The 137,121-nt window shown below is 48.5% G+C and overlaps 1 protein-coding gene across 4 annotated transcripts; it reads right to left on the minus strand.

Annotated features, from left to right (window-relative positions):
• Positions 1 to 27,684: 27,684 nt before the first annotated feature.
• On the minus strand, positions 27,685 to 105,932 carry GLRX2 (glutaredoxin 2). Of its 4 annotated transcripts, XM_073582895.1 has the most exons (7): positions 76,868 to 77,276; positions 76,725 to 76,788; positions 76,553 to 76,651; positions 62,269 to 62,346; positions 51,763 to 51,826; positions 48,743 to 48,919; positions 27,685 to 28,203 (listed from the first exon to the last, which is right to left on the minus strand). In XM_073582895.1, the coding sequence occupies exons 3-7, from the start codon at positions 76,627 to 76,629 to the stop codon at positions 28,081 to 28,083; spliced, it is 519 nt and encodes a 172-aa protein (XP_073438996.1). In that variant the 5' UTR covers positions 76,630 to 76,651; positions 76,725 to 76,788; positions 76,868 to 77,276; the 3' UTR covers positions 27,685 to 28,080. The 4 variants fall into 4 exon arrangements, with proteins under 4 accessions (XP_073438996.1, XP_073438994.1, XP_073438993.1 ...); XM_073582893.1 differs by lacking the exons at positions 76,553 to 76,651; positions 76,725 to 76,788; positions 76,868 to 77,276 and adding an exon at positions 105,720 to 105,932; XM_073582892.1 differs by lacking the exons at positions 76,553 to 76,651; positions 76,725 to 76,788; positions 76,868 to 77,276 and adding an exon at positions 105,568 to 105,931.
• Positions 105,933 to 137,121: the final 31,189 nt, after the last annotated feature.

The raw sequence follows: 137,121 nt of genomic DNA on the forward strand, positions 1-137,121 counted from the left end.
AAGTGAATAGCTCCCCCCAGTGTCGGATTTTCTCTGGGGTCTCGTCTGCCAGAGAACATGAATCGGTCGGTTTTTACCGACCCCCGCTTTTGCGATCGCCATTATTAACCCTATAACGGCGACCGCAAAAAAAAAAAAAAGCTGCGATTTTACATTTAATTTCTCTTTCCTCTGATGTGATCGCACATCAGAGGATAGAGAAATAGGGTCCCCGATCCCCCCGGTCCCCTTCCGGTACCTCTCCCTTGTCCTCCGTCCCCTCCCGGTGGTCCCGCGCCCGCCGGCGTCATCCGATGGGCGCCGCCATCTTGAAAATGGCGGGCGCATGCGCAGTGCGCCCGCCGGGAATCTGCTGGCTCCGGCTGGCAGATTCCATTCATTATTTTGATCACTATGATAAACGATCATAGTGATCAAAATAATAAAAATAGTACATAACCCCCCCGTTTATCACCCCCTTATATAGGCACACATAATAAAATAAAAAAAATATTTTTTTTTTTCAGTTTTCCATTAGGGTTAGGGTTAGGCTAGGGTTAGGCTAGGGTTAGGCTAGGGTTAGGCTAGGGTTAGGGTTAGGCTAGGGTTAGGCTAGGGTTAGGGTTATGCTAGGGTTAGGGTTAGGCTAGGGTTAGACTAGGGTTAGGCTAGGGTTAGGGCTAGGCTAGGGTTAGGGCTAGGGTTAGGGTTGGGCTAGGGTTAGGGTTGGGCTAGGGTTAAGGGTTAGGGTTGGGCTAGGGTTAAGGGTTAGGGTTGGGCTAGGGTTAGGGCTAGGGTTGGGCTAGGGTTAGGGTTAGGGCGAACTAGGATTAGGGTTAGAAATAGGATTAGGGATTAGGGTTGGGATTAGGGTTAGGGGTGTGTTGGGGTTAGGGTTGGAGCAAGAATTGAGGGGTTTCCACTATTTACCAACTTTGGGGGTCTAAAAATTGGGGTCTAAAAAATCACTTTTGTGGAAATAAAAAATACTTTTTATTTTCACGGCTCTGCGTTTATAAACTTCTGTGACGCGCTTGGGGGTTCAAAGTGCTCACCACACATCTAGATAAGTTCCTTAGGGGTCTAATTTCCAAAATGGGGTCACTTGTGGGGGGTTTCCACTGTTTAGGCCCATCAGGGGCTCTGCAAACGCAACATGATGCCCGCAGACCATTCCATCAAAGTCTGCATTCCAAAATGGCACTCCTTCCCTTCCAAGCTCTCCCATGCACCCAAACAGTGGTTCCTCCCCACATATGGGGTATCAGCGTACTCAGGACAAATCGCATAATAACTGTGGGGGTATGATTTCTCCTGTTACCCTTGTAAAAATAAAAATTTGGGGGCGAAAAGATCATTTTTGTGGAAAAAAAAATGGATTTCTTATTTTCACGGCTCTACGTTATAAACTTCTGTGAAGCACTTGAAGGTTCAAAGTGCTCACCACACATCTAGATAAGTTCCTTAATGGGTCTAGTTTCCAAAATGGGGTCACTTGTTGGAGTTTTCCACTGTTTAGGCACATTAAGGGCTCTCCGAACGCAACATGGCATCCGATCTTAATTCCAGCCAATTCTGCGTTGAAAAAGTCAAACGGTGCTCCATCCCTTGCGAGCTCTGCCGTGTGCTGAAAAAGGGGTTTACCCCCACATATGGGGTATCGGCGTATTCAGGAGAAATTGTACAACAAATTTTGTGGTTGATTTTCTCTTTTAACACTTGTGAAAATAAAAAAAATTGGTTCTGAAGTAATTTTTTTCCAAAAAAAAGTTAAATGTTAATTTTTTCCATCCACATTGCTTTCGTTCCTGTGAAGCACTTAAAGGGTTAATAAACTTCTTGAATGTGGTTTTGAGCACCTTGAGGGGTCTAGTTTTTAGAATGGTGCCACTTTTGGGTATTTTCTGTCATGTACACCCCTCAAAATGACTTTAAATATGATGTGGTCCCTAAAAAAAAAATGGCTTTGTAAATTTTGTTGTAAAAATGAGAAATTGCTGGTCAACTTTTAACCCTTATAACTTCCTAACAAAAAAAAATTTTGCTTCCAAAATTGTGCTGATGTAAAGTAGACATGTGGGAAATGTTATTTATTAAGAAATTTATGTGACACATCTCTCTGATTTATGGGCATAAAAATTTAAAGTTTTAAAATTGCAAAATTTAAAATTTTTTTGCCATATTTCTGTTTTTTTCATAAATAAACACAAGACTTATCGAAGAAATTTTACCACTAACATGAAGTACAATATGTCACGAAAAAACAATCTCAGAATCAGCAGGATCCATTAAAGCGTTCCAGAGTTATAACCTCATAAAGGGACAGTGGTCAGAATTGTAAAAATTGGCCTGGTCATTAAGCTGCAAACTGGCTCTGTCGCTAAGGGGTTAATGCTCTTGGAACGCCTTCCTTAATTAGATCGCCTGGGTGGCTATATAAACTTCAATATACCCATGCATATACCGTGATTAAGACACAAGTCGAAATGCGTTGGTTTTAATGCTGTATTTTTTGCATATTGTGCTGTTGATGTGCCAGCAGTACATTTAGTGGACCACATATTTGTGTATGCCTCCTTTTATATGACTCAAAAAAGCTATATTTCACTACAAAAGGGAACCTAGTCCTATCGCTAGATCCACCACGATTTTCTCCTGTTCGTTCTCCAGCTGCTCATTCAGGATCTGCGCGAGGCTTGGACCTTAGGAATCAGTGACCAGGTGAGCTGACTATTTCTACAGATGTTTAGCACTGCATCACAGGTATGTTGCATAGAGTCAACCAACTTCTGGCATCTGAATGTAGCGCCCACAGAAGGATGAGGTATGTATTCCTGAGTGCAGGGCACAGGCACGGGATTCCAGTGCCGAAACTGACGCTGATAGGAAGAGGTAAGCATTAGGCCAAGATCACACATAAGAGAAACACGGCCGAGTCTCGCATATTAATACCCGGCACTGCCGTCGGCACTCGGATCGGAGCGTGCGGCCGCATAGCAATACATGGAGCCACACACTCCGCGTCTGAGTGTCGGTGGCAGGGCCGGGTTTTAACATGCGAGACTCGGCCATGTTTCTCGCATGTATTATCCCGGTGTAACAGGCCAGATTAACCCCCCGCTCAGAATATACCCTTGGTTAAAGATTCCTAGGTCAGATTATACCCCGGGTATATTTTGGCCTAGGCCAAACTATACCCCGGGGTATAAATTGGCCTAGGCCAGTTTATACCCCTCTGGGCCAGACTATACCCCGGGTATACTATGGTCTAGGCCAAATTATACCCCTCCGGGTCAGAATATACCCCAGCAGCTGTAGATCGGATTTTTCACGCTTTTGAGAACCATCAAAAACGGGGCCCCAGGCAGCGCACAGGACCCCAGGCAGAACACAGTGGCCCCAGGCAGCGCACAGGACCCCAGGTACAACACAGGGGTCCAGGCAGAGACAGCGCACAGGGCCCCAGGCAGCACACAGGGAGGCAGACACAGCGTGCAAGGGGGGGAAAGAGACAGCACTGTCTCCGCCCCGCTGTTTGCTGTCTGGGGCCCCGTTCTTGAGTATATCACTTAATCCTGTGCAATGTCTAGAGCCACTATGCTATGTGTGATGTCTGAGGCCCCGGTGTGCTGCCAGGGTCCCCAAAGTGCTGCCTGGAGACCTGTGTGATGCCTCGGGCCCTGTATGCTGCCTGGGGCCCCTGTGTGCTGCTTGGAGCCCCGTGTGCTGCCTGGGGCCCCTGTGTGCTGCCTGGGGCCACTGTGCACTGCCTGTGGCCTCTGTGCTCTTCTTGGGGCCCTGTGCACTGCCTGGGGACCCTGTGCGCTACCTGGGGCCCCTGTGTACTGCCTGTGCTCTTCCTGGGGCCGTGTGCTGCCTGGGGACCCTGTGTGCTGCCTGGGGCCACTGTGTGATGCCTGGGGCCCCTGTGCACTGCCTGTGGCCCCTATGCATTGCCTGGGGCCCCTGTGTGCTGCCTGGGGCCCCTGTGCTCTTTCTGGGGCCCTGTGCGCTGCCTGGTGCCCCTGTACTCTTCCTGGGGCCCTGTGTGCTGCCTAGGGACCCTGTGTGCTGCCTGGGGCCACTGTGTGATGCCTGGGGCCACTGTACGCTGCCTGGGGCCCCAGTGCGCTGCCTGTGGCCCCTATACATTGCCTATGGCCCCTGTGTGCTGCCTTTGGCCCCTGTGCGCTGCCTGGGGCCCCTGTGAGCTGTCAGGAGCCCCTGTGCGCTGCCTGGAGCCCTTTGCACTGACTGGGACCCTGTGTGCTGTCTGGTGCCCTGTGCACTGCCAGGGGCCCCTCTGAGCTGCCTGGTGCCCTGTGTGCTGCCTGGGGCTCCCGTGTGCTGCCTGGGGCCTCTGTGAGCTGCCTGGTGCCCTGTGTGTTGCTTGGGGCTCCTGTGTGCTGCCTGGGACCCCATTCGCTGTCTCTGCTCCCCATGTTCTGCCTGTGCTCCCGCTTTTGATGGTTCTCTAAAGCATGAAATATCTCATCTACAGCGGCTGAGGTATATTCTGACCCGGAGGGTAATAATCTGGCCTAGGCCAATTTATACCCCGGGGTATAATTTGGCCTAAGCCATAGTATACCCGGGGTATATTCTGGCCCAGAGGGGTATAAACTGGCCTAGGCCAATTTATAAACCGGGGTGCGCTGCCAGGAGCCCCTGTAAGCTGCCTGTGGCCCCTATGTGCTGCCTGTGTGCTGCCTGGGGCCTCCGTGTGCTGCCTGGGGCCCTGTGCGCTGCCTGTGGCCCCCGTGCGCTGCCTGGGGCCTCAGTGTGCTGTCTGAGACCCTGTGTGCTGTCTGGGGCCCCTGTGAGCTGCTTGGAACCCCATTTGCTGTTTCTGCCCCCATGTGCTGCCTGGGGCCCCGTTTTTGATGGTTCTCAAAAGCATGAAATATCTCATCTACATCAGCTGGGGTATATTCTGACCCGGAAATGTATAATCTGGCCTAGGCCATGTTAGGCCTCTTTCACACTTCAGTTTTTTGCCATCAGTCAAAATCCGCCAAAATTTGAAAATGGCGGATCCACTTTTTCTTGTTGCGGATCCGCCATTTCCCCCCATTGGGATACATTAGTGGCGGATTTTGACGAATGGTCGTCCGTTGCGTCCGATATTCGGCGGATCCGCAAAATTCTTTGCGGATTCTGTCTGAGGGGGACGGAGCTTGTAACTTTTTTTTCGCCGTCAAAATGGCGGATGACAGCGGATCCGCCGTCATCCGCCATGCGGTAGAATGGGCGCCTATGGGCGGCGGATCCGCCATTTTGCGGAATCCGCCGGCAGGATCCGCAAAATCGCACTGGGCATGCCCAGAAGAAAGATACTTTTCCATACAGTCCCAAAACTATATAAGGTGGGCTAATTGGGCCCAGACATGCAGTGTCAGCCAGCAAGCCTGCCAGAGGACACCCACCAAGCCTGCCAGACGACACCCACCAAGCCTGCCAGAGGGACACCCACCAAGCCTCTGCCAGAGGGACACCCACCAAGCCTCTGCCAGAGGACACCCACCAAGCCTGCCAGGACACCCACCAAGCCTCTGCTAGAGGACACCCACCAAGCCTGCCAGGACACCCACCAAGCCTCTGCCAGAGGACACCCACCAAGCCTGCCAGTACCAGCTCACCTACAAGTGTGAGTATACCTATTTATGACATTTCTGTGTGTGTGTATGGCCTGCTAGTGTGTGGTCTGCGAGTGTTGCATGTCTGGTTTTTTTTTTTTTCATACTTTTTTTTTCTGTTGCTTGTGTACTGCATTTTATTTTCATACAACTGTAATTATATTGTATTTTTTATGCTGTGATTGAGTGGTGTATGGTATGTGGTGTAATTGGGCCCAGACAATCCGGCACCAGCAACACTGAAGACACCAAGCAAGATATCTGACTGCAGCCTGGTAGAAGATTGAACTAGAGCTATAAAACCTGCCTGCCCAGCTGCAAGTCTACCACCTGCAAGACCCCTGGAGCGTGTGTGTGTGTGTGTGTGTGTGTGTGTGTGTGTGTATGTATGGCCTGTGTGTGTGTGTAATGCATTTTTTATTTTTTTTTTTTTTTTCTGTTGCATGTGAACTGCATTTTATTTTCATACAACTGTAATTATATTGTATTTTTTATGCTATGATTGTGTGGTGTAAGGCCGGTTTCATATTTGCACTTTATAGAGCAGCGATGACCCGCACACAGCCGCCGCTAATCCCCGTCCCATCCGGTCATCGCCGCCTACTAGCGCACATGGACGCTTGGGATCTGCGCACCCTATGTTTAGTATGGGGTGTGCAGATGGTGCGCTGGCAGGATTTTACAGTGTGCTGTGCACTTTTGAAGGTGTGCCCTTGTGCGCCAAATGCAGCATGTTGCATTTTGTCGCGCATGGCACACCTTCAAAAGTGCGCAGCACACAGTAAAATCCTGCCAGCGCACCATCTGCGCACCCCATACTAAACATAGGGTGCGCAGATCCCAAGCGTCCATGTGTGCTAGTAGGCGGTGATGACCGGATGGGGCGGTGATTAGCGGTGGCCGTGTGCAGGTCATCGCTGCGCTATAAAGTGCAAATGTGAAACCGACCTAACTGGTATTGTATGTGGTGTAATTGGGCCCAGACATCTGGCAACAGCCACACTGAAGACACCGAACCAGACATCAAACACCGGCCTGACTATCAAACTCAGCTGCAAATCTTCCACCTGCAAGACTGTGTGTGTGTGTGTGTGTGTGTGTGTGTGTGTGTGTGTGTGTGTGTGTGTGTGTGTGTGTGTGGCCTGGCTGTGTGTTATGCGTGTTTGTGTGGGTTTTTTTTATTTTATTTTCAGATTTGCAATTGTGTTATTAATGTATCTGTTGTAAATTGGTGTTTTTTTCTTTTTCATTTATTGTGGTATTTAAAATAAAGAGCAGAGTAGCTCCTATTTGTTGGAAAAAAATAATAATAAAAAAAGAATAATAATAAACTGTTTTGAAAAAATCTCCTTTGTATCATTTAAAAAAAAGGTAAATTTAAGTTACCATAAAGGTACATTAAATTTTTGGTATACAAGTGTGGTTAAAAGTGAGAGATTGCAACATGAAAATAATCTGGGTATACACAGCTGAGTTTTTCAGGGAATTCAAAAACATGCAAACACAGTGTGGGTATACACAAATTAAACACCTTCAATCACTGGTTACTCTCGGTGAGAGTTTGAGGGAATGCAAACACTGGTATACACAGCAATTACACACCTTCAATCACTGGTTACACTTGGTGACACCCTCGGTGAGAGTTTGAGGGAATGCAAACACTGGTATACACAGCAATTACACACCTTCAATCACACACCTTCAATCACTGGTTACACTTGGTGACACCTTCAATCACTGGTTACACTCTCGGTGAGAGTTTGAGGGAATGCAAACACTGGTATACACAGCAATTACACACCTTCAATCACTGGTTATACTTGGTGACACTTTTTCAGGGAATTCACATGCAAAAAAAAGTGGGTTTACACAAAATATTACACACCTTCAATCACTGTGGTTACACTCGGTGAGAGATAAGGAAATGTAGACATGCAAACACTTAAAATCATTTTCTTAATACTTGCAGATCACTTAATAATGAAGAGGCACCAAAAAAGCAGCAGACACGGCCAGCCAGACCGCAGAAGGGATGTTCAAAGAGAGCGCAGCAGAGAGGAACGGCGAGAGCGCAGCAGAGAGGAACACCCAGGCCGCGGCAGAGTACAGGCAACGATTAGTTTCGCTGTAAGTATAAAGGCCTGAAAGCTTATTATGATCCTTTGTATAGTAGCTTAACAATTGTCTTTATACTTGCAGATCACTTCAGCAAGCACCACCAGCCAGGCCGCAGCGGAGATGGTCGGACAGGCCGCAGCGGAGATGGTCGGACAGGCCGCAGCAGAGTCGGCCAGCCAACCTTTATTTTCCTTGTAAGTATAAAGGCCTGAAAGCTTATTATGATCCTTTGTATAGTAGCTTAACAAGTGTCTTTATACTTGCAGATCACTTCAGGAAGCACCGCAGCTGCCAACGCAGCTGCCCCAAACCATAATGTCTTCTCCTGAAAGCTCCCCCTCACATCATCAGCGAGCTGAGGTAAAAAAAAAAATTTTTTTTTATTTAAAATAATTTTTTTTTTTTGGTTAAAAACACTATCCATGTATTATGTTTTAACAGGCAGATGATTCAGAGGAGCTTCCAGGAGGAGACGTGCAGGGTGGAGAGACTCAAGGAGGGGGTGCGCAGAGTGTAAGTTTAGCACATACACAGATACATAATGCTACACCCAACACAAACATTCATCACAGTGCACACACAATAACTACGCATCCATCCAAACAAATTTTTTTTGTTTGTTTACCACAGTCTTCAGAATCCGGTGCCCGCACTAGAGTGACTCCCAGGACATCCCAGGGTCGTCAAGGTGATGCATCTGTTGGTCGGCAAAAGGTAAGTAACCCTATTTGGATAATTGTTTAAATGAACATCATGTGTTTAATTAGAATGTAATTTTTTTTTTTTTTTGTTTGTTTTTTTATCTTCACAGGTTTCACAGCGTGCTCCGCGGAGATATATGGATGAGGGGATCATGATTGATACTGACGAACTCGTCCGTGAGGTGGAAAACCGGGAGCCGCTGTGGAACATGGCAAACCGTCTACACGCCGACCAACCAACCACCCGACGGCTCTGGGATGAGGTCTGTTCTTCAGTTATTGAGAACTGGGAGGAACTCAATGCGAGGGACAGGGAATTTGTGCGTAAGTATTACAACTTCAGTAACTTATATTCCAGCATGTGAAGTGTCGAATACTAAACCCCTTTTTTTTTTTTGCTTCACAGGTGACAGGATTATCATACGGTGGCGGTCGCTCCGGGATCGCTTCAAGAGGGACTACAACAAAGAGATGCAGACCCCGAGTGGATCGGGAGGACGCCGACAACCCCAGTACAAAAACTACAAAGCCCTGGCGTTCCTGCGATCAACAATGGTGTGCAGAAGGTAAATATTCCCCAAACCATTTCTGTAGTAGAAATGTTTAACCAAATTTTTTTTCAGCAGACAAATTAAATATCAATATTTTTAATATACATTTTTTCTCCTTTTTTTTTTTAGCACCATCTGCAGCACTTGGGAGTCTGCATCAGAGTTGCGTCCCTCTGGAGTGATACATAGTGAGACCGCCCCCGGTGACCACATCGAGGTATCTGACCCCTCTGTACCTACCCTCTTGTCTCATCCCTCTATCCCCTCCACCAGCTCTGGAGCAGCAGGGCAGACTTCATCACATGAAGCTGCTGGTGACGACTTGTTCCCTGTTCCCCACCCCTCAGACACTGCCGCAACATCTCGACCAACTTTTGGTTCTGGCCGGCAGCGTCTGAGGAGTCAGGAAAGGATGACCTTGTCTGACTGTTTGAGTCTAAACTCATCTGTCCAGCAGGGTTTCCACACTTATGGAGAACGGTTATCTTCTGGGTTGACCATGATCAATCAAAGTATCATGGAACTCAGAAGATACATGGAACAGATGAATTTAGAATCAAACCAGACACCGAGACATACCTTTTTTCAATCTGTTGTCCGGCAAATGGAAGGTTTAAGTACTCACCAGCAGATGCGTGTGATGCAAGCCTGTCAGAATGCTCTAGTGGAAGTACTTGCTGAGGCATCTCATCCTCCCCCTGTCCATCCTCCCCCTGTCCATCCTCCCCCTGTCCATCCTCCCCCTGTCTATCCTTCCACAGTCCATCCTTCCCCCGTCCATCCTTCCACCACCATCCATCATACAGCCGTCCCTCCTCCTACCACTCCCTCTCCTTTCTCTAGTTCCCCATTCCATTCTTCCCAGTACCTTCCTTCCCCATTGCATTATACCCCAATGCCCTCACCATACCCACCCCCACATACACCTTCAATGTACCCACAAACCCCCCCCCCATGTGGTCGACCCTGTTAACCCCTCCAATACTATCTCCACCCAACATTATCACACTCTGTGATGTTTTATCAAAAAAAAAAAAAAAAGGTAATATATACCAAAAAAAAGTTACAAAAAAGGTAATATATACCAAAAAAAAGTTACAAAAAAGGTAATATATACCAAAAAAAAGTTACAAAAAAGGTTATACCAAAAAAAAAAAACTTACAATATTACAAATTCAGAAATAAACTGTTTTTTTTTTCAAAAAACTTTATTGTGTTGTTTCTTTTTTGCTTCTTTTGAAATATTCAAATTACACCAGTGGTGTAAAAACACAACACTTGGTAACACAACACACAACAATATTTCACAGTACACCGGTGGTGTACAAGGTACAAAAAAACACTTGGTAGCACACCTTTTGGTACACAACACATGTGAACATTTCAAAGTGTGAAACGCTTGGTACACAACACTTGGTAAAATTTCAAAGTGTCACATTTTACGCTTGGTACCCAACACTTGGTAACATTTGTAATAAGTGCAAAACAACACTTGGTAAAACTTTATGCTTGGTACCCAACAATTGGTAACACTGGTAAAACTTTATGCTTGGTACCCAACAATTGGTAACACTGCAAAGTGTAAAACTTAAAAAAAAAAAAAAAAAAAAATTGGTAAACCAAATCAAATGGTAACAATGCTTGGGAAAACCAAACACTTGGTAAAATTTCAGTTAAAAAAAAAAAAAAAGTTACAATTGGTATAGAAAATTATATCATGTCATCTTGCCAGTCCACTTATCCCTCTGGTGTCACAAAATAGTCTGCAAAGGTGTCCCTGATTCTTGCCACTGAGCCAGTACTCCGAAAAGTTTGCTGCTCATAATCCCACAAGGTGGTTTCAGACAAGATTTTCATCGATGGAAACTGTTTCCTTTGAAAGGACAAAATTGTGCAGGATTACACAGGCCTTCACCACCTCATCCACAGTCTCTGTTTTCATTTTCATGGCCGTTAACAGGACTCTCCATTTGGCAGTTAAAATTCCAAACGCGCACTCCACCACTATGCGCGCTCTGGTTAACCGATAGTTATAGATTCTTTTCCGGTGTGTTAATCCACGACTACCATATGGTTTGAGTAGGTGTTTAGAAAGCTGAAAAGCATCGTCACCAACGCACACAAAAGGCATTGGTGGGCCTGTGGTTCCAGGGAGTGGTCTTGGAGGTGGGAAGTCAAAATTGTCTCCATACAAGCGACGGCCCATGGTGGAAAACTTGAATACCTGAGAGTCATTAGAACGACCGTATGCACCGATGTCCACGGCAATGAATTTGCAGTTTGCATCCGAAATGGCCATAAGCACAATAGAAAAGTATTTCTTATAGTTGTAAAACTGTGAACCAGATCCCATAGGTTTCACAATCCTGATATGCTTGCCATCCACGGCACCGATGCTGTTTGGAAACTGGCAGATTTGTTGAAACTTGTCGGCAGTCTCCAGCCACCTCTCCTGTGCTGGCTCTGGGATGTATTCCTACTGTAGAGAATCCCACAATGCCCGGCAAGTCTGTTGTACAATTCCAGCAATAGTGGAAATCCCAATCCGGAACTGGAAATGGAGGGAGGTGAAGGATTCTCCAGTTGCCAGGAATCTGTTAAAAAAATGGAAAAAAAGTAAAATTAATACAAACTACAAGCCATAACATAACAATAAAATCCTGCAGAATCTGAAACATTTTAAAAGGTAGATAACTTACCGAAGGGTCACCATCAAACGCTCCGCCGGTGATATAGAAAACCGCATGTAGGTGTCCCTTCTCCGGATTTGTTCTCCAACACGATCCACCAATATCTCAAAGAATTCCAGCCTCATGCGCACGTAGTTGAAGAACTTGTCCGGATTATCCCTCAATTCCAGGTACAATGTGGAAAAAATGCCACGGGTGAACCTCTGCGCATTAATGGGATGAATCCACTGGCGCCGTCTCCTCATACGCAGGATTCGCAATCTTCTTTTCTCCCTCTGGAGAGCAATAATTGCCAACTGATTCAAGTGAAGATCCAATTACACACAGAAGCTGTCAATACTCGCAATAACTCCTTCCAGACTCACACTAACACCTTCCATCGCTGCCACTAGCACTAAAACCTTTCAAAGAAATTGTATCACAACACCCTAGATATATTTATCCCTAGTTTCCAGTATCCAATCACATTTGAGAGCATTTTCCAAGAGCGAATCATATTTGGGAGCATCCCATTTTGGAGGAGTGGAAAAACGGATCTGCAAGAAAACGGATCCAACGGATGTGAAAAACGGATACAAGCTGATGGAAAGGATCCGTTTTGTTGAGGATCCGCACTAAAATCGGTATAGCGGATCCTTTAAAAAATGGATCCGTTCCATCAGCTTGCATCCGTTTTTACACATTTTTTGCGGATCCGCCATTTTCAAATTTTGGCGGATTTTGACTGATGGCAAAAAACTGAAGTATGAAAGAGGCCTTATACCCAGGGGTATAATTTGGCCTAAGCCATAGTATACCTGGGGTATATTCTAGCCCAGAGGGGTACAAACTGGCCTACGCCACTTTAACCCTGGGTATATTCTGGGCGGGGGGTTAATCTGGCCTGTTACACCGGTCTTACAATGAGGAGAGGAGGCAGGGATTTCTTCCAGCCTGGAAGAAATCATTAGCATAAAGACAAAATATAACATTTCTCAGCAACAAGACCATTAATGAGGCATACAGGTAGGACTAGTGTAACAATTCTATTACCTGTATGTCCATATTAATAGGTCATATATGTCCTGGGTGGTGACAGATTCCCTTTACATCAGATACAGTAGTTATGCTACACAAAACAGTTAATAAATAACATTTATCAAATGTCTTTACATCAGAACCATTTTTTTAAACAATTTTTTTTTGTTAGGATGTTAGAAGGGTTAAAATTTTAGCAGCAATTTCTAATTTTTCCAACAAAATCATTTTTTTTTAGGGACCACCTCACATTTGAAGCTCAGAAGGGTAGGAACGTCATATTGGAGTTCAGATTTTACTGGAATGGTTTGAGGGTGTCATGTCACTTTGGCAGAGCTCCTGAGGTGTCAGGACAGCAGGACCCCCATAAGTGGCCCCATTTTACAAACTACATCTCTCAATGAAATCATCTAGGGTGCAATGATCATATATACACCACATGTGTTTCAGAAAATGTTATACCATTGAGCAGTGAAGAAAAAAAAAAAAACATTTTTACCGCTATAATGTTTAGTCCCAGATTTTACATTCTCACAATGGGAAATAGGTAAAAAAATTACCACTCAATTTGTTCCACAATTTTAATGAACGTGGCAATGCAAGATATGTGGCTGTACAGTACCATCTGGCCACATGGCAAGACTTGGGAGGGCCATAGCGCTATTGGACTCTTGGAGAACACATTTCCATAGTATAGTTTGCGGACTCCATATACAGAGCCATTAGGTACCAGAAGAGCAGAATCACCCTCAATTCACCCCAATTTTGAAATTGCACCCCTCTGGGAATTCACCTACAGGTGTAGTGATGACTTTGCTAGCAATGGAAGTGGCTAAGTAAAAATGCAAATATGTCATTGTAGTTTCCTTACATTGTGCCCAGTTCATGCTTCTGGAGACACACACTCCGTAAATTAAGTGGGCTCTCCTCACTATGGTAATGCCAAACATGTGGTCGCTAACTGCGGATTATGCACGCCTAAAACGATGGACATCGCCGGATCACAGGTCAGACAATGTCCACAGGGCCACCGACTGCCTCATTTATAGGGAATTTTCTGCTGGGGGTTCCGTCTGAATCACGTATTTCAAAGATTTACATAGAAACCACAGTGTAAACTCTCAGCATAAAGTGCAGGATAAATGTGCGCCAAGCTTTTGGGAGGCAGAATGAACAAGTCAACAGCACATCAAGAATTTGTTTTCTTGTACGCTACAAGTGATTAAAAGACTTTATTCTTCTGGTCAGTGCAATTACAGCAATACCAGATTTATATTGTTTTTTTTTGTTTGGCTGTTATCACACACTAAAGGACGCTTTTTTTTTCTTTACATAAACAAGTTTTTGTATCGCGATATTTTGGGGCTATAAGTTTTCCATATTTCTGCCGACAGTCATGAGAGGGCTTGTTTTCTTGTGGGACAAGGTGACCTTTGCATTGTTGACATTTTTTGATACTATACTTTTTTCTATTCTGATTTTTGTGATGCAGAATAAACAAAAACCATCAACTCAGTTTTTTTTTTTGTGTGTGTTCGGTTCCCCATGTGGTAAAAGTGATAATGCAACTTTATTGATTGGGTCAGTACCATTACAGTAATATCACATTTTTACAATTTTTTAATGTTTTCGCACTCCTGCACAATAAAAACAATTTTATTGGAAAAATATTGTTTTTGCATCACTGTATTCTGAGAGCTATAACATTTATATTTTTCCACTGATAGAGCTGTATGGTGGCTTGTTCTTTGCGGGATAAGATGACGTTTTTGTGAAGTGTTAATACTAAAATCAGAGTTGAAGCTTCGTTTTATCCATTCTCTGAAGGTTTCGTTTCTCCGTTTTTGTTGCTGTAAGATAAATTTTGTAATTAGGTAAAAGTTCAAACTGTCATGAAACCAGACTGTTCCCATCAGGTGCAAGATAAGGGAGGCGGGGTGTAAAACTATGAAGAATATGCCATTATACTACTTTCTATTTGGATACGGACATATATGTAGTTTCTGGTTTTCTTGCAATATTATTGGCTTACAAAGTGAAATTGTTATTGGTAGTTGAGAACTTTGCATAATTAAGCAAAATGTTATAAAAGAAGTGACTAAAATAAAGGGGCTTAGTGATCTGCCTCGATCCTCCCGTACAGAGACCCCCGTCTCCGTGTGGTCATTTGAGTTGCTAGCAACACTCTGTGGAATAATTTGGACATCACTGGCTCAACCGTGAAGGGTTAATTTAGCTCTCCCTAAATAGCTACCCTGACAGCTTGGCGCGCAACGTGGGGCCCCCGAACAGGGACGCCTCTGCCCCCCCGGAGGAGAACAAGACAAAGACCCCTCGGAGCGGACACAGGTGCTGGAAAATTGGGACTGATCATCCCCCACGACAACCATGGTAAGTTGGCAGTTATACTGTTCAGACTGACCGTTTGGTGTGGTTTTCCTGTGCTTGTTGCTGCAAAGAGGATCTGAGGTTTGTCCCCGTGGTGGGGTGATTCATGGGTGGAATCATATAGAGGTGTAGTCCTGTTGGTGGCCCAGTGCTCAAACCGTACCTCATAAGGGACGGACACCCCGGATTGACCAGTGATTGTGACTCTCTTTATAGTCAAAATATCCTGAATTCCTGATCATTGTTAGTAATCAGGCGTGGTCAAGTGATCGAAGACTGGGTAGGATACGTAACTCAGGTATATATAGATAGATATATATATATAACCAGAGGTGTCCAGAGGGATAGTCTGAGACGCCCTCCTCCTTTCACTGAGTACCGCGTTGACTTTTGGGCTTCCCAGAGGGGGTTGACCCGGTGGAACAAACGGAGACGGCCGCTTCGGTATTGTGCACAATTTAAGTTAGGATATTTAGCTCTAAAGGAGAGAATTATGTTTCTATGGAAGAAAAAGAAAAGTTTGGAATTGTGTGAAGGATCAGATACTGTTAGTCTTATGATTCAAAGACGAGGAAAGAAATCTGTCCGGAATGCAGGAAAAATATTTTCGATTCTGGGATTTCCTAAGGGCGGGAGGTTGCAGCCTACGCTATGGGATGAAGGAGTTAAATAAAATAAAGGGAGGTTGACTGTTGATGGATTACTTAAAGGCGCTGAGGAATTCCGTGGCTTGGCACATGAATTGTATAATGAAGGTTATGTGGAAATTGAACAGCAAGTGAATTCTGATTGTTTTTATTGCTATGTGGAAAAAGGAAAATTGTCTAACACTGTGAAAAAGACAGAAAGTGTTGTGGTACAGGAAAGAATTGAGAATGTGATTAAAGAAGACACTGAGATCGATACTAATGTGTCAGGCAGACAGATGGTTAAGAATGATTTGAAACAAGAAGTTTCCCTGCTAGATGATAAGGTCCCTCCCCAGGAAATCAAGCCTCTCCTCCCAACTGTAAGCTCTGTGCCCCTTAACCCTAAGGCACCGATGTATCCTGGACTACCAAAACTCAGTATGCCCCCACCCTATGATCCTGCCGGGTGGCTCTGTGCTGTATGTGGAGCTACTAATCCTCAGTGGAGAGAGGTCTGTTATAATTGTGGCACAAGAAGACCGGGTGCTGCAGCCCCCACCTTTCCGTTGTTGAATGCTGACGGTACCTATTATCATCCGCAGCCAGCCTCTATCCCCGTTCACCCGATCCAGAGGAAAAAAAAAAAGTTTTCAGAAGACTTTAACCCGCTCTGTTCAGCAGAGAGAGGAAAAAAAAAAGAAAAAAAAGCAAACTAGCAGCTGCAGCTGCTTCAGTACGTACCCCCTCCAATCTTAGCCCACACCATATCCCCCTTCGCCCCCACTGCAGCTTATCAGTATCAGTGGAGCACACAGCAAACTCTGGCCCGCCCTCAGACTTCAGCTACTGGGAACCCTGCTCCTCAGCCCCTCCCTGCTAATGCTGGCGATGTGGCCGACTTGGTCACTTTCAGAGAGACTGTCACACTCCCGCTGATAGATGCTACCCTCAAGTTCCCTCTTCCAATCGTAATCTAAATACTGGGAACCCCAGAGGATACCCCGGTTACGGACAGCCCCAAAATCCTGATAATTGTCCATACTGAAGGGGTGGCCAACCAGGGTCTGCCATCACAATGTCCTCCACCATACCTGGGGCATGCTCATCCTTGTTAAGTTCATGGTAGACACTGGGGCGGCCAATTCTATAATCAAGTCATCAGATGTACCTACGGATATCCCTATTCAACTCTCAGATCAAGATTGTTTTAATTGGAGTAGATGGCAGACCCAATAAACATACTCTTACAAAACCCATCCCTGTGGGGCCTTTCCCCGAGGTTACTGCTCAATTCGTAATCTCTCCCACATGTCCAGTAAATTTACTGGGGGTTGATTTATTATCACAGTTCCGCTCCAGAATACAATTCCAAGATGATGGTCAGATGGTTCTTACGTTACATAACCCCTATGCAGATGAAGACAGTGAGGAAATCTGTATTTTGCATGCCTTTCCCACAGATGCCACAAGGGGCCCAAAACAGTCCCAAAAAGTTTGGAAAAAAAAAAAAAAAAGAATGAGCGAGTGTCTTTTGCCATTGTTACCATTGTTAGCCTTCTCAAGTACCTGGCAGCACTGAACTGTCGGGTTTCGGCCTCGAGACTTCAGTTCTGCCTTGGTCAAGTGATATTCTTGGGTCACTGTCTCCTTCAGGGTGTCAGACACCTCACAGAAGAAAAATAGCTGTCAGCTCCCTTGCTTTCCCAAAAGATGAAATTGAACTCCAGCGTTTTCTTGGACTATGCACTTATTGTCGTCAGTGGATACCGGGTGCATCCCGCATAATGCAACCCCTTTACAACGCCTTGAAAGACGGCATAATGAGCTACAAGGAAAGATCACCGGTTTGCATGGAAAGCCATCATCATGCCTTCTCTGAGTTGAAGCGGCTTATTGCTTCCGCCCCTGCCTTGGGCATCCTGGACTATACTCGACCGCTCCATTTGTATGTGTCTGAGAATGAAGGACACGCAGCAGGGGTACTTTTACAGTCACATGGCAACAGGCAACGACCAGTGGGCTATTATTCGGCCCGCCTTGACCCAGTGGTCCGAGCATCACCAAGTTGCATGACGGCAGTTCATGCCACTCGTTGCTTGACAAGACTGCAGAAATAATTCTTGGACATGAAACGCACATTTTTGCCCCGCATGATATTGCAGCAATACTGAGCCTTCAGCAACCAAGACATTTGACTGTGCAATGACACGGCTGCAGTGTTCACTCCTTTTGCCTGATTATGTCAAGTTGCATCGCTGTACTACAATCAACCCCGCTACTTTACTGCCGGTCCCCAAGAAAGATGGCAGTGATGAGGATTTTCTCCAACATGATTGTTCCCAACTTTTGACTGAAGAAACAGCTACTCCGCCAAATGTGAGAATCCACTCCCAAATCCTGATCTGGTGTTATACACGGATGGTTCAAGAAATGCTGACGAGTTTGGTAGATTCCACATGGGATATGCTGTTACCACAGAGGACACTGTAGTGCACGCAGCTGCGCTCCCGCCATCACAGTCAGCACAAGAAGCAGAACTCCACTGCATGTACTTTGGCCAAGAACAGACGGGCTAATATATACACGGACTCACGGTATGCATTTGTATTGCTCACGATTTTGGGGCTCTATGGGCCAATCGAGGGTTTATTACTACTGCCAGAACCCCAGTGAAAAATGCTGAAGCTGTTAAAGCCCTCATGGACTCAATCAAATTACCTACTCAGGTGGCTATTATCAAAGTAAAGGCGCACGGTCCTAGGACCAGACCACAGACTGTTGGCAACGCATTTGCGGATATGCAAGCAAAAGCCGCCGCTCTCTTACCCGTTGAACCAACCATACCAACTATGGTGACAACACGCTCTCAACGTAAACAGTTACAAGAAGCATTGACCCTACAAGAACCTGAGGATCTACCACAGACTGAAGTTTTCTGTCGGACCCCGCAAGACCGCTTAATGACAATGCAGAGAATGTCTCCAAAGGAAGAGGTGAAGCAATGGAAGACTGATGAGGCACGTATGGATAATGGTCTCTGGAAAAAGGACCAACTCGTGTGTCTACCTAAGCGGATGTACCCTGCTATTGCCACATGGGCCTCCACATTGAGGAAAGAATCAGGCTCTCGCACTGGTGCAAAAATTCTACTGGGCCCCGGGAATTTCCAGTTTTGTCAGCGCTCAACCGTGCTTGTAATATCTGTCAGACTTGTAATCCCGGTCAACTTTAACGTGTACCCCCGAAGCATCTTGCTAAGCCCGTCTATCCTTTCCAAAGGCTCCAGGTGGACCATATCACGTTGCCTAAGTCTGGAAGGTATGAATACTGTTTGGTTGTTGTTGACATGTTCTCCAGTTGGCCAGAAGCATTCCCTGTTACCAACATGACTGCAAAGACCACAGCGAAGAAACTGGTGATGGAAGTTATATGCAGATATGGGGTTCCAGAAGTTGTTGAAAGTGATCAAGGACCGGCCTTTTCTTCTCATGTGTACCAAGAAGTTCGGACAATGCTTGGATCCACTGTAGCCCTCCATATTCCGTAACACCCACAATCCAGTGGGAAAGTTGAGGCTGAACGGCACACTGAAGGGACAATTGACCAAAATGATGCAGGAGATTACGGCTCCATGGCCAGAGCTCCTACCCATTGTACTATACCACATTCGTACTACCCCTATTGGAAGACATGGCCTGTCCCCATATGAGATATTGTTTGGTACTAGGCCCCCAGTTGCAAATTTCCAGCCCCAGCAGTTATCAGAAGAGACTGACCGTGTTGTTCAATGTTATTCAGCTTAGTAAAAATATTGCTAACACCTATGCTCTAGTTTCCTCTTCTTTTCCAGATTCAGCAGAAACCGACACCTGTTATAACCTGAAGCCTGGTGATTTGGTAGTCGTGAAGAGGCATGTCAGGAAGCACGGACTAGAACCCTTGTATGACGGTCCCTATCAAGTTCTCCTCATCACCCAACAAGCCAATAGCAAATGAAGGGGCATAATGTTTTGGTTTTTCGCATTTTCCATATTATTATTGGTGAAGTTAAAAGTTAAAGTTAGAAGATATTCAATGACTCAGATCAATACGATAAAGACAATGATTGTAATAAGGAGAGTTGGTGGTCAGTCACCTTCTACTTTCTCAATCCAGCCAATTGGTTTAAGGGAATTGGGGGCTGGATAGCTGGGATCTTACAAAGCTTGTTATACATTGCTGCCTGTATCCTTGTTGTATATGTGATACTAAAACTTGTTCTTTGGTGTATTTCTGTATGTATTAGGAAATTGTACACTAAGCCAGCGTTGCCCCTGCTCTTCTCTGAACCGATCTTAAAAGGCTACTTGATGAAGATGTCGAAGCCAAGCATATGGCTACCTACAAAAGATCCCCACCGCCGTCATCAAAAAATTGTTATTCGTGAACTGCAGTATACAGGGGGGACGGGTGCGCCGCGACAGCCATGCTGGTAACACAGCATCAGTCATGTGAAGACAAGTACCCCTCAAGCTGTTAGCTTGGGATAGCACCTCTGATGCTGCATATGTGTTAACAAAATTTATCTAGGGGGGAATGTGAAGGGTTAATACTAAAATCAGAGTTGAAGTTTCGTTTTATCCATTCTCTGAAGGTTTCGTTTCTCCGTTTTTGTTGCTGTAAGATAAATTTTGTAATTAGGTAAAAGTTCAAACTATCATGAAACCAGACTGTTCCCATCAGGTGCAAGATAAGGGAGGCGGGGTGTAAAACTCTGAAGAATATGCCATTATACTACTTTCTATTTGGATAGGAAATATATGTAGTTTCCGGTTTTCTTGCAATATTATTGGCTTACAAAGTGAAATGATGTTATTGGTAGTTGAGAACTTTGCATAATTAAGCAAAATGTTATAAAAGAAGTGACTAAAATAAAGGGGCTTAGTGATCTGCCTCGATCCTCCCGTACAGAGACCCCCGTCTCCGTGTGGTCATTTGAGTTGCTAGCAACACTCTGGAATAATTTGGACATCATTGGCTCAACCGTGAAGGGTTAATTTAGCCCTCCCTAAATAGCTACCCCGACATTTTCAGAGATACCATTTTTGTTTACATTCGTCTTTTTGATCGCATTTTATTCCACTCTGTTCCAGCGCTATGTTGACAAAGCATAGTTTGCTACGTTTTTTATTTTTTACAGCATTCACTGTATTGGTTAACTAGTGTGACAGTTTTATAGATAGTGTTGGTCCAGAGACAGGACATGTGTACTTTTTTGTTGATTTATTTTTTAAATAAAAATACGCATTTATGGGTATACTTTTTTTTTTTATTGTTTTATTATACTTTTAAAATATTTTTTTTTACTTTCATTTTTTTTTGCAATGCTTTATACCTGTCAATGCTGCCCTTAACATGGTCTAAGAGGCTTTCCATAGCTTGGTGACCAGAGAGTCGTCATGATGACTTGGGGTTACCATGGTGCTGATCTAAAGGGAGCCAGCTCCCCTGCCTGCCTCCTACATGTTGTGATTGCTCTCAATCGCAGCATTTAGGGGGTTAAACAGTCAGGCCGTGCCATGCTGGCACCGTCACTGGCTCTCACTGCAGAAGCTCGGCCGTTAGCGGCGCCGAGCTCCGGCGATGATCGTGCGGGAGGTGTTGAGGTGATATTTCAGCACTTCCCGCAGATCCTGCTGTGATTGACTGACCAATCACAGCATCTGTACTGCATGGATGGCTGGCTGGCATGGGTACCTGCACCTCTTCCTGTCCTGCTGTCAGTGACACCTGTCGGCCCAGAGCTGTCTGTGTGTTTACACGCAGTGACCGTGATAGCAAGTCATGGTACAGGAACGAACACTCGATGACGTGCCAAGTCAGTCATTGGTCATAAAGGGGTTAGAACGCAGACGAAGAAAAAATAACAATATAATGGTATTATAATATAGAGAAAAGTCATCCTAGCCGTAATGGGAAGAAATACAAGTCTTAGGTATATTGGTCAAATTTGTCCTCACTTACTGAGCAGTGGGAGTGGCAGCTGTCAGCCTGACGGAGCAGCACTATCATCCTCGATCCCAGAGGCCTTATCGTTACCACTCATAGGGCTACGGCATATCCTCACATTGGCTGCCTGCTTTATCCTAACAAGTCTTCAGGACTCGGATTTCCCAACACTAATACACAAGTATTACAAGGTGAGCGCCATCTCCTTGGGCCACCAGATCAGCGAAGGCCTTAAATAGCAGTTTGGGGGAGCACGTGATTCTCCATGGGAAAGCTGCTGTCAAAGAGGCAGTTACTCGGGATCATGTGACCAGACCCGGCTTATTAGTAGAGCTGTGCAGTTGCCTAGAAGACTGCGCCTACAAGATGGAGAAGGAGAACCTGTAATACTTATGAATTACTGCCACTAAATCGTGTCCCCACCATATGTGTTAGAGGGAATCTGTCACCAGGTTTTTCCACCTAATCTGAGAGCAGCATATTTAGGGTTGATAACATGATTCCAGTGACGAGTCACTTACTGGGCTGCTTTTTTTGACGTTTTGATAAACATCACTATTTTAATCAGCTGGAGATTATCACTAGAGGACTAGTAGACCTGCTGCGGGGAAGTCCACCACATTCATGAGATCAGCTTACCCCCATCCACACTGATAACTGATAAATTTCAGTGTACACTGATAGGTAGAAAGCCGCCAATCAGTAATGTGGGCGGGATTATACAGGGCTCACCATTCAGAGAACTGCTACATCTGCAGCAAATAAATCACTGATGTTAGTAAAACTGCACCAAGCAACTTAACAAGTGATACATCATTGGAATCAGGATTTCTGCCTCTACATCATGTTGGCTCTTCGATGGGGCAGCAAAAACTGAGTGAAAAATTCACTTTAAAATACAGATACAGTTCCCCAGTACTACAATGTTCTGACACAGAATGGAGAATCCAATAAACCTAGGCCAGGCAGACTTCAGCAGATATTAGCACTTGGGTGACAGATTTAGAGCACTTATTACAAACATTTAGGGTACCGTTACACATAGCGATGCACCAGCGATCCCGACGATATGGATCGCTGGTGCATCGCTAAGGCTACTTTCACACATCCGTTTTCTGGAATCCGGCACGATGTGGCGAAAATGTAAAAAACCTGATCCGGCACTGGATGGCACCGGATCCGTTTTTTTCCTCATTGACTGTCATTATCGCCGCATCGTGCCGGATGGCCATGCGGCGTGTCAGGTTTCTGCCGGAAACGGGAAAAATGCGCCGTCCGGCGTGTGCAAAAAACGTTCCCTGTAACGTTTTTCCACAGCGCCGGAACGGTTTTCAGCACTGCGCATGCCCGGGCACGTTGTCTTTTAACCAGGGCTGTGGAGTCGGAGTCGTGGAGTCGGTGCTCATTTTGGTGGAGTCGGAGTTGGAGTCGGTATAAAATGGACCGAATCCGACTCCTAAAATATATAATAAATTGGGTACAGTAATTCAATGCAGAATGTGCTGAATATTTTTTCATAGGAGTTTGGGAAAGTTATGAAATGTCCTATAAATGACTGTTCTATTCCTGATCTAAGGCTACATTCACACACAGCGTTTTTCCTGTTTTTTGAGGATACGTTTTTCAGCTGCAAAAGCAGATCAGCTTTTTAAAAAACTGCATCACCTGAAAGGTTTTTGAGCTCATAGATAATGTTTTCAATAGCAAAAGCAGATTAGAAATCTGCTCTATCTATCCATTTATCCATATCTGTCTATCCATATGGTATCTGTACCAAAAAGAATGAAAACCGGGTAGTATACCAATATATATTCTGTTCTATCTAAATATCTTGATTATTGGATCATAAAAATGATTAAATGTCTGAGGTTCACATTGTACTACAATAAATTTTTCACTTAAATATAAGCAATATGTGTGGGAGTCGGAGTCGTGGAGTCGGTGTAAGGGAAATTGAGGAGTCGGAGTCGCAGGTTTGGCTTACCGACTCCACAGCCCTGCTTTTAACCCCATAGGTGATGTGTTTCTCTCTCTCTCGCCCTCTTTACGCTCTGGCTCCTTTAAATCTTCACGACACCGTATCCGGCCCTACACAGACATCCGGTGTCTGCGCTCCACGCCGCATCCGGCACTACGGCTTTTAACCGCAAGACACCGGATCAATAAAACCGGATGTCTGAAAGCTTCCTGCGGCAGCCTAAGTGGTCGCTAGTGAGCTGCCACACAGGCAGATCTCACCAGCGACATCGCTGGGGACGGGGGTCGCTACTTACCTGTCAGACGCGGCGATCCTGTGTCCTCCCGCCCGCGTCTACGCGCCGCTCGTCATCACAGCAGGAAGCGCCGCAGGAAGCTGACAACGAGAAATGATCCAGAACCTTCTTGCGCGACCAGTGGGGGAGTCGGTCGGAGGTAAGTATCACATGTAGCGATATCGCAGTGTGTAACGGGGGCTTTGGATTTAACTCAAGTACAATCACTTGTCCATCTCCTGGGTTTCTGCGCAAACATCACCTTGGAATTGTGCAAAACTAACAGTTTTAATCTCTTTACACCCTTGAATAATGTGCAGAGCAGCTACTTCTCTAATCTTTGGCCTCATTCATAAATCTAGTTTAAAAGAAGTAAAAGACAAAGTGAAGGGGAAAAAAAGAAACAAAAGCATAAAGTCCAAGCCTAAAGATTTATTTGAACTGCATATTACAGTTGTCAAGATAACCACGTGTATGCTTAGCATGTATACGTTCAATATGGTGAGTAAATCTAAAGCGTTCATTAAAGATTTACCCTGACCCACTTCTATTTATCACAGGACGCTGAAACTGCACATGTGTAACGATATAAGTCTCTATAGGTTACGTGCCAATATGCAACTCAGAACTGATAACGGTCTTGATTTTACAGGTGCTGAAGAGATGTGAGGTTTGATAATGGGCCCAGTGGAATACAGAGCAGTCATCAAGTTCATTTACTCGAAAGGCCGCACACCAAAGGAGATGTTCAATGAGATGAAAGAGGTTTATGATGATGATTCCCCATCATATGATGTAGTCAAGAACTGGCATCGTCACTTCAAATGTGTTCGGACTTAGGTGCAAACAGCTCCAATTCCAGGTCGATCCCACTCTGCTACAGGAAAGATATACTGTATATCTTTATATCACGTTAGCCAGTAGATAGAAAAATTGAGAGTCCTCAGTGGTTGATACCTTTTAATGGCTAACTGAAAAGATGGTAACACATTGCAAGCTTTCCAGACTATTCAGGTCTCTTCAGACATAGAATAATGTAAAATCTGAATATATGACTCTTCAGATGTTGTATTACTCTATGCCTGATGAAGAGACCTGAGTACTCTGGAAAGCTCGATATTTGTTACCATCTTTTCAGTTAGCCATTAAAAGGTATCAACCACTGAGGACTCTCAATTCCCACTCTGCTATTGATGAACACACCATCCAGCAAGTGGAGGTTGCCACTTTGGAAAATAACTGCATAACCATTTGCCACCTAGGCAAATTGTCACGATTAGTGTGGGGTCCGTGGAAAAAATTAATCCAAGACCATCTTCACATGCATAAGGTATCCACTCGCTGGGTTCCCCGGTTGCTCACACATTTCCAGAAGCAGGAATGAGTCGAATGCTCTCAGGCTCTATTAATGATGTGCCATGGAAGCCAGGAGAATTTTCAACAAACTGATCACAAGAATGAAAGCTGGGTCCATCACTATGATCCTGAGAATAAAAGTCCAGTCGAAGCAATGGAAGCATTATGACTTACCGCCTCCAAAGAAGGCACATGCCCAACCCTCGGCAGGCAAGGTCTTGATGACAGTATTTTCAGACCAGCAAGGAGTAGTATTGATGGATTTCATAGCAAAGGGCACCATGATCACTGGGGCATACTATGCTTCACTGCTGCGAAAATTGCCGGAGGCCATCAAAACCAAAAGACTTGCATGCTCACCAAAGGTGTCCACCTTCCACAAGACAATGCACCAGTTCACAACTCACACGTTGCCCGAATGGAAGCATGGTCCTGTGGGTTTGAAATCCTACCGTATCCCCCTTATTCACCCGACCTAACACCATCGGACTTCCTCCTCTTTACAACAATGGTTATTTTTGAAGAGCAAGCATTTTCTAGATGATGAGACTCTGATTTCCGAAGTCACAATGTGGCTTTTGGAGCAACCTGTTGACTTCTACAAGCGAGGTGTTTACAGTTGCTTAAAGAAATAGGATTAGTGTGTCCCCCTAGGTGGCACCTATGTAGAGAAGGAGTAACAACTGTGCCAAGTTTCATTGCTCTCAGTCCACAGGAAGTGGGTCAGGGAAATCTTTAATGAACGCCCCTTGTATATGGGTTACACAATTCAGAATGAAGTGCAATGTCACTGGTTGCAAAGCAATGGTTCTAGAGTCAAACTTACATCAGCAAACCTCGAAGCAACATACATGGAAGCAAGGAGTAAAGAAACACGTGAAACAGACCAGAATGTGTTACACCTTAGATTCCTCAATGTTCCCATTTACTCTGATGACCGTTTTATACCCTTTTGGTATTCTCTCAACAATCAGGTAGTCATGTGGAATGGCTTCCAGCTGCCTTGAAGGTGTCTCATGAGATGCTGGGAAATTGTTGGCTGCTTTGTCTTCACTCATCGGTCCAACTCAATCCAAGCCATCTCAACTGGCTTGAGAACAGACTGGCCCGATGAGTGAAGACCAAGCAGCCAACAATTACCCAGCACCACATGAAACACCTTCAAGGCATCTGGCAGCCATTACACATGACTACCATTCCCATGTCTGTGCATCATTTATGAAGGCTGTAATCTGAGGTGCTTTCAATTTGTGTATTCGGAAGCTAGTAACTGATTAATTTATCCTCTGCAACAGAGGTAACTCTTAAGTCTTCATTTCCTGGTGAGGTCCTTAACAGTGACAGTTTCATCATAGCGATTGTATTCATGACTGCACTTGAGGATACCTTAAAGATTTTAGCAATTTTCCAGATTGACTGACCTTCAAGCCTTAAAGTAATGATGAGCAGTCCTTTCTTTCTACTTAGTTGAGTGATTCTTGCCATAATCTGGCTTAGAGCTCGCTCACATGAGCGAGTGCTCTGAGGTTTTATCAGATGGATGGCAGTCGGCCCACTGTTATACAAAGGGGATGTGATGATTTAGTATTTTCTTCTCATGCCGATTTGGCATGAGGAAACAATCTTAGCATGCTGCGAGTGGTCCTGTAATAAGGATCATGCGGTCATGGACACAAGTCCACAGGTTTGTGTGAAATATTGGACTGCACTTGCATGTCATCCCAGTGGAATCCAACATCCGCAGCCTCAGACAATGTAGAAGATGGAGAAATTAAGTTCTCCATCTTCGATGCACCTAAGCTGCCATTCTCTCATGCGAGAGAATCAGATCACACGCAGATGACACTCGGATCAAGCTCTGACAGTTTGAGCTGAATGTCATTAGCACAATCAGGCAGTTTCTCCCATGAAAGAACATACGGCAGTGTAACCTCGACCTTAGAAGAACTGTGGAATAGGGATCGGCACTGTATGGAGCGGAGCACCAACACTGCGTTTGCTAAACATATCTGATGGAAACAAACACTTGAGGCCAGTGATCCCAGAAATAAGCTCCTGATGAGGTATATCTGTCCACATGACAACCTGATGAAGCTGTGGAGAAAACGTCAAGGAGGTATTAAGTGGTCATCAGGGTGAAAGGAGGGTAGAAAGGAGAAAATTATCCAGCTCCACACGAATTTCGATTTTAAGGATTTATTCCAATAAAGACAATGTAGATCAGCTCCAGGACTGCATCAGCTCACAAAGGAGCGACATTAGCGACGCGTTTCGATCGCTACATGCGATCTTTAAGATGTAGCGATCGAAATGCGTCGCTAATGTCGCTCCTGTGTGAGCTGATGCAGTCCTGGAGCTGATCTACATTGTCTTTATTGGAATAAATCCTTAAAATCGAAATTCGTGTGGAGCTGGATAATTTTCTCCTTTCTTCGTTGAATCAACCATTGCAGGATGGTGATCCGTGCTCCTATGGAAGTCGGTGAGCTGGCTTATACTGTTTGAATGAAAGGAGGGTACTTTAAGGGTTAATGCATTCTAGTTTGGACCTTTACTCCCTGTTTCCATATGTGATATTTTATGGTTTTGCTGACTTCACTCTACAATGTGCACATTCCAATAAGATCAGAGAACACCATTCCATAGACAGGGAGATACATACATATAACTATTTAAATAAGAAGCACCTAGGGTTGGGAGAGCAATTATCTGGACGTCACACCCAGACATGGCAGAAAATAGGGTTCAGTAATATGAGGTCCAGGATGGCTGCCGTTAAGTCCCTTTGGTTGTGCGGTTACACTGTTGGACTAGGTCGATTAATTTTCCCTCCTGGTTTAGTCTACGGGTTTCTGTGCCTCCTCCGATGCAGGCTCCATTTACAAACACTCTAGGCACCTACATACAAAACAGACAATATTCGTAAGTAACACATTGCTTTCTAATATGGAAACAGATTTGCATTTAACATTCCTTTTCATGAAAATCTCATTGATCCTGTTATTCAGACAAGTTAGCTCCATGTTACAGCTCATAAATTACATTAAGCTTCAGCTGACATTTTTGTAGTGAGTGGAATTAAAGCTTTAAAGCAAGGCAAAAGCTTAAGAGAAATGAGGCAGAGCTCTGGGTATTTGTCACCCGTTACCATCTGCTATATACATCATGTCCCTTATGGCTCCTACACAGTTTATAGTAATGGGGTTAACAACTGCAGCAAAAGTGCTCCCCAACACTTACCAAGAGCAGGTACTCGCCCTCCCATTCTCCAGCGCTGGCTTTCATGTCTGTCTACCAGCTGCAGGGGCATCTACAAAACAGTGCACATCACTGCTGCAGCTAATCACTGAGCTCTGTAGACCGTACAAACCGCTGAGATCAGTGATCGGGCACAGCAGTGATGTTTCCAAGGCATTATCGCTGCAGCCGACTGGAGCAGCGGCTCAGAGCCTGGACCCGGGGAGGGCGAGTACCTGCTCTGATGGTTATTTTACATCTCCAAAATGTTTGGGGACTATTTTGTTAAAGAGGAATTCCACTTTAAATTTTTTTTTTTTTTAAATATAGATTAAGAAATATTCAACAAAAGAAGAATTTAATAAAGAGATAAAGTGTTTTCCTTGATTTACCATGTACCAAAAAAATAATACTAAAATAAAATCCCTTTAGAAGAGTAATGAAACTATTGTGGTTTCTGTAAGTAAATAAGGACGTATAAATCTATTTTCTCCCTTGCAGATTGTGTGTAATATTTGCTGGTAAAATGTAAATTTCATACTGGCCACTAGGTGTCAGCAGCATCTGCATTTCACCAGCACACTAACTCCTGTAATTTACAGGTAAAATGGCCGAGCGCAGGGGGTCCCAGGCATGCAGCAATCATACTGTACAGCGGGCAACTACTATTCACAATGTAGCCAAGTCACAATGTCCCGGCACAGCATGACGTGCAGCTCAACATGTCTGCTGCCAGGATCATTTTCACACTTTTTTACAAACACAGAAACAAACCTAAAAGGGAATGTGTTTTGGAGGAACATGACTAACTAGATCCATGTGCTGGCTTAAAATGAAAGGATGAGCAATAGGGAGAAAATTAAGTTTTACCAGCCATGTGGTTAGTGCTGCAGCACGTAGCGGTCATGGCTGTGATCAGTACCCTGCGCAGCACAATCACATGCGGACAGCCTCGCAGAGCACATTCACACGCGGAGCGCCCCGCGGAGCACATTCACACGCAGAGCACACTCACACGCGGAGCGCCCCGCGGAGCACAATCACACGCGGACAGCCTCGCAGAGCGCATTCACACGCGGAGCGCCCCGCGGAGCACATTCACACGCGGAGCGCCCCGCGGAGCACATTCACACGCGGAGCGCCCCGCGGAGCACATTCACACGCAGAGCACACTCACACGCGGAGCGCCCCGCGGAGCACAATCACACGCGGACAGCCTCGCAGAGCGCATTCACACGCGGAGCACATTCACACGCGGAGCACATTCACACGCGGAGCGCCCCGCGGAGCACATTCACACGCGGAGCACCCCGCCGAGCACATTCACACGCGGAGCGCCCCGCGGAGCACATTCACACGCGGAGCGCCCCGCGGAGCACCCCGCCGAGCACATTCACACGCGGAGCGCCCCGCGGAGCACATTCACACGCGGAGCGCCCCGCGGAGCACATTCACACGCGGAGCACCCCGCCGAGCACATTCACACGCGGAGCGCCCCGCCGAGCACATTGACACGCGGAGCACCCCGCGGAGCACATTGACACGCGGAGCACCACGCGGAGCACATTCACACGCGGAGCGCCCCCCGGAGCACATTCACACGCGGAGCACATTCACACGCGGAGCGCCCCGCGGAGCACATTCACACGCGGAGCACCCCACGGAGCACATTCACACGCGGAGCGCCCCGCGGAGCACATTCACACGCGGAGCACATTCACACGCAGAGCACATTCACACGCAGAGCGCCCCATGGAGAACATTCACAAGCGGACAGCCCCGCGGAGCACATTCACACGCGGAGCGCCCCGCGGAGCACATTCACACGCGGAGCGCCCCACGGAGCACATTCACACGCAGAGCACATTCACACGCAGAGCACATTCACACGCAGGGGCGCTCCGCGAAGCACATTCACACGCGGAGCGCCCCGCGGAGCACATTCACACGCAGAGCACATTCACACGCGGAGCGCCCCGCGAAGCACATTCACACGCGGAGCGCCCCGCGGAGCACATTCACACGCGGAGCGCCTCGCGGAGCACATTCACACGCGGACAGCCTCGCAGAGCGCATTCACACGCGGAGCACATTCACACGCGGACAGCCTCGCAGAGCTCATTCACACGCGGAGCTCCCCGCGGAGCACATTCACACGCAGAGCACATTCACACGCGGAGCACATTCACACGCAGAGCACATTCACACGCAGAGTGCCCCGCGGAGCACATTCACACGCGGACAGCCCCGCGGAGCACATTCACACGCGGAGCGCCCCGCGGAGCACATTCACACGCGGACAGCCTCGCAGAGCGCATTCACACACGGAGCACATTCACACGCGGAGCACATTCACACGCGGACAGCCTCGCAGAGCGCATTCACACGCGGAGCGCCCCGCGGAGCGCATTCACACGCGGAGCGCCCCGCGGAGCGCATTCACACGCGGAGCGCCCCGCGGAGCACATTCACACGCGGAGCGCCCCGCGGAGCACATTCACACGCGGATCACATTCACACGCGGACAACCTCGCGGAGCGCATTCACACGCGGACAGCCCCGCGGAGCACATTCACACGCGGAGCGCCCCGCGGAGCACATTCACACGCGGAGCGCCCCGCGGAGCACATTCACACGCGGACAGCCTCGCAGAGCACATTCACACGCTGAGCACATTCACACGCAGAGCACATTCACACGCAGAGCACATTCACACGCAGAGCACATTCACACGCAGAGCACATTCACACGCAGAGCGCCCCGCGGAGCACATTCACACGCGGAGCGCCCCGCGGAGCACATTCACACGCGGAGCGCCCTGCGGAGCACATTCACACGCGGACAGCCTCGCAGAGCGCATTCACACGCGGAGCGCCCCGCGGAGCACATTCACACGCGGACAGCCTCACAGAGCGCATTCACACGCGGACAGCCTCGCAGAGCGCATTCACACGCGGACAGCCCCGCGGAGCACATTCACACGCGGAGCGCCCCGCGGAGCACATTCACACGCGGACAGCCTCGCAGAGCGCATTCACACGCGGAGCATATTCACACGCGGAGCGCCCCGCGGAGCACATTCACACGCGGACAGCCCCACGGAGAACATTCACACGCGGAGCGCCCCGCGGAGCACATTCACACGCGGACAGCCTCGCAGAGCGCATTCACACGCGGACAGCCCCGCGGAGCGCATTCACACGCGGAGCGCATTCACACGCGGACAGCCTCGCAGAGCACATTCACAGGCAGAGCGCATTCACACGCAGAGCACATTCACACGCAGAGCACATTCACACGCAGAGCGCCCCCCCGCGGAGCACATTCACACGCGGACAGCCCCGCGGAGCACATTCACACGCGGAGCGCCCCGCGGAGCACATTCACACGCGGACAGCCTCGCAGAGCGCATTCACACGCGGAGCGCCCCGCGGAGCACATTCACACGCGGACAGCCTCGCAGAGCGCATTCACACACGGCGCACATTCACACGCGGAGCGCCCCGCGGAGCACATTCACACGCGGACAGCCTCGCAGAGCGCATTCACACGCGGACAGCCTCGCAGAGCGCATTCACACGCGGAGCGCCCCGCGGAGCGCATTCACACGCGGAGCGCCCCGCGGAGCACATTCACACGCGGAGCACATTCACACGCGGAGCGCCCCGCGGAGCACATTCACACGCGGATCACATTCACACGCGGACAGCCTCGCAGAGCGCATTCACACGCGGACAGCCCCGCGGAGCACATTCACACGCGGAGCGCCCCGCGGAGCACATTCACACGCGGAGCACCCCGCGGAGCACATTCACACGCAGAGCACATTCACACGCAGAGCACATTCACACGCGGACAGCCTCGCAGAGCACATTCACACGCAGAGCACATTCACACGCAGAGCACATTCATACGCAGAGCACATTCACACGCAGAGTGCACCGCGGAGCACATTCACACGCGGACAGCCCCGCGGAGCACATTCACACGCGGACAGCCCCGCGGAGCACATTCACACGCGGACAGCCCCGCGGAGCACATTAACACGCGGACAGCCTCGCAGAGCGCATTCACACGCGGAGCACATTCACACGCGGACAGCCTCGCAGAGCGCATTCACACGCGGAGCGCCCCGCGGAGCGCATTCACACGCGGAGCGCCCCGCGGAGCACATTCACACGCGGAGCTCCCCGCGGAGCACATTCACACGCGGAGCGCCCCGCGGAGCACATTCACACGCGGAGCGCCCCGCGGAGCACATTCACACGCGGATCACATTCACGCGCGGACAGCCTCGCAGAGCGCATTCACACGCGGACAGCCCCGCGGAGCACATTCACACGCGGAGCGCCCCGCGTAGCACATTCACACGCGGAGCGCCCCGCGGAGCACATTCACACGCGGACAGCCTCGCAGAGCACATTCACACGCTGAGCACATTCACACTCAGAGCACATTCACACGCAGAGCACATTCACACGCAGAGCACATTCACACGCAGAGCACATTCACACGCAGAGCACATTCACACGCAGAGCGCCCCGCGGAGCACATTCACACGCGGAGCGCCCCGCGGAGCACATTCACACGCGGAGCGCCCCGCGGAGCACATTCACACGCGGAGCGCCCTGCGGAGCACATTCACACGCGGATCACATTCACACGCGGACAGCCTCGCAGAGCACATTCACACGCGGAGCGCCCCGCGGAGCACATTCACACGCGGACAGCCTCACAGAGCGCATTCACACGCGGACAGCCTCGCAGAGCGCATTCACACGTGGACAGCCCCGCGGAGCACATTCACACGCGAAGCGCCCCGCGGAGCACATTCACACGCGGACAGCCTCGCAGAGCGCATTCACACGCGGAGCACATTCACACGCCGAGCGCCCCGCGGAGCACATTCACACGCGGACAGCCCCACGGAGCACATTCACACGCGGACAGCCTCGCAGAGCGCATTCACACACGGACAGCCCCGCGGAGCGCATTCACACGCGGAGCGCATTCACACGCGGACAGCCTCGCAGAGCACATTCACACGCAGAGCGCATTCACACGCAGAGCACATTCACACGCAGAGCACATTCACACGCAGAGCACATTCACACGCAGAGCACATTCACACGCAGAGCACATTCACACGCGGACAGCCCCGCGGAGCACATTCACACGCGGAGCGCCCCGTGGAGCACATTCACACGCGGACAGCCTCGCAGAGCGCATTCACACGCGGAGCACGTTCACACGCGGAGCGCCCCGCGGAGCACATTCACACGCGGACAGCCTCGCAGAGCGCATTCACACGCGGAGCACATTCACACGCGGAGCGCCCCGCGGAGCACATTCACACGCGGACAGCCTCGCAGAGCGCATTCACACGCGGACCGCCCCGCGGAGCGCATTCACACGCGGAGCGCCCCGTGGAGCACATTCACACGCGGAGCGCCCCGCGGAGCACATTCACACGCGGAGCGCCCCGCTGAGCACATTCACACGCGGAGCGCCCCGCGGAGCACATTCACACGCGGATCACATTCACACGCGGACAGCCTCGCAGAGCGCATTCACACGCGGACAGCCCCGCGGAGCACATTCACACGCGGACAGCCTCGCAGAGCGCATTCACACGCGGACAGCCTCGCAGAGCGCATTCACACGCGGAGCGCCCCGCGGAGCGCATTCACACGCGGAGCGCCCCGCGGAGCACATTCACACGCGGAGCACATTCACACGCGGAGCGCCCCGCGGAGCACATTCACACGCGGATCACATTCACACGCGGACAGCCTCGCAGAGCGCATTCACACGCGGACAGCCCCGCGGAGCACATTCACACGCGGAGCGCCCCGCGGAGCACATTCACACGCGGAGCACCCCGCGGAGCACATTCACACGCAGAGCACATTCACACGCAGAGCACATTCACACGCGGACAGCCTCGCAGAGCACATTCACACGCAGAGCACATTCACACGCAGAGCACATTCATACGCAGAGCACATTCACACGCAGAGTGCACCGCGGAGCACATTCACACGCGGACAGCCCCGCGGAGCACATTCACACGCGGACAGCCCCGCGGAGCACATTCACACGCGGACAGCCCCGCGGAGCACATTCACACGCGGACAGCCCCGCGGAGCACATTAACACGCGGACAGCCTCGCAGAGCGCATTCACACGCGGAGCACATTCACACGCGGACAGCCTCGCAGAGCGCATTCACACGCGGAGCGCCCCGCGGAGCGCATTCACACGCGGAGCGCCCCGCGGAGCACATTCACACGCGGAGCTCCCCGCGGAGCACATTCACACGCGGAGCGCCCCGCGGAGCACATTCACACGCGGAGCGCCCCGCGGAGCACATTCACACGCGGATCACATTCACGCGCGGACAGCCTCGCAGAGCGCATTCACACGCGGACAGCCCCGCGGAGCACATTCACACGCGGAGCGCCCCGCGTAGCACATTCACACGCGGAGCGCCCCGCGGAGCACATTCACACGCGGACAGCCTCGCAGAGCACATTCACACGCTGAGCACATTCACACTCAGAGCACATTCACACGCAGAGCACATTCACACGCAGAGCACATTCACACGCAGAGCACATTCACACGCAGAGCACATTCACACGCAGAGCGCCCCGCGGAGCACATTCACACGCGGAGCGCCCCGCGGAGCACATTCACACGCGGAGCGCCCCGCGGAGCACATTCACACGCGGAGCGCCCTGCGGAGCACATTCACACGCGGATCACATTCACACGCGGACAGCCTCGCAGAGCACATTCACACGCGGAGCGCCCCGCGGAGCACATTCACACGCGGACAGCCTCACAGAGCGCATTCACACGCGGACAGCCTCGCAGAGCGCATTCACACGTGGACAGCCCCGCGGAGCACATTCACACGCGAAGCGCCCCGCGGAGCACATTCACACGCGGACAGCCTCGCAGAGCGCATTCACACGCGGAGCACATTCACACGCCGAGCGCCCCGCGGAGCACATTCACACGCGGACAGCCCCACGGAGCACATTCACACGCGGACAGCCTCGCAGAGCGCATTCACACACGGACAGCCCCGCGGAGCGCATTCACACGCGGAGCGCATTCACACGCGGACAGCCTCGCAGAGCACATTCACACGCAGAGCGCATTCACACGCAGAGCACATTCACACGCAGAGCACATTCACACGCAGAGCACATTCACACGCAGAGCACATTCACACGCAGAGCACATTCACACGCGGACAGCCCCGCGGAGCACATTCACACGCGGAGCGCCCCGTGGAGCACATTCACACGCGGACAGCCTCGCAGAGCGCATTCACACGCGGAGCACGTTCACACGCGGAGCGCCCCGCGGAGCACATTCACACGCGGACAGCCTCGCAGAGCGCATTCACACGCGGAGCACATTCACACGCGGAGCGCCCCGCGGAGCACATTCACACGCGGACAGCCTCGCAGAGCGCATTCACACGCGGACCGCCCCGCGGAGCGCATTCACACGCGGAGCGCCCCGTGGAGCACATTCACACGCGGAGCGCCCCGCGGAGCACATTCACACGCGGAGCGCCCCGCTGAGCACATTCACACGCGGAGCGCCCCGCGGAGCACATTCACACGCGGATCACATTCACACGCGGACAGCCTCGCAGAGCGCATTCACACGCGGACAGCCCCGCGGAGCACATTCACACGCGGAGCGCCCCGCGGAGCACATTCACACGCGGAGCGCCCCGCGGACCACATTCACACGCGGACAGCCTCGCAGAGCACATTCACACGCAGAGCACATTCACACGCAGAGCACATTCACACGCAGAGCACATTCACACACAGAGCACATTCACACACAGAGCACATTCACACACAGAGCACATTCACACGCAGAGCACATTCACACGCAGAGTGCCCCGCGGAGCACATTCACACGCGGACAGCCCCGCGGAGCACATTCACACGCGGAGCACATTCACACGCGGACAGCCTCGCAGAGCGCATTCACACGCGGAGCACATTCACACGCGGAGCGCCCCGCGGAGCACATTCACACGCGGACAGCCTCGCAGAGCGCATTCACACGCGGAGCACATTCACACGCGGAGCGCCCCGCGGAGCACATTCACACGCGGACAGCCTCGCAGAGCGCATTCACACGCGGAGCGCCCCGCGGAGCACAATCACACGCGGACAGCCTCGCGGAGCGCATTCACACGCGGAGCACATTCACACGCGGAGCGCCCCGCGGAGCACATTCACACGCGGACAGCCTCGCAGAGCGCTTTCACACGCGGACAGCCCCACGGAGCACATTCACACGCGGAGCGCCCCGCGGAGCACATTCACACGCGGACAGCCTCGCAGAGCGCATTCACACGCGGAGCGCCCCGCGGAGCGCATTCACACGCGGAGCGCCCCGCGGAGCGCATTCACACGCGGAGCGCCCCGCGGAGCGCATTCACACGCGGAGCGCCCCGCGGAGCGCATTCACACGCGGAGCGCCCCGCGGAGCGCATTCACACGCGGAGCGCCCCGCGGAGCACATACACACGCGGATCACATTCACACGCGGACAGCCTCGCAGAGCGCATTCACACGCGGACAGCCCCGCGGAGCACATTCACACGCGGACAGCCCCGCGGAGCACATTCACACGCGGAGCGCCCCGCGGAGCACATTCACACGCGGACAGCCTCGCAGAGCACATTCACACGCAGAGCACATTCACACGCAGAGCACATTCACACGCAGAGCACATTCACACGCAGAGCACATTCACACGCGGAGCGCCCCGCGGAGCACATTCACACGCGGAGCGCCCCGCGGAGCACATTCACACGCGGAGCGCCCTGCGGAGCACATTCATACGCGGATCACATTCACACGCGGACAGCCTCGCAGAGCGCATTCACACGCGGAGCACATTCACACGCGGAGCGCCCCGCGGAGCACATTCACACGCGGACAGCCTCGCAGAGCGCATTCACACGCGGAGCGCCCAGCGGAGCGCATTCACACGCGGAGCGCCCCGCGGAGCGCATTCACACGCGGAGCGCCCCGCGGAGCACATTCACACGCGGACAGCCTCGCGGAGCGCATTCACACGCGGAGCACATTCACACGCGGAGCGCCCCGCGGAGCACATTCACACGCGGACAGCCTCGCAGAGCGCATTCACACGCGGACAGCCCCACGGAGCACATTCACACGCGGAGCGCCCCGCGGAGCACATTCACACGCGGACAGCCTCGCAGAGCGCATTCACACGCGGAGCGCCCCGCGGAGCGCATTCACACGCGGAGCGCCCCGCGGAGCGCATTCACACGCGGAGCGCCCCGCGGAGCGCATTCACACGCGGAGCGCCCCGCGGAGCACATACACACGCGGATCACATTCACACGCGGACAGCCTCGCAGAGCGCATTCACACGCGGACAGCCCCGCGGAGCACATTCACACGCGGACAGCCCCGCGGAGCACATTCACACGCGGAGCGCCCCGCGGAGCACATTCACACGCGGACAGCCTCGCAGAGCACATTCACACGCAGAGCACATTCACACGCAGAGCACATTCACACCCAGAGCACATTCACACGCAGAGCGCCCCGCGGAGCACATTCACACGCGGAGCGCCCCGCGGAGCACATTCACACGCGGAGCGCCCCGCGGAGCACATTCACACGCGGAGCGCCCTGCGGAGCACATTCATACGCGGATCACATTCACACGCGGACAGCCTCGCAGAGCGCATTCACACGCGGAGCACATTCACACGCGGAGCGCCCCGCGGAGCACATTCACACGCGGACAGCCTTACAGAGCGCATTCACACGCGGACAGCCTCGCAGAGCGCATTCACACGCGGACAGCCCCGCCGAGCACATTCACATGCGGAGCGCCCCGCGGAGCACATTCACACGCGGACAGCCTCGCAGAGCGCATTCACACGCGGAGCACATTCACACGCGGAGCGCCCCGCGGAGCACATTCACACGCGGACAGCCTCGCAGAGCGCATTCACACGCGGACAGCCCCACGGAGCACATTCACACGCGGAGCGCCCCGCGGAGCACATTCACACGCGGACAGCCTCGCAGAGCGCATTCACACGCGGACAGCCCCGCGGAGCGCATTCACACGCGGACAGCCTCGCAGAGCACATTCACACGCAGAGCGCATTCACACGCAGAGCGCATTCACACGCAGAGCACATTCACACGCAGAGCACATTCACACGCAGAGCACATTCACACGCAGAGCACATTCACACGCAGAGCGCCCCGCGGAGCACATTCACACGCGGACAGCCCCGCGGAGCACATTCACACGCGGAGCGCCCCGCGGAGCACATTCACACGCGGACAGCCTCGCAGAGCGCATTCACACGCGGAGCGCCCCGCGGAGCACATTCACACGCGGAGCACATTCACACGCGGAGTGCCCCGCGGAGCACATTGACACGCGGAGCACCCCGCGGAGCACATTCACACGCGGAGCGCCCCGCGGAGCACATTCACACGCGGAGCACATTCACACGCGGAGCACATTCACACGCAGAGCACCCCGCGGAGAACATTCACACGCGGAGCGCCCCGCGGAGCACATTCACACGCGGAGCGCCCCGCGGAGCACATTCACACGCGGAGCGCCCCGCGGATCACATTCACACGTGGAGCGCCCCGCGGAGCACATTCACACGCGGAGCACATTCACACGCGGAGCGCCCCGCGGAGCACATTCACACGCGGAGCACATTCACACGCGGAGCACATTCACACGCGGAGCACATTCACACGCAGAGCGCCCCATGGAGCACATTCACACGCGGACAGCCCCGCGGAGCACATTCACACTCGGAGCGCCCCGCGGAGCACATTCACACGCGGAGCGCCCCGCGGAGCACATTCACACGCGGAGCGCCCCGCGGAGCACATTCACACGCAGAGCACATTCACACGCGGACAGCCCCGCGGAGCACATTCACACGCGGAGCGCCCCGCGGAGCACATTCACACGCGGAGCGCCCCGCGGAGAACATTCACACGCGGAGCGCCCCACGGAGCACATTCACACGCGGAGCGCCCCGCGGAGCACATTCACACACGGAGCACATTCACACGCGGAGCGCCCCGCGGAGCACATTCACACGCGGAGCACCCCACGGAGCACATTCACACGCGGAGCGCCCCGCAGAGCACATTCACACGCGGAGCACATTCACACGCAGAGCACATTCACACGCAGAGCGCCCCATGGAGAACATTCACACGCGGACAGCCCTGCGGAGCACATTCACACGCGGAGCGCCCCGCGGAGCACATTCACACGCGGAGCGCCCCACGGAGCACATTCACACGCAGAGCACATTCACACGCAGAGCACATTCACACGCGGAGCGCCCCGCGGTGCACATTCACACGCGGAGCGCCCCGCGGAGCACATTCACACGCAGAGCACATTCACACGCGGAGCGCCCCGCGAAGCACATTCACACGCGGAGCGCCCCGCGGAGCACATTCACACGCGGAGCGCCTCGCGGAGCACATTCACACGCGGACAGCCTCACAGAGCGCATTCACACGCGGAGCACATTCACACGCGGACAGCCTCGCAGAGCACATTCACACGCGGAGCACATTCACACGCGGACAGCCTCGCAGAGCACATTCACACGCAGAGCGCATTCACACTTAGAGCACATTCACACGCAGAGCACATTCACACGCAGAGCACATTCACACGCAGAGCGCCCCGCGGAGCATTCACACGCGGACAGCCCCGCGGAGCACATTCACACGCGGAGCACATTCACACGCGGACAGCCTCGCAGAGCGCATTCACACGCGGAGCGCCCCGCGGAGCACATTCGCACGCGGACAGCCTCGCAGAGCGCATTCACACGCGGACAGCCTCGCAGAGCGCATTCACACGCGGAGCACGTTCACACGCGGAGCGCCCCGCGGCGCACATTCACACGCGGACAGCCTCGCAGAGCGCATTCACACGCGGACAGCCTCGCAGAGCGCATTCACACGCGGACAGCCTCGCAGAGCGCATTCACACGCGGAGCGCCCCGCGGAGCGCATTCACACGCGGAGCGCCCCGCGGAGCACATTCACACGCGGAGCGCCCCGCGGAGCACATTCACACGCGGAGCACATTGACACGCGGATCACATTCACACGCGGACAGCCTCGCAGAGCGCATTCACACGCGGACAGCCCCGCGGAGCACATTCACACGCGGAGCACATTCACACGCGGAGCGCCCCGCGGAGCACATTCACACGCGGACAGCCTTGCAGAGCACATTCACACGCAGAGCACATTCACACGCAGAGCACATTCACACGCAGAGCACATTCACACGCAGAGCACATTCACACGCAGAGCGCCCCGCGGAGCACATTCACACGCGGAGCGCCCCGCGGAGCACATTCACACGCGGAGCGCCCCGCGGAGCACATTCACACGCGGAGCGCCCTGCGGAGCACATTCACACGCGGATCACATTCACACGCGGACAGCCTCGCAGAGCGCATTCACACGCGGAGCACATTCACACGCGGAGCGCCCCGCGGAGCACATTCACACGCGGAGCGCCCCGCGGAGCACATTCACACGCGGAGCGCCCCGCGGAGCACATTCACACGCGGATCACATTCACACGCGGACAGCCTCGCAGAGCGCATTCACACGCGGACAGCCCCGCGGAGCACATTCACACGCGGAGCGCCCTGCGGAGCACATTCACACGCGGAGCGCCCCGCGGAGCACATTCACACGCGGACAGCCTTGCAGAGCACATTCACACGCAGAGCACATTCACACGCAGAGCACATTCACACGCAGAGCACATTCACACGCAGAGCACATTCACACGCAGAGCGCCCCGCGGAGCACATTCACACGCGGAGCGCCCTGCGGAGCACATTCACACGCGGATCACATTCACACGCGGACAGCCTCGCAGAGCGCATTCACACGCGGAGCACATTCACACGCGGAGCGCCCCGCGGAGCACATTCACACGCGGACAGCCTCACAGAGCGCATTCACACGCGGACAGCCTCGCAGAGCGCATTCACACGCGGACAGCCCCGCGGAGCACATTCACACGCGGAGCACATTCACACGCGGACAGCCTCGCAGAGCGCATTCACACGCGGAGCACATTCACACGCGGAGCACATTCACACGCGGACAGCCCCACGGAGCACATTCACACGCGGAGCACATTCACACGCGGACAGCCTCGCAGAGCGCATTCACACGCGGACAGCCCCGCGGAGCGCATTCACACGCGGAGCGCATTCACACGCGGACAGCCTCGCAGAGCACATTCACACGCAGAGCGCATTCACACGCAGAGCACATTCACACGCAGAGCACATTCACACGCAGAGCACATTCACACGCAGAGCACATTCACACGCAGAGCACATTCACACGCAGAGCGCCCCGCGGAGCACATTCACACGCGGACAGCCCCGCGGAGCACATTCACACACGGAGCGCCCCGCGGAGCACATTCACACGCGGACAGCCTCGCAGAGCGCATTCACACGCGGAGCACATTCACACGCGGAGCGCCCCGCGGAGCACATTCACACGCGGACAGCCTCGCAGAGCGCATTCACACGCGGAGCACATTCACACGCGGAGCGCCCCGCGGAGCACATTCACACGCGGACAGCCTCGCAGAGCGCATTCACACGCGGACAGCCTCGCAGAGCGCATTCACACGCGGAGCGCCCCGCGGAGCGCATTCACACGCGGAGCGCCCCACGGAGCACATTCACACGCGGAGCGCCCCGCGGAGCACATTCACACGCGGAGCGTCCCGCGGAGCACATTCACACGCGGAGCGCCCCGCGGAGCACATTCACACGCGGAGCGCCCCGCGGAGCACATTCACACGCGGACAGCCTCGCAGAGCGCATTCACACGCGGAGCACATTCACACGCGGAGCGCCCCGCGGAGCACATTCACACGCGGACAGCCTCGCAGAGCGCATTCACACGCGGACAGCCCCACGGAGCACATTCACACGCGGAGCGCCCCGCGGAGCACATTCACACGCGGACAGCCTCGCAGAGCGCATTCACACGCGGACAGCCCCGCGGAGCGCATTCACACGCGGACAGCCTCGCAGAGCACATTCACACGCAGAGCGCATTCACACGCAGAGCACATTCACACGCAGAGCACATTCACACGCAGAGCGCCCCGCGGAGCACATTCACACGCGGACAGCCCCGCGGAGCACATTCACACGCGGAGCGCCCCGCGGAGCACATTCACACGCGGACAGCCTCGCAGAGCGCATTCACACGCGGAGCGCCCCGCGGAGCACATTCACACGCGGAGCACATTCACACGCGGAGCGCCCCGCGGAGCACATTGACACGCGGAGCACCCCGCGGAGCACATTCACACGCGGAGCGCCCCGCGGAGCACATTCACACGCGGAGCACATTCACACGCGGAGCACATTCACACGCGGAGCACATTCACACGTGGAGCACATTCACACGCGGAGCACCCCGCGGAGCACATTCACACGCGGAGCGCCCCGCGGAGCACATTCACACGCGGAGCGCCCCGCGGAGCACATTCACACGCGGAGCGTCCCGCGGAGCACATTCACACGTGGAGCGCCCCGCGGAGCACATTCACACGCGGAGCACATTCACACGCGGAGCGCCCCGCGGAGCACATTCACACGCGGAGCACATTCACACGCGGAGCACATTCACACGCAGAGCGCCCCATGGAGCACATTCACACGCGGAGCGCCCCGCGGAGCACATTCACACGCGGAGCACATTCACACGCGGAGCGCCCCGCGAAGCACATTCACACGCGGAGCGCCCCGCGGAGCACATTCACACGCGGACAGCCTCGCAGAGCGCATTCACACGCGGAGCACATTCACACGCGGACAGCCTCGCAGAGCACATTCACACGCGGAGCACATTCACACGCGGACAGCCTCGCAGAGCACATTCACACGCAGAGCGCATTCACACTTAGAGCACATTCACACGCAGAGCACATTCACACGCAGAGCGCCCCGCGGAGCACATTCACACGCGGACAGCCCCGCGGAGCACATTCACACGCGGAGCACATTCACACGCAGACAGCCTCGCAGAGCGCATTCACACGCGGAGCGCCCCGCGGAGCACATTCACACGCGGACAGCCTCGCAGAGCGCATTCACACGCGGACAGCCTCGCAGAGCGCATTCACACGCGGAGCACATTCACACGCGGAGCGCCCCGCGGCGCACATTCACACGCGGACAGCCTCGCAGAGCGCATTCACACGCGGACAGCCTCGCAGAGCGCATTCATACGCGGAGCGCCCCGCGGAGCGCATTCACACGCGGAGCGCCCCGCGGAGCACATTCACACGCGGAGCGCCCCGCGGAGCACATTCACACGCGGAGCGCCACGCGGAGCACATTCACACGCGGACAGCCTCGCAGAGCGCATTCACACGCGGACAGCCCCGCGGAGCACATTCACACGCGGAGCGCCCCGCGGAGCACATTCACACGCGGAGCGCCCCGCGGAGCACATTCACACGCGGACAGCCTCGCAGAGCACATTCACACGCAGAGCACATTCACACGCAGAGCACATTCACACGCAGAGCACATTCACACGCAGAGCACATTCACACGCAGAGCGCCCCGCGGAGCACATTCACACACGGAGCGCCCCGCGGAGCACATTCACACGCGGAGCGCCCTGCGGAGCACATTCACACGCGGATCACATTCACACGCGGACAGCCTCGCAGAGCGCATTCACACGCGGAGCACATTCACACGCGGAGCGCCCCGCGGAGCACATTCACACGCGGACAGCCTCACAGAGCGCATTCAGACGCGGACAGCCTCGCAGAGCGCATTCACACGCGGACAGCCCCGCGGAGCACATTCACACGCGGAGCACATTCACACGCGGACAGCCTCGCAGAGCGCATTCACACGCGGAGCACATTCACACGCGGAGCGCCCCGCGGAGCACATTCACACGCGGACAGCCCCACGGAGCACATTCACACGCGGAGCGCCCCGCGGAGCACATTCACACGCGGACAGCCTCGCAGAGCGCATTCACACGCGGACAGCCCCGCGGAGCGCATTCACACGCGGAGCGCATTCACACGCGGACAGCCTCGCAGAGCACATTCACACGCAGAGCGCATTCACACGCAGAGCACATTCACACGCAGAGCACATTCACACGCAGAGCACATTCACACGCAGAGCACATTCACACGCAGAGCACATTCACACGCAGAGCGCCCCGCGGAGCACATTCACACGCGGACAGCCCCGCGGAGCACATTCACACGCGGAGCGCCCCGGGGAGCACATTCACACGCGGACAGCCTCGCAGAGCGCATTCACACGCGGAGCACGTTCACACGCGGAGCGCCCCGCGGAGCACATTCACACGCGGACAGCCTCGCAGAGCGCATTCACACGCGGAGCGCCCCGCGGAGCGCATTCACACGCGGAGCGCCCCGCGGAGCGCATTCACACGCGGAGCGCCCCGCGGAGCGCATTCACACGCGGAGCGCCCCGCGGAGCACATTCACACGCGGAGCGCCCCGCGGAGCACATTCACACGCGGATCACATTCACACGCGGACAGCCTCGCAGAGCGCATTCACACGCGGACAGCCCCGCGGAGCACATTCACACGCGGAGCGCCCCGCGGAGCACATTCACACGCGGAGCGCCCCGCGGAGCACATTCACACGCGGACAGCCTCGCAGAGCACATTCACACGCTGAGCACATTCACACGCAGAGCACATTCACACGCAGAGTGCCCCGCGGAGCACATTCACACGCGGACAGCCCCGCGGAGCACATTCACACGCGGAGCGCCCCACGGAGCACATTCACACGCGGACAGCCTCGCAGAGCGCATTCACACGCGGAGCACATTCACACGCGGAGCGCCCCGCGGAGCACATTCACACGCGGACAGCCTCGCAGAGCGCATTCACACGCGGAGCACATTCACACGCGGAGCTCCCCGCGGAGCACATTCACACGCGGACAGCCTCGCAGAGCGCATTCACACGCGGAGCGCCCCGCGGAGCGCATTCACACGCGGAGCGCCCCGCGGAGCGCATTCACACGCGGAGCGCCCCGCGGAGCGCATTCACACGCGGAGCGCCCCGCGGAGCGCATTCACACGCGGAGCGCCCCGCGGAGCACATTCACACGCAGATCACATTCACACGCGGACAGCCTCGCAGAGCGCATTCACACGCGGACAGCCCCGCGGAGCACATTCACATGCGGAGCGCCCCGCGGAGCACATTCACATGCGGAGCTCCCCGCGGAGCACATTCACACGCGGAGCGCCCCGCGGAGCACATTCACACGCGGACAGCCTCGCAGAGCACATTCACACGCAGAGCACATTCACACGCAGAGCACATTCACACGCAGAGCACATTCACACGCAGAGCACATTCACACGCAGAGCACATTCACACGCAGAGCGCCCCGCGGAGGACATTCACACGCGGACAGCCCCGCGGAGCACATTCACACGCGAAGCGCCCCGCGGAGCACATTCACACGCGGAGCGCCTCGCGGAGCACATTCACACGCGGAGCGCCCCGCGGAGCACATTCACACGCGGAGCACATTCATACGCGGACAGCCTCGCAGAGCGCATTCACACGCGGAGCACATTCACACGCGGACAGCCTCACAGAGCGCATTCACACGCGGACAGCCTCGCAGAGCGCATTCACACGCGGACAGCCCCGCAGAGCACATTCACACGCGGAGCGCCCCGCGGAGCACATTCACACGCGGACAGCCTCGCAGAGCGCATTCACACGCGGAGCACATTCACACGCGGAGCGCCCCGCGGAGCACATTCACACGCGGACAGCCTCACAGAGCGCATTCACACGCGGACAGCCTCGCAGAGCGCATTCACACGCGGACAGCCTCGCAGAGCGCATTCACACGCGGACAGCCCCACGGAGCGCATTCACACGCGGAGCGCATTCACACGCGGACAGCCTCGCGGAGCGCATTCACACGCGTAGCGCCCCGCGGAGCACATTCACACGCGGACAGCCTCGCAGAGCGCATTCACATGCGGACAGCCTCGCGGAGCACATTCACACGCGGAGGCCCCGCGGAGCACATTCACACGCGGAGGCCCCGCGGAGCACATTCACACGCGGAGCGCCTCGCAGAGCGCATTCACATGCGGAGCGCATTCACACGCGGAGCATATTCACATGCGGACAGCCTCGCAGAGCGCATTCACACGCGGAGGGCCCCGCGGGGCGCATTCACACGCGGAGCACATTCACACGCGGACAGCCTCGTGGAGCACATTCACACGCGGAGCACTATCACACACAGGGATGTCGCTTACAGCCAGGGCCAGCATTAGAGGGAATCTGTCAGTAGGGTAAAGCCTCCTAAGTCGTCTATATGGGCACGAGTGTCATAGGAAGCGGAATAAAGTGATACCTGATATTTGTGATCTGATGTCTTATTCCAGAGACGTCCATGTTTGGTTATATGTAAATGAGCCGATAAGATCCATGGGGCGGACACTGATCTCCCAGAGAACCGGCATCCAGAGACTTTTGTAAATGATGGGGGGCATTACCAGTGAGACATAGAATGATGACAATCTGATCTACATATCTACACTGGTAACACCTTCCATTTACAAAGAAGGGGACGAAAAATAAACTGAAAAATATCCTCCCCTTCATTTAGGTGAATAAAGCCCCCATCACACACAGCGGGATCGCTAGCAAGATCACTGCTGAGTCACAAGTTTTGTGACGCCACAGAAATCTCACCTGCGAGATCGCTGTGTGTGACACCTATCAGTGACCGGCCCCCACTGCCGGGTATCGCTGATCGTGCTCGAGTGGCCTGGACATTTTTTTGATCGCTGGTCTCCCCTGGCCAGCACGCATCGCTGCGTGTGGCAGGCGGGAGACCAGCGATCAGCGAGCTGGAGCCTGGTTACCAATGTAAACATCGGGTTTCTAAGCGCCGCGCTGCGCTTAGAAACCCGATGTTTACCTTGGTTACCAGCTCCCTGCACCAGAGCGCTGGTTATCTAACGTACACTGCGGGTAAGCGACATGCGTCGCTTGTTACCCGCGTGTCGCTGTCCTGATCTCTGGTGAAGCTGCCTGTTTGGCAGCTCACCATCGATCATGTAGCAACACACCTGCGATCCTGACAAGTTCATATCGTTATCGGGATCGCTGGTGAGTCGCTATGTGTGACGGGGCCCTAAGAGCCGAGCTGCAAGAACAGCACCTTCAGACTATACAGAGCTGATATGTTCCAGATTCACACACTAAACACTGGACCTCCGCCAGCTGCATGACCGGGTGGCAGCAGATCACTGGAGATGTTGGGTGATGGACGACTGTCCTAAAGAACCTTTGAACCCGCCAGTCTACACTTTCACCATATAGTTGCTGCTGCATTATGAATCCAGTGGTCTAGAATCACACATAATCCAAATGAAAAGTGAACTTGGGCTCTGTCCACACTTCTGTAGGATGCTATAGCAAACCACATCAAAAGATCATTATTTTTAGGCCGACACTTGGCGACAGAGGTTTTCTTCCTTACCATAGTCTTTGCTCACCCTATATTAAGATACGAGTTTCAACACTACCAACATAAAGAAAAGTCTGATTTTGTGATACTGTCACAAGATGTATATACCACGTGTGTCATTGTGGGGCTGCTCGGTGGTTGTAATGTGACCGAGCCTGTGAAGGGGGTAATTAGCATGTTGTGATATTGTATTTCTATATCACCTGAGTGCTATGGCTCTGGCTCTTCAGAAGACCCTCAGCCATCATTACACCCATCAGCAGTCTGCAATAGCATCGTGGTGGGGAACAATGGGTGTGTGGAACGGCACACCTCCTGGTTCACACACAGTCAGAGATCGACAGCTGCAGTTACCTCTGCGCCATCCACTGCTGTCAGAGGCAGCTGCCGGCTGAAATACACAGCCTGGTAATAATGGAAGCTCATGGTCTGAGTTTGCCTCAAAGCAGGGGAGTCGACCTAGGCGATAACAGACCACCGTATGTCAGGGAAGGGTGAATAACTTGGATGTGGTCACACTTACTGATCGGACTCCGGTCATATGGTGAAGGGCTTCTTGAAGCTGTCTTCCATTATCTACTTCATCCAGCTCAATGGACTTGAAATTCACATTTATGCTGTTAAATGCGTCCTTGGCCATGGTGCAATACGGACATGTGGTCTTTGAATAAATTACTACACAATTTTCAGAGATGGTCTCCTGCAAGGTGACAAAGCACAGTGGCTTATTAATGACCATATATCCCTGCTACCTCACTATTACTGCCTAGAATATAATCCATTACCTTGCTACATCATCTCATTTCACTTTGGCCTCTCAGTGCCCCACTAAACAGCTGAATGAAAAGGCAACGGTGTCTGGTAACCTACAAGGAGGCTGATCAGCTGATCGGTGGGGGTGCTGGAGTCAAACCCTCACAAGCCGATACCATGACCTATACCCAGGTGGGGGGTATGATCTCATCCAATGTACATCCTTCTGTCCGGCGACTGGACGGACAGAAGGATGAATGATGTCACTGGAAACATTCGATGCTTGTCGCCTCCGCTCCTCGGTTTGTGAATACTGAGCACAACATTGCCACGGGGCCTTACACACATTTGTGAGACGAGCGGCATTTTACTCATATTTTACACACAACCGCAGTCTAACAATCAGCATGTACTCTGCAATACACTCTTCTAATGACACAGCTGAAAACCACCGCAACGTCTATGTAGCGGACACATCAGTGTTACCTACGTGCCACCCCAGAAGCTTGCTCACTATCCCCGAGAGTGTCAATTGTGTAGAAACTACCCCATAAACATGCATTGCTGGAGGACTGATGGCGGATCACCTAATAAACTGACACAAACAAACAAAAATCGATCAGAATGTAAATGTGTGGACGGTACGTGGCAGCCTTTGCTGACAGCCATCGGTGATCCTGGCTAATGCTTAGCAGCCTGTGAAATAAGCACTCGCTGGGCTAGATACTGATTACAGACAAATATCAGGTGAGAAAATCAGGCAACACTATAAGTCACCCACATTTCCCAGACCCTGAATCCACCACTTCCTACACTACTGATGTGACGGTACGGGATGTATGGACGCACACCCATAATCTGCAGTTCACGGCCGCCTGTGCTGTAACAGACATGTAATGCATCTCTGCTCCCAAACCACACATCTTTTACCGCATTAAAGTCTGAGATATTGATGCTTGGGAAGTGCGGTCATTTTTGTGCTCCTGTTCTCTGTTTTCTAACTGAAATCCACTTTTTCAGACGGTAATGTACAACTGCACACATTGCAAAAGTTATCATCTTAACATGGCCGAACTGTGGGTGCACACATACCCCGGAAAAGTTATCAATGGCTTATAGATCAGCTTTGCCAGGAGAGAGAAAACAAAACAGCAGCACTTTCAGAGCACAGTGTTACACAGTGGCCATGGTGAAGTATACATGATGAGGCTCACACCTTCTGATGTTGGGCACCACTGGGTATAACTTTGTGTAACGCTTACATTAAATTGTCTGCCAGTGTAGTAATCCCAGTGCTCCTCCAATATAGCAATAGGACAAGTGCATGGAGCAGCCAAAAAAACATCCACAGCAGATCCAACATGGGTAGGGATAAATCAGAATGCGTTTCACCTGCACAAGCCTTCATCAGGTGTGACGCGTGTTGGATCTGCCGTGTGGTAGCTAATTCTTTTTGGCTGTTCCCTGAACCATTATGGACGGTATGGTATCTAATAAATAAAGCTCAATGTGTGCATGTCCGGGATTGGCATCTGCACCGTCGCAGCTACAGCCACAAAATTTTGCACAGTCACACGTCTGGATCCCGACAGCGTCATAGGCTATGCTGTGAGGCGAAATTTTAACCTCGCTCGTTCCAATTCACCAAACAATTTGGCCTATTATTCTTATCATTTCTATGGTGTTATCATCCTTCTGTAAAGCTGGAAATAACACAATTTATTACCGTGCCAACACAGACCACCCTCTGACACAGACTGCAGGGGGAGCCCAGTATCACACAGGATAGGATTAGATACACGGCTCAGCAGTCAGTATCACACAGGATAGGATTAGATACACAGCTCAGCACACAGTATCACAAAGGATAGGATTAGACACATGGCTCAGCAGTCAGTCTCACACAGGATAGGATTAGATACACGGCTCAGCAGTCAGTATCACACAGGAGAGAATTAGACACATGGCTCAGCAGTCAGCATCACACAGGATAGGATTAGATACACAGCTCAACAGTGAGTATCACACAGGATAGGATTAGATACACAGAATAGTATTAGATACACGTCTCAGCAGACAGTATCACATAGAATAGGATTAGATACACGGCTCAGCAGTCAGTATCACATAGGATAGGATTAGATACACGGTTCAGCAGTCGGTATCACACAGGATAGGATTAGATACACGGCTGAACAGTCAGTATCACACGATAGGATTAGAAACACAGCTCAGCAGAAAGTATCACACAGGAGAGGATTAGGTACACAGCTCAGCAGACATCACACAGGATAGGGTTAGATACACAGCTCAGAAACAGGATGTGCCAAAGGAGAGGACATTTTCATTCCAAGAATTCCACTCATTCCATCTGATTTGTTTTTTGATTTTAAACGCCTCCAGTTTCACTGCTTTTTGCAATATACATTAACAATGCTCAGGGACAGTCCTTGAAAGTAGTAGAGATCGATTTGAAATCTCCATGCTTTTCTCATGGTCAACTTTACGTGGTCTGTTCAAGAGTTGGAACTGCCAAAAATCTGTTCATCATTGCACCGAAAGGAAAAACCAAAAATCTTGAATGAGTTGAAAATAAAATACTATCAATACTTGGGTAATCGTTTAATTTGTGTTGCAAATCTGTTGTGTTGAAAATATGATATGAAATGTTTTTATGTGCAATATAATCATTATAATTTGTTATAACTAACCACAGTTGGTTACTATGCCCAGGCAACGCCGGGCTCTTCAGCTAGTTCCTGATATAAATGCTCTTTACTGTCCACTTACCTCTACTAGTTTTAGAGCCTGAGAATTAGGCAAATCTGCTGAGTTTGATAACAAGTTTCCCATTCTGAAAATAAAATAGAAAACGTATACATTATAGATGATTATTAAGAAATATTAGTCAGAGCAGAAGAAGTGTCAAATCCCCTTGGTAAAAAAGGCCAAGAAACGACATAGGTGAAAAGCCGGATTACTTACCGGTAATGCTCTTTTAATAAGTACACGACAGCACCCACTGGAGAGAGAGGGATCCGCCCATAGGAACAGGAAACCTACAGAGATAAAAGAGGGCGGTCCGCCTCTCCTCCTCAGTTGGATTTCAGAGTACCTGGAGGACTGCCAATTATTAGGCAATCATATAATTCAATATTTTATCAATTCTATATCTAAGCAAGTGACACACGCTATGTTAACTTCTAGGGAGGGTAGTGAGTGGGTGCTGTCATGGACTCATTAAAAGAGCATTACCAGTAAGTAATCAGGCTTTTTACCCTTCACCACGACAGCACCCACTGGAGAGACTTTCAGAGACCTTCACTTGGGAGGGACCACCGTGCTGAGGAAAGCTCTACCAAAGGCTAGGTCAGAGGAGGATGATAAATCGAGCCTGTAGTGGTTATAAAAGGAAGAAGGAGCCGACCACGTTGCGGCCTTACATATAGACTCGATTGCGACGTCTCCCCTTTCCACCCAGGAGGATGCTATAGCTCTGCGGAATGTGCCATGATACCCTCCGGAGGATCTTCATTTCTCGCAGAGTATGCCAGACAGATCGCGTCCCTGATCAACCAAGATAGGGTACCCTTTGTGACTCCATACCCCTTCTTTTGGCCCTGGAAGGATATAAATAGAGCCCTACTCTTCCTCCAGCTACTACACCTCTCAATGTATTTTAATACTACTCTTCTTACGTCTAGTTTGTGGTATTTCTCTTCTTCTGGAGTGGAAGGGTCACTACAGAACGAGGGGAGGTGGATTTCTTGCGATCTGTGAAATCTCCCTGCTACCTTTGGTAGATATGAGGGGTCTAGTTTTAATATCAACCGATCCTGGAATGTTAATAGGAACGGAGGATCTATGGATAGTGCTTGTATATCGCTAACTCTCCTTGCCGAAGTTAGTGCCACTAAAAGCACAGTTTTTAGAGACAGGCACATAAGTGATACCGAATCTAATGGTTCAAAGGGCGTCCCTGTTAGGGCCTCCAGGACCAAGTTTAAGTCCCAGGGGGGAACGCTAGATATGTGAACGGGATTAATCCGTTCACAGGCGGAGATGAATCTGGATATCCATCTGTTACATGCCACATTATAGTTATAGAGGGCCCCTAGAGCAGATACCTGGACCTTCAAGGTATTGACAGATGGTTCTAGATCTTTTCCCTTTTGTAGGAATTCTAGGATGCGTACTATCGGAATTTCTCTTGAGACGGGATTTGTATGGAACTCTGGGAATTTCCTCCATATCCTGGTATAAATTTTTGTGTTAGTCAACTTTTGACTTTGTAGGAGTGTGTTGACTAACCCTTCCGTGAACCCCCTTGATGTTAACATCTGCCTTTCAAGTTCCAAGCCGTCAAGTGGAGGCTGTCCACTTGAGGATAGAAGAATGGCCCCTGCGAGAGTAGCCTGGGGGTTGAGGGGAGAACCCAAGGGTCTGACACCGACATGATCTGTAGCCATGAGAAACATGGCCTCTTGGACCAAAATAGTGCTATCAAAATTATTCTGGCCTTCTCCACCCAGATTTTGCTGATAACTTGTGGAAGCAGTATAGTCGGAGGGAAGGCATATGCCAGTTTGAATTGCCAAGGGGCTTGAAGGGTGTCTAGAATTTCCGGGTAGTCTGTTACATTCAGAGAGGCGAATCTTCGCACTTGTCTATTTTCTCTTGTGGTGAAGAGATCTATCTGTGGAAGGCCCCATAGTGACACGATGTTTTTGAATATTTGGTGACTCAGGCACCATTCTCCCTGTCTCAAGTTGTGTCGGCTTAGGAAATCTGCCTCTAGATTGTCTCTTCCTCTGATATGAAGAGCTGAAAGAGACAAGAAAAGTTCCTTGGCTAAGGTAAAAATCCTTTTCGTGGAAGACAGACTGTCCGATCAAGTTCTGCCTTGCTTGTTGAGATATGCTACCACTGTGGTGCTGTCTGAGAGGATTCTGACATGTTCTCCTCGAAGCTGCTGAAGAAAGTGATATAGCGCATAGCTAACCGCTTTTAGTTCTTTCAAGTTTGAGGAATCCTGCAACTCTTCAGTACCCAATTGACCTTGGGAGAAGATTTTACCCATATGAGCCCCCCATCCTGTAGGGCTGGCGTCGGTAGTAACAATACGGGAAGGCACCCATGGGACCCCTCCCGATAGGTTACCGTCATCTAACCACCATGCTAGGGAAGTTAGGACTATTGGAGATAAGGTAATTTTCTTTTCAAGGTAACCTCGTGTGCGAGTCTCCTCTAGTATAATTTGGTGTTGTACTTCCCGGGTATGGAACTGGGCCCACCGGACCGCCAGGATACAAGATGTAAGGGAGCCTAACAATGACATGCTTCCCTCAAGGACATAAATGGCTTGCCCGTTGCTTTTCTAACCTTCGTTTTTATCATTGAGACTTTTACCTGTGGCAGCAAACACCTTTGATTTATGGAGTCCAGCTGAAGGCCTAAGAAGGACTGGATGGTTTGTGGCACGGTCCTGGAGTTTTTGAAGTTTATGATGAAACCGTATCAGCTACTCGATTGTTGCATTGTATAGCTGAATTCCCATACTATTAAAAAGTCATCAAGATAAGGAACTATTAGTGTGTCCTTCTGACGTAGGAAGGCCAACACCTCCAGCATCACCTTTGTGAAGACTCTTGGCGTGATAGAGAGGCCGAATAGCATCGCTGTAAACTGTAAGTGATGTATGACTCCACCGAGGGAGACTGCTACTCTGAGGTATTTCTGGTACCTGAAATGGATGGGTAGATGGTAATAGGCATCCTTTAAATCTAAGCCGGCCATCATACATTTTGGAAAAAGGAGCTTAATAGTAGATCTGATTGACTCCATTTTGAATCTATGGTTATAAGTGTATGTATTTAATTTCTTTAAACTGATGATTGTCCTGAATGAGCCATCAGGTTTGGGAACCAAGAATAGAGGGAATAAAATCCTCTCCCTTCCTGTTCTTTTGGCACTCGGACTAATACATTCTTGTCCAATAAGATTTGAATCTCAGCTTCAAGGGTATGTTGATGTATTGGCGAATTGAGAGATGTCATTATGAATCATGGGGGACCTGATGAAATTCTATTTTTAACCCATGCTTAATTATGCTCAAGATCCAAGAACTGGCTGTGATTTTCTCCCACTCTTGGAAAAAGAACTTCAGTCTTCCTCCTACTGGGGAGACTGGTTCTTTAGTATTTATCTTGCGGAAGGAGGACCTTTAAAGATGGCACCTTTATTATTGTCCTCCTTCGTGGACCAACGATTTTCTGCTGGTCTTCCTCTACCAAACGGCCGCCTCCTGAATGCCCTCCTATAAGATGGAAGAGAGGGGTTAGGGAAGCCTTTTTCCCTTTCCTTCGCCTTGGTGAGGTTCTCATCTAGGGTCTTTCCGAAGAGAAACTCACTCTCACAAGGGATAGCGCAGAGCTTTGATTTGGACTGCGTGTCTCCTTTCCAGCTTTTGAGCCAGAGGGCCCGCCTTGCGTTGTTCAGTAAGCCCGCTGTCCTGGCTGCTAGGCGCAATGAGTCCACCGAAGCGTCAGCTATGTTTACTGCAGCACCTCGAATTAAGGGAATGGCGGCTCATAAATTGTCCCTGGAGATCTTCTGGTCTATCTGCTGCTCCAGTTGATCAACCCAGACCAGCAAAGAACGGGCCGTACAAGTGCTGGCCACTGCTGGTTTAAATGGGCTGGTAGCTTCTTCCCAAGCTCTTTTTAGTGAGGCATCTGCTTTGCGTCTTTTAATATCCCTGCATCCTCTACCGGTAAAGATGATTGCTTTGAGGTAGAGGCGACCGCTGCATCAACTTTTGAAACCTTCGTCCAAGTTAACAGCTCCTCATCGCTGAAAGGGTATCTCCTCTTTGAGGCTGAAGGGAGGTAACCTCTCTGGTCTTGTTTTTCCCCATTTTTTTTTTATTAAAGCTTTGATGGCCGGAATTACGGGAAAGGCTCTTCTTTCTCTCCGCTAGGCCGGCGAACATTACTTCCTGCGTTGTTTGCAGCCCCTTTGCCTCTGCGCACCCCATGGTGGTTCTGATGGATTTTACTAAATTATCCATGCTTTCTAGAGGAAAATATGAACGCCCTTCCGTATCCGAAAAAGATGGTGATGAGGACACCACCGAGGAATCGGAGGCTACTCCCTGGTCGTCCTCAGAGTCTGAGCTAGATATAATCCGTTTTTTACTTTTGGTGGGAGTAGGAATACTACTTGACTGTGTTAAGGCCTGCAACTCCTCTCTTATCATTGCTCTTATATCTGTGGCTGACACTAAGGCTTGCTGTACAGTCTCAGCAATACATTTTTTACACAGCCTTTTAGAGTAGGAGTCAGGGAGGGGGCGTCTACAAAGGGCACATTCCTTATTCTTAGTTTTTTGCATTTTCTTAGTCTAAGGAAGGAGAGACATAGCGAGAAAAAAAAAAAAAAAAGAGAGAGAGAGAAGGGTAGTCAGCTTGATAGGCAGAGAGAGGCACACTCACCCAGTGAAGCTGTAGGTACCGGATGAAGAGACTGAGGAGCAGGTTTGGTGGCGTGGCCTCTGTCCGTGGAACCCCTATTTGATTGGTCCTTGTACGAGCTGGCTACGGAATCACCTGCCGGGAGATGCGTGCTCTGTCCTGGGGAAGACATGTAGCACGCCGAGCTCCACACTGCAGGGGGTTTTTAAACTGTCCCCGGCATCTGTACTGCCTTCCAGTACCTCCCCCCCCGGGGCGCCCTCCCTCACAGGGTGGGTGCAGTCTAACGTGCGCATGCGCGGCCTGGTATCTAGCCCCCGGGACCGTGCCGCGTCACTCATTGGGGGACAGCTCCCGCTAACCCGGAAGTTCCCCCTATTCCTTTCGGGGGGCGGGAGCGCCTATGTGTGTTCCTGCAATGCTCCTGGGACCGCGCGTGCGTCATCTAGCTGGGGAACGCCGCCGGCCCGGAAGTTCGCTGCTCGGGCCACGCTGAAGCCAACTAGGGGAACGGAGGTGGCATTCTCTCCTCCGGCCCCATGCTCTCACATGGGCCAGGAAGGCTATATCCGGACTCCGACAGCGCGACTCCTTCAGGAACTCTGGGCGGCTATCCCAGGACCCAGCGTTTCTGCTGCTGTTGCTCAGACGAGGGGGGAGCCGGAGTACAGCACTCCCCCGACGCTGCTTCTGGACCAGAGCCCCTGCTGTTCGCACGGACACTGAACAGGCGGCTCGCTGGACCAGGTATGTTTTCTTCTGTAGGGAAAATCCTGCGGTTCCCATAGGAACAGGAAACCAACTGAGGAGGAGAGGCGGACCGCCCTCTTTTATATAAGTAGGTTTTCTGTTCCTATGGGCGGATTCCTTTCTCTCCAGTGGGTGCTGTCGTGGCGAAGGGTAAAAATATTATAAAGAACCTGTTATCCGCCTCTGATCATAGCGGCAGAATGGTGGAAATAGCTCATAGTCCTATGCTAGCGCTGACCAGGTCCTTCCGGCCTCCATAATTCTTTCCCAATTACATTCACACTTCAGTTTTCCTCATGCGTGTGCTGTCCGGTGTTAAAAAGCACCGAACCCTGATCGTTAAGGGTAAGAGCACACAATCCAGAATTGATGTCTTTTTGATGCTGTAAATTTATACAGCGCCAAACCCGCAGCGGACAGCTGTGACAGCATAGAGGATGGAGTTTCTAGAAATCCCATGTCCACTGTGCGTGGACACTGACATGCAGCACGTCTTTCAAGACTGCAGCATGTCAATGTCTCTTGCGCAGACACTCGTCTCTGGAACAGAGATGTTATTAATAGAAGAAATTAGATGCGGTGAATCTGCATGGTTCCGTGATCACATGCAGATTCACCTGCGTTCAATAGACGGCAGTGCTTTGCACACCGCGGACATGAGCTGCGTCCAAAGCGCTGCTAGTTCCGGATAGCGGGCACCCGGCCTTAAGAGTTTAATGGATACAATAACATCTCTTTTTTCTTAACAGATTCATGTGCCCATTTTATGAAACTCAGTGCTTGTCCTATTCTCAACCATTTTTGTGGATCTGTCTTGGTCAATCAAGTCTACTAGGATCCATCAAAAATGGAAGATATCAGTTCTACCCTTGTCAATGGATAAAAAAAAAAAGTTCACAGTTTACCTCCTTTAGTTTCTAAAAAGAAATGAAAAAAAAAACCTAAAACTGATGATACACAAGGAAAACCTGTAAAAATGGAAACCATTATGTGACATTTTGATATATGACAGCTGGAGGCACAGCCAGGATTACTGAGGGATTCGGCAGCCCCTCTGGCATTCTGAATAAGGCTGTCGCTGATGATGAAACTCCTTGGTATCAAATGAAGAAGCCCTCCGGCCCCCATCGCAACAGTCTATCTAGGTTTGTATACATACGTGCGAAATTCCAGCAATACTAGAAAACTAATACACAGCATGGTGAGGTTCTCTCTCTTATAATGAGCATCTAGAAGATATTCATAGTAAGGGGATATAGAGAGCACTGAAGGCAGCACAAAAATCTAGCGGCTGTGTCCACAACATTGTGAAGCCACCTGGACATTAAGGTGCCATAACTACCTGGCTGCACTTATTCTTCTTCTCATGGCTGATTTTAGATAAAATGGGGCCCAAATGTTAACATATTGCACCATCACACAGAAATATTTCAGTTGCATTTATTTACATGTGCTGAGTGCAGGCCACTAAACGACAATATTGAAGTCGTTCGACACTTGTTTCCCGGCCTCTTTACACCAGCTGAGGAAGAATGGTGGGGACAGAACAGTCAATAATAGATCAATCTGTCCAAATACAATATCAGGTTATCAGTAGCATATCTGCAGGTTCCACTGGGCGATGTGCTGCTGTGAAAAATGATTTTTGCTCTGGCATAAACAATCCAATCACTCGAAGAACAGGCAGTATTTTGCTTGTTTAGTACAATGCACTCCCCATAGTCCACCTTATACTACAAGGCACTCCCCATAGTCCACCTTATACTACAACACACTCCCCATAGTCCACCATATACTACAATAAACTCCCCATAGTCCACCATATACTACAATAGACACCCCATAGTCCACCATATACTACAATAGACTCCCCATAGTCCACCATATACAATAGACTCTCCATAGTCCACCATATACTACAATAGACTCTCCATAGTCCACCATATACTACAATAGACTCTCCATAGTCCACCATATACTACAATAGACTCCCCATAGTCCACCTTATACTACAATAGACTCCCCATAGTCCACCATATACTACAATACACTCCCCATAGTCCACCATATACAATAGACTCCCCATAGTCCACCATATACTACAATAGACTCCCCATAGTCCACCATATACTACAATACACTCCCCATAGTCCACCTTATACTACAACACACTCCCCATAGTCCACCATATACTACAATAAACTCCCCATAGTCCACCATATACTACAATAGACACCCCATAGTCCACCATATACTACAATAGACTCCCCATAGTCCACCATATACTACAATAGACTCTCCATAGTCCACCATATACTACAATAGACTCTCCATAGTCCACCATATACTACAATAGACTCCCCATAGTCCACCTTATACTACAATAGACTCCCCATAGTCCACCTTATACTACAATAGACTCCCCATAGTCCACCATATACTACAATACACTCCCCATAGTCCACCATATACAATAGACTCCCCATAGTCCACCATATACTACAATAGACTCCCCATAGTCCACCATATACTACAATCGACTCCCCATAGTCCACCTTATACTACAATAGACTCCCCATAGTCCACCATATACTACAATAGACTCTCCATAGTCCACCATATACTACAATAGTCTCCCCATATACAATACACTCCCCATAGTCCACCTTATACTACAACAGACTCCCCATAGTCCACCATATACTACAATACACTCCCCATAGTCCACCATATACTACAATAGCAAATCACAAAACTCAAGATAAAAAGCGGATGGCACCGCTGTTACCGTGTGACTTCAAATGATGTGCGGCATACAGAAGCCCAGCAGCTGGGAATCTCGGGTGCCAGACCTGGAAACAGTCAATCCTGGGAATCCATGCAAAGAGAAAAGGTCGCACTCATCGAGATGGAAGTTTCACTGCTCGAGCAGCGCGAAACGGCCGTTGTCAGCCTTTCTTGCACTCCTTATGTCACTCCCCCGACTTGACATGTTTATGATATGTCAATAAATCAGTGAAACTTCCATCTCGATGAGTGCGACCTTTTCTCTTTGCATGGATATACTATAATAGACTCCCCATAGTCCACCTTATACTACAACACACTCCCCATAGTCCACCATATACTACAATAGACTCTCCATAGTCCACTATATACTACAGTACACTCCCCATAGTCCATCTTATACTACAGCACACTCCCCACAGTCCACCATATACTACAACAGACTCCCCACAGTCCACCATATACTACAATAGACTCCCCACAGTCCACCATATACTACAATAGACTCCCCACAGTCCACCATATACTACAATAGACTCCCCACAGTCCACCATATACTACAATAGACTCCCCACAGTCCACCATATACTACAATAGACTCCCCACAGTCCACCATATACTACAATAGACTCCCCACAGTCCACCATATACTACAATAGACTCCCCACAGTCCACCTTATACTACAATAGACTCTCCATAGTCCACCATATACTACAATAGACTCCCCATAGTCCACCATATAGTACAATAGACTCCCCATAGTCAACCATATACTACAATAGACTCCCCATAGTCCACCATATACTACAATAGACTCCCCATAGTCCACCATATACTACAATACACTCCCCATAGTCCACCATATAGTACAATAGACTCCCCACAGTCCACCATATACTACAATAGACTCCCCATAGTCCACCATATACTACAATAGACTCTCCATAGTCCACCATATACTACAATACACTCCCCATAGTCCACCATATAGTACAATAGACTCCCCATAGTCAACCAAATACTACAATAGACTCCCCATAGTCCACCATATACTGCAATAGACTCCCCATAGTCCACCATATACTTCAATAGACTCTCCATAGTCCACCATATACTACAATAGACTCTCCATAGTCCACCATATACTACAATACACTCCCCATAGTCCACCATATACTACAATACACTCCCCAGAGTCCACCATATAGTACAATAGACTCCCCATAGTCCACCATATACTACAATAGACTCTCCATAGTCCACCATATACTACAATACACTCTCCATAGTCCACCATATACTACAATAGACTCTCCATAGTCCACCATATACTACAATACACTCCCCATAGTCCACCATATAGTACGATAGACTCCCCATAGTCAACCATATACTACAATAGACTCCCCATAGTCCACCATATACTACAATAGACTCCCCATAGTCCACCATATACTTCAATAGACTCTCCATAGTCCACCATATACTACAATAGACTCTCCATAGTCCACCATATACTACAATACACTCCCCATAGTCCACCATATACTACAATACACTCCCCAGAGTCCACCATATAGTACAATAGACTCCCCATAGTCCACCATATACTACAATAGACTCTCCATAGTCCACCATATACTACAATACACTCTCCATAGTCCACCATATACTACAATAGACTCTCCATAGTCCACCATATACTACAATACACTCCCCATAGTCCACCATATAGTACGATAGACTCCCCATAGTCCACCATATACTACAATATACTCCCCATAGTCCACCATATAGTACAATAGACTCTCCATAGTCCACCATATAGTACAATACGCTCCCCATAGGCCACCTTATACTGCAACACACTCCCCATAGTCCACCATATACTACAATAGACTCCCCATAGTCCACCATATACTACAATACACTCCCCATAGTCCACCATATACTACAATACACTCCCCATAGTCAACCATATAGTACAATAGACTCTCCATAGTCCACCATATACTACAATACACTCCCCATAGTTTACCATATACTACAATACACGCCCCATAGTCCACCATATAACACAATAGACTCCCCATAGTCCACCATATAGTACAATACGCTCCCCATAGGCCACCATATAGTACAATACGTTCCCCATAGGCCACCATATAGTACAATACGCTCCCCATAGGCCACCATATACTCCATACAATACACTCCCGTCAGTCCTGCTTGTTGTTTATATTCAGACTTTTAAAGCTGCACAAAAAGGTAACATTTTTTCATTACCTGTACACTAATGAAGCTGTAAATCTCTTTGATAGAAGATCACAAGCACCTTTTCTGAGTGGCAATGAACACAATTTCCTAAAAAGTAAAAAAAAATATATAAAATGATTATTAAAAAACAAATACTTGGTCTCACATGTTTTTTTAAAAATCCTTTAATAAAAAAAGCCTATTGGAAAAACACCATAACAAAAACTAAAACAAAAAATGCTACGTGCAACACCACGCTTAGCGCTCACTGAGAGAAGCATGTAATCATACAACCAGCCGCACCCTCACAACACTGCAACTATACCTGGAAACTAAGAATAGATGTGAAAAAAGTAGTAATGTCATATTCCCAAGAACCACATTTGTAAAGCAGGTAGGTGAAAGAGGAAGTGTTACATGGCAGCCAACAAGGTATTACTTCTCTGCAGAGATGTGCTGGCTGTAGATGACAGCAGTCATGTCACAACTCCAGAATCACACAGCGGAGTAGTAACAGGCAGGGGGCGCACTATTATTTACTCCACCTCTGCTATGGGGGCAGCTTCTTTATACGTCACTGTCAGATTGTTGATCTGCGCAGAATTTCTATATGTGAATTTACCCTCGGAGGTTAGAAAGTCTTCCTGAACCTTCCCAATGATCCAGGAGCGGATGCAATCCAGCTGTTAGTATGTGTAAGGTGCCTGCATGGAACCCGGACACCACGACATAGAAGAGCAGGTAATATTGGTTATACAGTGACCTGAGGAAGGTACAGATCACAGCGCTATGGCTCATCTCTTGGTGCATCCCATTTTTCTTGCTGGCACACCCAGATTTTAGCTCTAGTAATAAAAATATGGTTCATAAACAGCAATTAACTTTATTACAAACCCCGCAGCCCTGGCCGTTCTCAGCGCACACTGTTTTACTCTAAGTGCATGGTCACAATTACAACACCTAACCGTTTTTGGCTGTGCTATAGTGTATAGATTATTTTGATGGGCTTTTGCATTTGGATGCAGATTTAAAGGCCAAGATTTGCCCAATTAAAAGGGCTGGTTCAGACAAGTGGATTATAAGGACGTGTGTGGTCTGTGTGCCCCATGGAGCATACACTGAGCGCACACATTAGGCCTGGTTCACATTTCCGTTTCTTGACGGAAGGCCAAATCCACCAGAGCTGTTGAAAACTGATCCGCTGCCGTTGTGGGCCAAACGGTCGTCACTGGATCCATGTTGTGTACGGATCCGCTGGAGTCGGCATGTGGGCTAAATTTAAAGGAACCGCGGTCCGGGAAGAAGAGAGAGCGAGACAGACAGGGAGCGAGACAGGGAGCGAGACAGACAGGGAGCGAGACAGACATGGAGACAGAGATAAAGATAGATAGAGAGAAAGAGATAGAGCGAGAGACAGAGAGATAGAGACAGAGAGATAGAGAGAGATATAGAGAGAGAGATAGAGAGAGATTTTGGTTGGCGCTTCCAGAACGGTATTTAGGGTTAATATGCTCAGCAGGGGAAATCTGCTGGGCATGTGCACTATAAAATAGCGGACCGTCGCTGCAAAAAAACGTTGCATCGTCCTTCTCTTCCGCCCGGGAGACGCTAAAATTTTCACAGATCCGTCAAAAAACGGATCTGACGGACGAACATCAGTCAAAATCCGCCGCTAATGCAAGTCTATGGGGGAAAAAACGGATCCGCCAAAAAATGGGCGGATCCGTTTTTTTTCTAAAAGTGGCGGATTTTGACTGACGTAAAAAAACTGAGTGTGAAACAGGTCTAAGTAGTGAAGCTCCTCTACAGGTAAGGGGAAAAAATAAACACAAAGGGAAGGAAATCCTACGTTCATCTCAGAACTTCTGGAGTGAACAGGAAAGCAGGATTAAGGTAAATACTACTTAAAGCATAACTAAGGTTTGACATTGAAAGTTCAGAGTAAAGCCAACATATTTTACAAACTTTATACTCATCTGCAATATTGATTTCTGCATTGTTTTATTTTTGTCCCAAATTATACACTGCATGATTCCCTATTCTTGCAAGAATTTCAATATACTTTTTTTTTTTTACAGGACAAAATTTTTAGAGCGAATTTACATAATTACAAAATGCCTAAGAAGCATCTGGGTCATTCCATGGTAACTTACGTTACATTCAAAAGCCAAAAACTGAGTTAATAATGTCTACAGACTGTTCTTTGAAGGCAGGCACAAAAATGAGTGAATGTACAGTACAGACCAAAAGTTTGGACACACCTTCTCATTCAAAGAGTTTTCTTTATTTTCATGACTATAAAAATTGTAGATTCACTCTGAAGGCATCAAAACTATGAATTAACACGTGAAATTATATAATTAACAAAAAAGTGTGAAACAACTGAAAATGTGTCTTATATTCTAGGTTCTTGAAAGTAGCCACCTTTTGCTTTGATTACTGCTTTGCACACTCTTGGCATTCTCTTGATGAGCTTCAAGAGGTAGTCACCGGAAATGGTCTTCCAACAGTCTTGAAGGAGTTCCCAGAGATGCTTAGCACTTGTTGGCCCTTTTGCCTTCACTCTGCGGCCCAGCTAACCCCAAACCATCTCGATTGGGTTCAGGTCTGGTGACTGTGGAGGCCAGGTCATCTGGCGTAGCACCCCATCACTCTCCTTCTTGGTCAAATAGCCCTTACACAGCCTGGAGGTGTGTTTGGGGTCATTGTCCTGTTGAAAAATAAATGATGGTCCAACTAACGCAAAAAATATGGAATAGCATGCCGCTGCAAGATGCTGTGGTAGCCATGCTGGTTCAGTATGCCTTCAATTTTGAATAAATCCCCAAGTGTCACCAGCAAAGCATCCCCACACCATCACACCTATGCTTCACGGTGGGAACCAGGCATGTAGAGTCCATCCGTTCACCTTTTTTGCGTTGCACAAAGACACGGTGGTTGGAACTAAAGATCTTAAATTTGGACTCATCAGACCAAAGCAGATTTCCACTGGTCTAATGTCCATGCCTTGTGTTCTTTAGCCCAAACAAGTCTCTTCTGCTTGTGGCCTGTCCTTAGCAGTGGTTTCCTAGCAGCTATTTTACCTTGAAGACCTGCTGCACAAAGTCTCCTCTTAAGGCCGGGGTCACACTGGCGAGGAATACGGCCGAGTGAGAGGCGCTAAAAGCACGCATTAGACACGGACCAATGATTCTCTATGGGGTCCCTCGCACCAGGCGTATATTTCTCATCCGTATTCTACAGTCCGTGCCAATCGCAGCATGCTGCGATTGTCAGCGCTCTACGCCCGTAGTACGCCAATGCAAGTCTATGGGTGCGCAAAAAATACGGATTACACACGGACCACACATGTGACTTGCGAGAAATACGCACCCGGTGTCTTTTAGCAAAGTCGACAATTCAGTGCGCTATACAGTAAACTCACACTGACAGGTTTAATAAAGAAACGAAAGAATAGATATATACACATAGAATATATATATATATATATATATATATATATGCGCATTCTATGTGTCTATATCTATTATTTCGTTTATGTTAGAAACCCTGGCATAGGGCTCCATTATATGTCCACTTTGCAAGGCGGCGAGAAAATCTCACTATACGGATTGCATACGGATGCTTAGATGCGCAAAATACGCGACCACACCTTGATTACGGATGACACACGGAGCACTGTTTAGGGGTCATTCATCCGTATTACGCATGTAAAATACTGACCGTATTTTGCGTTGGTTAGTGTGACCCCGGCCTTACAGTTGTTGTAGAGATGTGTCTGCTGCTAGAATTCTCTGTGGCATTGACCTGGTCTCTATTCTGAGCTGCTGTTAACCTGCGATTTCTGAGGCTGGTGACTCGGGTGAACTTATCCTCCGCAGCAGAGGTGACTCTTGGTCTTCCTTTCCTGGGGCGGTCCTCATGTGAGCCAGTTTCTTTGTAGTGCCTGATGGTTTTTGCCACTGCACTTGGGGACACTTTCAAAGATTTCCCAATTTTTCGGACTGACTAACCTTCATTTCTTAAAGTAATGATGGCCACTCGTTTTACTTTACTTAGGCTAGTTTCACACTGGAGTTTTTTGCGCTGCGTTAGGAGCGCATGTGAAAAGCGCATACAAACGCTTGTGAACGCTGCGGTTTTTTGTAGCATTATTGTGTGCATAACGACGAAAAATCGCAGTGTTTTTATGCGTTTTTCATGCGTTTGCATTTTTTATGCGCAATAAACTAGAGAAAAAATCCTTGGAAAATTCTTGCAACACACTCAAGCAATGGGAAAGCAGTGGGCGTGTCTTATGGAAATTCTTTATATAGCCCCTTTTTACAGCTGAATTCTCCTCATTTGCTTGCATTTGACTGGAGAAACATGGATCTGCGCTGGAAGAGCTTTGACTTTGACTTATCTGGTAACTAGTCCTGAGTATTTTACAAGAATATGCATTATTTTACAAGCGGACACCTGCTGGGCTTTGTGGAACGTTCTTTGTCCCGAATTCATACCCATGCCCACTGCAGCAAAGTGGTTGGAAATCGCCGAAAGATTCTGGACTGTATGCAATTTCCCAAACTGTTTAGGAGCGGTGGATGGGAAACACATCCGGATTATCAAGCCCAAAAGAACTGGCTCTGAGTTCTATAACTACAAAAAGTACTTTTCTACTGTACTGATGGCCATTGCGGATGCAGACTGTAAGTTTATTGCAGTGGACATTGGAGCATTTGGCCGTGGGAATGACTCCCAGGCTTTTAAGACATCGGACATGGGCAGGAGGTGGTATGGCAACAACTTCGATTTCCCCATGCCACGCCCTCTTCCCAACACCGAAGGTCCACCACAGCCATTTGTAATGGTTGGTGATGAAGCATTCCAGATGTGCCAAACCCTCCTCAAACCCTACTCCAGCCGGGACTTGGAGCTACAATAAAGAATTTTTAATTACAGGCTGACCAGGGCCAGGAGAACAGTAGAGTGTGCTTTTGGTATACTTGTATCGAGATGGCACATTCTTGGCACAGCTATTAATCTGAAACTGGAAACAGTGGATGAGGTGGTGAAGGCCTGTGTTGTTCTACATAATTTTGTAACTTCTCGAGAGCACCTGAACTTTGATCTTGATGATGTTGCTCCTAATCCTTTGCCAGAATTTACACAGCACCCTCTCAGGTCATCCGTTGAAGTTGGCCAAATGAGGGAACAATTTGCGGCCTACTTCAACTCAGATGTAGGACGGGTGGAATGGCAAGAGCAAATGTTGTAAAAAAAAATTTATTGCATGTTGTTGGTATGTTAATAAAAAAAACTGTTTTGATACCTGTACTGAGTGCATTCTCAGTTTTTACACTCCCAATACCATTAGCAAGTAGCCAGGTGTATCAGTGAATTTATGATGCTTTATTTTGTGCATCATGAATTCACTAATACTCAAGGTTCCCCAACTTCAGTCCTCAAGGTCCACCAACAGATCATGTTGTAATGAAATAAAAAGAGGATTCCATACAACATGATCTGTTGGTGGCCCATGAGGACTGGAGTTGGGGAACCGTGCAATATTACAAGAATGTAGAGATTGCTGTGGAAAAGACAAGTCATGTAGATTTGTTGCGTTGACAACACATATCTCCAAGACTGACACAAGAAACATGTCAGTAATGGAGATATCTGGTGGCAAAAACGCTAAGTGTACGGCGCAGTGTGTGTAACCAATCCAGATTTTGTGAAAGCACAAGTGCACATTTATTTTGTACCAAAAAAAATATATATATTAGGAATGACGTTTGGGGAAAGTTTGGGATACTTTGGGTGTGTGGAGAGACAAGAAACGACTGGAGGTTGAGGAAGGGGTTCTAGGAGAAGGGGCGACGAAAGTACTGGGGGAAGGGAGCTCTGGAATGGACAAGGAGGCATGCTGAGAGACATTAGGAGGAGAGGGTGGATGGACAAAGTTTTTTTTTTCTTTTTTTTGGCGCAGGAATATCCTGCCCGGACCGACTGAGAGCCTGTGAACGCCTTACTTTTGTTGACCGCCTGGTGACGGTGGACTGTGGCATTGCCCTGTAAAAAAGGGAATGCGGATCCCCACTTTGCTGCTCTGTAGTGGCGGTGTCGGTGCTGCTGCAAGTGGCAGTGGAGTTGCTCCTAGAAGGGGGAGAAAGTTGGGTCGGTGCTCCGAGCAGGAGGCTGCCTGTCTGGGATCTCAGGCAATGTTCTTTGGGGACTCAGAGGAGGAGAATTGGTGGCGGTTATCTTTCGATGAGGAGTGGTGGTGGTGCTCCTTTGTTGCTGAGGAGTGGTGGTGGTGCTCCTTTGTTGCTGAGGAGTGCTGGCGGTGCTCCTTTGTTGCTGAGGAGTGCTGGCGGTGCTCTGGTGCTGAGGAGTGCTGGCGGTGCTCTGGTGCTGAGGAGTGCTGGCGGTGCTCCTTTGGTGTTGACTGGTGGTGTCAGTGGCCCAAGCAGGTTCTGTGGTGGTTTGGCTCCAAGCTGGTGGTGCTCCATACAGGAGCAGCGCTTGACATAGTGGTGGTGGCGGAGGAGTATCCAGCAGCACTCAGACTTGGGGTGGTGTAGGGGTGTCCGGCTTTGCTGGGAATGCAGGTGGCCATGCAGTGATATGCAGCAGAAGTCGGTAGTGTGGTAAAGCGAGTCAGCGGTGGAACTGTTGGAAACGACACCACTGACTGCTGAACATACCGATTCTGCTGCATAGCCTGTAAGCAGTGTTACAGGCCTGTAACACACTCAGCTGTTGCTCAGGACTAAGGTGTTCCATCATGCCCTGTTCAATTTTACTGAAAAAATGGTGCGCCGGTCTGTTGAGGTCGGCCTCCAGACGGTCAAGGCGCTGGTCGACAGAGTGGAAGCGGTGTTCCATGTGGTTAAAACCACGTTCCATCAGGGAAAAACTGCTTTCCTTTCTGGCAGACAGCGCCTTGAGGTTGGACTGAAAGACCTCGCTCAAGTGCATGAACTCGGGCATGACAGGCCTGTCCGAGGTCCTCTGCCGCTGGCGGGTAGTGCCCGCATAACCAGTGACAGAGATCTGGGACAGGGGAACACCTGATTGACCAGCTTCCTGGTCACCAGCTGTCTGTGTTGCTGACCTGCAAAATGATTCCTGGCTGTCGGATGGCTGGGACGGGTCCGAGGTCGATCGATGAAGAACCGCTCCCGGGACAGGTTGAAGGGTGCTGCTAAAGTGCTGTGGAAAGAAAGGGAAAACATTAGTATCATGTATTTACAAGAAGCATCACCTTTGGAATAGAAAAGCACATAGTAATAACTAAACAAAAAAAAAATAAAAATAAAAAAAAAAAAACACTTATGCTCAGGAAAGCCTACTCTCGATAGTAGCGGTACTTTCTTCTGTGGCTTGCCGCTGAACCACTCCGAATATGTCCCTCAGCACGAACATCAGTGTTGAAGCGGTCCTTCATCGAGCGCCAACGTGTGCGTATTTTGTTCACTGTTGTGAAAAAAAAAAAGAAGAAAAAAAGAAAATTATAAAATGCACTTAAGGCAACTTAAATATCAGCACACACAACCGATTTAACTTTTCAATGCAATATAACTTGCCATAAAAGCACCAGCACCATGAGGACCAGAAATCAATGCAGCACTTGAAGACCAAAATCAATTACAGTGTGCCACATGGCATTGGTGTTTTTAATGCAAGAATATATCTTGCCAAAAAAAACACCAGCACCATCAGGACCAAAAATCAATGCAGCAGTTGAAGACCAAAATCAATCACAGTGTGCCACATGGCATTGGTGTTTTTAATGCAAGAATATATCTTGCCAAAAAAACACCAGCACCATCAGGACCAGAAATCAATGCAGTATCACAGAGCATCTTTATACTTACTGAACGCCCTTTTGGAAGCTGCAGAGGCGCTGTCCCAGCCATCCATCATCGCTGCGGCCACCACTGTGTCTTTGTACTGCTGGTCACGGCTGTCCCACAACGGGATACGCTCCTCAACGAGGCGGATCAGGTGCTCGTTGTCGATGTAGACTTCTTCGTCATCCCGTTGTGGAACCTAGAAAAAACATGGATTTTTGTGAGTACTCACCGTAAAATCCTTTTCTCCGAGACGCTCATTGGGGGACACAGATACTGTGGGTGTATGCTTCTGCCGCTAGGAGGCTGACACTAAGTGAAAAAGAGGTTAGCTCCTCCTCCGCAGTATACACCCTCGCCCCTATTGCGGGCGGAAATCAGTTTGGTGCCAAAGCAGTAGGACAACAAATCAGTCTTAACACAGGTACAACATGTCCAAAGGAAAACACCACCCTTATATCAAATAAGTAAAAACACATTCATTTAAACAAGAGCCAACTGGCTAATAGGGTGGGTGCTGTGTCCCCCAATGAGCGTCTCGGAGAAAAGGATTTAACGGTGAGTACTCACAAAAATCCATGTTTCTCCTTCGTCCTCATTGGGGGACACAGATACTGTGGGACGTCCTAAAGCAGTCCCTGGGTGGGAGATTGACTCACCGATCCAAGCTACATGCACCTCCTGTTTAAAGGTGCGCCACCGTTGCTTGGAGAATCCTTCTACCCAGGCTTGCATCCGCCGAGGCCTGAGCATGGATATTATGTTTGGCAAATATGTGCAGGCTGGACCAGGTTGCTGCCTTGCAAACCTGTTCCGTCGAACCCTGATGCCGAAGCGCCCAAGATGCGCCCACCGCCCGGGTAGAGTGCGCTCTGATCCCTGATGGAATCGGCGTGCCTCTAATGCAGTAGGACTCCTGAATAGTCAAACGAATCCATCTGGCTATGGTCGACTTTGAGGCAGCGAGTCCCTTCCTGCGTTCTTCAGGGAGCACGAACAGCATGTCCATCTGAGGAAAGGGTGCCGGCAGCGACACGTACCTCTGGAGGGCTCTTACCAGGTCTAACGTGTGAAGAACCTTCTTCCACACGGTGCACCGGTGCTGGACAAAATGAAGGCAAAACAACATCTTAATTGATGTGAAAAAGAGGACACGACCTTCGGCAGAAAAGGAGGGGCTGGTCTGAGGACCACCTTATACCTATGGAAAGTGAGGAACGAAGCTCGGCAGGATAGAGCCGCCAGCTCTGAAACCCGCCTGATGGAAGTGATGGCCACTAAGGGAACAACTTTCCAGGAAAGGTACCTCAAAGCGATATCCTGAAGAGGTTCCAATGGAGATTCCTGCAGAACACTTAGGACCATGCTAAGAACCCAGGCGTCCATCGGCGCCATATAGTGAGGTATCAAGTGGGATCCTCCCCGGATGAAAAGTTTTCACCTGCAAATTGGTAGCAAACCTGCACTGGAACAGGACGGATAAGGCCGACATTTGTCTCCCGCGGAAACCTGGGGCAAAGCCCGAGTCTAATGCTCTACCGACTGAGCTATCCGGGCTCTCTGAGCCCGACTGGAGAAAAACCAAGATGCTGGAGATCGAGAATCTTAGCGGAGAAACACCGTGGCCACGACATCAAGCAAAGAACACCTTCCAGGTGTGGTGGTAAATTCATGCTGAAGCAGGCCTCCGGGCGCTAATCGTTGTAGCGACCACCTTGCTCCCGAACCCTGCCTGGGTTAGAATCCAAGATTCAACGGCCCTGCCGTCAAACACAGGGTCCCTGAGTTCGGGTGGCAAATTAGCCCTTGAGACGGTAGATCTGGGCGCTCTAGTAGGCGCCCAGGAACATTGGCGAGCAGCTGCCTTAGATCTGCTTACCACGCTCGACGGGGGCCAGTCTGGGGCCAGCAGAATCGCCGGCCCCCCTTCCGTCTTGATCCCTTTGCTGACTCTCGGGAGTAGTGGCAGTGGGGGAAATAGATATGGGAGGCGAAACTGGTTCCATGGCAGAACCAACGCGTCCACCGAGAATGCCTGCGGGTCCCTGGCCCGAGCGACATATGTGGGCACCTTGGCATTCACTCTGGAAGCCATCAGGTCCACATCCGGAGCTCCCCACAGTTGACAAATCTGTTGAAGAACTTCGGGATGTAGAGACCACCCTCCGGATGCAAGACCCTGCCGGCTGAGGAAGTCTGCCGCCCAATTTTCCACGCCCGGGATGTGGACAGCCGAAATCACCGAGTGGTTTGCTTCGGCCCACTGAAGAACGTGCTCCACCTCGCGCATGGTTGTTCTGCTGCGGGTGCCCCCCTGACAAATTATGTAAACCACCACCGTGGCGATGTCCGATGGAATCTGGACGGGGCGACCTGCTTCTGCAGAGCCAGCTGAATTGCTCATATCCCCAATAAGTTGATCGGGAGGCGTGCCTCCTGTGGCGACCACCGTTTCTTGGTTGTGTGGGGGCGAAACACCGCTCCCAAACCGAGGAGACTGACGTCGATTGTCATTATCAGCCCATGACATGGGGGGAAAGATTTCCCCTAGGCCAGAGAGGAACTGGTTATCCACCATTCGAGCGACTGCTGGACTTGAGAGGACAGTTTGCACCGCCAATCGAGCGTGAAAGGATTCTTGTCCTAGGCTGACACGAGGTGTGCTGCAGGGGGTGAAGGATGGAACTGAACGAAAAGGTATCGCTTCGATTACTGCCACCATTTTCCCTAGGATCCTTATCGCGGATCGGATGGTATGAGGGACTGGTTGGCGCAGTGTCCGGACTCCCTGCCAGAGACTAGCGCCCTTTCCTGAGGGAGAATTATCAACCTTCAGCAAGTGTCGAAGATCATTCCTAGGAAGGAGATCCTCTGAGCTGGCACAAGGGATGATCTCTTTGCATTGACCAACCATCTAAGCGGCAAAAATATCTAGCGTGATGTTGACACCTTCCTCACATGCCCATATTGATGGGCCCTTGACCAAGAGGTCGTCCAGATAAGGTAAGACGACTATGCCTCAAGAATGCAGTGTGGCCCTGACAATTGCCATAACTTTTGTGAACACTCTGGGAGCCGTGGCTAGCCCGAAGGGTAGCGCTACGAACTGAAAATGCTGAACGCTGATGGCGAAGCGTAGCCGCCTCTGATGAGGAGGAAAAAATGGGAATATGCAGAAATGCGTCCTGGCTGTCAATTGAGGCCAAGTATTCTCACTGCTTCATGACCGCTATGACTGAACGGAGACTCCATCCGGAAATGTCTGATCCTGATGAATTTGTTCAGAAACTTTAGGTCCAAAAACAAGCCTGACAGACCCATCCTTTTTGGGAACCGCAAAAATGTTGGAATAAAACCCCTGAGCTCTTCCGTGTTCCGGCACTGGAACAATGACTCCGTTGTACAGGAGCGACTTGATGGCTCCTAATAGAGCCCTTACCTGGGTATCCACCCTGGGAAGCCGGGAAAGAAAAAAAACAACTTGGAGGGTATCTGACAAATTTTATTTTGTAACCTGAGAACACCAATTCTTTTACCCATGCGTCGTGAGCGATGTTGGCCCAGACGTGGTGAAAACAGAGTAGGCAGCTGCCCACTTTGCTGGTGTCGTCTAGTAAAGACCTCGAGTCATTTGGCCGATGATCCTTAGGATCTGGGTCCCCTCGATCTAGCCTGTTGAGCACGCATCCAATGGGTTGGCTCTATATGACCTGCCGCTCCCTATCCTGATTGGGGCGGCCTGAGGTGGCGGAATTGTGCCCCGTAGACCACCCGGAGTCTTTTAACACATGACCCTGGGCCGGTCTCTTATTTGGGTCCCGGACCAGGCTCAGGCTGCTTAGCGGCCGCCACTTGACCAATGCCGAGGAGAGAAAGAGCGCAATAGGGTCTTATCTGGGTAACAGATGAAATAAATTCAGAGAATCTACTCACCTTTTCCAGGATAGTTTAAAGCATGTAGATCAATGTCAGTCTGCTGCACGCCCGAGGTTCACGTCCGTGACCACAGATAAAGATCCTTTTGGATAAATTATTGGGCTTATTGTGCGCTGCTGAGCCAAAGATAAAGTCACCACATTAAATACTTTTTAACTCTTTATTCCCAACGCGTTTCAAAGTGGAATATCACTTCTTCTTCAGGGGATGACATAGAGTCTATGTCATCCCCTGAAGAAGAAGTGATATTCCACTTTGAAACGCGTTGGAAATAAAGAGTTAAAAAGTATTTCATGTGGTGACTTTATCTTTGGTTCAGCAGCGCACAATAAGCCCAATAATTTATCCAAAAGGAACTTGACCAATGCCGTCATGCCCGGCCTAGAATGGCCGGTGGCACTGTGAAAGGCCCGAAAACGTGCTTGAACCGGGTGACGAAAAAATGATTTAACCTTCTGTTGAGGGAGAAACCCGCTCTTTCCTCCTGTGGAGTCAGAGATAAGTTGATCCAAAAATAGGCGGCACTGATAAAGCAGGGAAGTCAAGGACTTCTTGGAAGTAGAATCGGCCCGCCATGTCCTCAACCATAGGGCTCTTCAGATAGAGATTGCATTAGCGACAGCAAGTGCTGAACAATTGGCCGCATCCAAAGACGCATTCAATACATAATCTCCGGCTATCGTCATCTGACATGTGACCTCCGAGATCTCTGCAGGTAGATCCTGCTCCTGCGCGACCTTGTTTAATGTTTCTGACTATGATATCATAGCCTTGGCTACCCAAGTTGCTGCGAACGAGGGAGCGAGTGCAGACCCTGACGCCTCATATACTGAACGAGCTAGGCTCTCAATAAGGCAGTCCATGGGATCTTTAATCGAGGAAACCCTAGGGACAGATAACAGGGTCCTAGTGGCCAGGCGTGAAACCGGAGGATCCACTATCGGGGATTCCATCCCTGTTTACGGAGGTCCCGAGAAAACGGATAACGCGTTTCGAGTGCCCTTTAACCCGAGAAAAATGCCGTTTTGGACGTTCTCTGTGCCGCTGCACTGTGTCCTCAAACTCAGGGTGAGAGGAAAAAATTCTGTGCGGCCGCTTCACTCGTTTACATGCCACTTTATGCCCCGTAGCCGCTGCGGTATCATCCTCAATCCCCAGGGTCTGACTGATGGCTTCTATGAGGCTGTCCACTTTCACGTGACTCTGGCGTGTCCAGGTCAATGGGCTCGTCTGAGTCGAAATCTGAGGTCTGCTCGCTACCAACCACTGGTGACGGGGAGCGAGAAGTAGATCTTACGGATGCCGAAGGCACCGGATGGACTGGGCGACACCATGTGGATTCGTTTCCCCCGGGTCTGCCTGGAGTGAGGGTGGCCCCTGCAGGCCGGAGGCTCCTGTGAGGTGGAGGTTCCCTCTAAAGGCGGCAAGACACTGTCCCTGCCCCTATCTGGGGCTTGAAGGGATTCTATTGCTCTCGCAAGCGACGCCATGTACTGGGACAGTGATCGGGCCCACTCCGGAGGATTTGACACATTGGTCGCTGGGGACGGCTCCTGGGCGCGTTTGGATTCGCAGGCTTTGCATAAATGCTTGCTCTGCGCCCGCGGAAACGCAGCCCGACAAGAGATGCATGCAGCGTAAAAGAACGTGAAACGTGCTGCGGCTGTGGGCTCCAGCCCGAAATCTTCGCAGGAGCACTCCCCGATGATCCTCTTCAGCCTGAGCACAGGTATGTGAGGGGGTCTTTGATAAAAAATAGGACGGTGCAGGCACCCTAGCTCCATCTAACCCCTTCAGGGGGTGAGGAGAGGGACCGTCCGCCACCTTGCAGCACCGCCGTCTAGCGTTGATGGAGCAGTGGGGGCCGCACAGACTAGTCTTGTGCCTCTGTGCAAGCCCATGGTTTCAATACCTAGGGGTGGATAGGGCTAAGTCTGGCATAATGTCACACGTCGCGGGAAAGGATACGTGGAGGGATACTCGCACGTGCTCGCCCGTTGATGGTTTGGGGAAATCGGATCCTTTCAATAGGATGCGTTGCCCCGGTCTCATCTTCATAAAATAACAAACAAAAATAGAAGTCTGGGGAAAAGTCCCAGATATGTCCCTCGGTGCGGGAAAGTATACGCGGAGACGATACTAAACGCGTGCTCGCCCGTTGATGGTTTGGGGAGATCGGACCCTTTCAATAGGATCCGTCGCCCATCTCATCTTCATAGTAAACTAGAAAAAAATAGTCTGGAGAGATCCAGACTGTGTGTAACTCCATAGGACACTAAGCAAAAAACTGATTTCCACCTGCAATATGGGCGAGGGTGCATACTGCGGAGGAGGAGCTAACCTTTTTCACTTAGTGTCAGCCTCCTAGCGGCAGAAGCATACACCCACAGTATCTGTGTCCCCCAATGAGACGAAGGAGAAAAGAAATATATTGAATGTTTGTAATTTTGGAGAATGAAAAAGATAGAAAAAGAAACAGAGAAGAAGCAAGATAAAAGATGAAAATAAAGACAGAAAAAAAAGGCACATTATATACTCACATTGCGTCTCCTCGCCACGACTTGACTACGCTGCACCCGCTCTGAATCCTCCCGCTCAGACTGCTCCCGCACTCCATCTTCACTGCCCGTGTCCGATGTCTGTAAAGAAATCAAAAATTAAAACACATTTCTAGAGGCAGCTATACTTACCCAAAGGCAGCAACATCCTCACCTCACGATCAGCTTGGGCCAGTTCTTGCTGAGATGGCGAATAGACCGATCCAGAAGAAGACATGCTGAAATGAAAACAAAAAATACATTAGTGCATTATAAAATTGTACGGGACACACAGACATTATGTTGAAGAATACTCACATTTTGGCTCCTGAAGCTTGAATCCACACTTGGAAGGCTCTTCTGGGCTTTTGTCTGCTCTCTGCAAGGCTGTCTGTAGAGTAATTGTCTGACCCTCAAGACACGTTCTTTTATCTACACTCCTGCCAAACAATGTTGCTTGTTTAGAGGGAGTTTTAGACAAGTGTCTAGACACTGTACACTCAAAGCGCGTGCGCGCACAAGGCGCTGACGTGCGCGGTGCCAAGCGCTCGTCAGTGATCACAGACTGTAATGCTATTTTTGGGCGCACATCGAGGGCACACGTGCGCGCGATTTTTTTAAGTATGTAGGCGGAACAAAAAATGCAACATGTAGCGTTCGGCGCGTCTGGGCACACACGTGTAAAATGCGCAGCCCACGCTAAACGTTGATGAGCGCGTACATTCGCAAGACCCTGCGATCACCATGTTAAAGATAGGGGAACACTGCGCGTGTGCCCGATAGCGCACGATGCGCTGCGCGATCAAACGCTAGTGTGAAACCAGCCTTAGTTGCTTATTTCTTGCCAAAATACAAATTCTAACAGTCTATTCAGTAGGACTATCAGCTGTGTATCCACCAGACTTCTGCACTGCACAACACAACGGATGGTCTCAACCCCATTTATAAGGCAAGAAATCCCACTTATTAAACCTGACAGGGCACACCTGTGAAGTGAAAACCATTTCCGGTGACTACCTCTTGAAGCTCATCAAGAAAATGCCAAGAGTGTGCAAAGCAGTAATCAAAGCAAAAGGTGGCTACTTTGAAGAACCTAGAATATAAGACATATTTTCTTACTTTTGACTCTCCAAAAACTCTTACTGTTTCTCTTATTCATTCTCGTCTCGACTATTGTAACTCTCTTCTAATCGGTCTCCCTCTTACCAAACTCTCCCCTCTCCAATCTGTCTTAATTGCTGCAGCCAGGATCATATTCCTCACCAATCGTTACACCGATGCTTCTACCCTATGCCTGTCATTACACTGGCTACCCGTCCACTCTGAATTCAGTATAAACTTATTACCCTCACACACAAAGTCCTCCATGGCTCAGCACCACCCTACATCTCCTCCCTTGTTCCAATATACCACCCTACCCGCGCCCTCCGTTCTGCTGATGACCTGAGGTTAGCATCCTCAATAATCAGAACCTCCCACTCCCGTCTCCAAGATTTTACACGTGCTGCGCCAATTCTTTGGAATGCACTTCCCAGGTCAATACGATTAGTCCCCAATCCCCACAATTTTAAGCGTGCCCTGAAAACGCATTTATTCAGACTGGCCTATCGCCTCAACACATTAACTTAATCCATACCTGTGTGGCACAGTCAAAAGATTTACCATAACCAGGTTCCCCGCATCATGTTCCCACATGCTTTATGCATCCATTACCCCTCTGTGTCTGTACTGTTACACACTTAACATTATGGCTGGTCCATACAATCAGGGCAATTGTTACCACCCACCTTTCGTGTCTACCTCTTTCCTCATACACTGTAAGCTTGCGAGCAGGGCTCTCATTCCTCTTGGTATCTGTTATGATCTATGTGATTATTATTATGCTGTAATGTCTATTTTCTGTACAAATCCCCTCTGAAATGTAAAGTGCTGCGGAATATGTCAGCGCTATAGAAATAAAATGTATTATTTTCAGTTGTTTCACACTTTTTTGTTAATTATATAATTCCACATGTGTGAATTCATAGTTTTGATGCCTTCAGAGTGAATCCACAATTTTCATAATCATGAAAATAAAGAAAACTTTGAATGAGAAGGTGTGTCCAAACTTTTGGTCTGTACTGTATATTGTACATTAAACTATTCTCAATAGATTTCAACACAGTTTGATTTTTCAAGAATACAAATTAAACACAAAATAGTGTTATTACTTGGTAACTTATGTTACAACACAATGTAGTAACTTACGTTACAAAGCTGATGGTAACTTACATTAAAATACCATTACTTCATATGAGAATTAAACTTATTGTAATGCAAGTTACTGTGGAATGACCCATCTTATGAAGTCAGCTGTATTTGAGCATTTCACAGTGACTCAAGATAAAAAACATTGTGTGTGTCAGTGTATAAGTGACCCAGGTGAAAACAAATGCTGTGATGCCAGTGCATACTCAGGCAGTGATAAAAATGCTCCTTCAAGAGCTTCCAATCTGAAAAGACATTTACAACGCTGCCACCCATAAGTTTACAAAGCTGTGATTGAAACAGATCACAGTAGCATCAAGAAACCAGAGACTAGAACTTCATGCCAGGCAAAGGAGGAGGAAAGAGTGTCTCAAACATGTTAAAAGATATTTTGCAAGTGACAAAGTTACTGTAATGACAGCAGGTGGTTAAAAGACAGCTCATCGAGATTGTTGTGAAGGACAGTGTACCATTATCATTATTTGCACGACCAGCTTTCACAGCTTTTAAAGGGAATCTGTCACCCCATTTTTGGCCTATAAGCTGTAGCCACTGCCGTTAGGGCTTATCTACAGCATTCTGTAGATAAGCCCCCAATGAAACCTGAAAGATAAGAAAAACATGTTAGCATTATACTCACGGGGGGGCGGTGGGTGTCGCAGTCCGGTCGGGCGCCTCCCATCTTCATACAAAGCCGTCCTCCTTCTTACTTCTCCCTCGGCTCCTGTGCAGGCGTATTTTATCTGCCCTATTGAGGGCAGAGTAAAGTACTGCAGTGCGCAGGCGCCGGGAAAGGTCAGAGAGGTCCCGCGCCTGCTCACTGCAGTACTCTACTCTGCCCTCAACAGGGCTGATATAGTACGCCTGTGCAGGAGCCAAGGGAGAAGTAAGGAGGAGGATGGTATCGTATGAAGATGGGAGGCACCGGACCCCCGGGTGAGTATAATATCTCTTTTTTCTTATCTTTCAGGTTACATCGGGGGCTTATCTACAGCATTACAGAATGCTATAGACAAGCCCCTGATGGAGGTGGCTGCAGCTTATAGGCCAAAAATGGGTCACAGATTCCCTTTAATGGAGAAATGGCCCGCAAACAGTGTTTCCCTGGAAAGAGAAAGTATTAGAAAATTAGTGATTGAAGAAGCCCTTAACCAAAAGGAAGATCTTAACAAGACTCTCAAGAGGCTTTGTATTTCTTAAAATGGATGTTTGCACATGTCACAGTGTGAACTATTTTGCTACCAACGTTCAATATGTTTGTGACAACAACAAAAATTCTTACTAAGATGCTGGCAAGTAAAGGATACTAAAGCTCATCATCACAGCAGTCAGTTTCTCCAGACCTTAGTGGAAAAAGTTCTGCAAGATTATGAACTAAAAAATAACAGGTTCTTGCTATTGTAACTGATAATGCTTCAAACATCATAAGTACAATTAAATTGATGAATGAGAATAAAAAAGGTGAACAGTAGCTAGAAGAACATTTCACATTCAGTATGTTGGAGATGGAAGGCCACAGTCCTGTTCCCATAATGGAGGAACAAACAGATATTACTAAAGAACAGCAGCAAATCGATTCTTTACAATTACTGTAGATCTTGTTGAAGCTTCTTCACACCTCTTTAACCCCTTCCTGACATCCGACGTACTATCCCGTCCACGGTACCCGGGCCCGTATGACCGTGGACGGGATAGTACGTCTACCGCGATCAGCGGCGCCCACGTGGTGAGCGCCGCTGATCGCGGCCGGGTGTCAGCTGATTATCACAGCTGACACCCGGCACTATGTGTCAGGGGCGGTCACGGACCGCCCCCGACACGTTAACCCCTTGCACACCGCGATCAAACATGATCGCGGTGTACCGGGAGTTAAAGGGAAGCATCGGCAGGGAGGGGGCTCCCTCGTGCTTCCCTGAGCCCCCCACGGCAGCGCAATGTGCAGCGCTGCTGCGGGGGGCTCCTATCCTACAGGCCCCCGAATCCAAGATGGCGACGGGGGCCTTCGGGGACCTGAGGAAGCTGGCTTCCTCAGTGCCTGCAAAGCGCAGGCAAGAGGAAGTCTGCTTCAATGCCTGTGACAGATTGCTGATCTGTCACAGTGATCTGTGATGTGACAGATCAGCGATCTGTCACAGGACAGTGATGTCCCACCTGGGACTATGTAATAAAGTAAAAAAAAAAAATTAAAAAAAAAATGTAAAAATAAATTAAAAAAAAAAAATCGCCAAATAAATTAGTAAAAAAAAAAAAAATTCCCCAATAAATTCATTTTTTGAAAATAATAAAAAAAAAAACAATAAAAGTACACATATTAGGTATCCGTAATGACCCGCCCTATAAAACTGTCCCATTAGTTAACCCTTTTAGCGAACCCCTTAAAAAATAAAAATAAAAAACGAAGCAAAAAATAATGATTTATTATCATACCGCCAAACAAAAAGTGTAATAACGCGCGATCAAAAACACGCATATAAATATCCATGGTACCGCTGAAAACGTCATCTTGTCCCGCAAAAAACGAGCTGCCACACAGCATCATCAGCGAAAAAATAAAAAAGTTATAGCTCACAGAATAAAGCGATGCAAAAATAATTATTTTTTATATAAAATAGTTTTCATTGCATAAAACCGACAAAAACATAAAAAAACGACCTAAATGAGGTATCGCTGTAACCGTACTGACCCGAAGAATAAAACCGCTTTATCAATTTTACCGCACGCGGAACGGTGTAAACGCACCCCCCCAAAAGAAATTCATGAAACTCTGGTTTTTGTTCATTCTGCGTCCCAAAAATAGGAATAAAAAGCGATCAAAAAATGTCACGTGCTCGAAAATGGTACCAATAAAAACGTCAACTCGTCCCGCAAAAAATAAGACCTCACATGACTCAGTGGGTCAAAATACGGAAAAATTATAGCTCTCAAAATGTGGTGATGCAAAAACTATTTTACAATAAAAAGCGTCTTTTAGCGTGTGACAGCCGCCAAACATAAAAACCGCCATAAATAGTAAGTCAAACCCCCCGTTATCACCCCCTTAGTTAGGGAAAAATAATAAAACTAAAAAAAAAGTATTTATCTCCATTTTCCCGTTAGGGTAAGGCTGTGTGCACACGCTGCGGATTAGGTGCGGATTCATCCGTGCGGATTTTGTAAAATCCGCAGGTGAAACCGCAGGTCAAAAGACCTGCGGTTTTACCTGCAGATTGCTCTGCGGTTTTGTCCTGCGGTTTTTCATCTCCTCATTAGAGGAGATGGCAAACCGCAGGAGAATCCGCAGAAAGAATTGACATGTCAATTCTTTCTGCGGATTGAAAACCGCAGATAATCCGCGCGGAAAATTCCGCACCGTCTGCACTGCGGTTTTTGATTCCCATAGGGAATCATGGTACTGGGGTCCGCAGCAGCCAAAACCGCTGCGGAACCGCAGCAAAATCCGCAGCGTGTGCACACAGCCTTAGGGTTAGGGCTAGGGTTAGGGCTAGGGTTAGGGCTCATATTAGGGTTAGGGGTGTGTTGGGGTTAGGGTTGGAGTTATAATTGGGGGTTTCCACTGTTTGGGCACATCAGTGGCTCTCCAAATGCAACATGGCGTCTGATCTCAATTCCAGCCAATTCGGAGTTGAAAAAGTCAAATGGTGCTCCTTCCCTTCCAAGCTCTGCCATGCGCCCAAACAGTGTTTTACCCCCACATGTAGGGTATCAGCCTACTCAGGACAAATTGCAAAACAATTTTTGGGGTCCAATTTCTCCTGTTACCCTTAGGAAAATAAAAAATTGGGGGCAAAAATATCATTTTTGTGGAAAAAAATGATTTTTTTATTTTCACGTCCGAGTGTTATAAACTTCTGTGAAGCACTTGGGGGTTCAAAGTGCTCACCACACATCTAGATAAGTTCCGTGGGGGGTCTAGTGTCCAAAATGGGGTCACTTGTGGGGAGTTTCAATAGTTTAGGTACATCAGGGGCTCTCCAAACGCACATGACACCCGCAGACCATTCCATCAAAGCCTGCATTCCAAAACGTCACTGCTTCCCTTCCGAGCCCCGACGTGTGCCCATACAGTAGTTTTCTCCCACATATGGGGTGTCAGCGTACTCAGGACAAATTGGACAACAACTTTTGGGGTCCAATTTCTCCTGTTACCCTTGGGAAAATGAAAAAATTGGGGACTAATTGATCATGTTTGTGGAAAAAATACGAATTTTTTATTTTCACGCCCGGGCGTTATAAACTTCTGTGAAGCACTGGGGGGTTCAAAGTGCTCACCACACATCTAGATAAGTTCCTTGGGGGGTCTAGTTTACAAAATGGTGTTATTTGTGGGGGGTTTCCACTGTTTAGGTACATTAGGAGCTCTCCAAAGGCAACATGACACCCGCAGACCATTCCATCAAAGTCTGCATTCCAAAACGTCACTACTTCCCTTCCGAGCCCCGACGTGTGCCCATACAGTAGTTTTCTCCCACATATGGGGTATCAGCATACTCAGGACAAATTGGACAACAACTTTTGGGGTCCAATTTCTCCTGGTACCCTTGGGAAAATAAAAAAATGGTGACTAAAAGATCATGTTTGTGGAAAAAATATGAATTATTTATTTTAACGCCCGGGCATTATAAACTTCTGTGAAGCACTGGGGGGGTCAAAGTGCTCACCACACATCTAGATAAGTTCCTTAGGGGGTCTAGTTTCCAAAATGGTGTCATTTGTGGGGGGTTTCCACTGTTTTGGTACATCAGGAGTTTTCCAAACGCGACATGGTGTCCGATCTCAATTCCAGCCAAAAACGTCAAATGGCGCTGCTTCCCTTCCGAGCTCTGCCATGCGCCCAAATAGTGGTTTACCCCCACATGTGGGGTATCAGCGTACTCAGAACAAATTGCACAATAACTTTTACGGTCCTGTTACCCTTGGAAAAATAAGAATTGAGGGTGAAAAGATCATTTTTGTGGAAAAAATATGATTTTTTAATTGTATGGCTTTATGTTATAAACTTCTGTGAAGCCCATGGGGGTTCAAAGTTCTCACCACACATCTAGATAAGTTCCTTAGGGGGTCTAGTTTCCAAAATGGTGTCATTTGTGGGGGATTTCCACTGTTTTGGTACATCAGGGGTTTTCCAAACGCGACATGGTGTCCGATCTCAATTCCAGCCAAAAACGTCAAATGGCGCTGCTTCCCTTCCGAGCTCTGCCATGCTCCCAAATAGTGGTTTACCCCCACATGTGGGGTATCAGCGTACTCAGGACAAATTGCACAATAACTTTTAGGGTCCTGTTACCCTTGGAAAAATAAGAATTGAGGGTGAAAAGATCATTTTTGTGGAAAAAATATGATTTTTTAATTGTATGGCTGTATGTTATAAACTTCTGTGAAGCCCATGGGGGTTCAAAGTTTTCACCACACATCTAGATAAGTTCCTTAGGGGGTCTAGTTTCCAAAATGGTGTCATTTGTGGGGGGTTTCCACTGTTTTGGTACATCAGGGGTTTTCCAAACGCGACATGGTGTCCGATCTCAATTCCAGCCAAAAACGTCAAATGGCATTGCTTCCCTTCCGAGCTCTGCCATGCGCCCAAATAGTGGTTTACCCCCACATGTGGGGTATCAGCGTACTCAGGACAAATTGCACAATAACTTTTAGGGTCCTGTTACCCTTGGGAAAATAAAAATTGGGGTGAAAAGATCATTTTTGTGGAAAAAATATGATTTTTTAATTGTACCGCTGTACGTTATAAACTTCTGTAAAGCCCTTGTGGGTTCAAAGTTCTCACCACATATCTAGATAAGTTCCTTGGGGGGTCTAGTTTCCAAAATGGGGTCACTTGTAGGGGGTTTCTACTGTTTAGGTACATCAGGGACTCTCCAAACGTGACATGGCGTCCGATCTGAATTCCAGCCAATTTTGCATTGAAAAAGTCAAACGGCGCTCCTTCCATTCTGAGCTCTGCCATGCGCCGAAACAGTCGTTCCCCCCCACAAATCAGGTATCAGCGTACTCAGGACAAATTGCACAATAACTTTTGCAGTCCAATTTCTCCTGTTACCCTTGGTAAAATAAAAAAAATTGAACCTGAAGTATTTTTTTTGTGAAAAAAAGTTAGATGTTCATTTCTTTTTAAATATTCAAAAAAATTCCTGTGACGCACCTAATGGGTTAATAAACTTCTTGAATGTGGTTTTGAGCACCTTAAGGGGTTCAGTTTTTAGAATGGTGTCACTTTTGGGTATTTTCTATCATATAGACCCCTCAAAGTGGCTTCAAATGTGATGTGGTCCTAAAAATAAAATGGTGTTGTAAAAATGAGAAATCGCTGGTCAACTTTTAACCCTTATAACTTCCTAACAAAAAAAAATTTTGGTTCCAAAATTGTGCTGATGTAAAGTAAACATGTGGGAAATGTTACTTATCAAGTTTTTTGTGTGCCGTATCTCTGTGATTTAAGGGCATAAAAATTCAAAGTTGGAAAATTGCGAAATTTTCAAAATTTTTGCCAAATTTCCATTTTTTTCACAAATAAACGCAAGTTATTTGAATGAAATTTTACCACTAACATGAAGTACAATATGTCACGAGAAAACAATGTCAGAATCACCGGGATCAATGGAAGCGTTCCAGAGTTATGACCTCATAAAGGTACAGTGGTCAGAATTGTAAAAATTGGCCCGGTCATGAACGTGCAAACCACCCTTGGGGGTGAAGGGGTTAATATTCATCACATGTGCTGTGTTGTGCACACGCTGCAGCTGGCAATAACAGAGATAGTCTGCAAGAGGGACATGCTGAAACTCTGATTAGCAAAGTGAGGAAATTGGCTATTGCTGCCAGAACCCCCAAAATTGATTCCATCTTGAAGAGACGTGCTGGAAAAGGGGCAATTGTGGATCAAGTCACTCGATGGGGCAGCAACTATTTAATGATTGAGAGATTGCTTGAGCTGAAACCCTTCCTTGTAGATATGGCCAACCCTCAGTTAACACTGCATGAAGGTCAATGGACACAGGTGGCTGAATGGAAGGGATTGCTTCATCACCCATTTACAGTGACTAAAAAGTTAGAATCTGAGGATTTAACTACTGGCAGTTTTATAAAGGAGTGGAAGAACTTGTTGTTTTGCCTGTCCCAAAGAGGAGGTTTAATCGCAGATAGCATTGCTGCTTCAATGAAACGGAGAGAGACACAGCTATTGGAAAATAAAATTCTTCTGGCAGCTGTTTATGTGGACCCTAGTCATCGTATATTGCTGGCTGATCAACAGCTTGCTAAAGGAAAAGAAGCTTTGAGGTAGCAGTTAAAATGAGTGGGCTACAGGACGGCCAAGAGCAAGAGGACTCAGGTCCTGCCAGTGCTACTGCTGCCGTTCCTTCATCCTCATCAGATGAGGAGATTGATTTTAACAAGTATTTGGACGACAAGTAGCAGGCAAAGCGTTGCTGAGAGGAAAAAAAAAAAAAAAAGATTCCACTCCCATAGAAAACAGATTGACCATATTTCAGCAAAATTTTTCACTTGCTTTCTGTCACGATCCATTGTTGGATGTGACAGGTTTAGCACATGTAACCTTTCTTTTCCTTTAAGCCTTTGGCTTAAGGTTGGTTTTGCCCCCAATGGCCGCTGGGGTTATTACACTGTAGTTGCTTTAGTTCTGATTTTGCCCCCGGTTGCCGCTGGGGTTATTACATGTAAATTACCAAGCAGGTGTGATTACCCTGGCCCCTACTTATAAAGGAGTATCAGGTGTTCTCAATCACTGTTTGTGATATTGTTCATTCCCAACCAACCTTGGAGGAGAAAGGAGCTATTGAGAGGAGTTCCTTGCAGCTCAGCCAGACCTTTGGAGTAGCAGCTATTCAAGTGGAAGTTGTATCTGGTGCCGTACTCTGTTGCCTGGAGCAATAGCAGCAGAGCAAAGCCAAGTTGTGTGTTTTGCCCGTTTTGTTGTATTTTCCTTGTGTGTATTTTTACAGCGGTGGGACTAGTGTCTGCACCATCCAGTTCACTAGTAAGGGTTAGGTGCAGGGCGAGTTAGGGATTGAAGTTTCCTGCTCAGCAACAGGTGAGGAGCCTGTATAGGCAACGCTAGGAGTGCCTCAGGGGAGTGCAGGAGGTCTCCACGTCCCTATTCCCTATTGCAGGGACCCACCGTTGTAACTGTTTCCCTGGTGTTCCCCTTGTTTGTCCTGGTTTGAGTGCCGTCCTGCGGGTCGCGGCACAGAGGACACGTCACTCCGTGACACTTTCAAAGAAATAGAAGAGTTCAACCGTTCATCAAAACTGACTGTGCACGAGGCAATTCCTATATACCCTGAAATTGTTAGAGATGTTGCCTGTTATGAATGGGTCACCGAGAAGGATAGCAGGACCAGGCTAAGCTACCAGAAAACCAGAGCGGTTGGTAACTAAGCGGATTGCAGACCCCTGATCCTATCCACACAACTAGCAGTAGCCGTGGAGCGTACCTACGATGACTTAGACGCCTCGGCACAGCCGGAGAGCTAACTCAGCCTAAAGCAAGAAAGGTGAAATCTAAACTGCCCCGGAGCAGACCCCAAAGGAATAGATAGCCCCCAAACATATATTGTTGGTTAGACAAGATGAAAACACAAACGCAGGCAGAAAAATAGAGTGAGCAAATGATGGGGCTCAAACTGACGAGACAGGAAAGAAAAGACACGGTCTGCAATCATGCAAAAAACCCTGAAAAATCCAACATGTCTGATGTACAAAAAACACTGAAGTCACACGACTTCGCCCCCACTATATCAGCACTCTGGTATATAATGAAAGCAAAGCAAAAAGAGACCAATATAACAGGGGACAGAACAAACTGACACAAGCAGTAACATATGGGCGGTGATCCAGCACAGCCCCAGCAGGAACTGGCTGACCCGCACAAAGCAAAGATAGACAAAACCAGATCAAATGAAAAAAGATTAGCAAATGAACACTTAGCTGAACCATGCAGGAACAGAGCAGGAGACATCAGACCTCAGAAGGCACAGGAAGAAAATCACCAGCAGGGATTGAAGGAAGTCAGCTGTCTTAAATACTCCAGTCAGAAACCCCAGATCTCCAATCATCATCATTATCAGGTGGCAAGCCTCTGTCAATCTGACCAGCACCACTACCTCCAGTAACCACCAGAGGGAGCCCAGAAAGAGAACTCGCAACACCTGTGTCAATCTGACCAGCTCCACTACCTTCAGTAACCACCAGAGGGAGCCCAGAAAGAGAATTCACAACAGTTGCCCATGTGGTTACTGCTTTGCCACCAACCCAAGTTAGTCTAGAGAGGTTGTTCTATAGCCTTAAAATAATTAAATCAGATCTGAGGCCATCTATGAAGGTGGGATCTGATGGAGGTGATACTATTTATCAGAACAAATGTTATTCGGTACGTTTTTGTTGAAAATGGGTTTTTTTCCATTTACTGCATACTGTATAATTGTAAATATGCAATATTTTTTGTTATAAAGTTGTATTCCAATAAATATATTTTATGTTCTATCTAAATGGCTTGATTATTGTATCATAATAATGATTAAAAGCCTGATGTTACCATTTTACTACAGTAAAGTTATCACAAATATGAGCCATGTACTGTATGAGGGAGTCATGGAAATTGAGGAGTCGGAGGTTTGGCATACTGACTCCACAGCCCTGAATTCATAGTGGTATGTACCCAAAAGTGATACCAGGAAAACGACAGCTTGGCGCACAGAAATCTAATATATGGTTTCACAGCTAATAAAGTAACAGGATTTGGGAAAATGGCAACAGTAACTCAGTTATTTTATTTTCCTTTACAAAGTTCAGAGTGTTTTTAAAATCACTATAAATATTAAAAAGCTACATAAATTTGTTGTCCCCACCTAGAGATTCGCGCTGCCTGCCTCAACGCACAATTACAACATACTGACCTATCACCGCACAATTACAGAATACTGACCTTTCCCCGCATCACCGCACAATTAGGCTACTTTCACACTAGCATCGTGCGACGCACGTCGCAATGCGTCGTTTTGGAGAAAAAAACGCATCCTGCAAAGTTGCCCGGAGGATGCGTTTTTTCTCCACAGACTTGTGTTAGCGACGCATTGTGACGTATGGGCACACGTCGCATCCATCGTGCGATGGATGCGTCGTGTTTTGGCGGCCGCGACGCACACAAAAACGTTACATGTAACGTTTTTTGTGCGTCGTGTCCGCCATTTTCGACCGCGCATGCGCGGCCGAAACGCCGCCCCCTCCTCCCTGGACATTACAATGGGGCAGCGGATGCGTTCAAAAACTGGATCCGCTGCCCCCGTTGTGCTAAACTTTCACAACGTGCTATGCTACGTCGTCCCAACGCAGGGCGACGTGCGTCGCACGATGCTAGTGTGAAAGTAGCCTTACAGAATACTGACCTTTCCCAGTATCACCGTACAATTACAGAATACTGACCCCTTCCCCATATCACCGCACAATTACAGAATACTGACCTTTCCCAGTATCACCGTACAATTACAGAATACTGACCCCTTCCCCATATCACCGCACAATTACAGAAAACTGACCTTTCCCCGTATCACCGCACAATTACAGAATACTGACCTTTCCCCGTATCACCGTACAATTACAGAATACTGACCCCTTCCCCATATAACCGCACAATTACAGAATACTGACCTTTCCCCGTATCACCGCACAATTACAGAATACTGACCTTTCCCCGTATCACCGCACAATTACAGAATACTGACCTTTCCCCCTATCACCACACAATTACAGAATACTGACCTTCCCCCGTATCACCGCAGTTACAGAATACTGACCTTTCCCCCTATCACCGCACAATTACAGAATACTGACCTTTCCCCGTATCACCGCACAGTTACAGAACACTGACGCTTTCCCCCATCACCGCACAATTACAGAATACTGACCCTTCCCACTATCACTGCACAATTACAGAGCACTGACCTTCCCCCGTCTCACCGCACAATTACAGAATACTGACCTTTCCCCCTATCACCGCACAATTACAGAATACTGACCTTCCCCCGTCTCACCACACAATTAAAGAATACTGACCCTACCCCTTATCACTGCACAATTACAGAACACTGACCCCTTCCCCGTCTCACCACACCAGGGCTGTGGAGTCGGTAAGCCACAGTTGCGACTCCGACTCCTGGATTTTATCAGGCTCCGACTCAGGCTCCGACTCCTTCATAAATGGCCAATTCATAACAAATTTACTGTTGTAAAATATTAAACATCGTGCTTATTCAGTTTCTCACCATGATATAAGTAATCAGACCACTTAGAGCAAAAACTACATTTATTAGAATACAATTAGAATATAGCAAATAACTTTTATAAACTTTTATAAACTGTAAGTAAATATGCAATAAACACTTTTATGCAGTTAATAAGAAGAAATCTATAAATTTGTCCTCAGAAAAAGTTTTGCCTCTGTCAGATCCTCCTTCATGGATGCCCTCAAATCTGATCTAATTATTTTGAGAGCAGAGAACAACCTCTCTACACTAACTTGTGTTGGTGGCAAAGCAGTAACCACTCGGGCAACATCTCTGACAATGTCAGGATACAGAGGAATCGCTTGTTGCACTGTTATTTTTGATGAACGGTCAAATTTCTCAATTTCTTTTAGTGCACATGAAAAATTCTGCTGAAATGTACTGGCTGTGTTCCTTGATGGGGATGACTCTTCTTCTATGCGGGAACGCTTTGCACGGTCCTTGTGATCCAAATATTTTTCAAAATTAAATTCTTCATCAGTTGATGATGAGGGTGAAGATGTGGCAGGACGACCAAATTCTTCTTGTTCCTCCTGACTGTTCTGCAACCCTTTCATCCTTACTGCTATTTCAAACAGAGCTTCTTTTCCTTTACTTAGCTGTTGATCATCTAGAAGAATCCGATGCATTGGGTCTACATAAACAGCTGCCAAAAGAATGTTATTTTGTAATAGTAGCTCCTCTCTCCGTTTCATTAATGTAGCAATGCCACTTGCAATTAACCCTCCTCTTTGGGACAGGCGAAACATCAGGTTCTTCCACTCCTTTAAGAAGATACCTGGAGTTAAGTCCTCTGCTTGTAATTTTTTAGTCACTGTAAATGGGTGCTCTAGCAATTTTTCCAGCTCAGTCACCTGATTCCAATGACTTTCATTTAGCGTCAGTTGAGGGTTAGCCATGTCTACAAGAAAGGTTTTCAGTTCAACCAAGCGCTGAATCATTAAGTAAGTACTGCCCCATCGTGTGGCTTGATCAATAATTGCCCCTTTTCCAGCACGTCTCTTCAAAATTGAGTCAACTTTAGGGGTTCTGGCAACAGTAGCCAATTTTCTCACCTTGCCAATCAGTGCAGCAGCATGTCCTTCTTGCAGACTGTCTCTTATAGCCAGCTGTATCGTATGCACAACACAGCGCATGTGATGAATGAAAGAACATATTGACACAGTTTCAACAAGATCATCTAAACTATCATGTTGCTGTTCATCTGAAGCAACTTCAGTTTGCTCCTCAGTTACAATACTGTGTTCCTCTATTTCAAACATTTCTGTGTCTGTGGACCCAGAATGTTCTTCTAGCTGCTGGTCACCATCATTACTCTCATTCATTAGCTTAGTAGTACTTATATTTGAAGCATTGTCAGTTACGACAGAAAAAACTTGCTCTTTTTTAAGTTCATAGTCTTGCAGAACCTTTTCCACCAAGACCTGGAGAAACTCACTGGTGTGATGAGCTTTGGTGTCTTTTACTGCCAATGTCTTGGTAACTATTTCATTTTTGTCACAAACAAATCGGACATTGATGGCAAAATAGTTCACTCTCTGACGTGTGCAGGCATCCATTTTAAGAAACAGAAAGCGTCCCTTGAGAGTTTTTTTAAGTTCTTCCTTTTGTTTAAAAGCTTCTTCGATTACTAATTTTCTAATTCTCTCTCCAGAGAAACACCAAGTTTGCGGGCCATTTCCCCATTCAGACACATAAAAGCTGGTCGTGAAAATAATGAAATAGGCACACTATCCTTTACAACAAGCTCTATGATCTGTTTTTTAAATGTATCTACTGTCATTGTCACAGTAACTTTGTCACTGACAAAATATCTTGCAACTGATGGCTGCAAAGTTCTCTGCTCCTTTGTTTGGCTGGAAGAGCTGGGCACTGGTTCATTGGTTTGGATGCAGTCTTTCTCATCCACTGCTTTCAGTACTTCTGGATGAAAGCGCTGTAAATGTCTCTTTAGATTAGAAGCTCTGGTAGGAGCATTTTTATCTTTGCCTGAATATGCACTCATCTTGGCTTCACAGCATTTGTTTTCGTCTGGATCATTTATCATACACTGACAGACATAATGTTTTCTATCTTGAGTGATGGTGAAATGTTCAAATACAGCTGATTTAATGTGATGCTTCTTTGACATTCTCAGGTTTTTAATTCTGCATTCACAATCCAAATGACAATTGTTTTTCCTAAAAACAAGTGTACAAAATTATTGCCAGGTCGTACAACTGATATAGTGGTCAGTAATACTGTTATTATTCCTCATGTACTCACAGTTAACTGATGCAAAGTTTGTTGAAAGGATAATACTTCTTACAGTCTTGAGTAGCAGGCAGCTGTGAGATGCTTGGAAGACGCACACCTAGTATGATCTAGTCTAGAGGAGGAGCTTTACTACTAAGAATTTGCAACACATTTTCACTTTCAGTTTCATACATTGTAAGTAGGGGGGTTGGGGCAGCATGAGGTTAACCAAGTATAAGATTAGATAAGGGCAGTGGAGAACAGTGACACACAAGAAGTAAGAAATGTCTCTATCTCCAGCAGAACTGCTTATCACTGTTGTTCATAGTTTGATAGAACATATATATTTGAGTAACATTTATAAAATTCATATGAAAGTTCAATTATGAAATATTAATACATTTTTTTTAAAGCTGGAGTCGGTACATTTCTACCGACTCCAACCAAAACTAACTTCGACTCCACGACTCCGACTCCACAGCCCTGCACCACACAATTACAGAATATTGACCTTACTGCTATCACCGCACAGTTACAGAATACTGACCTTTCCCCGTATCACCGCACAATTACAGAATACTGACCTTTCCCCGTATCACCGCACAATTACAGAATACTGACCTTTCCCCGTCTCACCGCACAATTACAGAATACTGACCTTTCCCCGTCTCACCGCACAATTATAGAATACTGACCTTTCCCCGTCTCACCACACAATTACAGAATACTGACCTTTTCCCGCATCACCGCACAATTATAGAATACTGACCCTTTCCCCCATCACTGCACAATTTCAGAATACTGACCTTTCCCCGTATCACTGCACAATTACAGAACACTGACCCTTCCCCCTATCACTGCACAATTACAGAATACTGACCCCTTCCCCGTCTCACCACACAATTACAGAATACTGACCTTCCTGCTATCATTGCACAGTTACAGAATACTGACCCTTCGCCCATCACTGCACAATTACAGAACACTGACTTTCCCCCGTCTCACCACATAGTTACAGAATACTGACCTTTCCCCGTATCACTAAACTTGGATTTTATTTTTTAGGCTGTTTTTCCGTATATGGTAAACAGTGACACTAAAAACTACAACTTGACCACAAAAATAATCTGACTACTTTCACATTAGCGCTTTTTAGAGCTGCGCTTTGTGCGCAATAGAAACGCATGCAAAAAACGCATCATTTAGGTGCATGCGTTTTAACCAGTTTTTAGCTATGTTAACTCTTAAAACGCATGCGATTTCAACCACAGGGGTGCGCATGTTCATGCGCACCCCTGCGTTACCATAGACTGTAATGTGTTATTTTGTCGCATTCCGTGAGCGTTTTTTTGACGCCGTTGGACAGACCCAAAAATGCAACAGGTTGCGTCGGGTGCGCATAGGCGCACACTACAAAAAAAATACATGCGCATGAAAACGCATACAAACGTGTTATGAATGAGTCACCGTAGGAGGCAAAAGCAGAAATACAAGCTAAGTCCAGAAAACCGGAGAAGATGGCAACTATCAGATTGCAGACCCCTGAACCTATCAACACAACTAGCAGTAGCCGTGGGGGGTTCCTACGATGCCCTAGACCCCTCGATCACAGCCGGAGAAATACATAGGCCTAAAGAAAGAAAGGGGAAATCTAGACTGCCCCAGAGCAGACCCCAAAGCAATAGGCAGCCCCCAACATATAATGACGGTGAAGCAAGATGAAAATACTAACACAGACAGAAAGATAGACTGAGCAAAGACGGGGCCCCAAAACTACCTAGATAGGAAAGGACAGGAAGGCTGCTGTCTGCAATCTGCCAAAACCCTATCAAAGACATAAGCCAACCAGCTGATATAAAAAAGGCCCTGAAGCAGCTAGGCTTCAAAAACTGAATCAGCACTCAGGTATTTTCAGAAGACAGAGCTAAATGAATTCAGCACACCCCAGCAGGGAATGGCAGAAATCCAGAAAAACAAAGCAAAAACAAAGTCAAAGCACAAAAGCAAAAGGCCGAGCAGCAAACTTAGCTTTGGAGGAGCAGGAATTCAGACTGGTCTCCAAGGATCCCACAGAGAAATCACCCGCAGGGCAGAAGGGCGTCGGCAGCCTTATATCCAGTCCGTAACTCCACTCAGCCAGTCATCATCATCAGCCTCAGGTGTTTGACAATCAGGCTCACTACCTTTCTTTACCAGAAGAGGGAGTTCCTCGGGCCTCAGTAATGAAGGGGAAAATGAACTCACAACACGAACGCGTGCAAACGCTAGACCATGCACCCGCCATGTTAAACATAGGGGGAGCATGGCATATGCGCATGGACGCGCTGCGCTAAAAAACGCTAATGTGAAACTAGCCTAAGGCTGTGTGCCCACGTAGCGATTTTTAAGCGTTTTTGCCGCGATTTTCGGGGCGAAAACACAGCGAAAATGTTTAAAAATCGTGTACAGAACCAGGGCTGTGGAGTCGGAGTCGTGGAGTCGGAGTTAGTTTTGGTTGGAGTCGGAGTCGGTAGAAATGTACCGACTCCGACTCCAGCTTTAAAAAAAATGTATTAATATTTCATAATTGAACTTTCATATGAATTTTATAAATGTTACTCAAATATATATGTTCTATCAAACTATGAACAACAGTGATAAGCAGTTCTGCTGGAGATAGAGACATTTCTTACTTCTTGTGTGTCACTGTTCTCCATTGCCCTTATCTAATCTTATACTTGGTTGACCTCACGCTGCCCCAACCCCCCTACTTACAATGTTTGAAACTGAAAGTGAAAATGTGTTGCAAATTCTTAGTAGTAAAGCTCCTCCTCTAGACTAGATCATACTAGGTGTGCGTCTTCCAAGCATCTCACAGCTACCTGCTACTCAGAAGAGGAAGACTGTAAGAAGTATTATCCTTTCAACAAACTTTGCATCAGTTAACTGTGAGTACATGAGGAATAATAACAGTATTACTGACCACTATATCAGTTGTACGACCTGGCAATAATTTTGTACACTTGTTTTTAGGAAAAACAATTGTCATTTGGATTGTGAATGCAGAATTAAAAACCTGAGAATGTCAAAGAAGCATCACATTAAATCAGCTGTATTCTGAACATTTCACCATCACTCAAGATAGAAAACATTATGTCTGTCAGTGTATGACAAATGATCCAGACGAAAACAAATGCTGTGAAGCCAAGAGGAGTGCATATTCAGGCAAAGATAAAAATGCTCCTACCAGAGCTTCTAATCTAAAGAGACATTTACAGCGCTTTCATCCAGAAGTACTGAAAGCAGTGGATGAGAAAGACTGCATCCAAACCAATGAACCAGTGCCCAGCTCTTCCAGCCAAACAAAGGAGCAGAGAACTTTGCAGCCATCAGTTGCAAGATATTTTGTCAGTGACAAAGTTACTGTGACAATGACAGTAGATACATTTAAAAAACAGATCATAGAGCTTGTTGTAAAGGACAGTGTGCCTATTTCATTATTTTCACGACCAGCTTTTATGTGTCTGAATGGGGAAATGGCCCGCAAGCTTGATGTTTCTCTGGAGAGAGAGAGTATTAGAAAATTAGTAATCGAAGAAGCTTTTAAACAAAAGGAAGAACTTAAAAAAACTCTCAAGGGACGCTTACTGTTTCTTAAAATGGATGCCTGCACACGTAAGAGAGTGAACTATTTTGCCATCAATGTCCGATTTGTTTGTGACAAAAATGAAATAGTTACCAAGACATTGGCAGTAAAAGACACCAAAGCTCATCACACCAGCGAGTTTCTCCAGGTCTTGGTGGAAAAGGTTCTGCAAGACTATGAACTTAAAAAAGAGCAAGTTCTTTCTGTCGTAACTGACAATACTTCAAATATGATAAGTACTATTAAGCTAATGAATGAGAGTAATGATGGTGACCAACAGCTAGAAGAACATTCTGGGTCCACAGACACAGAAATGTTTGAAATAGAGGAACACAGTATTGTAACTGAGGAGCAAACTGAAGTTGCTTCAGATGAACAGCAACATGATAGTTTAGATGATCTTGTTGAAACTGTGTCAATATGTTCTTTCATTCATCACATGCGCTGTGTTGTGCATACGCTACAGCTGGCTATAAGAGACAGTCTGCAAGAAGGACATGCTGCTGCACTGATTGGCAAGGTGAGAAAATTGGCTACTGTTGCCAGAACCCCTAAAGTTGACTCAATTTTGAAGAGACGTGCCGGAAAAGGGGCAATTATTGATCAAGCCACACGATGGGGCAGTACTTACTTAATGATTCAGCGCTTGGTTGAACTAAAAACCTTTCTTGTAGACATGGCTAACCCTCAACTGACGCTAAATGAAAGTCAGTGGAATCAGGTGACTGAGCTGGAAAAATTGCTAGAGCACCCATTTACAGTGACTAAAAAATTACAAGCAGAGGACTTAACTCCAGGTATTTTCTTAAAGGAGTGGAAGAACCTGATGTTTCGCCTGTCCCAAAGAGGAGGGTTAATTGCAAGTGGCATTGCTACATCAATGAAACGGAGAGAGGAGCTACTATTACAAAATAACATTCTTTTGGCAGCTGTTTATGTAGACCCAATGCATCGGATTCTTCTAGATGATCAACAGCTAAGTAAAGGAAAAGAAGCTCTGTTTGAAATAGCAGTAAGGATGAAAGGGTTTGGAGAACAGTCAGGAGGAACAAGAAGAATTTGGTCGTCCTGCCACATCTTCACCCTCATCATCAACTGATGAAGAATTTAATTTCGAAAAATATTTTGATCACAAGGACCGTGCAAAGTGTTCCCGCATAGAAGAAGAGTCATCCCCATCAAGGAACACAGCCAGTACATTTCAGCAGAATTTTTCATGTGCACTAAAAGAAATAAGCCGGATTACTTACCGGTAATGCTCTTTTAATGAGTCCACGACAGCACCCACTTGGAGAGAGGGATCCGCCCATAGGAACAGGAAACCTACAGAGATAAAAGAGGGCGGTCCGCCTCTCCCCCTCAGTTGGATTTCAGAGTACCAGGAGGACCGCCAATTATTAGGCCATTATATTATCCAGTATTCTAAATTTATTAACTTTACAACTAAGAAGGTGTATATACATTTTGTTAACTTCTAGGGAGGGTTAGTGAACGGGTGCTGTCGTGGACTCATTAAAAGAGCATTACCGGTAAGTAATCCGGCTTTTTACTCTTCGCCACGACAGCACCCACTTGGAGAGACTTTCAGGAGACTTTCACCTGGGAGGGACCACCGTGCTGAGGACCGCTCTACCAAAGGCTAGGTCGGATGAGCATGATAAATCAAGCCTATAGTGATTATAAAAGGTAGAGGGTGTAGACCAGGTTGCCGCCTTACATATAGACTCGATTGCGACGTCTCCCCTCTCTGCCCAGGAGGAAGCCATAGCTCTGGCGGAATGTGCTCTGATACCCTCCGGAGGATTTTCATTGCTCTCGGAGTATGCCAGCCCAATTGCGTCTCTGATCCACCGAGACAAAGTACTCCTTGTGACTTCATGTCCCTTCTTTTGGCCCTGGAAGGAAATAAACAGAGCCCTACTCTTCCTCCAGCTGCTAGACCTCTCGATGAATTGTAATTCAGCTCTTCTAACGTCTAGTGTATGGAACTTTTCTTCCTCTGGAGTAGAAGGGTTACTAAAAAATGAAGGGAGGTGGATCTCTTGTGATCTATGAAACTTCCCTGCTACCTTTGGTAAGTATGAGGGGTCTGGTTTTAATATTAACTGATCCTGAAATGTCAACAGAAAAGGGGGTTCTACTGAAAGGGCTTGTATGTCGCTAACTCTTCTGGCTGAGGTTAGTGCAACTAGCAGTACTGTTTTGAAGGATAGGTGTTTAAGGGATATTGAATCTAAAGGTTCAAAGGGAGGACGTGTTAGAGCCTCCAGAACCAGGTTTAAGTCCCAAGGAGGAACTCTAGGTATGTGCACCGGCTCACTCCGCTCACAGGCCGAGATGAATCTGCTTACCCATCTATTGCCTGCCACGTTATAACTATAGAGGGCCCCTAGAGCCGACACCTGTACTTTTAGTGTGTTAACAGCTAACCCTAATTCCTTCCCTTTCTGTAGGAACTCTAGGATCGCTGTAATCAGAATTTCTCCGAAATCCGGCTCTGCGTGGGACTCTAGGAATTTTCTCCATACTCTGGTGTAAATTTTTGTCGTTGTCACTTTTCGACTTTGTAGGAGTGTATTGACTAATCCCTCTGAGAAACCTCTTGATCTCAACATCTCCCTTTCAAGTTCCAAGCCGTCAAGTGGAGATTGTCCACTTGAGGATGGAAGAATGGCCCCTGTGAGAGGAGCCTGGGGGTTGAAGGAAGCACCCACGGGTCTGTTATTGACATTGCTTGCAGGCAAGAAAACCAAGGCCTCCTGGGCCAGAATGGTGCTACTAAGATTATTCGTGCTTCCTCTGCTCTGATTTTCCTGATCACCTGCGGTAGAAGTATCATTGGGGGGAAATGCATATGCCAGTTTGAATTGCCACGGGGCCTGGATGGCATCCAGAATTTCCGGATTGTCTGTCATATTTAGAGAGGCGAATCTTCGCACCTGTCTGTTCTCTCTGGTGGCGAAGAGATCTATTTGGGGACGACCCCATAGTGCCACGATGCGTGTGAATATCTCCCGGCTTAGACACCACTCTCCTTGTCGCAGTGTATGGCGACTTAGAAAATCTGCCTCCCAATTGTCTCTTCCCCTTATGTGGAGGGCTGAGAGAGACAAAAATTGTTTTTCTGCTAGGGATAAAATCCTTCTTGCGGAAGACATTAAGGTGACTGATCGAGTTCCGCCTTGTCTGTTCAGATATGCGACTACTGTGGTGTTGTCCGAAAGGATTCTCACGCTTTCCCCTTGTAACTGCGGAAGAAAATGACACAATGCATGATAGACTGCTTTTAGTTCCTTTAAATTTGACGAATCCTGATCTTCGCCTATATCCCATAGGCCTTGGGCAAAACTATTTCCCATATGGGCTCCCCATTCTGTGGGGCTAGGGTCCGTGATAATTATACGGGAGGGTGTTATAACCCAAGGTACTCCTCCCGCTAAGTTATCATCCCTTAGCCACCATGTAAGGGAGGTTAGGACCTCCTGGGATAGCGTGATTTTCTTTGTCAGATTACCCCGATTCCAGGATTCCTCTAAGAGAATTTGGTGTTGTAGTTCCCTCGTGTGGAACTGGGCCCAGCGAACTGCGGGGATGCAGGCAGTAAGGGATCCCAGGAGGGACATTGCTTTCCTTAAAGATATGTGTGGCCGATCTATTGCTATCCTCACTTTCTTTTTAATTGCTGAAATTTTTACCTGAGACAGTAGACATTTTTGGTATATGGAGTCTAGCTCGAGACCTAGGAAGGACTGAACAGACTGCGGCTCGATTCTGGACTTCTTAGTTTATTATCCACCCTAGGGCCTGTAGGGACAAGATTGTATCAGCAACCCGCTCATTACATTGCCGAATTGAATTCCCTACTATCAAGAAATCATCCAGATAGGGTACTATTAGTGTGTCCTTCTGGCGTAAAAAAGCCATCACTTCCAGCATCACCTTTGTAAATACTCGTGGGGCGATGGAAATGCCGAATGGCATGGCTGTGAACTGGAAATGCTGTATGGTGCCATCGAGGAGGACCGCCACTCTGAGGTATCTCTGATATCTGCAATGGATGGGAATATGATAATAAGCATCCTTCAGATCCAAGCCTGCCATCATACAATTAGGGAAGAGGAGCTTGATCGTGGATCTTATGGATTCCATCTTAAATTTATGATTTATTATAAATGAATTTAATTTCTTCAAGTTGATTATCGTCCGGAATGACCCGTCTGGTTTAGGTATCAGAAAGAGAGGGGAGTAAAATCCTCTCCCTTCCTGCCTTTTAGGCACATGGACCAAAACTTTTTTGTCCAGAAGGCTCCAAATCTCAGCCTCCTGTTGAATTGGCGAGCTGAAGGATGTTATGATTAACGAATTATGGGGTACTTGATGAAATTCTATCTTTAACCCTTCTTTGATAATGCCCAGGACCCAAGGGCTAAGCGTAATTTTCTCCCATTCTCGAAAAAATTTTTTTAGCCTCCCCCCTACTGGAGGGACTGGCTCCTCAGTTCCTGTCCCTGCGGAAGAAGGATCCCCTAAACATGGCACCTTTGCCCTTTCCTTCCTTTGTGTACCAGCGGTTTTGATTTTCTGCTGGTCTTCCTCGGCCAAATGGTCTTCTCCTAAACGCCCTCCTATAAAACGGGAGAGGAGGGTTAGGGAATCCTTTTTTCCTTTCTTTTGCCTTCGTAAGGATTTCATCTAAGGCTTTCCCAAATAAGAACTCACCCTCGCAAGGAATGGTACAAAGCTTTGCTTTGGATTGGGTGTCACCTCTCCAGCTTTTTAGCCATAGGCTACGTCTGGCGTTATTAGCCAACCCTGCTGTTCTGGCTGCCAAACGTAAGGAATCAGCCGAAGCATCTGCTATATATGCCGCTGCGCCGCGGATTAGAGGTATGGCGGCACGTAGCTTGTCTCTGGAGATCTTCTGGTCTATTTGCTGGTCTAGTTGGTCGATCCAGACCAGCATAGAGCGAGCTGTGCAAGTACTAGCTATTGCCGGTTTAAACGTGCCGGTAGCTGCCTCCCATGCCCTCTTTAATGAGGCGTCAGCTTTACGGTCCAGAGGGTCTTTTAGCACGCCCGAGTCCTCCACTGGTAAGATTGTTTGCTTTGAGGCGGAGGCCACTGCCGCGTCTACCTTCGGGACTTTAACCCATGTCGACAAGTCTTCGTCGTTAAAGGGGTACCTTCTCTTTGAAGTTGAGGGAAGATACCCTCTCTGGTCCTGTCTCTCCCACTCCTTCTTAACCAGAGCTTTTATTGCTGGAATAACCGGAAAAACTTTCCTCTTTCTGTCTGTTAGACATGCAAACATAATTTCCTGAGCCGTTTGCGGCTCTTTTGTATCTGTGCAACCCATTGTATTCCTCACGGATTTAACTAAATTATCCATATGATCTAATGGGAAACAGCAACGCCCCTCCATCTCTGAGGAGGATGCCGATGTAGATGCATTAGAACTATCCGAGGCTATTTCGCCCTCATCGGTGTCTGCTGGCCTAGTTGTTTCGATATTAGTAGGCCTGCTAGACTGATTTAGGGCCTGTAGTTCATCTCTGATTATAGCCCTTATGTCTGCGGCTGATGTTGACGCCTGCTTTGCCGTTTCGTTTATGCATCCTTTGCACAGTCTTTTTGTGTAAGAGTCCGGTAGCGGACGTATACACAGGGCACAGTCTTTATTTTTTGATTTTTCCTTCCTCTTAGTCTGAGATAGAGACATCATGACAGGAGGGAGAGGGAGAGGGAGAGAGAGAGACATTTTATCAGCTTGATAGGCAGAGCGTCGTCCACTCACCCAGAGAAGCTGTAGGTACCGGCTCAGGAGGCTGAGAAGGAGGCTTGTTGGCATGGCTTCTGTGGCTACGATCCGAGGACCCTCGTCTTGCGTGGTCCTTGGCTGCTGCTGCGTCGCCTGCCTGGGGATGCGTGTCCTGCCTTGGTGAAGACATGATTGCACGCCATATTTCTGTGCTCCAGGCCTTTTATAAGCCCCTTCATACCTGGTACCTCCCCCTCCAGGTGCGCCTATCTGCGGCTCCTTGCTACAGCGCCGAGACTAGCCGCCCGCGCTCTGCAGATCAAAACGCTTTTTTTTTTTTTTCTTCTGGAGGGGGCGGGGAGCGCCTCTCTGCTTGCAGCGCCGCCCAGCGGCGCGTGCGCTCTGAGCTGAGGAACCTCCGGTAACCCGGAAGTTCCTCCTTACCACTTCCTGCCGCGCTGCCTGTGCGTCCTCCTGGACGCTGAAGCCCTTTAGGAACGCCGGAGGCTGCCGTTTTCTCCGGTTCCTGCGCCCCCACATGGACCGGAATGGATCCTCCCGCCCGGTGTCATGTTGTCCACAGAAGAACCCCGGTCGGCGCCACCCAATACCGGGATTTCTGCCCGTCATCCATACCAACCGAGGAGGGAGCCGGATTCCAGCACTCCCCCGTCGCTGCCTCTGGACCGGAACCCCTGCCGTTCTCGCAGACACTGCACAGGCGGTTCCTTGGCCCAGGTAAGACTGTAGCGAATCCTGCGGTTCCCCTTCGGAACAGGAAACCAACTGAGGGGGAGAGGCGGACCGCCCTCTTTTATCTCTGTAGGTTTCCTGTTCCTATGGGCGGATCCCTCTCTCCAAGTGGGTGCTGTCGTGGCGAAGAGTAAATGAGAAATTTGACCGTTCATCAAAAATAACAGTGCAACAAGCGATTCCTCTGTATCCTGACATTGTCAGAGATGTTGCCCGAGTGGTTACTGCTTTGCCACCAACACAAGTTAGTGTAGAGAGGTTGTTCTCTGCTCTCAAAATAATTAGATCAGATTTGAGGGCATCCATGAAGGAGGATCTGACAGAGGCAATACTTTTTCTGAGGACAAATTTATATATTTCTTCTTATTAACTGCATAAAAGTTTTTATTGCATATTTACTTACAGTTTATAAAAGTTTATAAAAGTTATTTGCTATATTCTAATTGTATTCTAATAAATGTAGTTTTTGCTCTAAGTGGTCTGATTACTTATATGATGGTGAGAAACTGAATAAGCACGATGTTTAATATTTTACAACAGTAAATTTGTTGTTATGAATTGGCCATTTATGAAGGAGTCGGAGACGGAGCCTGATAAAATCCAGGAGTCGGAGTCGCAACTGTGGCTTACCGACTCCACAGCCCTGTACAGAACTCCCCCCATGCATTCCTATGGCATTCCGCACATGCTGTGCTAATGCTGCCCTTTTTTCCGCGGCAGAATCGCATCGCGGAAAAAAATCGCAGCATGCTCATTCTTTTGTGCGGAATCGCAAAGAATTGCCGTGATTCCGCACCCATAGGAATGCATGAGAATCGCTTACTTCCCGCATGTGGCTATGTCCACCATGTGGGAAGTTAAGCGTCTCGTGTGCGGTTGGTACCCACGGTGTGGAGGAGAGGAGACTGTCCTCCAGGCCCTGGGTACCATACCCCTGTAAAAAAAAAAAAAGAATAAAAAATAAAAAAAAAATCGGTGTATATTTACCTTCCGACGTCCCGTGCTGCATTCCGGCCTAAGCGTTCCCAGTAATGCCTTGCGGCACGGTCCAGTGATGACGTGGTCTCGCGAGATCGCTATAGCAACGCGAGGCTACGTCATCACAGGTCTCGCAAGGCATCGCTGGGAACGCTGAGGCCGGGATGGCAGCGCGGGACGTCGGAAGGTAAATATACACCGATTTTTTTATTTTTTTTTTAGCATTTTAACATCCTATCTTTTACTATTGATGCCGCATAGGCGGCCTCAATAGTAAAAACCTGGTCACACTTGTCAAACACTATGTTTGATGAGTGTGAGCAACCTGTCAATCACTTTCCAAGCGATGCTTCAAATCGCTTGGAAAGTGCTTGAATATCGCACGCGAAAATCGCGATCATAATCGCGGTGAAATCGTGCGGAAAAAAAACGTGCGATTTCTGGGAAGGAGTCCGGTTTTTGGTGTGCGTTTTAACAGGCACCGTGGGCACATATCCTAAGGCTACTTTTACACTTACTGCTGTTTTTAAGGCCAGTATCGCCGCATTTTTGTGGTCCGCCACAAAAAAGCTTACGGAATGTCGTTTTTTATTTTTCCAATGCTATTGAAATAGCATTGGAAAAAAAAACTGCGGTGAAAACCGGAAGTGACAGTGCGCCGCTAAAACAAACTTCCGTTTGTTTTTGCGGCCCCATTGATTTACAATGGGGGCCGTGTCCGTACACCATATAAAAGATCGAGCAGGCTCAATGTTTTATCGCAGGCGCATAAACGGCTCTGACGGCGATATGGCACACTATGGAATTTTTGTGGCCCCATAGAAATCTATAGGGGCCGCAAAATCAGCCCGCAAAAACATGTTAAGTGTAAAACCAGCCTTACAGCTGCGAGGACGGAAAGTAAGGTTCTGACTGTTGGAAGAGGGAAAAACAAGTGAGTGTGACCGGTGAAGCAACCTGGCCACAGGCGAATGGGGGCAGTAGAGGACAGTAGGACAAGTCAGTTTTCTGCCCGCCTTCCAAAACCACGCGGTAATGTCCGCAGAACACACCCCAAGGCTATGGCACATTGGCACACACCGGGGGAAGGAACTTTAGGCTATGTGCACACGTTGCGGATTCTGCTGCATTTCCGCAGCGTTTTTGGTCCTGCGGAAACGCAGCAGTTCCGCAGACATGGTACAGTACCATGTTAGCCTATGGCATTTCAAATCCACAGTGCTCACGCTGCGGTTTTTTCCACGCGGTTTTGCTGCGGTTTACAAACCGCAGCATGTCAATTGTTTGTGCGGATTCCGCAGCGGTTTGCCATCTCCTCCATTGAGATGAAAAACCACAGGGCAAAACCGCAGAGGAATCTGCAGGTAAAACCGCAGATCTTTTGACCTGCAGATTTACCTGCGGATTTTACAAAATCCGCACGGCCAAATCCGCACTGCAATCCGCAGCATGTGCACGTACCCTAAGGCTGTGTGCACACGCTGCGGAAAAGGTGCGGATTCATCCGCGCGGATTTTGTACAATCCGCAGGTAAAACCGCAGGTCAAAAGACCTGCGGTTTTACCTGCGGATTGCTCTGCGGTTTTGCCCTGCGGTTTTTCATCTCCTCAATGGAGGAGATGGCAAACCGCAGGAGAATCCGCAGAAAGAATTGACATGTCAATTCTTTCTGCGGATTGAAAACCGCAGATAATCCGCGCAGAAAATTCCGCACCGTCTGCACTGCGGTTTTTGATTCCCATAGGGAATCATTGTACTGTACACCGCAGCAGAAACTGCTGCGGGTCCGCAGCGGCCAAAACCGCAGCGGAACCGCAGCAAAATCCGCAGCGTGTGCACACAGCCTTATAAGAAAAACGTCATGTACCACCGCTTCCCCTCCCCAATCCAAGAACTCACAGGCGCTGCCGGCCAGCTACACTGTCCGCACTATACACACAGCAATGCACGGGGCGTCCCAGGCCGCACCAAACGGCCGTCCTGTGCTGGCGGCTCACACAGTGGAGCCGACCCCACAGCACGGGCGGTCACGTGTGCCTGCTGTGCCCGAGTCACGTGAGCCGCATCTCTCTGCACTGTCCCGCTAGTTCACGGCGGCAGCGCGCACACATACCACAGCGCTGCCGGCCTCCGCATCTCGGTCACCGCTTATCATGCAGTCACCTCACTGTCTGCCGCACCGAACACAAGAGGAAAAGTGGCCGGGAACCGAAGGCCTAACTAGTGTCCGGGCTCTCAGAGCTGACAGGGATGGGAGCGGCCTACCACAACATGGCAGACACGGCAGCAATGCTCGCTGCACAGTGAGGGCGGAGCCAGCAGCAATGACGGGTCGGAAGTGTAGCTGTAAAGGGCCCGCTGACACCACATGCTAGATGTCACTGCATGGGCTAGGCCTGCTGGAAAGCGGAAAATCACATTACAGGCTGATCCAACTTCTGTGGAAATGAATGCTTTCAAGAAATGGTGCTCAGTAGTGTGTGTGGCGTCCATGTGCCTGCCCTGTATGTCCTCCCTATAACAACTGGGCATGGTCCTGATCAGGCGGGGAGGGATCTCCTCCCAGACCTGGATTAACCCCTTAGTGACAGAGCAATTTTGCAGTTTGAATCTGTCACCCCATTTTTAGACTTTCAGCTGCTGGCACCGCCATCAGGGGCTTATCTACAGCATTCTGCAATGCTGTAGATAAGCCCCCGATGTAACCTGAAAGATAAGAAAAATGAGTTAGATTATACTCACCTAGGGGCGGTCCGATGCCGTGGGTGTCGCGGTCCGGCGCCTCCCATCTTGTAGTGATGACATCCTCTTCTTTGCTTCCCGTCGTGGCTTCTGCACAAAGTACTGCAGTGCGCAGGCGCCAGACCTCTCTGACCGACTCCTGCGCACTGCAGGACTCTGCTCTGCCCTCAACAGGGCAGAGCAGTGCGCTTGCGCAGAAGCCACGACGGGAAGCAAAGAAGAGGACGTCATCGCTACAAGATGGGAGGCGCCGGACCGCGACACCCATCGGACCAAGACCGGACTTGGACCGCCCCTGGGTGAGTACAATATAACTTGTTTTTCTTATCTTTCAGTTTACATCGGGGGCTTATCTACAGCATTACAGAATGTTATAGATAAGCGCCTGATGGCGGTGCCGGCAGCTGATAGGCCAAAAATGGAGTGACAGATACACTTTAATGGCCAGGCCAACTTTTACAATTCTGACCACTGTCACTTTATGAGGTAATAACTTTTTTTTCGTGACATATTGTACTTCATGTTAGTGGTAACATTTCTTCGATATGACTTGCATTTATTTATGAAAAAACGGAAATATGGCAAAAAATTTAAAAAATTTTCAATTCCCTTAAATCACAGAGATATGTCACACAAAATGTTTAATAAAAATCATTTCCCACATGTCTATTTTACAGGAAAAACAAGAGAACAACAGGAGTTTAGGATAAAAACATGAACAATCTTTATTACTGTGTACAAAGATAAAAAGGCATTACAAAATAGACAATGCATAGAAATCGACACCAAAAGACCGGGAATACAGAGCGCCAAGCTGTAAAGCAAAGCCAAAAAAGCCTCCCCTAAATAGTACACCTCCCATACCAAAAAAGGGTTAAGCCTCATTCATTTCCAACAGAGAGCCCCATAGCAGTATACTGGAACTCAAACAGCCGTATAACCCTGCTCTATACTATGTGTCATATCCATAATCACAGAGGAGCAAATGGCAAACCCTACATGAAGGAGGACGAGTAGATACTCACATGAATGGCACAGCGGCGTCTACCCGGGACACCCCGACGGGCGTTTCGCTACTCTCAGGTAGCTTTATCGAGGGGAAGTCTATTTTACATCAGCACAATTTCGGAAACAATTTTTTTTTTTGTTAGAATGTTATAAGGGGTAAAATTTGACCAGCGATTTCTCATTTTTACAACAAAATTTACAAAATTTACAAAACCATTTGATTTTAGGGACCACATCATATTTGAAGTCACTTTGAGGGGTGTACATAATAATAATAATAATAATAAATTTTATTTTTATAGCGCCGACATATTCCGCAGCACTTTACATTTCAGAGGGGATTTGTACAGACAATAGACATTACAGCATAACAATAATCACATACAGTAGATTATAACAAATACCAAGAGGAGTGAGGGCCCTGCTCGCAAGCTTACAGTCTATGAGGAAAGAGGGAGACACGAAAGGTGGGTGGTAACAGTTGCCCTGATTGTATGGACCAGCCATAATGTTAAGTGTGTAACAGTACAGACACAGAGGGCTAATGGATGCATAAAGCATGTGGGAACATGATGCGGGGAACCTGGTTATGGTAGAACTTTTGGCTGTGCCACACAGGGATAGATTAGGTTAATGTGTTGGGGTGGTAGGCCAGTCTGAATAAATGCGTTTTCAGGACACGCTTAAAATTGTGGGGATTGGGGACTAATCGTATTGACCTGGGAAGTGCATTCCAAAGAATTGGCGCGGCACGTGTAAAGTCTTGGAGACGGGAGTGGGAGGTTCTGACTATTGAGGATACTAACCTCAGGTCATCAGCAGAACGGAGGGCGCGGGTAGGGTGGTATACTGAAACAAGGGAGGAGATGTAGGGTGGTGCTGAGCCATGGAGGGCTTTGTGGGTGAGGGTAATAAGTTTATACTGAATTCTGGAGTGGATGGGTAGCCAGTGTAATGACTGGCACAAGGTAGAGGCATCGGTGTAACGATTGGTGAGGAATATGATCCTGGCTGCAGCATTCAAGACAGATTGGAGAGGGGAGAGTTTTGTAAGAGGGAGACCAATTAGAAGAGAGTTACAATAGTCGAGACGAGAATGAATAAGAGAAACAGTAAGAGTTTTTGCAGAGTCAAAAGTAAGAAAAGGTCGAATTCTAGAAATGTTTTTGAAGTGCAGATGACAAGAGCGAGCCAGTGATCGAATGTGGGGGGCAAAGGAAAGCTCGGAATCAAGTATGACCCCAAGACAGCGGGCCTGTTGCTGGGGAGTAATGGTGGAACCACAGACGGAAATGGCAATGTCGGGTGTAGGTACATTAGTAGCGGGAGGAAACACAAGGAGTTCAGTCTTTGACAGGTTCAGTTTCAGATATAGTGAGGACATGATATTAGACACAGCGTTTAGACAATCGCCAGTGTTTTCTAGAAAGGCTGGCGTGATGTCAGGAGAAGAAGCGTATAATTGGGTGTCATCAGCATAGAGATGGTACTGGAAACCAAATCTACTGATTGTTTGACCAATAGGGGCAGTGTACAAGGAGAAGAGGAGGGGGCCTAGAACCGATCCTTGAGGAACCCCAACAGTAAGGGGAAGGTGAGAGGAGGAGGAACCGGCAAAAGAAACAGTAAAGGAGCGGTTGGAGAGATAGGAGGAGAACCAGGAGAGAACGGTGTCCTTGAGGCCAATGGAATGGAGCATAGTGAGGAGGAGCTGATGATCCACAGTGTCGAATGCTGCAGAGAGATCCAAGAGAATTAGCATGGAGTAATGACCATTTGATTTAGCTGTTAGCAGATCATTAGAGACTTTAGTGAGGGCAGTTTCAGTGGAGTGTAAAGAGCGGAAACCGGATTGGAGAGGGTCGAGAACAGCGTTTTCTGAGAGATAGCGGATAAGACGGGAGTGGACCAGGCGTTCCAGGAGTTTAGAGATGAAGGGAAGATTAGAGACAGGTCTATAGTTAGCGGCACAGTTTTGGTCGAGGGATGGTTTTTTAAGTAGTGGATGTATGATGGCATGCTTAAATGAGGAGGGAAAAATACCAGAAGAGAGAGAGAGGTTAAATATTTTAGTTAGGTGAGGGGTGACAGCAGGGGAAAGGGACTGGAGGAGATGTGACGGAAATGGGTCACTGGTGCAAGTAGTTGGGCGAGAAGATGCAAGGAGCCTGCTTACTTCTTCTTCTGTGACTGGTTCAAAATCAGAGAGTGAGTTAGATGCAGTGGGGGAGGGAGGACAGTGCATGGTATGAGGGGATTTGGAGATAATTTCCTGTCGGATCTGGTCAATTTTTTCTTTGAAGTAATTGGCCAGATCGTCAGCTCGGAGCTCCGTGGTTGGGGCCTGTACTCTTGGATTGAGTAGAGAATGAAAAGTGTCAAAGAGACGTTTCGGGTTATTGGACAGTGAGATGATGAGGGTGTTGAAATAGGTTTGTTTGGAGAGGTGAAGGGCAGTGTTGTATGTTCTAAGCATAAACTTAAAATGGATGAAATCTTCGTGTAGATTGGATTTTCTCCACAGACGTTCGGCGCACCTGGAGCACCGCTGCAGGAAACGTGTTTGCACCGTGTGCCAGGGTTGTCGCCGTCTGCGTTGTGGTGTTCTATTTATAGGGGGTGCAAATTCATCCAGGGCAGTTTGAAGTGTTTCATTGTAATGCTTCAATGCAGAATCAGGACATGAGAGGGAGGAGATAGGGGCCAATGAAGACTGCAAGTTCTTCAGAAGTTTCTGGGTGTTAATGGCCTGTGTGTTTCTATAAGTCTGGACAGTGGGGGTGACCTGAGCAGCCTGGCAGTTCTTTATAGAGAATGAAAGAAGATTGTGGTCAGAGAGCGGGAGAGGGGAGTTTGCAAAATCATCCACTGCACAAAGCCGAGAGAAGACCAAGTCGAGGGAGTTTCCGTCTTCATGCGTTGGAGAATTAGTAAGCTGCGAAAGGCCAAATGAGGAGGTTAGAGATAAAAGGTGAGTAGCAGATGGGGAGAGGGGAAGAGCAATGGGGATGTTGAAATCTCCCATGATGATGGTAGGGATGTCACAGGAGAGAAAATGTGGAAGCCAAGTGGCAAAATGATCCAGGAACTGATGGGAGGGGCCGGGAGGACGATACACCACCGCCACTCGCATGGAGAAGGGGGTGTAGAGTCTGACGGCATGGACCTCAAAAGAAGGGAAGACAAGTGAGGGTACTTGAGGGATAACCTGAAAGGTACATTTTGGTGATAGGAGCAGACCAACGCCTCCACCAGCTCTATTGTCTGATCTTGGGGTATGAGAGAAGTGTAGCCCCCCGTATGAAAGAGCAGCAGCAGCGGTAGTATCTGACTGCTGGATCCAGGTTTCAGTAAGAGCCAGAAGGTTAAGAGAATTAGAAAGGAAGAAGTCATGAATGAAGGAGAGTTTGTTACACACTGAGCGAGAATTCCAAAGTGCACAATTAAGAGAGACAGATGGCATGCAGGGAATATTAATAAGATTAGAGGGGTTTCTGAGTGTAGCAGTGGGGGGGTTTGACTTTCTATAACATGGGGGACCAGGGTTGGGAGCAATGTCTCCTGCAACTAGGAGAAGGAGGATAGAAAGAGTGAGCAGATGGTTAAGTGATTTGTGAGAGCGTCTCTGGTGTTGAATGGTGGGACTGACTGGATCTGTGCAGTTTAACAACGTGAAAAGAGCATGAGTGCTATACATAGGAGAGGAAAGAAGCGAGGGGCCAATGTGGATGGAGTGTAGAGAGTTAATGCCAGGGCGGTGGATGTGTGTGAATGCAGCGGCCAGGATAAAAATTACACAAATGCATATGGTATATATTTGTTGTACTCCAAATGTACAGAGAGTAGATGTATATAAATGTCTTACCTGTCTCCTGCCTTGTCTAACTGCCATGTTATAACTGCCAGAAGTACTTTGATACATGTACTTAGATTACATGTGCATAAATGCCACCCCTGCATAAATGCTCCCCCTAGCTAGGTCTGAATATATAGGAGGTTAAGGCTAAGTTTTTGTTTTTTTTTGTTTTGTGGCTCTCTCTGCTCGTTAATAAAATACCCAAAAGTGACACCATTCTAAAAACTGCACCCCTCAAGGTGCTCAAAATCACATTCAAGAAGTTTATTAACCCTTCAGGTGCTTCACAGGAACTGAAGCAATGAAGAAGGAAAAAATGAACATTTAACTTTTCACAAACATTTTACTTCAGAACCATTTTTTTATTTTCACAAGTGTGAAAACAGAAATAAACCATAAAATTTGTTGTGCAGTTTCTCCTGAATATGCCAATACCCAATATGTGGGGGTAAATCACTATTTGGGCTCACGGCAGAGATCGGAAGGGAAGGAGCGCCGTTTGACTTTTTCAGCGCAGAATTGGCTGGAATTGAGATCGGACGCTGTGTTGCGTTTGGAGAGCCCCTGATGTGCCTAAACAGTGGAAACCCCCCAATTTTAACTCCAACCCTAACCCCAACACACCCCCAACCCTAATCCCAACCCTAACCCTAACTTTAGCCCCAACCCTAACTTTAACCCCAACTCTAACCCTAACTTTAGCCTCAACCATAACCCTAGCCACAAACCTAACCGTAACTTAAGCCCCAACCCTAACCTTAACTTTAGCCCAACTGTAACCCTAATGGGAAAATGGAAATAAATCCTTTTTTTTTTTTTTTCCCTAACGGGGTGACAAGGGGGGGTTGATTTACTCTTTTTTTTATTTTGATCGCTGTGGTAGGGTCCTATCACAACGCTCAAAATGAACCAATAGGAAAAAGTCTATTGTTGCCGGGTGCTGGTCATCAGATCTCGGCGGGCGCACAGCACATGCGCCCGCCATTTTCTCCCAGAAGAAGAAGCCGGCGGCCCGGGGGACTTCAGGGGGGCATGCAAGGACAACGGGGGTACCGGTAGGGGGAGTGATCGGGGGACCCTGTTTCTCCTCTGATGTACAATCACATGAAAGGAGAGAGAAATTAAATGGAAAAATCTGACTTTTTTTTGCGGATGCCGTTATACCGTTAATAACAGCAATAGCAACCCCCGGCAGCCAAGATGTTCCTAAGCTGGGAGGTGCTATAACCTTAAACCTCAGCGCCGTTAAAAAGTGGCGCTGTGGTTTAAGTACCCTTATCTGCCGCCGTTAAAAGGCGTATCAGTGGTCGTTAAAGGGTTAAAGCATCAGTAAACTCTTGTGTGTTTATTTACCATATAACTATAGGATTACTAATGAATAGGTGTCATAGATGCCGCTCCATTACTAAGCCGTGGGCTTGATGTCACCTGACAATACAAAGGTGACATCAACCCCATAAATATGAACATCACTTGCCACCGCTACCGGGCAAGAGGGAAAAGCGAGGCTGTGTCTGTTGATATGTTCCAATCCAATTCCTCGCACGGATCAGGCATAGTGACCAGAAAGTGCAATACAAAAAAAAAATCCAGCGTAGATCTGTCTCACTTGTCCTACATGGAGCTGTAACTGCCTGCATGCTTGTTGGGAAAATGTTTTTCCATTTTAGTAATTAGTAATAAAGCACATTTTTTACCTTTTCATTCCACTCTGGATTTTTTTTTCTAAGTGCCAGAATTAGCGCATCTAATAGATGTGCTGCAGGCTGCTATTTTCAGACTCTGGGACACAATAACCGCGGCCCCTTACCTGCCTGAGAATATCAGCCCCGAGCTGTCTGTTTTTAGCAAGGCTGGTTGTCAAAAATTGGGAGGGACCCCATGCCGTTTTTTAATTATTTAAATAATTTAAAAAAAATCAGAGTGGCAACCCCTCTATTCTTGATAACCAGACTTGCTGACAGCTGAGGGTTGCAGCCCCAGCTGTGCGTTTTGCCTGGCTGCTTATCAAAAATGCAGGGTAACCCATGTTTATGGTTTAATAATTTATTTAAAGTGCAGGAGCCGGTTGATGAATACTCATACCCATCAGCAGCTCGCTCCTGCTATCACTGTTATTAGCGGTAGCAGGCGTCGGCTGATGGGAGCCATAGTCCCATCAGCTGACACCAATGACCGGAGGTAAACTGTATACCACCAATCATAGCTGAGGGCTCATGCTGTGATATGACGTGGGAACTGCGGCTCTCTGACCGGCGGTGATGATTTTCCCACCGATCAGAAGCGGTGTTTGTTGCACTGTCATGCACATGACAGCGCAACAAACACCCAGTGTTCCGGGGGTGGGGCTGAACCCAAACAGTAACACAGACTTCCTGGTGAAGTCCGTGTTCAGTGTCTCTGCCCGAATAGTAGGTGTTCGGTAGGGACACCTAACTTTACCTTTTGGGTTTGCCCATCTCTAATAAGAAGGAACCCAGGGCCCACTGCACCTGCATATGGTCTCACAATGGGTCTGAGGATCTCATCCCGGTGCCTAATGGCAGTCAGGGTACCTATGACTTGTGTTAGGCATCGGATTCCTGTAGCTACACAACAGGAGTCCAGAGCCTCACATACTGCTTCGCAGCAAGTCATTCCGGAGGCTAAGTCCCGCTGCCGCTCCACTGAGCATGCTCATGAGACGATTTCCCATTGGCGCTTGGGAGTCACGTGCTCAGGTCCTTCCCCTGATCTGATTGGTCCATCTCAGAGATCTGGAAGGTCCCGGCAGCGCACGGCTATAAAAGGACCGCATGGCCATTCGGCCATACGCTAGTATAGACATTACTTGCTAGATGTGTGAATGGTGACGGATGTATGATTCTTGTGACTGACTCATTTGAAACCCCTTCCCTCTGATATTACGCATGTGGATAGGGAATTAGTTCAGCAGTCAGTGCCAGTCAGTGGCAAGCCTTAGGCCACTGTGCACACCGCGCCTCTACACTAGCGTCCGATTGTGCTACTCCTCTCGGCACTATCGTCTCGCGGCAGTGTCCTACGCCGCGCTGCAGTTGCAGCTCTCTTTGGCACCCGCAGTAGCGACGCCGCACACACGGTAAGTCTAGACGGACGCAGTTCCTTCTGCCTTTGGTCCTGCACCTGTGTCCTGATACCGTGTGTGCATATATATCTGAGACCTGTGATGCTAACAGGCTCAGCCTTTTTGTGTTTACCCTTACTGGCATCTCTGTGATTAAACAGTGATTGCTCTGCGCACCTGGGTGACGTTTAACCCCGTGCGCATTATACCGCCATATAGCACCTCTGCCATTACTCAGCAGCAGTTATTACACCTTCTACACGGTGGACCCCGAGCGGCGAACGCACTTTATTATTTATTTTATTTAGTGCGTTTCATCATTCCTAACATTATACTAGCGCCAGGGTCTGGCTGGTAATGGCAGAACAGCAGCAATTACTACAGTACATTCGGCAGCTGGAGGGCCGTTTGGCTACTCTTGAGAGTGCTATCTCTGCTGCGAAGTCCACTGAGGCTGCTGTTCAGGCGATCGTAGAGGCGGTTTCTCGTGGGTCCACGTCCTCCCCTGCGCCGACAGTTTCCTGCCTCCCGTTGCCCGATAAATTTTCTGGTGATAGCGCCTCCTGTAGGGGTTTCGTGAGCCAGTGCTCTATCCAGCTGGAATTACTGGCTGCGCGATTCCCTACGGAACGGGCTAAGGTGGGGTTTATTGTTTCCCTTCTGTCGGGCAGGGCGTTGGAGTGGGCCACACCGCTTTGGGAGCGTGGCGACCCAGAGGTTCGGACAGCTGCTCAGTTCTTAACAGCTATCAAGCAGGTCTTCCTGGGACCACGAGTCACGCACGACACCTCTCTTCAGCTATTGGCATTAACTCAGGGATCGCTCTCAGTCAGTCAGTATGCCGTACGTTTACGGACTCTGGCTTCCGAGCTGGAGTGGTCTGATAGAGCTCTCATCCCTGTGTTTTGGAGAGGTATAGCAGAGCATGTTAAGGATGCTCTATCTACCAGAGAGGTTCCTGCAAGTCTGGAAGAGCTGATTGCCATCTCCACCCGCATTGATCTCCATTTTTCGGAGTGCAGGCTGGAGCGTGCTCACTCCAGACGGAAGGTTACTCCGGCTCCAAACATCTTTGAACCTCTGGAGTCACCCGAGCCAGAGTGCTCACTTCCATAGCCCATGGAGGTGTCTCGCACCAGTCTCGAGGCACGCCCGGCACTAGGCTCCATTTGCGGTTGCCACTGTCAACACCCTGTTCCCCACGATAACAGGGCCCCACAGTGGCCAACCTCTGTGCCAGCGGGCAAGACTTTTTTCCCCCTCGACTTCGGCCGAAGGTTCTCGCGTAGGCACATGCGTCCAGGGTGGGTGGCCACTGTGGCTACATGCAGACTACAAAACTCCTGGCAAGGTCTTATTGGTGGCCGCACAGGGCTCGGGACACTAAAAAATATATTCGGGCATGCGCCTCTTGTGCTCGGAATGCCTCCCCTAAGCAGAGAGTAAAGATGCCTGCCGACACTCTGCGGCGCTCTACTCCAACTTCGGTTTCTGGCCTTTGTGCCGCTCCCGTTATCTCTCAGGTGTCCCTTCTCAAACCTGGAGATTTTGCAGCCTCTGATGCCCTCCACGTGTCCCGGTTTTCTGTGTCACCTGCCGGGACATCAGACTTGCCTTCGGACGAGTCTGAGGCCTATGCCTCTGATGGGCACAAGGTGGTGAATTGGAGGGCTCAGGGGGGGGGCTCAGGAGGGGGGGGCCTAGGAGGGGGGGTAATGTTAGGCGCCGGATTCCTGTAGCTACATAACAGGAGTCCAGAGCCTCACATACTGCAATGCAGCAAGTCAATCCGGAGGCTAAGTCCCGCTGCCGCTCCACTGAGCATGCTCATGAGACGATCTCCCATTGGAGCTCGGGAGTCATGTGCTCAGGTCCTTCCCCTAATCTGATTGCTCCATCTCAGAGATCTGGAAGGTCCCGGCAGTGCACGGCTATAAAAGGACCACATGGCCGTTTGGCCATGCGCTAGTATAGGCATTACTTGCTAGATGTGTGAATGGTGACGGATGTATGATTCTGGTGACTGACTCATTTGAAACCCCTTCCCTCTGATATTACGCATGTGGATAGGGAATTAGTTCAGCAGTCAGTGCCAGTCAGTGGCAAGCCTTAGGCCACTGTGCACACCGCGCCTCTACACTAGCGTCCGATTGTGCTACTCCTCTCGGCACTATCGTCTCGCGGCAGTGTCCTATGCCGCGTTGCAGTTGCAGCTCTTTGGCGCCCGCAGTAGCGACGCCGCACACACGGTAGGTCTAGACGGACGCAGTTCCTTCTGCCTTTGGTCCTGCACCTGTGACCTGATACCGTGTGTGCATATATCTGAGACCTGTGACGCTAACAGGCTCAGACTTTTTGTGTTTACCCCTACAGGCATCTCTGTGATTAAACAGTGATTGCTCTGCGCACCTGGGTGACGTTTAACCCCGTCGTGCGCATTATACCGCCATATAGCACCTCTGCCATTACTCAGCAGCAGTTATTACACCTTCTGCACGGTAGACACCGAGCAGCGAACGCACTTTATTTTTTATTTTATTTAGTGCGTTCAGCCGTTCCTAAAAACTAGCACATGGCGGGCTGTGCAGCCCTCCAAAGAAATGCCTCCCCACACCATTACTGACCCACTGACAAACTGGTTATGTTGGAGGATGTTTCAGGCAGCAGAAAGTTCTCCATGGCGTCTCCAGACTGTCACATGTGCTCAGTGTCAAACGGCGCTCATCCATGAAGAGCACAGAGTGCCAGTGTTGAATCTGCCAATCTTTGTGTCTCTGGCAATTGCCAATCGCCTTGCATGGTGTTGAGCTATAAACACAACACACACTAGATGATGTTGAGCCCTCATGCCACCCTCATAGAGTCTGTTTCTGGCAATTTGAGAAATGTCCTGGTGTACGGGCCTGTCTCCTGGTATCTGCTCCATGTTCTGTACACTGTGCTGACAGACACAGCTACCCTCCTTGCCACAGCTCACATTGATGTGCCATCCAGGATGAGCTGCACTACCTGAGCTACTTCTGTGGGTTGTAGACACCGCCTCATACTGTAACTTTAGGTGTGAGCAATGACAAAATGCATAAGTGACCAAAACAGCAAAAAAGGATGAGAACAGAGAAATGGTCTGTGGCAACCCCTTGCAGAATCACTCTTTTATAGGATGTTGTACTGTAGTTCAGCTCACTCAGCGGTGCATGGAGGTAGAAAACAGAAACACTACACCCCCTCCTCTGCACAAAGCTGGGGGTTTTGGGACCTTTATTTGCTAAGCATGGGAGTCTGGACAGGGCATCTATGTTCCCATGTAACTTCCTGAGCCAGTGCTCCCCATGAAAACTAAAGTCCTGGAGTGCTAGAAATCACCTAGTCACCCGAGCATCAATCCCCTTCTTTTCCCTCTTCCCTCTCAGGGTCACATAATCTGATACTAGCCTGAACTTACTGCCTTACAGGCATAGTTGTTTTTACAGGAGGAACGTTTCCTACACAGGTATAGGACTGGATGTTCGTCCTCATCTATTTCCTGGGACAACACAGTTCCCAAACCAACCTCAGAGGCATCTGGAGCACGAACTCCTTGATGAAGTCAGGTGTGTCCAAGACCAGCTGTTTGCATAAGACGAGCTTCACCTCCTGGAATTCCATCTCAGCTTCCGAGAAACATTTGGCCATTGACGCCTTTGTGCCCTTGAGTAGATCCATCAGGAGGGTGGCTATCATGGCGAAATTCAGGATAAATCACCGATAGTATCCCACAATTCCCAGAAACACCCTAACCTGTTTTTTGGAGACTGGCTGCAGCCTCTTTTGAATTGTCTCCACCTTGTCTATTTGTGGCTTTATCTCGCCCCTTTCAATAACATAGCGCAAGTATTTTGCCTATTCTTTCCCGAGGAGCGCACCTCTTTGGTTTTATGGTAAATCCTACCTTCCTCAGTGCGTCCAGTCCTGCCTGGACTTTCTGCAGGTGACTTCCCCAATCTGGGCTAAAGATCGTGATGTCGTCCAAATAAGTGTACTTTTTGTGAGGCTAGGATCCTGTCCATGGCCCTCTGGAAAGTAGCTGGAACTCCTTGTAGTCCAAATGGCATGCAGGTATTCTGAAAGCACGAGTCAGGTATAGAGAAGGCAGTCTTCTCCTTGGCACTTGGGGACAGAGGATTTTGCCAGTACCCTTTCGTAAGGTCCAGGATGGTAATATATCTGGCTGGCCCAACCTCTCAATGAGCTCAAACTGTGGCATCGGATAGGCGTCGAACTTGAACATCTCATTTAGCTTTCTGTAGACCAGTGGTTCCCAAACTCCAGTCCTTGCGGACCCCAACAGGTCATGTTTTCAGGATTTCCATAGTGTTACACATGTGAGAGAATTCCTGATGCCTTGATGATACTTCCATCACCTGTGAAATACTAAGGAAATCCTGAAAACATGACCTGTTGGGGGCCGTGAGGACTGGAGTTTGGGAAACACTGCTGTAGACATTACAGAAGCACCACTGTCCATCCGGCTTTGGCATAAGGACAATAGGGCTGGACTAGCCGCTCTTTGACTCCTCGATGATGCCCAGGCTCAACATCCTCCTCACCCGCTTGGAGATCATGTCACGGCGGTCTTCGGGAATCCAATACAGCTTTTTGTTCACCCTCACATGCGGTTCTGTCAGGATTTTGTGTTCCACAACCTGCGTATCTCCTGTTAACTCCATAAGCAGGTCCAGGTTCTGCTGAAGCAACTCACGGCACTGTTGTTTCTGGGCCAGCATTACTGTCTCTGCCACTGTGATTTCCTCGCCCCCATCAGGATTGGCCTCTAGGCACATTGATTCCACAGGATCCCTGTCTTGCTAAGGTTTCAGCAGGTTAATGTGGTACACCTGGTATGGCTTTCTTCTCCCTGGTTGATGGACTTTGTAGTTGACGTCACTCAATTCTTCGATCACCTTGTATGGCCCTTGCCACTTTGCCAGGAATTTATTTTTCACCGTAGGGATCAACACCAACACCCGGTCTCCAGGGCTAAACTGTTAGTCTTTCTGACCGATTATAGACCCTCGCCTGGGCCTCTTGTGGTTGAAGGAGACTTCCTCATAATCCAGAGAAATAACGTAGAGGAGCAGCATCCAATCCGGGTGAAAAAATGTACAAAAGTTTATTCTGCCATTAAAAAGACATACAACGTTTCTACAACAATTGGTCCTTTTCAAGTATATATCTTCCTCACAATCGGCATCATGCTCGCGATCCTGTTCTGCACATTTGGGCCACATATTTGATAACATTTCGGTGAGGAGTTACCTCCGCTTCCAAGGTCCTTGTTGCAATTTCCAGAAGTCCCGAGGGTGCTGTCCATATAGCAGCTCGAACGGCGGGAACCCCGTAGAGGCCTGTGGGACTTCTCTAATGGAGAATAGAAGGTACGGTAACAGGCAAATTTCATTCTTCTCCACCTTATTCAGCATAGACTTCAAGATCTTGTTGAACCTTTCCACGAGTCTGTCTGTCTGTGGATGGTACACAGATATCTTGAGTTGGGTAATCTGGAGAGTTTTACATAACTCAATTAATTTGGACATGAATGTTGTTCCTTGGTCCATCGGAATCTCTCTGGGCATGCCCAGGAGAAAATATGGACTAGCTCTCGGGCTATACTCCAAGCTGAAGAGTTGCTCAGTGGTACTGCCTCTGGGTATCGTGTTGCATAGTCCATTACAACCAAGATGTATTGGTGACCTCTGGTGGACTTAAGTAAGGGTCCTGCAAGGTCCATGGCAATCCGATCAAATGGGACCTCTATAATGTGTAACGGAACTAGGGGACTGCAGAAGTTGGATACGGGAGCAGTTAAAGGACATGTAGGACAGGACCGACAATAATTAATCTCCCAGTGACACCCTGGCCAGTAGAACCTTTGAATGACCTGTTCTTGGGTTTTATCTATGCCCAGATGCCTCCTCAAGACATGAGAATGAGCTAGGTCTAGTACCCCATGTCTATAGGGTCCCCGGACTAACAGCTGCTCTAATACTTCCCCTCGCTGTTTCGTGACTCGATAAAGCAATTCCTCATTTACTGCAAAGTAAGGGTATGTGCACACGTTACGGATTCAGCTGTGGATTTTTCCGTGCGGATTTTGCTAAATCCGCAGGTAAAATGACCTGCATTTTACCTGCGGATTTAGTGCAGATTTCCTGCTGATTTTCTGCAGTTTTTGTGCGGATTTCACCTGCGTTTTTACACCTCCGGATTCCTATAATGGAAGAGGTGTAAAAACGTTGTGGAATCCGCACAAAGAATTGAGATGCTGCGGATTCAAATCCGCAGAAAATCTGCACAGATTTTTCTGCAGCATGTGAACAGCGTTTTTTGTTTTACATTGAATAAAATGGTACTGTACACCGCAGTAGAATCAGCTGCGGATCTGCAGGGTCAAATCTGCTGCGGATCCACAGCAGAATCTGCATCGTGTGCACACACCTTAATGGGGTCTGGTTTAGGCCCCCGGCTCTTGGGCAACCCCATTTATTACAATTACGTTTTTAAAAGCGGGATAAGCATAATACAAGCAGCGCCTGCCTAGGCTGCAGTCCATCTCCTCAGAAGATAAAGGATAAGGGACAACTATATGTCTCGGACCGTGGCATCTACAGCAGAGGTCTTTACCAACAGCCATTGGCAACCCCTCTGCAACCCTTTCTGATATAGGACTCTCTCCAGTGGTGGCTTTATTAACCCTCTTTAGGACTCGGACTCCCGCTGAGTACTCAGGTATGGAGATGCATCACCCCACCGGCTTCCTTAGGGACCTCTCGAACACCTGGTACCTTTCTACGAGATTCAACAGGTTGTTTGCAATTCGGGGGTCTCCCTGTGCAACCCAGGTCTGCACAGGCATAGGGAGAGAGAAAATAAATCGGTTCATGACAACCAAGTCGACCATTGGGGCTGAAGTGGAGGACTCGGGCTGCAACCATTTCTGTACTAGAAGCAGTAGGTCAAACATCTGAGAGCGATGGGGTTTGTAGCCATGATATGACCAGTGATGAATCCTTTGGGCTCTGACAGACATCGTGACCCCGGAGCCTGCCAATATCTTGTTTTTTAATTTGGCATATTCCCGGGCATCTTGGAAGGCAAAGTCATAGTAAGCTTTCTGGGGTTCACCAGACAAATACGGGGCCAGCACCTCCGCCCACTGTTTGGGGGACAGCTTCTCTCGCTCTGCAACCCACTCGAACACATTCAAAAATGCCTCTACATCATGACCTGGTATCATTTTCTGCATTGCTAGTCTTACCACTTTCTGGACGTATGTGTGGTCACCTGCACCTGGCCTTCTGGTCTCCCACAAACTGCATCGGCAAGCAACTCAATCTGCTGCTGTTGTTGGAACTGGTCTTGTTGGTGCTTCTGTTGCTGTTGGAGTTGCTAGTGAATGCTATTGCATCTGCTGAATAAACAACTTACTTGTCTCCTGATGTGCCAGATGTTGCTGCTGCTGCACGTTCACCAGATGCTTAATCAGGTCCTCCATCTTATCTGTCGTTTCCTGACTTATAGCCACCTTTACCCAGGACATGCGGTTTGTCCATAGCTACTACTTGTTTTCCCAAAACGTTGCCCGCATTCAAAACACAACCTGGTAGTTCAGCTCACTCAGTGGTACATGGAGGTAGAAAACAGGAATACTGTCTCTTTAAATCTTCTGTTGATTTATTAGACAGAAGGCATAATTGAACATGAAGGGAAATATACATACAGCCTTTTAGGGCAAAACAGGAAAACAAAATGCTGCAATACAGTCCACACAATTGCGGGATGTGGCCTGCTATGGAGCAACACAGGTTCAGTCTTTCCTCCTCAGGACACAAACCACTGGAGATCTTCTCTCCAGCCCTGCTGATCCAAGACTGCCTCTGGAGTCCAGCTATTTAAGCCACAGACCACACGCTGGGGTGGAGATAAGGTGGACATCCTCGCACCCCTCTAAGGATGTCCACATAAAAGCCAGTCCATTATACAAATTAGTTAACCCCTCACATCACAGTGTGCTAGTGGAAAAACTCTGAGTTTTATATCAGTGACGCCATTAAACGCAGTGAAACATATCAAAACATATCTCCCCTCCAGCACTTTACCAGTTACTTTGTTACAAGGGTTTTTTCTGCTAATTGCTTAGCATTTCTACCTGTTGTCTGTTCCATTTCCAGAATAGCAGGAGAAATTGATTCACAATCGATGTTGCTTCATAACTGGAGAGGTTGATTTCACAGAAGTGTGATTGCATTGTAGTTACATTATAAGTGCTCCATTCTTTGTTTGAGCAGTGTGTATATAACTAGGTGTCATTCAATACATACATCTAATCTCAGCGAGTCATAGGTGATAGCAAGACTTGGGGTCGATGTTCTTTTTGTGTGTGTCATAGCGATACACATAGGGATGTATGGGACCCGTCAACAGGGCCGGTGTTAGGGTCAGGCAGACCAGGCAGCTGCCTAAGACCCCCGCTCCTCCAGGGGCCACCAGCTAGCGACACATCATGCAGCCGCTATGGGGCCCCTGTGAGGTAGGGGGCCCGCCTGCCCCCAGCGCTGACTCCCCCCTCCACTGCATTCACAGAAATGATGGAGAGAGAGCGTCAGCTGACGCTCCCTCTCCCATCATTCCCTGCTCTGCCTCTGACACAGCGGGTGCACGATAACGTCATCGTGCACTCACTGTGTACCAGGTAGAGCAGGAGAGAGGAGCTGGGAGCAGCGCGGGCACGAGGAGGTGAGGAGTGTTTTTTTTAATGCAACAGTGAGTACTGTACCATGGTGCTGTGCTGGAGGGGGCTGTATACCGCTGTGCTGTGTTGGGGGGTAGCTGTATACCATGGTGCTGTGCTGGGGGAAGCTGTATACCATGGTGCTGTGCTGGGGGGGCTGTATACCATGGTGCTGTGTTGGGGGAGGGGGGCTGTATACCATGATGCGGTGCTGGGGGGAGGGGGGGCTGCATACCATGGTGCTGTATACCATGGTGCTGTGCTGGGGAGGCTGTATACCATGGTGCGGTGCTGTGTTGGGGGGCTGTATACCATGGTGCTGTGCTGGGGGAGGGGGGCTGTATGCCATGGTGCTGTGCTGGGGGGGCTGTATACCATGGTGCTATGCTGGGTGGGCTGTTTACCATGGTGCTGTGCTGGAGGGGGGGCTTTAAACCATGGTGCTGTGCTGGAAGGGGGCTGTATACCATGGTGCTGTGCTGGGGGGGCTGGGCTGTATACCATGGTGCTGTGCTGGGGGGCTGGGCTGTATACCATGGTGCTGTGCGAGGGGGCTGGGCTGTATACCATGGTGCGGTGCTGTGCTGGGGGGAGGGGGGCTGTATACCATGGTGCTGTGCTGGGGGAGGGGGGCTGTATACCATGGTGCTGTGCTGGGGGGGCTGTATACCATGGTGCTGTGCTGGGTGGGCTGTTTACCATGGTGCTGTGCTGGAGGGGGGGCTGTGAACCATGGTGCTGTGCTGGAAGGGGGCTGTATACCATGGTGCTGTGCTGGGGGGGCTGGGCTGTATACCATGGTGCTGTGCTGGGGGGCTGGGCTGTATACCCTGGTGCTGTGCTGGGGGGCTGGCCTGTATACCATGGTGCAGTGCTGTGCTGGGGGGAGGGAGGCTGTATACCATGGTGCTGTGCTGGGGGAGGGGGGGCTGTATACCATGGTGCTATGCTGGGGTGCTGTATACCATGGTGCTGTGCTGGAGGGGGGCTGTATACCATGTTGCTGTGCTGGAGGGGGGCTGTATACCATAATGCTGTGCTGGAGGGGGCTGTATACCATGGTGCTGTGCTGGGGGGCTGGGCTGTATACCATGGTGCTGTGCTGGGGGGCTGTGCTGGGGGGCTGGGCTGTATACCATGGTGCGGTGCTGTGCTGGGGGGGAGGGGGGTTGTATACCATGGTGCTGTGCTGGGGGGAGGGGGACTCTATACCATGGTGCTGTGCTGTATACTATGGTGCTGTGGGGGCTGTTCTGTATACCATGATGCTGTGCTGGGGGGCTGTGCTGTATGCCATGATGCTGTGCTGGGGGGCTGTGCTGTATACCATGGTGCTGTGCTGTGGGGCTTTGCTGTATACCATGGTTCTGTGCTGGGGGGCTCTGCTGTATACCATGGTGCTGTGCTGGGGGTGGCTGTGCTGTATACCATGGTGCTAGGGGGGCTGTGCTGTATACCATGGTGCTGTGCTGGGGAGGCTGTGCTGTATACCATAGTGCTGTGCTGGGGGAGGGGGGCTGTGCTGTATACCATGTGCTGTGCTGGGGAGGTGGCTGTGCTGTATCCCATGTGGGGCTGTGCTGGGGGAGAGGGGGGCTGTGCTGTATACCATGTGGGGTTGTGCTGTATACCGTGGTGCTGTACTGTGGGAGGGTGGGATGTGCTGTATACCATGTGGGGTTGTGCTGTATACCAAGGTGCTGTGCACCATGTGGGGCTGTGCTATATACTATGGTGCTGTGCTGCATACCATGTAGGGCTGTGTTATATACCATGAGATGCTGTGCTATCTACCATGTGATGCTCTGCTATATACTATGCGGCTGTGCTATATACTATGTGGGCTGTGCTATATACTATGTGGCTGTTATATACCATGGGGGGTACATTATATTCTATGGGGGAGGCTGTGTTATATAATATGGGGGCTACATTATATTCTATGTGGAGGTGGGCTGTATTATATTCTATTCGGGGCTACATTATATTCAATGAGGGGCTGTATTATATTTATTATATTCTGTGGGGGGTTATTGCATCATACTCTATGAGGGGCTACATTATACTATATGAGGGTACATTGTATTGTATGGGGGGCTTAATTATACTTTGAGGGGGCTACATTATATTCTATTAGGGCTGCATTATACTATATGAGGAGGGCTACATTGTATTCTATGAAGGGGCTAGATTATACTATATAAGGGGCTAAATTATAATCGATGGGGGCCTGCATTATACTCTGAGGGGGCTGGCATATATTCTATGGAGGGGCTGCATTATATTCTGTGGGGTGGCTGCATTATGCTCTAATGGGTGGCTGCATTATAATTTAAGAGGGGGGCTGCATTATATTCTATGGGGGGTTACATTATATTTTATGGCGGGGCTGCATTATGCTCTACTGAGGACTATGGGGAATACATTATACTATGTGAAGAACTATGCGGTGCATTATACTATGAGAAGTGAACTGTACTACATGGATGACTGGCAGTGTATTATACTATATGGAGGACTGAGCAGTGTATTTTTATATATTGAGGACTATGGGGCACATTATATGATATGGAGGACTATAGGGTGTAAACTATAGATGTGCTTCTGATAACATGATATTGTATGGGAACAGATTGATCCATTAGTGATTATTCTGTCCCCATCATTCTTTCTCAGACGGTGGAAAGAGGCCGGGAAACAAGTGTTGAACGACATAAATATTGTCGATCATACTCATTTGGCGGTCTGAACCCAGCGCATGTAACTACAATCGAAATGCTTCTGTGTGATGTGCAATATGTTAGCATTTGGGGCCCATTTTAAACTTTGCCCAGGGCCCCACTTTGCCTGAAACCGGCCCTGCCCGTCATATGGCTCGTTAATCATTTTCTGGCAAGTATGGATTTTCTATTTACATGTTGAATGGATTTGTTCTGATGTATTCAGTGCTCTTGTCAAAATATGCATGTTAGATTCCACCATTATGCTCTGGTGTAACACTGGATGTTTTTTAATGTTGATATGTGCATGGAATTTATTCTATCATCTTTTTTTATATTAACATTCATTGGTCTTATGCAGATCATATGAATAGAGCATTTTTCCTTATCCCTAGTGGGTGCAATACTAGCTGTATTTTCAGTCTATTTTGCATAGGTTATGAGCACATTATCTGTGGACATATGGACATGCATATAACTTAGTATCGTTTGTGTCTAGATAGCATTTTTTGATATTTCATTATTTGAATATTTATTACAATTTATTCATCATGTGACACATTTTTCCATTCATGCATATGTCAATCTGAGATGATACAGCCATGTTGTCTGTGTTTTAGTGTTTTTATATCTGTGCACTCTAAGTTGTTCAAATAAAGCTCTTTTTAACATTGTTATAGGAGTGTGCACCGTTTATTGTGCCTGCTTTTTCTCTATTACCTATCCATGTCTATGGGCAGTGGTGGCACCTCCATATTAGTTTCATCTGATTTATTTAGTGGTGCCCGCTATCCTTTCTTGTTGGGTATGAAGGAACACATTATAATATATATATATATATATATATATATATATCCTCAAAGAACACACTACCATCCAACTATACCAGAAAATTTGCAATAAATAAATGTAAATATGCATGTAGTGACACAGCTGGAGGGCATTGTACTGCTGGTTGGGGCAAACCTTCCTCAGCATTGTCTACTCATCCAACCACAGGCTATAATTTGTAATTGATCTCATTTATAATTTATGTGTTGGTAGTATGGGAGATGAAAGATACTTATTGAGGAAGTCTTATTCTTAAATGGGTAATACTGCAAAATTCAAGGAACTCTGCAATTTACTAATTAAAATCCTCTGTGCTGTCAAGAAGGAAGGGAGCTGCAATTTTAGTGCAAAGCTGGTTGTGTAGGTTCTCTCACACTGCAGTCTCAGAGTGGTGAGCACCTCGGTAAAGCATATGTGCTACCTGCAGGCTCAGTACTTGGGAGCCTGGTCACTGCCCACAATGGCTTGGGAGCCCGGTCACAGCACACAGAGGCGCACCGACTTGATGGATCTGACCAGCCTCTGTGCTCCTCAACTTCTGCCATCGTGGAGGCAAAGTTATGTGGGAAACCACCATGGTTACTTACCGGTAGCCGGTTTTTCCGGAACCCATGACAACCTGAGATAGGGATCCGCCCCGCCAGGACAGGAACCTACTGAAATAAAAAGGGCGGCACCTCTCCTCCACTTCAGTTGGTTACAGAGCATGAGAGGACTTCCCGGTTAGTTACATGTTATCCAACATCACCCTTCTACCAAAGGTTAAGTCAGCAGAGGAGGATAGATTTAATCTATAGTGTCTAAAGAAGGTTGATGGTGAGGCCCAGGTAGCGGCCTTACAAATTTGGTCTATTGATACCTCTGCCTTTTCGGCCAAGGAGGTCGCCACGGCTCCAGTGGAATGAGCCTTGATGCTGTCAGGAATCGGAATGCCACTAGCTGAGTAGGCTACACTAATGGCCTGCCTAATCCATCTGGCGATGGTCCCCTTTGATACTCCGTAACCTTTCCTGGCACCCTGGAAGGCTACAAATAGGGACTGGGACCTCCTCCACTGGCTAGTTACTGACATATATTCTAGCAGGGCCCTTTTAACATCCAATTTGTTTTTTTTGGATTCTCACAGAAGGAGGGGAGGACAATCTCCTGGCTGCGGTGGAAATCTGATACTACTTTAGGTAGATATGTGGGGTCTGTTTTTAAGACAACCCTGTCCTGGTACACTTTGGTATAAGGTGGATTCACTGAGAGGGCCTGCAAGTCACTTACTCTATGGGCCGATGTAAGGGCCACTAAAATAATGGTCTTTAGGGTAAGATATTTTACAGGCAGTTGTTGAATTGGTTCGAATGGCTCTTTCGTAAGGGTTTCTAACACAAGGTTTAAATCCCACGGGTCTATTCTTGGTAATGAGATAGGTCTGGACCTATGGTAGGATTTAATGAATCTAGCTACCCATCTGTTTGTTGCTATGTTGCAGTTATATAGTGCGCCCAGTGCGGACACCTGAACTTTAAGGGTATTTACCGCTAGTCCCAGCTGTAATCCTGCTTGTAAGAATTCCAAGATGGCCTTAATCGGGGGCTTTTGGTCTAACGGCTTCCCCAGAAACAGTAGGAACATATTCCATGTTCTTACAAATATATTGTTGGTTGTTACTGGCTTTCTACTTTTCAACAGCGTAGCCACCAACCCCGGAGAGAATCCTCTATCCATTAAAAGTGACCTTTCAAAGTCCACGCTGTCAGATGGAATCCCTTGCGCCCCCCACCCTGAGGAACTCGCATCTGTCGGAATTATGCCGGTCACTGGTCTGTGCCATAACATCTCTGACGTCAGGTTTGTCCTGTCTAACCACCATCTGAGTTTTTGACCTCTAAGGAAAGCTCCAGCATTCCTTCTAAACGCCCTCTCAGCGATTTCTGTGCTGACAGAATTTCTGCCTGAAGCTGTCGGGTGTGAAATTGTGCCCACCTGACCGCTGGGATACACGCTGTCAGGGTGCCTAGCAAGGACATCGCGCTTCTCAGGGTCATGTGAGGTTGCTCTAGGGCCACCAGTCATATTTCTCACCTTTTCCATCTTGGCCTCTGGTAACAGACAAGTTTGTTGATTTGAGCCCAGGATGAACCCTAGAAAAATCTGTCTCTTTAGGGGTTGTAGCTTTGAGTTTTTGATGATTACCATCCACCCCAGTCTTTGTAGGGTGTCTCTTACCCTTTCTACCTGCTCTGTGCAATGGTCTTCTGAGTTGCCCACTATTAGGAAGTCGTCCAAACAGGGTATTATGATCGTGTTGTGGATTCGGAGGAAGGCGGTCATCTCCGCTACGACTTTGGTAAACACTCTCGGGGCTATGGATATGCCGAATGGAAGCGCTCTGAATTGAAAATGTCTGAGATTGCCCTGGATGTAGAGAGCTACTCTTAAGTATCTTTGATAACCTGGGTGGATCTGGATGTGATAGTATGCATGCTTTAGATCAGGGGTCTCAAACTCAATTTACCCGGGGACCGCTGGAGGTAGAATCTGGGTGAAGCTGGGCCGCATCAGGTTTTCCACAAGAAAAGCTCTTACAAAACACTCCAATGTTATCAAATGTCTTTATTTTTTCATCTTATTTTGTGTTAAAAAATAAAAATAAATTAACAAAATCATAAGAAAAAAATGAATCAATCAGTAATAAATAAGTGAAATGAAAATGATAATAATACAGCAGTGCAATAGATAATTCCACTTGGTGTCACTGTTTCAGTGTTAGCCGATGCGTCTTTTCCGCTTTTTTTCTGTCCCACTGAGCAGCAATTTCCGCGGCCGCCTTCGCTTCTGAGCCCGGGGTAATGGCGCAAGTTCGCAATAAGGCCGGCAGATGTCCCGCCTCTGAGAGCAATATACCACACCGCCCCACCGGTCATTCTGAACCCGGCGCACCTGAGTCTGTGGCGCGGTCCAGTCCCTGCTCAGCTGCTCCTGCTGCATGTATTGTGAGTGTGACTCATACTCCTTGCCTGCTGACAGCAGGCTGCTGTGACTGTCTAGCCATCATACTCACCTCCTCCTGCTGCAGTTCCAATGGTCCAGCGCCGACATCTTCCTGTATAAGCGCGCGGTCACATGTCACGTGGTACCGCTCATTAAGCTCATGAATATGGGCGCCACGCCTATGAGAGTGGAGTGGCATCCATATTCATGACCTTAATGAGCGGTACTACGTGTGACTGGGATTTCACATGCGAGACTCGGCCGTGTTTCTCGCATGTATGATCCCGGCCGAGGTGAGGGCGGCAAACTATTGTCCCGAGGGCCCATGAGGTGAGGGCCGCAAACTATTGTCCCGAGGGCCGCAGTTGGCCCGCGGGCCACGAGTTTGAGACCCCTGCTTTAGATCGACTATGGCCATAAAACAATTGCGGTGTAGTATTTTTATGGCCGTAGTTACTGACTCCATTTTGAAGGTCTGATTTTTTTTATCCCCTGATTGAGGCCTCTGAGGTTTATAATTCTCCTGAATGACTGCTCCGGTTTTTTTTTATCAGGAAAAGGGGCGAGTAGAAACCCGTTCTCTCCTGTCCGCTTGGGATCTCGGACAGAACGTGCTTGTCTAGCAGACTTAAGATTTCTGGCTCCAGGGCCAATTGTTCTTCTATCCCCTTCCTGACGGGGGTCACAACAAATGATGCTCTTGGCCGCTGAAAAAAATGGGATTTTGAGGCCTTTTCTTATGATGTTTAAGATCCAGGCATTGGGAGAGATACCTTCCCAGGCCTGGGAAAAAAGCATCAGTCTCCCCCCTACCGGGATGGCGGCTTCATTGTGGGGATTTTTTGGAGGATGAGGTGGCTCCTCCGAACATGAATCCGGACTCCTTTTCCTTTTGTCCTCCCATTTTCTCCTATCCCCCGGAGGACGGCCCATGTTGAATTTTCCTCTCTGAAAGGATGGCCTTCTCTGATCCGCTGGAAACCTGGGGGAGCCCTTCTTTCTGTCACTTGCTTTTTCCAAGATGTCATCTAAATTTTTCCCAAATAAAAAATGACCATCACACGGGAGAGAGCACAACTTGGCTTTAGACTGTAGATCTCCTGGACAACCTTTAAGCCATAATGCGCACCTTGTGGCGTTTGATAACCCTGCTGCTCTAGCTGTCAGTCTCATGGAATCGGCGGAGGTGTCGACTAAAAAAGCTGCTGCTCCGAGCAGAAGGTACATGTCCGCCAGAATTTTTTCCCTCGAGACCTTTGAAGCAAATTTCTCTTCCAGCTGCTGTAACCAAATCATTAAGGAACATGCTGTGCAGGTGCCGGCTATTGCCGGTTTTAGTCCTCCTGCCGCTGCTTCCCACGTATGTCTTAAGTAGGAATCCACTTTTTTATCTAGCGGGTCTCTAAGTACTCCTGAGTCTTCCAGGGGCAGGGCCGATTTTTTGGATGACCTGGACACCGCTGCATCAATCTTTGGGACCTTGTCCCATAGCTCCGTGTCCTTATGTTCAAAGGGGTACCTCCTTTTAGAGGAGGGAAGTGCTCCTGATCTCTCAGGCTTCTTCCTTTCTCTTTCAATGAGTGCTTGGACTTTCTCATTGACTGGAAAGGTACGTTTCTTTCTTTCCTGTAGACCCCCTGTGGTGCTAAATAAAATATGGATATCTTATAGCCTACATACTGTAATATATTGTTTATATGCTTTGATATAGTGTGGTCACTAGACCAAGGGTGGAAAGTATTGCAAGTTTGAATCCAAACACTATATAGTGCAATATACTATGGTGTAATATCTTTAATATTTATGCTGCTTGAACAAGGAAGTCTTGTGTTCAACAGTAGTATGATGCTCGAAGACAAGGGAGACCAAAATGTTTTAATGGTTTCATGTAGCAATGGTCATGCATGACATCAATAATCAAGGACCGATTGTGATACAAATGAGACGAGTGTGTGACTTGGTTACGATAGGTATCCAGTTTTCAGAATAGGTGATTATGGAAGTCATGCTGCCCATATAGCTACCATCTTAGAGCGTTATGCTATGATCATGAAGAGTTAACTTTGTAACAAGCAACATATGTTGAACTTTGAACAGTGACAGACATTCTTGATTGTTAGAAGACATGCCAGTGGTAAACAGATCTTAGGTTGGTGCAAATAAACTTTAAGATTGCAGCAATCTATAACAAACAGACCTTGAAGTCTTGTACTGTTATCAAGACAACAAACAACTGTGCAATGGCAAGATACTGATGATTCAGCAGATGTAATAGAGGAGGATGTGGTAGTTGTGTATAAAAAGGTGGACCCTGTGTCAGTGAGGTAGGGACACTTCCAGAAGGCATCGTGGATGCACGGTTTCTGTGATGACAAGACCAGAGTATTTCCTTCTCGCTGACACTGTGGTCCCTCCAGTGGAGAAGTGATGTTACAATACTTGGTAATGTATAGTATTGATGCTTATTTCTCTATGTACTATAATTCATATTAATTGTATGATTCACAAGAAATGAATTAACACAAAACAGGGTAGTATTATATTTGCCATTCCATAATTCAGCATTATCCTGATGTAATCTTAATAAATTGTGTCATATCCAAGTGGTGCCTTCTTGAAAAACGTATCCGAACCTTATTGCTAAACAGTTGGCAATACACCCCCGAACATGACATCTTCCAGGGACTTAGCCGTTTTTTCCTCCTGTAGGCTCATTGTTACCCATTGATGGCCTTGAGGAGAGCATCCGTATCCTCTACTGGAAAACATGGCTTGCCACCCGTGTCGCTATCAGGAGGAGGATGGGTGTTCGGCCTGAGATACAGCCGAGGAAGAGTCTGAGAAAGAGCTAGGGGAGTCTTTCCTACTCTTTTTCTTTAACAACACTTTAAGTGAGCCTTCCACCTCTGACCTGATGACCAATCTGAGGTTGGTTGCAAAACTCGGCGCCGCCTCCGCCATGGTTCGCTGAATGCAGCTGGCGCAAAGGTCCTTCTGCCAATCTCTCGCTAGGGGGCTTCTACATATGGCACAATCCCTATTGTTCCTCTTGCTCCCTGCTTTTTTGGCCTTTTCCTAAGGAAGTGAACACACAAGGACCCTATTAACAACATACTAACATTCACGGAGATCACTCTCCACCCATAAAGTCGGGTAACGGACTCGGAGGCTGTGGTGGCGCACGTGACCTGTGCTCTCTGGACATCGAGGAGTCTCCCGACCTGTGGCTCGGGCGACTGCTGCTTTTACCGCTTGAACGGCTGCCATGCGAGCGGAGGTTTGTGATGGAGGCAGAGATGGTGTAGACGGCGACCGTTCCAGTTCTGACCCCATGGTTTACCTGGTCGCACTGATGTCCTCCTCCTTTAAGTAGGTCCGGCCCGGTGAGCGTTTCCCTTTTTTCTTCCTTCCCCCCCCCCGCGACCGCAGGCCGAGCGCTATTCTCCATGCGGCCGGCGTCATCTTGCCGTCGCACTTCTGACGTCAGCCGGCGCGCTCCCAGGATGCCCTGCGCTGCTGTTGTCAGTGGCCGGAAAAGGCCCCCGGCTTTCCCAAGCTGTGTCGTGAGGGAGACGGCTCAGGGCACGCGCGAGGGGAGGGAGGCACGGTGGAGCGTCCCGGATCATAGAGGCCGCCAGCCGCACCCGCACGAACCCAGAGCCCCAAGGAGACCCCGGGGACTGCGCTTCCAGGAAACAGACGGCCGGCGCTACATGTAAGATGACCTGCTCTTCCCACGCCGGGACGGCCCTGGGTCTCTTCATCCATGACAGGCACTGCCGCTGTCAGTCTGGGATTCCCTTCCTAGGACAGGAACCCAACTGAAGCGGGGAGAGGTTCCGCCCCTTTTATTTCAGTAGGTTCCTGTCCTGGCGGGGCGGATCCCTCTCTCAGGTGTGCTGTCATGGGTGAAAGGAAAAGAACAGTTTGGATTGGAATCATTTTCTCATGATTAATATTCAGGAGCGCAGTGGCAAAACAAGAATCCAGTGGATCAGTGTACTGCTGATTCGTTGGAAGACTAATCATGAGAAAATCCCTTTAAAGGGAATCTCTCACCCCATTTTTCAACTATGAGCTGCCAGCACCGACATCAGGGGCTTATCTACAGCACTCTGTAGACAAGCCCCCGATGTAACCTGAAAGAAAAAGGAGTTAGATTATACTCACCGAGGGGCGGTCCAGGTCCGGGCTTGGTCTGATGGGAGGCGCTGGACCGCAGCACCCATCTTCTAACGGTGACGTCCTCTTTGCTGCCTGTCATGGCTCCGGCGCAGGTGCACTGCTCTGTCCTGTTGAGGACAGAGCAGAGTACTGCAGTGCGCAGGTGCCTGACCTCTCCCGCACTGCAGGACTCTGCTCTGCCCTGTTGAGGGCAGAGCAGTGCTCCTGTGCCGGAGCCACGACAGGCAGCAAAGAAGAGGATGTCACCGTTAGAAGATGGGAGGCGCCGTACCGGACGGCGACACCCATCGGACCGGACCAAACGCCGGGGTGAGTATAATTTAACTTTTTTTGCTTATCTTTCAGGTTACATCGGTGGCTTATCTACAGCATTACAGAATGTTGTAGATAAGCCCCTGATGTCTGTGCCGGCGGCTCATAGTAGAAAAATGGGGTGACAGATTCCCTTTAAACAGACTGTAACATGTTAATAGTAAGGCATTTGCCATATCAGTGAATGGGGATAGTCATGCTCAATTTATGCAAGTGTGCACCAATCAACAGATTACATGCGGCAAAGTGAATGTGCAAACTGTATGGAGATGAATGATCGTTATGACGATGTCATATGACAATCCCGGGAATTCCCAAAGCATAGCGTAACCTCAGGCTAGACACATGCCTTTTTCTCTAGTCCTATGTTAAGGTTGCTCTGATCTGCACTCATGAACCGGTATGTCTAAATAAATACGCAAACACCTGACCCCAAATCTTTTATTCACTTAGTTCAGGTAATAAGATGATTGTCTCTCTCAGCTTTGTCAACTGGGTGCTCTATGGTGGGGAAAGAACCTAAGCACTGCAAATGTTGAAGGTAGGTGAGTAGAATTGATTTCAGTGTATTCATCAGCATATGAATTTCACAAGTGTGACTGGGCCACTGTTTCAGTCTTCTCTGGACCTTGATCACGGCTCTATGTAGACAGAATCAAGGTCCTGATGAGACACCCACTACTCATTTATTTATATAGCGCCATTAATTCCATGGTGCTGTTCATGAGAAGGGGGTTACGTACAAAGTTATATAGATCGTTTACAGTACACAAATTTGCAATGACAGACTGGTACAGAGGGGAGGGGACCCTGTCCTTGTGGACTTACATTCTACGGGATAATGGGGAAGAGACAGAAGGTCGGGGGTGCAGCAGCTCGGGTGGTGGTGGTGGTGAGGCGGCAGAATGGTTATTGCAGGCTGTAAGCTTTCCTGAAGAGATGGGTTTTCAGGTTCCCATCTGAAGGATCCGAGGGTGGTGGTTAATCAGATGTGTTGAGGCATGGAATTCCAGAGGATGGGGGATATTCAGGAGAAATCTTGGGAGGCGGTTGTGTGAGGAATGAATAAGTATGAAGAAGAGTAGGAGGTCTTGGGAGGATCAAAGATTACGTGAAGGAAGATATTGGGAGATTAGTTCCAAGATATAGGGAGGGGACAGGTTGTGGATGGTTTTGTAGGTCAGTGTTAGTAGTTTGAACTGGATTCGTTGGGGAATTGGGAGCAAGTGGAGGTATTTGCAGAGGGGAGAAACAGGGGAGTAGCGAGGAGAGCGGTGGATTAGTCGGGAAGCAGAGTTGAGGACTGGAGTGGTGCAAGAGAGTTGGCGGGGAGGCCACAGAGGAGGGTGTTGCAGTAATCAAGGCAGGAGATGATGAGGGCATGCACAAGAGTTTTCATAGACTGAGGGTAGAGGAAGGGACGGATTCTCGTGTATGTTCATCAGTATTTGGAGTGGCTAGCTTCATTCTCCAACCAGTTAGTTCAGACATTCATATAATTTTATTTCATTCCTTCACATCCTCATCTTTTTTGTAAGTATCCTGTTTTCCCTGGACAAGTCTAAACATTTAACACCTTCATGACCCAGCCTGTTTTGACTTTAATGACCTGGCAATTTTTCAATTCTGACCAGTATCCCTTTATGAGGTAATAACTCAGGAATGCGTCAACGGATCATAGCGATTCTGAGAATGTTTTTTCGTGACATATTGGGCTTCATGTTAGTGGTAAATTTAGGTCATTAATTTGTGTTTATTTGGGAAAAAAATTGGAAGTTTGGCAAAAATTCACAATTTTCAAATTTTTATTCTGTTAAACCAGAGAGTTATGTGACACAAAATAGCTAATAAATAACATTTCCCACTTGTCTATTTTACATCAGCACAATTTTGGAAACAAAATTGTTAGGAACTTATTAAGATTAAAAGATGAACAGCGATGTCTCATTTTTACAACAAAATTTACAAAACCATTATTTAGGGACCACCTCACATTTGAAGTCAGTTTGAGGGGACTATATGGCTGAAAATACCCAAAAGTGACACCATTCTAAAAACTGCACCCCTCAAGCTGATCAAAACCATATTCAAGAAGTTTATTAACCCTTCAGGTGTTTCACAGCACTAGAAGCAACATGGAAGGAAAAAATGAGTATTTAACTTTTTAGTTACAAAAATAATCTTTTAGCAACAATTTTTTCTTCCCCCCCAAGGGTAAAAGGAGAAAGTTGACCCCAAAAGTTGTTGTCCAATTTGTCCTGAGTACGCTGAAATCCCATATGTGGTGGGGGGGAAACCACTGTTTGGGCGCACGGCAGGGCTCAGAAGGGAAGCCTTTTGACTTTTTGAATGGAAAATTTGCTCCAATCGTTAGCGGACACCATGTCACGTTTGGAGAGAGATCCTCCACAAGTGACCCCATTTTGGAAACAAGACCCCCCCAAGGAACTTATCTAGATCAGGGTTCCCCAACTCCAGTCCTCAAGGCCCACCAACAGATCATGTTTTCAGGATTTCCTTAGTATTGCTCAGGGGATAATTGCTTCACCTGTGCAATACAAAGGAAATCCTGAAAACATGATCTGTTGGTGGGACTTGAGGACTGGAGTTGGGGAACCCTGATCTAGATGCACAGTGAGCACTTTGAACGCCCAGGTGCTTCACAAATTGATCCGTAAAAATGAAAAAGTACTTTTATTTTTCACAAAAATTTTCTTTTAGCCTCAATTTTTTCATTTTCACATGGGCAACAGGATAAAATGGATCCTGTGTTGGGCAATTTCTCCTGAGTACTCAGACTCTCTTTCACCACCTCCAGTCTGTCCTCAACTCTGCTGCACGACTAATCCACCTCTCTCCTCGCTTCTCCCCTCTATGTGGTCATAAACCACTGTTTGGGTGCACGGCAGGGCTCAGAAGGGAAGGAGCGCCATTTGACATTTTGAATGGAAAATTAGCTCCAATCGTTAGCAGACACCATGTTGCGTATGGAGAGCCCCTGTGTGCCTAAACATTGGAGCTCCCCCCCTCCCCAAGTGATGCCATTTTGGAAACTAGACCCCCCAAGGAAATTATCTAGATGTGTGTTGAGCACTTTGAACTACCAAGTGCGTCACAGAAGTTTATAACGCAGAGCCGTGAAAAAAATCGTTTTTTTTTCACAAAAATAATTTTTTAGG

This window comes from Dendrobates tinctorius, unplaced genomic scaffold (genome assembly GCF_039654945.1).
Source record: "Dendrobates tinctorius isolate UK_male_01 unplaced genomic scaffold, ASM3965494v1 ptg000074l, whole genome shotgun sequence".
In the NCBI taxonomy this organism is placed as follows: domain Eukaryota; kingdom Metazoa; phylum Chordata; class Amphibia; order Anura; family Dendrobatidae; genus Dendrobates; species Dendrobates tinctorius.

Coding starts and splice junctions, on each gene's coding strand:
- GLRX2 (XM_073582891.1), bottom strand. CDS start 63,048: ATGCACCAAGAGATGAGCCATAGCGCTGTGATCTGTACCTTCCTCAGG. Junction 51,827..62,268: donor ACAGCTTCATTAGTGTACAG/GTAATGAAAAAA, acceptor TTTTATTTTCAG/AATGGGAAACTTGTTATCAA. Junction 28,204..48,742: donor ATATGACCGGAGTCCGATCA/GTAAGTGTGACC, acceptor TTTTGTATGTAG/GTGCCTAGAGTGTTTGTAAA.